This window comes from Schistocerca piceifrons, chromosome 2 (assembly GCF_021461385.2).
Source record: "Schistocerca piceifrons isolate TAMUIC-IGC-003096 chromosome 2, iqSchPice1.1, whole genome shotgun sequence".
NCBI classification, from domain to species: domain Eukaryota; kingdom Metazoa; phylum Arthropoda; class Insecta; order Orthoptera; family Acrididae; genus Schistocerca; species Schistocerca piceifrons.
The window spans coordinates 1,087,715,674-1,087,859,852 of record NC_060139.1 but is presented as its reverse complement, the minus strand read 5'-3'; positions in this window follow the sequence as shown (position 1 = coordinate 1,087,859,852).

Sequence of the window (144,179 nt, the reverse complement as noted above, 5' to 3'; positions counted from 1 at the left end):
TTGTGTGTATTACGCCGGCAGCCCGCGCAGGGGCTAGCGCTTAGCAAGTCAACACCGTAGATATCAGAAAACTACGTTATCGCTCAAATACCGTATTTACCAGAAATGTCACAAGGTTTACATTCACATCGTAAAATTAACTGTAGAATCTAATTTGTTGGCTTTATAATTGCAATAACAGGCCCACTCTGTATGTGTCGGACCTGCCACGAATGGAACGCAACGGATTGAGTAAACCGTATGTATAATTTGGCGCAGAAATCAAATATGCAGTAAAAACTGGTTTGGAAGGGGGGGGGGGGGTTTCCATTGGGAAATGCAAAGCTGACTCCTTCCACGAAGGAGGGATGGTTAGGAGACGGCTAGTTGTAGCACAGAAAGATTGTTGCCTTCACTGATAATAACTTTTGATATATTTCGTACGATGCGTTGTTTTCGAGATATTCAGGCGTCGTAAGTTAAATCAAACCCTCTGTATGTATTATTCAATTTTCAAGATGTAACCTTTTCTTCGAATTATCCTCTTCGGCTTCGTTGGATCGTCGTAACCTGTTTTAGTAAGTTTCCGTTACGAGCGTATCTGTATAAATATAATTAATATGTAGCACATTATAGTTGAACGTGTTGACTCTAGTCATAATGTCTTACCTCCGACGTGATCAAGAGTAATAGACACTGCCTGACAGAAAAAGTGAAACACCCAGAATGGCTAGAATAAACGAAATGAAACTTCACGATTTGTGATCGTCTGTGATATTATTACCGCGATTACAATATCGAATCAGTTTAAGAATATTTTGGCAGTATCAGGCAGTCTATCAGTTTAATGCTGCACACCGTCTTGGCTTAATACGCGCAATGATTTTGTTGGCAAGGGGGTCGCAAAGTCATTGCATCCTCTCCAGGCATAAGTGGCTAACGACTGGCTCTTTGGATCGTGGATACTGGTACTGGAACACAGCTGATACTCTGTTTCCGTATATGGTCCACCAGAGAGAGATCCTGGGATCTCGCTGGCCACTTTACTGTCTCAAAGTCACGCAAACAGTTAATATGCTCATAGACATGCGCCATGTGTGAACAAGTATTGCCCTGTTCAAAACTGGCACAACGCCACTGTTACATTAGACAGGAACATAACACTGTGTCATCAGAGTTCCCTCACTCGGCACCAGTTGTACCCGATAGGTCCGCACACAATGACGCCATAGTAACAACGTTGTGTCTCTCCAAAATAATGGAAGGGACCTCTCCCTAGGTCGCCCCCAACTAGTTGACGATGGTACACAAGCGCGATTCATCGCTGAACACATCGCGACGCCATTCACGAGCACTACATGCTTCCCGGTCATGGCACCAGTGCAAACGAGTCGTTTGCGTTGTGGTATTAACGGCAGCCTATGCGTGATACTATAATTCCCTATCCTAGCTGCTCCTATTCCCCGACCAGTGCTTCGAGATGACTCAGAATGTAGCAGACAGTTCTTTACTTGTTCTTGCATACCAGGCGCAAATGTGAAGCGGATAATGTGCGTGGTGCACTATCTTCCATTGTGGCGTTCAGACCTTGTCGACCGTAACCTTGAGGACCAGTACGTGTGCCGTCACGTTCACCTGCAGTCGAATGTCTGTCGCTGTCGCATCTGAATGCCCCACAGATTTGGATACTGTACGAGTCGAGCATACGGCCAAATGGAGACCCAAAAGCCGGCCGCGGTGGTCTCGCGGTTCTAGGCGCGTCAGTCCGGAACCGCGCCACTGGTACGGTTGCAGGTTCGAATCCTGCCTCGGGCATGGATGTGTGTGATGTCCTTAGATTAGTTAGGTTTAAGTTCTAAGTTCTAGGGGACTGATGACCACAGATGTTAAGTCCCATAGTGCTCAGAGCCATTTGAACCATTTGAGACCCACAACGGGGCGCCCTTTCAAACTCCATCAGCGGCTGGTAAAGCTGTGTTACTCGAGTACGCAGAATCTCCGTGTTCTTCACAGAGATCACTAAACATGTGACGCTTATCACGCCTCTCATAATCCCTACCAGTCCTTGTAACAACGCTAAACATGAACGACATTAATTCACGCCGGCGGCTATTCTACCTGTCACAGAATAATGTAACTAAACATTTACATACCTTCTGATCTGCGTGCACACGAGTTAACTTTGACATCCCCCCTCATGTTCAGGGTGCCTCCCTTTGTTTGTCTGGCAGCTTATTTAGATTTTAGCTGCTTGTTTAATCCGCTTATTGTAAAACTCCATAGTAGAAAATGCTGTTTCATGTTCTTCTGTTCGTTTACTCTTTATACACTAAAGTGCCAAAGAAACTGGCATAGGAAAGCGCATTCCAATGTAGAGATATGTAAACGGTCGGAACATGGCGCTGGTGATCGGCAACGCCTATATAAGACAAAAAGTGTCTGGGGCAGTAGTTAGATCTGTTACTGCTGCAACAATGGCAGGTTACCAAGATTTAGCTGCGTTTGAACGTATAGTCGGCGCACGAGTGATGGGTCAAAGCATCTGCGAGGTAGCTATGAAGTGAGGATTTTCCCGTATGACCGTTTCACGAGTGTACCATGAATATCAGGAATCACGTGAAACATCAGATTTCCTACATGGCTGTGGTCGGAAACAGATCTGCAAGAACGGGGCAGACGACGACTGAAGAGATTCCTTAAACGTGACGGAAGTGCAGCCCTTACGCAATTTGCGCAGATTTCAATGCTGGGCCATCAACAAGTGTCTGCGTGCGAATCATTCAACGAAACATCATCCATATGGGTTTTCTGAGCCGAAGGCTCACTCATGTATCCTTGATAACAGCAGAACACAGTGGGACATTCTACATGTCCTGAATCGCTACAGGGTGGCTCCAGGAAGATTCTTCTGAGTTAAACAATTCCGCAAGCCACGAACATCCTCAGACATGAACATTATTGAGCAAAACTGGGATGCCTTCCAACATGCTGTTCAGAAGGGATCTCGTGCTCATATGGATTTATGGGCAGCACTGCAGAATTCATGGCGTCAATTCCATCCAGCACTACTTCACCATGGTTGAGTCTACGCCACGTCGTGTTGCGGCACTTCTTCCTGGCCGCGTGGGCCGTATACGATTTTAGGTAGGTGTACCAGCTTCTTTAGCTCTTCAATGTATATCTAGTATCTTGCTGCTCTTAGTTCATTGTCATAAATCCAAATGTTTGTGAGATAATTTCTGAAGTTTTCCTTGATGTGTATGACACACTGGCAAATGTTTTCACCTGGTTCAGTTAGAATCCCCAGATCTTTACAGAGACCTCGATTACCATTGAGTTATTATTGAAATGCCTTGGATTGAAGATTGTCTCCATGTTCTGGGTGTAGGAGTCTACAAGTGATTCCATAGATAAACTTACAGAGCAAACAGGGCTGGTCTCAGTACTTTTCTCCAGACATTTAGTCAACTGAAATAGACAGTCACTTTGCTGCAGGCAGAGACCGTGTGAAGATTCGTGTTGTAATCCGGTGCAGGTTGCAACATGCACTGAAGACCACGTGAGTAACAGAATCCTTGCACACGAATTTATCAGTGCAATTGAATTACGAATAAACCTTATAAGCTTTAATTCAACAGATAATCGTTTTGTATACAACATAATCATTGCCAACAATAACGTCTACAACCAACCGTACGTGAAATGCTTACTATACTGGATCTCCACACTAGAAATAACTTAAAAACATGCATTGGAAAGCGCTGGAAACATTTAACCAGAGAAGGATGTGATGGATTCAGCAACCCTATTATTCTGATGCACTAATGGATACCGGGTGGTTATAATTAGAGTTCAGTTTCTAGCCGAGGTTGATTGTGGGCTGTAATTATCGTATGGCAGCGAAACCTGGTAGATAAACTATTCAGTTAATGCGGAACCGAATTACGCTGGAAAACCATAAGTTCCAGCTGTGGCCACCACGTGCAAACCTCGCGCTGTACACTGTTTGGATGATGCTATGACATCCACACTGTCATTTGGCACGCCATAACATGACTGAACAATATGGATATCAAGGAGAAAGGCCGTGTGCTGTTATCAAAACTGTCTTATGTGAACATCAGCATTTACGGTGCTGCATTGAGAGAATATCGCCGTCCCAAAGATCCGAGGAGAGGCACGATGCCATTAAACCCGATGCCATTAAACGCTTTAAAGAAGATGAGCTTATTGTGGAACTTAGAAGAGAAGGCATCCTATAGCGATGGAAGTTACTGACGAGGCTGTTGCAACCGACCATGCGACACGTGCCCAGGTTAGTGCTAGTGCAGTGTCACGGGAACTGTCAATCCTGTGGTCAAAAGTACAGAAAGTTTTGCATTTTGCAGTCTGTCTTACACTGGTACTCGTACAAGATCCATACGGTGCAGCAATTGAAACTTTATGATCCGCAGCAGTGTTTTGAAATTCCTTTTCTGTTTCTGACAGAAATTGAAGATGATGACATGTATCTGGGCAGTATTCTCAGGAGTAACAAGGCATATTTTACACTACAGCGTGCAGTGAATAAGCAGAACTCTCGAATTTGAGGTACTGTCGAACTGCGTGTTGTGCACGAAGATCCACTGCACTCGCTGTAAGTGACTGTATGGAGTGCACTCAAAAGCAGCTTCATTCGTGGTCCTGTCTTCTTTGAAGAGGATATACCAAAACGCCGTGTCAGGTGTACGGTGACTTCTGCACGTTATCGAGGCCTTCTTGTACAGTGTGTGATGCCGCGCGGGAGTAGCAGAGCGGTCTAGGCGCTGCAGTCATGGACTGTGCGGCTGATCTCGGCGGAGGTTCGAGTCCTCCCTCGGGCATGGGTGTGTGTGTTTGTCCTTACGATAATTTAGGTTAAGTAGTATGTAAAGTTAGGGACTGATGACCTTAGCAGTTAAATCCCATAAGATTTCACACACATTTGAACGTTTGAACAGTGTGTGATTCCTGCTTTTCAAGAGCGCAGTTGTACGGAAATAGGCGTTTTCAAGTAAGATGGAGCATCACCTCATGTCGCTCTCCCAGTAAAGGTTCTGCTTAATGCGAACTTCCTCGAACGTGTTATCTCTAGATATTTTCCAGCTGCATGGTCTGCAAGATCACCTGACCAGAATCTATGTGACTTTCGTCTCTGGTCTAAAATGGGCGTTCACCAGGGACACCTTCGGTCAGTATCTCATCTGTAGGCAAGTATACAGGAACACGCTACTCTGATTCCAGAAGAACTGCTTCGAGCAAATGTCGATGACATGACGACGTTTTATGGATGCAGCATCTCGTCGGTGTCTGGGGTGCTCATATTGAACTGACTGTGTAAAAACAGTAGTGGTAAACTTCACATTTGATCAGCAGAGATAATTCTTGACAGAAATAACACTTAACTATCGATTGTCGCCTGTCAAGAGCGCCGAATTAAAACATCTGAAGCAAGCTTGGTAGGTAAATGGCTACTCGGGCAAAGAAGTAAACGGGATCTTGCGACGATAAAACACAGTCATGGGAGAGCACTCTGTCTCTTCCTTTTCTCAGAAAGTAACTGATCGGATGTGGAAGTTTTTACAGAAACATGCTATCAGTTTTTTGACCAACTATGATAAGACGTCAAACACTCCGAAAACATAAATATCCCAATCTGTCTTCATGTGTGGTATAAAAGAGTCCGTGTACTTCTGAAGAGGTCTTAATTGGAATTACCAAGTGAAACGTGAATGAAAGCCTGAAAGGACATAAAATTCTTTGCCGACTAGGGGAAACAGAAAAATTAGCTCTAGAAGATCATGCACTTCAGTTAGGAAATCATGAAGGGAAGATTTCAGAAACGAAAATTGTATTACAGTGACACATATTTATTCACGGCTTCGCAGAAAAGTCACCGAAAAGCAAGGGGATTATTCTGACAGAAAAGAAGAAGCCGTGGTACTTAGTGATACATGGACCGTGGCTCTGAAACTTCTATAGCTAATTTTCATCCTTGACAGTAGGCAGCCGATATAAGTTTTATCTCTGACAAGGATTATCCCTGGTGATTACGTGTAAACAAGACCACGCCCATTTTACACAAAATGTAAGTCTATCTCCTACGTCCGATTCCTCAGTCAGCAAGACTCAGCGGCCTCAAGAGCTCCTCTGAGGGTATCTAGCGCAGCTGTGGACGCAACATCAGGAACGGAAAAGTTTCTTGGACCATAGCCATACAACGCGGAAGACTGAACGACAACAGGATCACTTCACCTATCCCTCCTAAACCTTTCAGAGTCCGTAATACCTTGAGCGATCGATTGCTTGGTACAGAAACACCTTCACTGTAAGCTTGCGATTTGCAATTCGCCGAAGAAAGAATAGTTCCGGAAACTGTCATTGTGACAAGCAACATTTTCGTTGAAGGTCATTAGCATACAAATAAAGGATGACAGCATCGATGAATGGATGTTGACATACAGAGAGAACAACAGTGCATCTGGCAGTGACCCATTTGACTTTCAGAAGGCTTTTTGTTCCAACAGACAACACCACGCAATCTGATTCTCAAGTAATTTCCAAACCACACAAATTTTTTTCTGACGCTTTCTTATAAGCAGTACGACAAAGTTGACGGTATTATGGTCATAGGATCATATATGGAATATTTCATGTAATCAGTGCAGATATTTAGTGTAGTGCTTCTGCTTCGATATTTTCTAAAACCGAATTCATATTTGCCTACCTGCCGATTCAAATGGTTCAAATGGCTCTAAGCACTGAGGGACTTAAGATCTGACCATGTCCCCTAGCCTTAGAACTACTTAAAACTAACTAAGGACATCACATACATCCATGCCCGAGGCAGGATTCGAACCCGAGACCGTAGCAGCAGTGCGGTTCCGGACTGAAGGGCATAGAACCGCTCGGCTACAGCGGCCGGCGCCTACGTGCTTAGTTAATTGTCGTGATGACTGGGTGTTGTGTGATGTCCTTAGGTTAGTTAGGTTTAAGTAGTTCTAAGTTCTAGGGGACTGATGACCATAGATGTTAAGTCCCATAGTGCTCAGAGCCATTTGAACCATTTTTAGTTAATCGATCGTTAACAATATAATCCATGGTTTTTGATGCCCTTGGTAGGTAACTGATACGCCGGTAATCACAAGTTGAGGCTGGGTAGTCCTTCTTAATGATAGGTTAGACAACGTTTCCTTTCCATTAGGTTATACACACTACGTGATCAGAAGTATCCGGATACCTGCCTGAAAATGACTTACAAGTTCGTGACGCCCTCCATCGGTAAATCTGGAGTTCAATAGGTGTTGGCCCACCCTTAGCCGTGATGACAACTTCCACTCTCTCAGGCATACGTTCAACCAGGTGTTGGAAAGTATCTTGGCAAATAGCAGCCCATTCTTCACGAAGTGCTGTACTGCGGAGAGATAACAATGTCGGTCGGTGATGCCTAGCTCGAAGTCGGCGTTCCAAAACATCCCAAAGGTGTTCCACATGATTAAGGTCAGGACTTTGTGCAGGCCAGTCCATTACAAGGATCTTATTATCGTGTAACCACTCCGCTACAGGCCATGCCTTATGAACAGGTCCTCCATCGTGTTGAAAGGAGCAATCGCCACCCCTGAATTGCTCTTCTACAGTTGGAAGCAAGAAGGTGCTTAAAACATCAATGTAGGCCTGTGCTGTGATAGTGCCACGCAAAACAACAAAGGGCGCAAACCCTCTCCAAGAAAAAGACGACCTCACCATAACACCACCGCCTAAGAATTTTACTGTTGGCACGACACACGCTGGCAGATGACGTACACCGGGCATTCGCCATACCCACACCGTGCCATCAGATCGCCACATTGTGTACCGTGATTCATCACTCCACACATAATTTTTCCACTGTTCAATAGTATAAAGTTTACGCTCCTTACACCAAGCGAGGCGTCGTTTGGCATTTACCGGCGTGATGTGTGGCTTATGAGCAGAAGCTCGACCATGAAATTCAAGTTTTCTCACATCCCGCTGATGCAATTTGGAACTGGTGTGTGATGGTCTGGATAGATGTCTGCCTATTAACATTACGACCAACTGTCGGCGGTCTCTGTCAGTCGAGGTCGGCCTGTACACTTTTGTGCTGTATGTGCCGTTTCCCGTTTCCACTTCACTATGACATCGGAAAAAGTAGACGTGGGGATGTTTAGGAGTGTGGAAATCTCGCGTACAGACGTATCACAGAAGTGACACCAAATCACCTGGCCAGGTTCGAAGTCCGTCAGTTGCGCGGAGCGCTGCATTCTGCCCTCTCACGATGTCTATTGACTACTGAGGTCGCTGATATGGAGTACCTGGTAGTTGGTGGCATCACAATGCCCCTAATATGAAAAACGTAAGGTTTTGGGGGTGTCAGGATACTTTTGATCACATAGTGTCCGTTCACAAATAACAAATTTAATTATATCTGTCAGCACTGGTATTAAGCTACATGCATTGCTTACCTCTGCAGGGGAAATACTTATTATTGTGTTTATTCTAACGCCACCCCAGCTGTGTTCAGTCGATTTCACATCAGGGAAATTTGGTGACAAAGACATCAAAGTAAGGTCACTATCATTGTCCTGAAATCACAGTAGCACGATTCTGGCTTTGTGATGATCTAAAAATATTCTCTTCATGTCTGTATTATGTCAATTAATTATGTTAGTATTTCTTTAATAAGTAAGGTAAATGAGTAAACAGTGATGAAAATTTAGATGTTGAGTAGGTGAGTGCTAAGATAACAGGGGGGAGTGACCAAAAATAGCCCCCTCCCCAAGTGTTCAGCATATCTTCAACTGTTTCAAAACCATCGTACAATATGCGTTAGATGAGTATGTGCCAAGCAAGATCGTAAGAGATGGAAAAGAGCCACCGTGGTACAACAACCGAGTTAGGAAACTGCTGCGGAAAAAAAGGGAACTTCACAGCAAACATAAGCATAGCCAAAGCCCTGCAGACAAATAAAAATTCCGCGAAGCGAAATGTAGTGTGAGGAGGGCTATGCGAGAGGCGTTCAGTGAATTCAAATGTAAAGTTCTATGTACTGACTTGGCAGAAAATCGTAAGAAATTTTGGTCTTATGCCAAAGCGGTAGGTGGATCAAAACAAAATGTCCAGACACTCTGTGCCAAAATGGTACTGAAACAGAGGATGACAGACTAAAGGCCGAAATACAAAATGTCTTTTTCCAAAGCTGTTTCACAGAGGAAGACTGCACTGTAGTTCCTTCTCTAGATTGTCGCACACATGACAAAATGGTAGATATCGAAATAGACGACAGAGGAATAGAGAAGCAATTAAAATCGCTCAAAAGAGGTAAGGCCGCTGGACCTGATGTGATACCAGTTCGATTTTACACAGAGTACGCGAAGGAACTTGCCCCCTTTCTCGCAGCGGTGTACCGTAGGTCTCTAGAAGAGCGTAGCGTTCCAAAGGATTGGAAAAGGGCACAGGTCATCCCCGTTTTCAAGAAGGGGCGTCGAACAGATGTGCAGAGTTATAGACCTATATCTCTAACGTCGATCAGTTGTAGAATTTTGGAACACGTATTATGTTCGAGTATAATGACTTTTCTGGAGACTAGAAATCTACTCTGTAGGAATCAGCATTGGTTTCGAAAAAGACGATCGTGTGAATCCCAGCTCGCGCTATTCGTCCATGAGACTCAGAGGGCCATAGACACGGGTTCCCAGGTGGATGCCGTGTTTCTTGACTTCCGCAAGGCGTTCGATACAGTTCCTCACAGTCGTTTAATAAACGAAGTAAGAGCATATGGACTATCAGACCAATTGTGTGATTGGATTGAAGAGTTCCTAGATAACAGAACGCAGCATGACATTCTCAATGGAGAGAAGTCTTCCGAAGCAAGAGTGATTTCAAGTGTGCCGCAGGGGAGTGTCGTAGGACCGTTGATATTCACAATATAGATAAATGACCTTGTGGATAACATCGGAAGTTCACTGAGGCTTTTTGCGGATGATGCTGTGGTATATCGAGAGGTTGTAACAATGGAAAATTGTACTGAAATGCATGAAGGTCTGCAGCGATTTGACGCATGTTGCAGGGCATGGCAATTGAATCTCAATGTAGACAAGTGTAATGTGCTGCGAATACATAGAAAGAAAGATCCTTTATCATTTAGCTACAATATAGCAGGTCAGCTACTGGAAGCAGTTAATTCCATAATTATCTGGGAGTAGGCATTAGGAGTGATTTAAAATGGAATGATCATACAAAGTTGATCGTCGGTAAAGCAGATGCCAGACTGAGATACATTGGAAAAATCCTAAGGAAATGCAATCCGAAAACAAAGGAAGTAGGTTACAGTACGCTTGTTCGCCCACTGCTTGAATACTGCTCAGCAGTGTGGGATCCGTACCAGATAAGGTTGATAGAAGAGATAGAGAAGATCCAACGGAGATCAGCGCGCTTCGTTACAGGATCATTTAGTAATCGCGAAAGCCTTACGGAGATGATAGATAAACTCCAGTGGAAGACTGTGCAGGAGAGACACTCAGTAGCTCGGTACGGGCTTTTGTTGAAGTTTCGAGAACTTACCTTCATTGAGGAGTCAAGCAGTATGTTGCTCCCTCCTACGTATATCTCGTGAAGAGACCATGAGGATAAAATCAGAGAGATTAGAGCAGACACAGAAGCATACCGACAATCCTTATTTCCACGAACAATACGAGACTGGAATAGAAAGGAGAACCGATAGAGGTACTCAAGGTACCCTCCGCCACACACCGTCAGGTGGCTTGCGGAGTATGGATGTAGATGTATATGTAGATATCACTTGAAAATCAACGTTAGGTGTTACGTTGGCAACAGTACTCTTACAAAAACACACAGTGACGCGTTTAGCTAGAATTATGCAAAGAAAATGTACAGGTTGTATATCGTGTCGTATTTCACGTCATGAAATGTGTACTGCAACACAGCAATGTGATATTAGGGAAGAAAAAGACAGTAATATCAAACGAGAAAATATTCAAAATGCGAGAGTCGACGGCGGCTTCTGTTGTGACTGAACACCGGAAATATAATTCCGTGTTAATCGGACATCTCAATCTTTTGTAACGCACTGATTTTAGATCCAGAAAGCATGCCAAATTCTAAATATAATTCATTACAGACAGCTGGTGCTGTGCTACATCAGTAAAGGGAAACACGTTTCGTAATAGAAATGCCCACCGTCTTGTACTTGCACACACGGATTTAAAATATATTCAATAATTGAAAAGCGGCTGTCGTCACTGTGACCACACAATTCAGGAACTCAGCATTAAAATTTCTATCTTTGTGTCACTTCGGCTGTTTCCGCCTTGACAGTATGCCGGCGGTTCTTTCATAAAACTGTATTCAGTTAATTAAAAACAGTATTAATACAGGAAGTTGGTAAAGAGATTTGTGCATTGGTCCATATTTATGGACGTTGCCTGTTTTATTTAATATTTAATATCGAAGTAATCCGTTCTGGACCTGAAACACCGTGCATGTTTCGCGGTCTCGTTATTGGATACAAATGAAGGCTGAGTCCACACGAGCGGAATGTTTGCGGAACGGCAGCTGCACGGAAAACGGGCGCACTGCTGTGACGCACTGGGCAGACGCAGCGGTTCGCATGGGGCCGGAAGTCTTCGTCTACGGAGCGTGGCCGGCTGCCAGCCGCACCGCGCACAGAGATGCGGAAATAGCACGGCGGCGGCCGCAGTGCAATGTGCCACGAGGATCGACTGGACATTTCACACAGGCGGGGCGGCAGGCGTGTGAAGAGGAGCCACGCAAAGAAGGCATTCCTAATCAAGTAACGTCTACTAGTATCATGGATTGACCCCTTAATTCGAGAAAGAAAGATCCGAAAATGTACAGAACCCGGCAATGTATTGAAGCTCTTCATGAACTGCGGAAATACCGGAAAAGAAAATAATCTAATCGTTTAAGTTGTGATGCTATAGGAGGATGTTGAAAATTAAATGGAGTGGTAAGAAATGGGAAGGTTTAGTGTAAAAAAAAAATAATACTATAAGGTTCTAGAGAACTTTTCAAGTCCCAAAGATCTACGATGCATATATGCACACCGACGTGACAGGTGAAAATGTGCACCAAGGCCAGGATTAGAAGCCAGGTCATGCCGCCCTGGTACATTGGTTTTGCACAGCTGCACCCACTACTCCAACACGCTTCCTTCCTCAATAAAAATTCTGATTCACGCCTCAGCCCATTTGGTGTTTCCCCTAACACAAGTGGGCTAGGGAGTGACTGGGGAGTGCTCTCAGGCGTGAAGAGTAATTTGTATTAAGGACGGAGGCGCTCTAGGATAGCCTGTGCAGCTGTGCAAAGGCACTGTGCCACGGAAGAGTGGTGGTTAGTTCCTCTGCCTAGTGAGCAAGGGACCTCGGTTCATATTCTGGCCTTGGTACAAATTTTCATTCATCACTTCAATCTGCACATACAGAGTGGTCCATTGATAGTGACCGGGCCAAATATCTCACAAAATAAGCATCAAACTAAAACAAAAACTACAAAGAACGAAACTCGTCTAGCTTGAAGGGGGAAACCAGATGGCGCAATGGCTGGCCCGCTAGATGGCGCTGTCATAGGTCAACTGGATATCAAATGCGTTTTTTTTTAAATAGGTACCCCTATTTTTTATTACATATTCGTGTAGTACGTAAAGAAATATGAAAGTTTTAGTTGGACCACTTTTTTCGCTTTGTGATAGATGGCGCTGTAATAGTCACAAACGTATAAGTACGTGGTATGACGTAACATTCCGCCAGTGTGGACGGTATTTGCTTCGTGATACATTACCCGCGTTAAGATGGACCGTTTACCAATTGCGGAAAAGGTCGATATCGTGCTGATCTATGGCTATTGTGATAAAAATGCCCAATGGGCGTATGCTATGTATGCTGCTCGGTATCCTGGACGACATCATTCAAGTGTGCGGACCATTCGCCGGATAGCCACGTTATTTAAGGAAACTGGAAGTATTCAGCCACATGCGTAACGTCAACCACCACCTGCAGCAAATGATGATGCCCAAGTAGGGGTTTTAGCTGCTGTCGCGGCTAATACGCACATCAGTAGCAGACAAATTGCGCGAGAATCGCGAATCTCAAAAACGTCGCTGTTGAGAATGATACATCAACATCGATTGCACCCGTACCATATTTCTATGCACCAAGAATTGCATGGCGACGACTTTGAACGTCGTGTACAGTTCTGCCACTGGGCACAAGAGAAACTACGGGACGATGACAGATTTTTTGCACGCGTTCTGTTTAGCGACGAAGCGTCATTCACCGACAGCGGTTACGTAAACCGGCATAATCTGCACAACTGGGCAACGGAAAATCCACGACGGCTGCGACAAGTGCAACATCATCAACCTAGGCGGGTTAATGTATGGTGCGGAATTATGGGAGAAAGGATAATTGGCCCCCATTTTATCGATGGCAATCAAAATGGTGCAATGTATGCTGATTTCCTACATAATGGTCTACCGATATTACTACAAGATGTTTCACTCCATGACAGAATGGCGTTGCACTCCCAACATGACGGACGTCCGGCACATAGCTCGCGTGCCTTTGAAGCGGTATTGAATAGCATATTTCATGGCAGGTGGATTTGTCGTCGAAGCACGTTCACCGGATCTGACGTCCCCGGATTTCTTTCTGTGGGGAAAGTTGAAGGATATTTGCCATCGTGATCCACCGACAACGCCTGACAATATGCGTCAGCGTATTGTCAATGTATGTGCGAACATTACGGAAGGCGAACTATTCTCTGTTGAGAGGAATGTTGTTACACGTATTGCCAAATGAATTGAGTTTGACGGACATCATTTTCAGCATTTATTGTATTAATGTTGTATTTACAGGTAATCACGCTGTAACAGCATGTGTTCTCAGACATGATAAGTTCACAAAGGTACAAGTATCACAATGGAACAACCGAAATAAAATGTTCAAACGTACCTACGTTCTGTATTTTAATTTAAAAACCTACCTGTTACCAACTGTTCCTCTAAAATTGTGAGCCATATGTATGTGCCATCTATCACGAAGCGAAAAAAGTATACCAACTAAAACATTCACATTAATTTCCTTTACGAATTTTCTACACGAATATGTAATAAAGAATGGGGGTTCCTATTTAAAAAAAAAAAAACGCAGTTGATATCCGTTTCACCTATGGCAGCGCCACCTAGCGGACCAACCATAGCGCCATCTGGTTTCCCCCTTCAAGCTAGACGAGTTTCGTTCTTTGTAGGTTTTTCGTTTGACGCTTATTTCGTCAGATATTTGGCCCGGTCATGATTAATGGACGACCCTGTATACATCATTGATGTTTGGGACATGAAAAGGTCTCTGGAACCATATAGTGTCATTTGATTAGAGCACCCATGCCTGGATGTGGTTCTATTCTAATACGTTGGAGGAGCTTCTGCAATGCTGTTCGAGTTTAGGGGGAATACCAGGTGTGTTGAGTCGTCAATAGGAATTTGGACAGGGGAGGAAGAAGAGCTAGATTAGTCTGTCCTGCCTACTGAGCACGAGACCGGGGTTCAAATTCTGGCCTTGGCAGAAATATTCATTCGTCATTTCCTGTACAACTTGGGAGGAAAGCAATGTGTGGAAAACGCTGTCTGGAAGAAGGACAGGATGATAGGTTGTGTGTTAAGGCATCATGGAATAATTTCCACGGAACTAGAGCTGTAAAGGGCAAAAAATGTATGGAATTTTAATATATCCAAAAGATAATTAGTGACTTCCAGTGTAAACTCTACTCCTAGTGGAACTCGTTGGTCCAGAAAGGAAACGTATGTTAATGAATTGGGGCACTTCCTTACTCTACAGATCAAATCATTTCGGAATCCTTTTTCTCAGCCGCTAAGTACCTCCAGCCTCTCTAATATCCACAAACGTTGTACTACACTGTACAAGACAAATTGAAGGAAATCTTCTAAATGCAGTGGCCAGTTTCGATTAATTTATCCACAGACAATGTGAAATTTTGCTGTGAATCACATGTAGGTAACGCTTTAATCAGTCCTAATTTAGCCGCGCGGGATTAGCCGAGCGGTTTAAGGCGCTGCAGTCATGGACTGTACGGCTGGTCCCGGCGGAGGTTCGAGTCTTCCCTCAGGCATGGGAGTGTGTGTTTGTCCTTAGGATGATTTAGGTTAAGTAGTGTGTAAGCTTAGGGACTGATGACCTTAGCAGTTAAGTCCCATAAGATTTCACACAATCCTATCTATCAGTCCTAGTTTACTCCCTAAGAGCGCGTCAGAAACAGCGACCGTTGTAAACGCTCTCCAGTTCGTTAAGGCTCTACGACGAGAAGGTTTTGATCATATTGAACACATTAATTGAACTGGAAGTTGTCAACATCCCAACAGTAGGGGAAACAACGTTCATCTTTTGAACAGAATGCGGAAGGTCATTGATCTGCAAGGGACTGGAACTTCGATGAACTATCTCACAGTTCCGTTTCCCCAAGGCCACCTATTTTCAATGTGGACAAGGACACATACTTATCCCTGGTTTCAACGAATGTGACACAGTTTTTGATCGTAAACCAAAGAGATATAGGCATGGAGAGAATAGCGATAAAGTCAGTGGTAGAGAGGTCACCGATACTATAATACTATGGTGGGTAACCTGATCCCTTCAGCAGTGCTTTACTTCTGGACAAGAGCGGGACGACATCTAACGTCAAAGATAAGTATGGACTACTGCCGCAGAAACTACAACAGTTACTTTCATTCGGTATTTGATAGTAACTCTCCAAACTGTTCATGTGACTACGGAAAAAGATTTTAGAGAAATGATTGTGTCGCGTGAGTGGAATCAAAATTGGCAAAATATTTAGAAAAGCGACTCAAGAAACCGAAACGTCAATGTGCTGCCAAAAACGCTTTTATGTTTGCATCTGAAATTGCAGAAGTGTATTAAATTATTGACTTTTAAGAGATTGTAAAAGACATAAACTTACCAGCTACTTGATGCTAACGTAAATATGTTGTAATCATCAAATATATGTTAATAAACAGTAGCATGTTGCCTGTCTACTGGCTTCCAGGGCCCACAAGAAAGCTATATTCAGTATTTCATATAATTATCGACGGAGGTAAAAGACTTTAAATACTGTCGTAATCCACTCATCACGAGGAATCTTACGTTGAAGGTATAACGCAAGTATTAAAGTCAGAGACTGGGTACATATCTCGAGACGCTCAAATTTCCAACAGTATTCCTGCATATGTAAACTGAAGTCGCCTTCTCTCGTTCGTCTCTATGTGCAGGCTAATCTCAGGAACAGCTGTAGGGGTTTTGATCCAGTTTTCATTAAAAGATTCACTGATACACGAGGAATGTCTTTGTGTACAATTTATAAATATTTCGTTCTTGCTGACTGAATTATGATAAACTGAAGTTGCGGAAACGGTGCCGTTGCCACCTAGATAACAGCTGACGTAACTCGAGAGAGCAAGAGTGACCCGAGAGTGTTGTTCGAAAGATTGTGGGATCGAATCCTGGTTGGTCAATTTTTTTTACTGTTTAACATGGCATTCACCCCTGAATGATTTGGAAGTTTGACACGAACGAAACGTGGCTCGGATTTCACGTTACGCCGTAGCACCCCTCTCCCCGGCTGGGTCACTGATTATGGACATGCGAGCCGCCTAAGTCACATTCAGTTCATTGCAATCGTTTGAGAACAACAGCAAAGCGTAAAAGCACATGAATGCCTAAAGTAAACCGTTTTCCGTAAATCTACTTCAGCATGAAATGCAGCTTCGCTTATATTAAGAAATTTCTGCAGCAGCGTAGCAGGTAATCCAAATTTACGGCTTCTGCTTTCCTTTAGCCAAGCATAGATGCGAACACGAATTTTTATGTGTGGTGGGAGAAAGATATTATTTGTTTGGATGCTTTAAAAAGAAGTTACACTGGCGAGATAGAGATTTGGTCTTTTTATAGGTCGTAAAGACATGGGCTCTGTCTTCTTGAATGCGATCCAAAAGTTTCTTGCGGATGAATTCAAAAGGTTTCGAAATACTTCTACAGATGTTTGAGGGACGCATTTCGAAAAATGATAATTTCTGTTTCCCTCATGTTAGCAGTCGCAGTTAGCATTCACAGCATATCCTTCGAACTACGGGCAGAGAGACACTCACCGTTGAAGTATCGTAATAAATGTGACTAATAACTACAAGAAAATTGCTTAGCGGGAAAACATGCGAATCACACAAAATATGTGTAGTTTTATTTTTTATGCTACAATGCTTTACGAGAAACTACTTCAGCAATTTTACTTCGTTTAGGTGCACTACATCCTTTCATCAGTGCAGTAGGTGTCTGATAACTTTCCGCTTTCCTTGAATCGGACCTAGAACTGGACGCGATTCTCTACGTGGCACGGCGGAGTTGTCTGCCATAAAGAGACCAAGGCCAGGAATTGCGACAATAACTCTCTGCAGTACCTCACGGTGCTTACTAGGCTTCACAAGAGGTGTGCTGTAGCACGACCTGAATATTTACATCATGCAAGCTTTTTCTTATTTTTCTTTGTGCCACCTCAGGTAGAATCCGTTACATACTGAATTATTCACACACACATATATCCATCATTCGCGTACAATATTTACGCTGGTTACAAAAATATTACTTACATCACGATGTGCTCCAATCATTGGCGTGAGATGTCACTCCAAACGCCAGTTCAGTATGGAAAGAATAACATTAGCGCCTCCATACAAATTCACAGGCCTGCGCTGCTTACCTCACATACGTTGCATGAAAGAGGTGATATTCATTTACTCAACACTGTTTGCGGACTGTTATTTATAACACTGTGCAGTGGCTTGTAAGCAAATCAAATGGTTCAAATGGCTCTGAGCACTATGGGACTTAACTTCTGAGGTCATCAGTCCCCTAGAACTTAGAACTACTTAAACCTAACTAACCTAAGGACATCACACACATCCATGCCCGACGTAGAGTTCGAGTCTGCGACCGTAGCGGTTGCGTGGTTCCACACTGTAGCGCCTAGAACCGCTCGGCCACACCGGCCGGCTGTAAGCAAATCATACAGCAGTATGTTCCTAATACTACCTTTGCGAAGTCGTCCCAAGTCTCTAGTTAATCTAATATTTTGGAATGAGAACTCTTATAGGTTTCCAACAAACATGAAACATAATCTGAAACATTATCGGATCTTTTCTGATAATACGTCCACAAAATAAAGGAGATAAAACAGTTAATCGCTTGCTACATTTGTAGTGGACTGGCCCGACAGCCAATCCATTATGACGGGTAGCCGAAAGGCACGCGTTTAAGCTCACGCAGTCTGGCGTGAGGTCTGGAACAGGTCAGAGAAATAAGACTAGCAAAACCGGAGGTAACTGGTAGAATACTTAACTTTAATCCATAAGTGGTGTACATCGGTCTGACGGTACAGGCATCACAAGTTAAATATCTATTGATAATGGCGCCTTGCTAGGTCGTAGCAAATGACGTAGCTGAAGGCTATGCTAACTATCGTCTCGGCAAATGAGAGCGTATTTGTCAGTGAACCTTTCCTAGCAAAGTCGGCTGTACAACTGGGGCGAGTGCTAGGAATTCTCTCTAGACCTGCCGTATGGTGGCGCTCGGTCTGCAATCACTGACAGTGGCGACACGCGGGTCCGACGTATACTAATGGACCGCGGCCGATTTAAAGGCTACCACCTAGCAAGTGTGGTGTCTGGCGGTGACACCACAACATTTATGCTATTCATGCAGCAAAACCTCACCATCTGTCATGAATGTTTAATTTGTTATATCTTACTATTAACTCTGATCACAACACATTTGGAGACAATATCCACTTACACCTCAGAATGTAATTGCAAAATTACACTCATGTTCAGAAAAAGGGAACACCTTGAACGACTAGAGATAGGACGTTCATATTCATAAGACATGCACATTAGTATGTTCTGCAGAAATGATTAGCATTTCAATCATGTCGGCACGTGGGTTCAAGGTCAACATTGATATCGAAGCGAAACTCCATCTAACGGTAAAATGTGAATGAGGCTCTCGTTGTCTTTACAAACCGAGGGCAAAGGATCAGTGTGAGTTGTGTAGACGTGCAGGATTCCTCGCAGTGGTATTTGCGAACCGTACTGTCAAATCAGTGAGTTTGAAAGAGGACGCGTTATGGGCATGAGAGAATGTGGTGCATCCACCTGGGAAATTGCTGCTCCTATGGGACGAAGTGTATCCGCAGTGCAACGGAGACCTGCCAAATGCATCATGGAATTCCGTAGAAGTCGACGTGATGGGTCAGATCGCTTCACCCATACCGCCTTCCGAGAAGATCGAAACCTCGTCCGAATGGCATTGCAGGACATATGTGCGTCCACCTCGGGTCTGGCACAGCAGTGGAGCAGTGTAACATATCGCACACGATTAGGGGTGAGAGTCTACCGCCGTTTATTACGGTTGGGTTTTGTACATATCGTCCACTTCTCCGCCCACTTTTGACGAATGTGCAGAAACAAGCTAGACGGCAATGGCGTATGGAACGACGTCCCTTGGAACAGGAATGGTATCAAATAGTGCTTCATGACGACTCCAGGTTCTGTTTGTTTGTAAATCATGGCAGCATTTTGTTTCGCTGCAGACAGGGGAAGCGGCATCACGATGACTGCATTCGCACAAGACAGACAGCGCCAACTCAAGGTCTTATGGTGAGGGTTGCTATTTGCTACAACCGAATACCACAGATGGTGTGTGTTCTGGGCACTGTGACCTGTATGACTTACGTGAATGACATCCTGTGACCCGTAGCCGTACCCTTTCTGCACAACACACCAGACGCCGTTTTTCAGCAAGATAACGCACGACCACATGTTGCTGCACGAACACGTGCCTTGTCGGTGTCACAGACTGTCGGCCTTATGCCATGGCGTGCCAGATCATCAGTCTCGTCGCCAATTGAAAATGTGCGCAAAATCGTGAAAGGACAGGTGCTGCGTTGTGACCCAATGCCAACCATCACAGATGAACTTTGGAACCAGGTAAATACAGCATGCACGGCTATACCTCTGGAAGCCATTCGCGCCTTATGTGCGGCGACCCCAGCACTCTTGCAACAAGTTATCGGGGACCATGGCGGACCGTGTGTTTACTATGCAACAGGATGCATACTGAACCGAGGTGACTGAAATGCTAAATATCTCTGCAGAACATACTCATGTCCTGTGAATACGAACGTCCTATCTCTAGTCATTCAAGGTGTTCTGTCTCTTTCTGAACGTGAGTGTACAACCATGTACGACACGTTGTTCAGCACATATGAATTTTTATTCACTAGGCTTCGAAGCGCTTTCATTGGTGTACTAATAATGTGCAATACTGTGTCAAAAAAATGGTTCAAATGGCTCTGAGCACTATGGGACTTAACATCTGTGGTCATCAGTCCCCTAGAACTTAGAACTACTTAAACCTAACTAACCTAAGGACATCACACACATCCATGCCCGAGGCAGGATTCGAACCTGCGACCGTAGCAGTCGCGCGGCTCCGGACTGAGCGCCTAGAACCGCTAGACCACCGCGGCCGGCAATACTGTGTCATTTGCATGTTATATACATCAAATACCAAGAAAATAATAAATAAAGGTAATGCTTTAAGGGCGGATTTAACAATTTACGTTTGTTACCTTAAAATACGGACCTACCGCTTCCAAATCTTTTTGATGGGGTCCAACAACACACACCAGTTAACACAAAATGTGAATTTACTGCATGTAACAGTTTCTCGATGAAGTCATTGTTCTTTCCAAAATCACCCAAGAGATGTGGCAGTAGTGCTTCCTTCAAATAATTCACTGCGTAACATGCCCTTTTAGGACTCTCAATCGATGCGACGACGTTTTATGTTTTTCAGGCAGTAAAGAGTGACAAAACCTTCATGTTGCAATAAGGAAGCGCAAGCACAAAATCAGTTTCCGATGCGTCCTTCCGTAAGCCATGCGGAAACGTCAATAACGCAATTTCACGCCACTCAGCGACTACAATAGAGGGCCGGGAGAAGGGAGGAGGGGAATACACAGTAATCGTACGAACACACGTGGAATTTTTCACGCACAGGTCAGGAACCAAAAAATGCTTCACTACTGTATGCTGCGCACGACGCTTTAAACAACCACAGAATGAATTTTTTGTGATAGTTTCTGAATTGAACTTTTTCGATTGTTGCATTCTTTGTTTCATTTAATTTACTTCTCCTACTACAAGAATGTTGTAAAATTAAGGGAAATAAACGAAGATTATGGCAAAGTTACTTTTGATGTTTTGTTACATATCTACTTACATACTCCGAAAGACAATTTATTTCGTAACACTATCAACGATATTCAGTCATATTCCATTCATGTAATGAACGAGGGGTGAATGACTGTCGGCATACGCCTATACATACTGTTATTGCCTTATCACAATCTCATGATCCCTCTGTGTAATATTCGATGCTGACAGCGACATGGTTTCACGCTCCTACCCGAATACAGATTTCTTTTTCATTTAGTTTTTATCTATATATTTCCTTTCTTAATTTACCCAACACAATTTCGTGGGAGCTGCGTTGTCCTTCTTCCAAAGATTCTACTTTAGGTTCCTCTATCGTATCAACCATAAGGTTTGCTGATGACATTGTTGCCCTCATTGAAGGTGAAGAAGGGTTACAGGAAATATTTAACGAACTGAACCGTCAAATGAGTACGGATTATTGACTGAGAATAAAGCGAGGAAAGAGGAAAGTGATAAGGGCTAGCAGAGACACTGTTACAAATAAACTTAACTTCCAAACTGGAGGCCATGAGGTTGACGACGTTCAGGAAATCTGATACTGTGCAAGGTAATTCCAGTCAACGTTTAAAAACTCCCCGAAGCAATGTGGACGACGCTGAGACAAGTAATTTAACATGAGGGAAAGTCAATCAGTATATAAAATTTTACTGTCATCAGATAGGAAACTTACAAGAACATCATTTTTCGAAATACAGTAGTCTCCTTGCGTTTCAGCGCACTTGGTCCATCGTTGTAGAAGCTTTCTGATGCCCTTAGTCTCGGTTAAGCTACGACCCAGGAATGCACCGCTTCTTTCAAAGCTTCGTCCGAGGCAAATCGACGGCCCCTTAATGCCTGTTTGAGTGGACCAAACAAGTGATAGTCAGAACAGGCAAGATCGGGACTATATGGAGGATGATCCAGTACTTCAAATTTGGGTTTCTGGAGCTTTTCAGCAGTGTGGGCAGCAGTATGCGGACGGGGACTGTCGTGCAACAACACGACACCTTTTGACAGCAATCCTCGGCGTTTGCTTCGAATTACAGGCTTTAGCACGGCATTAAGCATCTCACTGTAACGTACACTGTTTATTGTTGTGCCCCTTTCCCCAAAATGTTTCCGTACTGGACCCTGTGGGTTCCAAAAAAACGTAAGCATCAGTCTTCCTGCTCTTGAACATTTTCTTTCACGGTTAATTTGGACGTTTCCATTCCATACTCTGCTGTTTACTCTCCGGCTTGTAATGATGGATCAAAGTTTCGTCACCAGTAATGATCATGTCTAAGAATTTGTCCCATTAGTTACCATAGCGATCCAAATGTTTTTTTGTAGATGTCCAAGCGCGTCTGATTATGCAGTTGTATGAGTTGTTTTGGGACCCATCTTGCACAAACTTTATGAAACCTAAGTCTGTTATGGATGATTTCGTAGGCAGAACCGTGACTACTTTGCAGACGATGTGCCATTTCATCAATGGTCACAGCTCAACGGTTTCTTCATTTGTGGCAGTAAACGGTCGTCCGGCTTCTTCGTCATGCGTAACACTTGTGCGACCATTTCGGAATTTTTCAATCCATTCGTAGACACCCCGTTGTGGCAAAACACTGTCTTCGATGAATTGGTACCCCTGATACACCTTCCAACCACAAAAAATGGGTCACTGAACGTAGGTCTGCTTTGGTGCAAATAGACAGTTTAGCACCACGTTTAACAGCACGGCAGCGGTATCTAAACTAGCCTATCAGCCTGAAAATTGCAAAGATACAACAACAAATAAATAAAGCATACGCCATCGATGTAAAACGAAAGTACTACCAAAATAAACAAAAATATAACTAGTTCATTAAATTTAGGGCATGAAGCCGTGCAACTAAAATATCCTCCATTGGTATTTCGGCCACGTATCGTCCAGCCATCCTCACAGTGAGTCACAAGACTGACGATGAGATACCAGGCGCGGCCTCCTTATATGCTCCACCGCGGCGGTACGGCACATGCGGGTCACAGATGTTGGTCGGCGGCAGAGATATACGTTCACACATGCGCCGCCTGTGGCGAAGGCGTACAGACATTCGATTCGCTTATCGACGTATGATCGGCGGCGGTGACACCATGACGACTCTGCAGTTTAATTACACAAAGAGCCGGATTCCATGCTTTGTCCAAATTAAAACCATTATCTCTATTTATTAAATTATTAGCTAATCTAATATAATCTCAGCTGTGGTCGAACATCGTATTGATATAGGGCATTCCATGAATTACAGTGATGTGAAGATTTTAACATCCACCTCTTCTTTTTGGGAATCTGTCTTCAAGGCAGCTATAGAGATTAGATTAGCCAGTAATTTAATGCTTTTAATTTGGACAAAGCATGGAATCCGGCTCTTGGGGTAATTAAACTGCAGAGAAGTCGTCATGGTATCACCGCCGCCGCTCATATATCGACAAGCGAATCAAATGTCTGTACGCCTTCGCCACAGGCGGCGCATGAGTAAACGTATTTCTATGCCGCCGGCCAGCAACTTTGTGACCCGTATGCGCAGTACCGCCGCCGTGGAGCATATAAGGCCGCGCTGGGCACCTTATCGTCAGTCTTGTGACTCACTCTGAGGCAACTGGGCATAATGTTTCTGGTCATCAGTGCATCTGAAATGAATATTGCTATGTCAACAAACTACCGACAGTTCTTTGATATAAATTAGACGTTTTCCGTATGGAGCCACGACTTTAAGTGTAGCGTGCAACTAGTAATTAAGTAACGAATTGAGGCTCCTTCTTGGGAAATGCAGCTAGACGTTACTGAAATACAAAAGTTTTTTACACGATCATTTTTAAGACTCGGTCCGTTGTTTAAATTTATCTCAGTAGTATCCATTAATAACCGACAGAGTTGTATAATGGTTCTTGAATCTCAAATTAATGAAATATTCCGCGTACAGGGTGTACTAAGTAGCACCGACACAGAGATGGCAGACTGATCGTTTCAACAGTTTGAAAAAAATCGATATCACAGTGCCGGACTGGCCGCTGATCGCCTAGCGGGTGTGTGATGCAACCCGCCCGTCTTGGCTCGGCGCCAGGCCGGCGCGCCAGGGTACGCTTAGCTACAGCACGCGTACGGGATAACGCCCACCTGCCTCTGGTTGCAGAGTCTAAGTCCGTTATCAGCGCGTTACGTAATCAGGGTCACTCGTTTTCTGTAGGAGCGTGCAGTGGGCGCCAGCCGAACCATTTCGCTGCGACGTCTATTTGCAGCAGCATTGAAGCACTATGCCTCGTCGACTTGTGTATCGTCAACGCCGCCACCGCATGCCTGTCTACAAACATATTATTAGCCTCGAGAATAAACTTGGAGGAATGGACCTATATTCTTCCGTGGCTGCAAGCTTAATTTTACTTTGGATGCTGCTACTGGAAATTCTGGTAGTGGTTGGTTTACCCTAGCCATCGTTCGTTGTGGAAACGCCTCCCCTCATAGACTTGAATCTTTCGCCGATCGAGATGTCATCGCCTACAAGACTCCTGTCCAGTAAGGCACAGTTTTGGCGCTGCGGAGAGACGAATTTAGAGTACGGAGGCGTCAAAGCTTCTTCGGATTGGATTTGCGTCCTGATTAGTCATCAAACATGACTCGTAAGACGAAAGTGGACTACCTGTCTGCAGCTGTGGAGCACTGAATATCTAGAGCTAAACATTGAAATTTCGCAACATAGAAGACATCTATTTGAAATCGATGGTTGGAAGCGATTTAGCACACGTAGATTAAGAAGCCTAACATGAGATGCACGTTACAAAAAGCACTCAAAATTATGCCTACTAGTGTGTATCCAAAGGGGAATATAGGTGTCGCAAGGTACAGCAGCGTTATTTGGGTAGCACGCAGTGCAGGCGTTAATCGGCAGGACGACGTACGGCTGAAGCCGGATTTCCGGCCTAACGTACAGAGGCCGACAGCTTTGCCACTGTACTTCGAATCGTCACGTGGGAGCAAACAGAAAGCTGCTTGGGAACATTCCTCTCGCTGGGCATTTATGTGTGCTGCATGGTCCAAGAAGAAGTGACCGAAGAGTCAATCTGTCAGTCTACTCCTGGTACAGACACCCCTTCTCCACTGGGCAATACAAATAAATAATCACTTTTTGAAACACCATCATAGTTTCTCAATTTAATATCAAAGTTTGAAATGTGCCTTAAACGTGGCTACAGCTTCCTTTGTAACGGTACAAAAGCGCAGCACCCTGTTACGTCAGCCTTCAGCCACACTATAAACAGTACGACGACGACACGTGCGGAAAAAAAGTCTGGAGCTCGTAAGATCATATGAGGTGAAGGTGTGTCAATGATATCACATTGGTGTGACCGAGCGGTTCTAGGCGCTTTAGTCCGGAACCGCACTGCTGCTGCGGTCGCAGGTTCGAATCCTGCCTAGGGCATGGATGTATGTGATGTCCTTAAGTTAGTTAGGTTTAAGTAACGTCTAGTGGACTGATGACCACAGATGTTAAGTCATATAGTGCTTAAAACAATTTGAACCATTTTTTGTAACCAAATTTCACTGAAATTCTGCACAACGCCACTGCAGACATGTCACGCGACTGGAAGATTGTCACAACCATCTCACCTATATCTCACCTATGATTTTGATGAGTCTGCAATGGAGTTTAGAATCGGAACAACCAGCACTGAAATCATGCTGTTTTCTTCTGAGTGGCTGGGACAAACGTTTCAGACAGAATGCTGTTCCGAATCGACACGAAGAGGACTCAGGGTGTGTCATAATCACCGTCAATGAAACCACCGCTTTCGATTTTCTTCACTTTCAAAATGTACACTACTGGCCATTAAGATTGCTACACCAAGAAGAAATGCAGATGATAAACGGGTATTCATTGTACAAATACACTCCTGGAAATTGAAATAAGAACACCGTGAATTCATTGTCCCAGGAAGGGGAAACTTTATTGACACATTCCTGGGGTCAGATACATCACATCATCACACTGACAGAACCACAGGCACATAGACACAGGCAACAGAGCATGCACAATGTCGGCACTAGTACAGTGTATATCCACCTTTCGCAGCAATGCAGGCTGCTATTCTCCCATGGAGACGATCGTAGAGATGCTGGACGTAGTCCTGTGGAACGGCTTGCCATGCCATTTCCACCTGGCGCCTCAGTTGGACCAGCGTTCGTGCTGGACGTGCAGACCGCGTGAGACGACGCTTCATCCAGTCCCAAACATGCTCATTGGGGGACAGATCCGGAGATCTTGCTGGCCAGGGTAGTTGACTTACACCTTGTAGAGCACGTTGGGTGGCACGGGATACATGCGGACGTGCATTGTCCTGTTGGAACAGCAAGTTCCCTTGCCGGTCTAGGAATGGTAGAACGATGGGTTCGATGACGGTTTGGACGTACCGTGCACTATTCAGTGTCCCCTCGACGATCACCAGTGGTGTACGGCCAGTGTAGGAGATCGCTCCCCACACCATGATGCCGGGTGTTGGCCATGTGTGCCTCGGTCGTATGCAGTCCTGATTGTGGCGCTCACCTGCACGGCGCCAAACACGCATACGACCATCATTGGCACCAAGGCAGAAGCGACTCTCATCGCTGAAGACGACACGTCTCCATTCGTCCCTCCATTCACGCCTGTCGCGACACCACTGGAGGCGGGCTGCACGATGTTGGGGCGTGAGCGGAAGACGGCCTAACGGTGTGCGGGACCGTAGCCCAGCTTCATGGAGACGGTTGCGAATGGTCCTCGCCGATACCCCAGGAGCAACAGTGTCCCTAATTTGCTGGGAAGTGGCGGTGCGGTCCCCTACGGCACTGCGTAGGATCCTACGGTCTTGGCGTGCATCCGTGCGTCGCTGCGGTCCGGTCCCAGGTCGACGGGCACGTGCACCTTCCGCCGACCACTGGCGACAACATCGATGTACTGTGGAGACCTCACGCCCCACGTGTTGAGCAATTCGGCGGTACGTCCACCCGGCCTCCCGCATGCCCACTATACGCCCTTGCTCAAAGTCCGTCAACTGCACATACAGTCCACGTCCACGCTGTCGCCTCATGCTACCAGTGCTAAAGACTGCGATGGAGCTCCGTATGCCACGGCCAACTGGCTGACACTGACGGCGGCGGTGCACAAATGCTGCGCAGCTAGCGCCATTCGACGGCCAACACCGCGGTTCCTGGTGTGTCCGCTGTGCCGTGCGTGTGATCATTGCTTGTACAGCCCTCTCGCAGTGTCCGGAGCAAGTATGGTGGGTCTGACACACCGGTGTCAATGTGTTCTTTTTTCCATTTCCAGGAGTGTATATTATACTAGAACTGACATGTGATTACATTTTCACGCGGTTTGGGTCCATAGATCCTGAGAAATCAGTACCCGTAATAACGGCCTTCATACGCCTGGGACTTGAGTCAAACAGAGCTTGGATGGCGTGTACAGGTACAGCTGCCCATGCAGCTTCAACACGATACCACAGTTCATCAAGAGTAGTGACTGGCGTATTGTGACGAGATAGTTCCTCGGCCACCATTGACCAGACGTTTTGACGAGCTAGTTGCTCGGCCACCATTGACTAGACGTCTTCAGTTCGTGAGAGATCTGGAGAATGTGCTGGCCAGGGCAGCAGTCGAACATTTTCTGTATCCAGAGAGGTCCGTACAGGACCTGCAGCATGCGGTCGTACATTATCCTGCTGAAATGTACGGTTTCGCAGGGATCGAATGAAGGGTAGAGCCACGGGTCGTAACACATCTGAAATGTAACGTCCACTGTTCAAGGTGCTGTCAATGCGAACAAGAGGTGACCGAGACGTGTCACCAATGGCACCCCTTACCATGACGCCGGCTCATACGCCGGGTGGTATTCCAGTATGGCGATGACGAATACACGCTTCCAATGTGCGTTCATCGCTATGTCGCCAAACACGGATGCGACCATCATGATGCTGTAAACAGAACCTGGATTCATCCGAAAAAATGACTTTTTGCCTTTCGTGCACCCAGGTTCGTCGTTGAGTACACCATCGCAGGCGCTCCTGTCCGTGATGCAGCGTCAAGGGTAACCGCAGCTATGGTCTCCGAGCTGATAGTCTATGCTGCTGCAAACGTCATCGAACTGTTTGTGCAGATGGCTGTTGTCTTACAAACGTCCCCATCTGTTGACTCACGGATCGAGATGTGGCTGCACGATCCGTTACAGCCATGTGGATAAGATGCCTGTCATCTCGACTGCTAGTGATACGAGGCCGTTGGGATCCAGCACGGCGTTCCGTATTACCTTCCTGAACCCACCGATTCCATATTCGGCAAACAGTCATTGGGTCTCGACCAACGCGAGCAGCAATGTCGCTATACGATAAACCGCAATCACGATAGGCTACAATCCGACCTTTATCAAGGTCCGAAACGTGATGGTACGCATTTCTCCTTCTTACACGAGGCATCACAACAACGTTTCAACAGGCAACGCCGGTTACCTGCTGTTTGTGTATGAGAAATCGGTTGCAAACGTTCCTCATGTCAGCACGTTGTAGGTGTCGCCTCCGGCGCAAACCTTGTGTGAATGTTCTCAAAAGCTAATCATTTTCATAACACAGCATATTGTTCCTGTCGGTTAAATGTCGCGTCTGTAGCACGTCATCTTCGTGGTGTAGCAATTTTAATGGCCAGTAGTGTAGTTGTATGGCGTGAAACAGTGACGAGATTCCTAGGAGCCTGCAGGCAGGCCACATTGCTGTTCTTGCCTCTGCTAGCTGGTATGGTTCAAATGGTGCAAATGGCTCTGAGCATTATGGGACTTAACATCTGAGGTCATCTGTCCCTTAGACTTGGAACTACTTAAACCTAACTAACCTAAGGACATCACACACATCCATGCTCGAGGCAGGAATTGAACCACCGACCGTAGCAGCTGCGTGGTTCCGGACTGATGCTCCTAGAACTGCTCGGCCACAGCAGCCGGCGCTAGCTGGTATGCGGTATCAGAACAGCGTCAAGGGGTTACCTGCTTGCACGTACTTAGGACTACCAGTTTAACACTGTTCAGGTGGCACCTTCAATGTTGCCGATCTGGGGAGCCTCAGACAGACTCTATGCTGTTTTATTCACAAATGTGTCAATGTCACAGCCCTACCTGTTCACGCCACAGGAGGGGATATAACAAAAGGGCTGAAAATTGATAATCACTACATCATACTTGCTTACTGCAAGGGCTTGGCAGGTATCATCAATTTGAAAATGGCGTCTGTGTCTTTTGTGAATGACGCTGCTATTATTTGCAAGAGCAAACATCAGTGCACAAAATTTCTGCTTAGAGGTTCGGTTTAAGTTGAAATTAGAGTCAATTATTTAATTGAACTGTAATATCACCTTACAGAGTATTAATAAAAAATGAGAATATACCCACGTGTGGGTCATATTAACGTTATTAATTGCACTGAGCACTTTACTTAAAAATAGATTAAAATTTCGATTGCAGGCACTCTCGGCGTATTTCAGCTATGAAATCTTCACGGGTTATCAGCCGAGTGACGTCGTCTTGTAGTCGCAACGTTTCGATGGACTGCGTATCCATAATCTTCGCCTGAAGATAATGGATAAGCAATCTATTGAAACGTGGCGACTAGAAGACGACGTCACTTGGCTGTTAACCTGTGAAGATTTCACAGATCAAAATTGAATGGCTCAACTGAAATGATAAGGGAAATATAGTGTTGCTGTGAGAAACAAATTTAAGACTTTTATGTAACAACATTTATTTGGTAGAAAACATGAAAATACTCTTAATCACTCACTTTATTTAATAACGTGATTCTATGGAATGCATCTGTAGGTAGTACAGAATAAAATACCAATTTTATACAACCTGCTTATCTCTCTTAACTGAGATGACTTTAAGTAACGCCATTTATTAGCGGGGAAGCTTCTAGAAAGTTCAAAGTGAACGTGGATGCCTCACCATTCCCTAACTGTAGGAGCAATCACGCAGAGCTTGCGTACGCTAAGCAGGCACTGCCTAATCGTCTCTCCTCGTCTGGGGTCCACACACCGTGGACGGAAGGGCTCAGGCAGTCCGCACAGCGGCTATTGGCCAACCTAACGTGAGCAGCTAACGCGCGGGGCACTTATGTGTCTCTGGTCCAGTGCAGTCGCACTAGGGTTGGGTAAACCGTCTCTATGCACTACAGAACCCGCAGCAGACAGCCCATGCATACATCAGCGGACGACCCGCATCCACACTTTCAGACAATACTTGAGTGGTAACATTAAAGTAGTTACCTATACTAATCATAACTGCGAATAATAAAAATTATACTGATCTTCGCTGAGTGTCGGATGGGCACTCAGTTGTGTTTTGAGTATAGGACTGTTGTGTCAAGCCATGTAGAGGCTCACATGGAGCCGTTACAGCGCCCTTTGCTGTTTTAGAAAACGTTCAACTTTCGTCGAGTGATTTTGAAAGAGCGCTAGTGGTTCCACCCTGTGCTGCAGAGCAGAATCTGCAGTCGCATTGCGCTTCAAAGGGGTCCGTTTATGTTTAGTTGGAAGACTGGCTCACGATGTCCTTAGAGATGGGTTTAACAATTCAGAGGGTGACAGCAGTGTCAAAAGTTGACAATAACATCGTCCTGCTGGTAATCACACTGCGAACACTCATTTTCGACCACGATATGTGTGAGAATCAACTCTCCAATTAAAGTGGTAGCTTCAATTACATCCTTTGTGCCACCCTTAAGGCCCTTATCTCGATTCTGATCGGCAGTGTGTCTGAAATGTTTCCCTCCATCGCCCATGTGAACGTGCGCGTCATGTGAACGTTGTGTGACACGTTTCTGACCTCCAATGGGAGGAAGCAAACGAAGGGATGAAATTTTGGTAGGAAGCGTGTGTGTTAACCTTCCAATCGTGTGACACGTCCACTGTGGCGATGGGCAGAAATGAGGTGAAATTTGGTGCTCTTGAGACATCATTAATCAACCTTAAAGCGGTCCTGAACTTTTGAGTTGTACTCTTTCTCTCGCATGTGTCGACACCTTACTGTTTGAAGCGTCAAGCTTCTGCACCATTACTGAAGAAGCCTAGTTTCAAATTTCTCCGTCGCAATTGGTCACAATTAGGGATTCGCCAAGTACTCCTTTAATTCTGTTCCAACTCAAAGTTAGGACTAGTGGCAGTGGACAACAGCCTGCCACCAGCCTTCATCGGCCAAGGCTCATCCACCGCCTTACTACTTCGTGATTTGACTTAGATGAATGTCTAGGAAGCGTCTACCAACAGGATTGGGACTTCAGAGGTATGCGTATGAAGTATTTGTGCCTGATGTAGGTGAGGTGTGTGGTTGCTGATAGTTCCTTGCGTATCTTTTTGAGTTTCGTTACCTGGCTACGGTTTCTCTGGTCTCTCTGTAGGTGGCGCCGTTGTAGTTCCTCGACCAGGATTTAAGCAGGCACGAAGCTCACATTAGAGGTTGGCCTGCTGGGGGTTAATTGTCTAAAAGTAGTAATTCTGTAGCGCTTCTTGACCTTGCTAGCCGTGGAGGTCTACTCGCCGCAGCTGATTATGTGCGGAGTGTGCCTACGCCTATTGGAGAATCGGCACTTCCCTCTACAGTTCGACTAAGCATGTTTCCTGCTGCCTTGATTGGGGGACGTGGTCATACACACCGGCCTTAATACTCCTAGGTTCAACGCAGGAATAATGATGAGCACAATTTCTTGAGTGCGATAGAGAGCTAACTACGGTTCATGAAAACCCCTGTGCCTTGCTACTGCATTTCGGTTTGATGGTCTTGCCGTAAGCTGATTTGACTTGTACTAGTGGCCATAGTTTTGGCGGAAGCCCTTACCGTAGATGAGCATCCCAGTGATATGGAAATGCCTCAGTTAAGCATTTTCTCTATTGTAGGAGAGCATCAATTTTATCTTGTTCTGTCTGTGAACGACTTGCTCTACCTCCACTACCGGTGCGCGTATTTATGAGGTTTACATATCTTCCTAATGTTTTATTGGAACTTTGATCTAAAACAACTGGCGTTTCCTTCATTACTGCGGGTGCGTTCTCCGGGCTTACGTATCTTAAAGATTTTTCAAACACTGTTTTTTAGCCTTGTTTCACAATTTTCACATTTTCAAGTACATTACTGATTCCCAAAGACGATAATGCACAGATAAACATGATGACCATGCAAAGATAATCTCAGCTTCTTAAGGTACCGATCCATAGCTTAATGTACATTACATCAGTGACCATCTTAAAAAATTACATCCATTATTACACATTCACCAATTATACTACAGAGACCTGACCGAAGTTATGTATCAGCTAAGATATTTTTAACCACGATGGGCTGGAGCCCAAAGTTTTGCTTCTACCCTGGGGTTGTGATCTCCTATAAAAGAGGGGAACAACTGAATTGGGTTTGCTCATTTAATAAAGAAGAAGTTAGAACATGCCGATCAGGTTTGCACAGAGAATTGTTAAGTTATCAACATTAATCGTTTCCGAACAAGAAGAAAGTTACTATGAAAAGGCCACAAATACGCTCCAGACATAATAACAAAGCCCCAAGTGAAGGTAGATCTAAAGGTAGATCTGGAACTAGGCCTACAGGAATATATAGTAACGAAAGTGATGTGTGTGGAAGAAATCAGACAGGCACAGAAACAACAACAACAAGCACAATATTTGAAGAACAACGAATTCTTTGTCATGAAGAATATTAAAACTATTATTGAAAACAATAATGTGATTAAGACTAAGGCAGATAAGGGAGGCAATGTAGTGCTGTTAAATAAAACAGATTATACAAGGAAAGTAGAGGATTTTTTTCGGTCAGTGCAGGTACAGAAACTAGAGAGAGACCCGACAGCTATTTACAATGATCAGGCTAAGCAGGTAGTAAACAAGTGCTCCAATACCTTTTCTGAGTTTGCCTGTAAGAGCATGCTGCCTATGAAGCCTTGAGCACCACAGCTGTATGGCTTACCGAAGCTCCACAAACCAGAAGTGCCAATCCGTCTGGTAATATCTTCAGTACAAGCTCCAGTACACAAGACTGCCAGGAGAATCAACACCATCTTGAAGAAGAAGCTGAACTTGAAAGGGAAATACAGCATTACGAACAGTTTCGATTTAGGTAACAAGTTAACAGATATTAAGTTTCGAAATTGTGTCGCAACCATTGTATTCACACAACATTAATCTAGAAGAGCAGCTGAGCATCGTTAGTACAGTGGAAGGTTGCTCAACTCAAAATTATTTCTGCTTTCAAGGGAGCTATTATCAACAAGCAGATGGTCTGGAAATTGGCTCACCTTTATCCCACTTACTACAGAAATGTTCATGGACAAGTGGGAGGCTGAGTTTCTGAAGAGAGAACCACTGTCAATACAGGTTGTGTATTGGTACAGATATGTAGATGATATTCGTCGTATGTTGAAATGTTAGAATTTACAATTTACCGAAAAGATTCCTTCACTGACACCTTCATCCCGGCTTCCTCCCAACAACCTAAAAACATGCAGAATTCCATCACATGATCCACCGTCTCATTTCTGTCCCTATGTCCCAAGAAGAATTTGTCCAGAAGCTTAACACAATAAAAACAATTGCCTAAATAATAAATTAGATTCCAACACCATTGATAAAATTTTAGGTAAAAAGATGAAGAAGCAAGCCAGGTCCCTACTGTCCCCAACGAAATACACAGACAAACAGGAAAAGAAATAGTGCAGATTACCTTTTATAGGGAAAACATCAAATAAAGTAAGTAACATCTTGAAGGCAAAGGGTCCTGCTGTGTTTTTCTACGTCCCTGAGACAATAGGTAGTTTCTTGGTAAATGGGAAAGACAAACAACTATCTATCACAAAAAGTGGGTTGCATAAAAACATATGTCGTGAATGTCAGTCCTGCTACATTCGACAGACAGGGAAGTCAGCCTGTACCAGACTTGATGAACACCACAGAAGGTGGAGATTGAGGAAGCCTGATTCAGCCTCCGCAGATCATTGCCTGAACAATAATCACAAATACACAATATATGGACAAGTACTACACATAGAGGAAAAGGGGGCCAAACACGACCAATTAGAAATTTTAGAAATTAAAAAAACAGATGGTCGTATCCCCACACCAATTGTTAAACGAGCAAACCTAATTCAATTATTATCCTCTTTTAGATGAGATCACAACCACAGGATAGAAGCAAAAGTTTGCGCCCCAGCCCATTGCAGTTAAAAATATCTTACCTGATGCATAACTTTAGTCGGGTCACTGTAGTATAATTGGTGAATGTGTAATAATGGATGTAATTTGTTAAAAAATGGTCATTGATGTAATCTACATTAAGCTAGGAATAGATACCTTAAGTAGTTGAGATTATCTTTGCGTGGTCATCTTGTTTACCTGTGCATTGTCATCTTTGGGAATCAGTAATGTACTTGAAAATAGGCTTATTACCTGAAACCTAGGTTGTGCAATAACATTAATAATAAATTGTGAAACAAGGTTAAAAAACAGTGCTTGAAAACTCTTTAAGGTACGTAAACCCGGAGAGCGCACCCACAGTAATCATAGTTCAAAATATCTTGGCTGATGCATAACTTTAGTTGGGTCACTGTAGTATAATTGGTGAATGTATAATAATCGATATAATTTATTAAAAAATGTTCATAGATTGTGAAACAAGACTAAAAAACAGTGTCTGTATAGTTAATTTGAAATTTTTCACCAAGAACCCACAGTTGATTAAAGTAAAATAAAAAGATTTTTCATTGTCAGTGAAGGTGAAAAGGCGCATGTGTGTTTGTGTTGTAACTTATTTAGATATATAATTACAGGATGTGTGTGTGTAGCCACCTCGGTTGCACAAAACTATTGTTAATTTGACCATGGTTTCGACTGCACTAAGGCAGTCTTTATGAGAATAGAAAATTACATAGGATTACCTACATAATAATAATGACATGGCTTGAAATACAATATACTTATAGGATTACTTCCATAAATTGTGCAAACCGAGTGTATTTACTTGTAATCACACCAGGTGTGAAAAAGTCTGAGCAAAAGTGCTTTCATCAAATAGAAAATGTCTCAAGAATAAAAACTAAAATGTAAAAATGTAACATGTTTGTCAACTGTGTAAAACATTCCATGGAAATACAATGGCAGCCGCAAGGTCGTTTAGGGCCAAGAACTGCAGGAACCCAACCGCTACCGTCAGACTAAACTGTTAACAGGCCAAGGCAGCCACGAGGTGGACACAAAAGAGGTTCGCGCCATCTAACAAGAAGAAATCGAATTACAGACAAGAACAAAGGAGGCATTGCAAAGATAATTTTAAACATTACAAGTAACAAACACGAACCAACATATAAATTTATAACATAATGAAACAGTCGTTTTTAGAAAAGAAATTATAGGTCAAGTAATGTTCTGGAACACATGAAACTGGATGGGAAAACTACATTTAAGAGACTACATTGAGAACAATATCACTATTCAGGCCATTTTTAATTAGCAGCACTATACCTTTAAAAAAGTTTTCTTGCGTAATTGCAACTGTTCTTTAAGAAGGAGACTGTCCTTCAGAGCAGGCTGATTACATGATTTTACATGTAGAAGGCATTGCAGTTTGCTTAGTTTCTTTTCATGTCTAATGAGAATATTCTGTCTACAGTCGTCTAACCTTTCGTTAATGTGAAACTAAATACCATCAATTTCAATATTGCAATGAACCTTAAAAAATACTTTTTTAATTATAAATACAAATAATATGCTTCTCAATTTAAAACATACTTCTTAGTACACATGGCACTTATTTTTTCAGACATCATTTTTTGCACTAAACATTTCAAAGTATTTGGTTCTTTTTTGCACCGTTTAAAGTCGACATAATACTACACTTAATTAGGTACAAGTCCCTGCGCTTATCATTGTTTATGGAAATTAATTGCCATATCTGTATTCGGAGCGTTCAGTTTCAAGTCTTTGTACTCCCAACAGCTTTAGACACCTCGGCAGGTAGGAATCTTGAAATTATAAACATTTTTATTGGCTGAGATCCAGCAGACGTGCGTTATTTAGTTACATGATGTAATGTAGATCCACCTCGGTTGCACAAAATTGTTGTCGAGTTGACCATGGTTTCGACTGCACTAAGGTGTGATTACACGTAAGTACTCACTGTTTGTACAATTTATGGAAGTAATCCTATTAAGTATATTGTATTTCAAGCCATGTCGTTATATTTTCTAGGTAATCCTATGTAATTTTCTATTCTGATGAAGACAGCCTTAGTGCAGTCGAAACGATGGACAATTTGACAATAATTTAGTGCAACCGAGGCGACTATACATGAATCCTGTAACTAAGTAATGTATGGTTGCTGGATCTCAGCAAATAAAAATGTTTACAATTCTTGGCTATATAAATTACACTCTGTTAACAACAGGTACTTGTGGTCAGACAGACTCACTTATTTGTCCTCATTTAGACGGTCACGGTTGGGGATTCGGGTGCTATTTTCATTTACATCGTATCTAACTTTAATGTATTTTCTCTGGGTGTATTTTAGAATCTGTACTGAATCGAGCATCTGCTAGGGGCATAGTCTGAGCTTGTGCTGGTTGAATTGCGTTGGTTAATCCTTGCACTTCAGTCTTTTTATTTGCTTTGGATTTGTCATTGGCTGCTCCTGTGAACAATTACTCATGCTCTCTGATTCCTAATGTTCACTTCCTTTTTTTAAAGACTGTGTAGCAGTATCTGTTATCTTGCATATTCTGTTAGACTGACAGTTTTTTTAATGATTACAGTGTATGCACTTGATGGTCTTCGTAATATCGATTTCGAAGCATGCAAAAACTTCTGTGAAAACCAGGCAATTTTCTAGCATTTCGAAGCATGCAAAAACTTCTCTCAAAACCAGACAATTTTATAGCATTATAGAGTTCAAAGAGTTAGGTTTTCTAAAAAATGATGTGTACTGTTGCAGAAATTATAATTTTAAATTAGTCTCATGTGTTAAATAAATGAATATGTTTGAAGATTATTTTCTATGCTCTACTCCTTAACGATCATTGATTCTAGCTCCCTACCATTCCAGCAGGATCTCTCCCACAGGAGAGTTAAGTTTTTTAAGTGCATTGTGTAGACGATAAATGTTTACAGCGTGCCGCAGTTATGTACGGGTTAGTCGGCTACCTTATTAAGTTTACTAATTTAAACTTCCCCGTCATGGTAATGGACGAAGAAAGTCTTCGGCAAACTTCATGCAAGTATTAATTACGTTTAAAGTTCTAGCCAAACTTTACCTGACGAACCTCACAAACGTCACTTTCACATTTTTTAAGTGCAAAGACGAGTGGTTTTTGATAATCAAGGACAGTTACACGAGCAAAACAATTGAACTAGCATTGTTTTCGCTGGCCAAGGTTCAGGCTGTTTCCCGGGTTGATAAACCACAATATTCCTGTGTCAAATTCTACATCTCGAATTCAACTTCACCTCTGTGATAAGTTGGAAACAGTTATCGGTTACATCCTGGAATCTGGTCACCTAATAAACAGGAAAAAATTGGAGCAGTCACTCAGCAGCTGTGTTAGCCGTAAAGACGTCGGTACAAATGACGTAATCTATTTCATGTTTAGTAAACTGAGGCCCAGTAAACCTCAGTGCAAAAGAAATGGTTCAAATGGCTCTGAGCACTATGGGACTTAACATCTGTGGTCATCAGTCCCCTAGAACGTAAAACTACTTAAACCTAGCTAACCTAAGGACATCACACACATCCATGCCCGAGGCAGGATTCGAACCTGCGACCGTAGCAATCGCGCGCTTCCGGACTGAGCGCCTAGAACCGCTAGACCACCGCGTCCAGCACCTCAGTTCAAAAGTGTACTCTACTACAGAGCAGTGTACAACGCCAGTGCGAAGACTTACACACATTGTGAAATAAATACAGCCGTGCATTTAATATTTAAAGCGCAGCGTCGATTCTCGCGATGTTATAACGGTAGCGTCCACCGTAGACTTCACAATAATCCACAGAAAATAACTATGATGTGCGGGATGTGCTTTTTTTGTTGGCCATGGAACAGGTTCCCTTCTTCTGATCAATCCTAGATGCAGTGTAGGAGATACCGCTCATTTGCCTCACAATAAGGTGGAACTTATCATATGACTAAGCCGTAGCGGAACATCACGCTACAGGATAAGAAGAACGTCTGTGACAAGAATGTGGTGGATTGGTAATGTTAGTTTCTTTCGAAATAGATACGGATTAGTAACCTGATCACAGTTTTGCCTAGACATACGCGCTACACCTGCGTTGGTCTCTTCTGGCTTCTTGTGGAAATGATAAGCGTCTGCTCAAGGATGGTTGTTCTGGAAGATTACATTGCTGTCTCTACAGAACGAGCATCCGTAAATGGCAACAGAGTCAAGCATTGTGTGCCGTAAATATCAACGCGGTGAGTGTACCCGTCGTTTAGGCAACTCTGCATAGAATGAATTATCGCGATGCAGTGGAGTGCGCGATGGTTTAAAATCTTCTGGCAGAATAGAACTGTGTCCCGGACGGCGACTCGAAATCGGGACGTCTGCCTAGCTACAAAAGACAAAGGTCTCGATCCGATACAGAGTTTAGATTAGCCAGGAAGTTTCAGTTCCTCACAGTTTAGCTAGAGAAGTATCCAACGCTTGCGCCACGTACTGAGTGCTGGAGGCTGATTTCTCTTCTAATAATTAAAAGTAATCCTGCTGAAAGATAACAGCTATAAATGAGTGTGGATACCGATCGTCATTTCTTCTAGCTAAACCCGGGCAGAACTGTAGAATAATTGGCACTGTATTCAGAAGGCCTAGTATAAGGCAAGTTTTTTTGATAGTACCATTTTTAACTACTGTATACACAGGAAAATGTAAGAAACACATAAAACACTTTTTCCTGTACGTACACTCCACAATTTCGTAAAACCTCCATGAGCAGAATATGGTATCTAAGTGCAACATGCAGGCCTCGTACAGCCTTTGCTGTACAAGTCGAATGAAGCATAATATTTTCTATTTTTAACTTATCCCTTTGAGTCGAATTTTGAGAGTGTTAAACAAATCGTTTTGTTTCCTGCTGCCAGTCATGATTTTCGTTAATTTTCTGCACAAAGGAAAACTCCTTCGTTTCTCGTGCTCTTTGTAACTTTTAGACGTGATGTTTGCGACTTGTCAGTAGCCGCCATTCTCTGGAGACTTTAGGACTTCCTGTTGTTCCCATATGTAGCAATCCACACATATTATTTTGCAAAGTACACACTGAGGCTGGCTACAAGAACGTATTGTTAATGTCCACTGTGCTCTGTCTAATCTGTAAGTGACGGATAACGTGTGTGAGATTTTACGTATGTGGATAAAACGAAACCTTAAAGCCTCCACAACAATGCAACAGCTCACACATCTCAGAAAATACGCCTTAAAGTGTCATAACACACGAAATACGCATGTGATCATGTAATTTATATTGCGAAAGGCGTTAAGCAAAAAAATAAGTGAAAGGAAATCGTGAGTGGAAGCATTAAATATTATTTTACACTCGTGAGTCAAAACGATACGACTCATTGCTCACCACGAGAGTTATTGCCGCTGGTGACGATCCGGTCGCGTGACGTGGCAAGGAAAGTGAATGCGTAGAGTAGAGGCGACTGGGAAATCATTCTATCGAGAATACGCGACGAAAATGGGGAAACCAACTGACATAAGCGACTTCGACATAGGCCAGACTGTTGTTGCCAGCCAGCAGCGAACGATAATCGACTGGTCGCGTGCTATTGTCGTGAGCGTCAATGTAAAGTCGATGAAAGGCAGTCGAGCAGCATGTAGGCGAAATGTCGGATGTCCACTCCTCATCGCAGAACCTGTAGGCTGGACTATTGCACTGTGTGTAAAACATGATAGACTGCAAACCGTGAAAGATCAGACCATAGACTACAGCCAAAGATCAGACGATAGACTACAACCTATGTGGGACCACAAGTGTTTCTGATGGTGGTGGTGGTGGTTAGTGTTTAACGTCCCGTCGACAACGAGGTCATTAGAGACGGAGCGCAAGCTCGGGTTAGTGAAGGACTGGGAAGGAAATCGGCCGTGCCCTTTCAAAGGAACCATCCCGGCATTTGCCTGAAACGATTTAGGGAAATCACGGAAAACCTAAATCAGGATGGCCGGAGACGGGATTGAACCGTCGTCCTCCCGAATGCGAGTCCAGTGTGCTAACCACTGCGCCACCTCGCTCGGTACAAGTGTTTCTGAGCACGCAGTTGAACGCACATTTTTGAACTCGGCGCACCGTAGCAAACGACCCCTACGTGTTTCCACGTTGACCCAACATCGACAATTACGAATGTAGAGAGCACGGGATCCTGGAATTTGTACAGCGGATTAATGGAAACGAGTCGAATGGTCAGGCGAACCGATAAGTCGCGGCAAGCTCTCAAGTGTATTCATCTTTGGCCAGAGGGCATCGCTGGCGGCTGGCGGCTGACATACCGCGTCGGAAGGGGCTCGCTGTCGTGAAGCTCGGCCGTCGAACAGCGAGGTTCGCTGAGGAACAGAGCCGGGAGTGCGTCAGACATTTACTCCGTGTTGACCAGAGTGGGCTCGTATTCAGGGTGCGCGGTTCGTCGCTGAAGTCCTTTCTAGTGCAAAGCGGGCCGCGCTGGCCGTGGCAACTTGGATGGATAAGAGTGCGGCAGGTTTAGCGGAACAAGCCACCTCGTGTTCAGCGCCGTACCAGCGTTCGTGTGGGTAGCTCCTAGCAGCGAAAGTCTACTACCACTTCGGCAAAGCTGCCTGCATACCGACATTTACCCGTGTTCCCTATCAGCTTGTCGGACACTTACTACGGGTGAGCACGTTTCGGACCTCTACCTATGGTTTAAGTTCGTTGTGTTACTCGTGATGACCATGGGCAAGACAGTTTTCTGAGCGAGTTGTTTCACTTTTTCAGTGGCTTTAACCGCCGATGGTACTTATTCAGCTCCTCGTGTTACTGACTGTTATGAATTTGGTTTTAAATTGTTAAATATATGTGTGCGGCGCAACTCAGCCTCTCTTAAAGTGTTTCTTATTTCCGTAATTGATAACTTTGCTTTTTATAAGAAAAGTTCCTGTTTAAATTTTGTGGTTTACAAAAGAACTGTGAGATTCTCAAGGCGAGGATCGTGTTACAGTGGTTTCAGGAACAACATAATGAATTCACGTTGATGCCTTTGTAACCGAATTCGCCTGATGCAGTCCACGCTATTGTTTCGTCTGAATGGACAGTTTAATCAGAGTAACTTGTGAATACGGGACGAATAATTCCTGCTCCCTTTCTGTGTGCTGACGGGAGCTACAGCCTTTACTTAGCACTGTAACTCACTGTACTGTAGGCCTCAAGTGTAGTTACTACGAGAAAGCAGATGTGTCTTTCCATTCCTCATTTACTAGTTTGGTATGCAAGCAGCGTTTGGAGTTTGGTCATTTGTTAAAGAAGCTGATTCTTATTGAATTCGAGTTATTCACTCCAACGGTAGCTTGGGCGCCTGTACATCGTTATTTGATTGCTGTTTCCACACAATCGTATTAAAGTAATTCATAGAGTGCCCACTGTTTCTAGTAGAAGTGCACCCATGTTTATTGCTGGGACTTTAAATCAATTTTAAGTATGTATTTAATTTGTCTGTTAAACTTGTTAAGAGGTTGAAGTGAGCCTCCTAGTTCCTGTTTGAGTGAAAGTGTCTTCGCTTGAATTTTGACTCCTGGTATATTAATATTGGTGCACATTGTTGTAACCGCGGACCCAACCGAATAGCGCGCGCGCCCTGCCGTCGCATCGCTTGCCACAGTTTCCCGTCGCGACCGCCGGCGGCGCATGGCGTTGCCGCCGACCGAAGACGCCGGGCCATTGCTGAGCTGGGGCCTGCAGCGCCCACTGGCTACACGATATAACAGGAGCGCTGGCCGCGAGTCAGGGAGTCTGGCAGACAGCTCGTTGCAGTCGTCAGTGTCGTCGTTGATTGTCTAGTTAGCTAGCTCGCTGTGTGATTCAGTATTGTATAACGACTTAGGCCACGAATCAGGAATATTCTTTGGACAGTAATTGGAACTGTATCTACGGTACACTCTTCGCTGTCAATAAAGCTAAGTAACTGTTTTATACTAGTTGGCGCTTATTTGTCACTAATCATTTTCCTGCCACCAGATTTTAGTCACAACCTGGTCACGTCCTACTCCATATCCAAATTATGGTTGCCACGCCCGGGCAGCGATAAAAGTGGCGACGAGGATGGGATTGCTCATCTCACAAGTGCTCCTTTCCACACTCAGTCTAATGGCGAGGCTGATCGGTTTATCCGTACTTTTAAACAACTCATGAGCAAACTGCGCGCCACCCACATGAGAGACCAAGCTTTGCTCGCATTCCTTTCGTCTTATCGTTTGCAGCCTCGCGAGGGCCCCTCGCCGGCAAAGTTGTTTCCTGGCCGTCGCCACAGAACTTTACTCGCCCTGCTGCACCCGCCAGCGCCGCTGCGGCCGCATGGTTGCTTTGCGCCTAACACACCTATGTATTGCAGGTTGTTTGCCGGCCGCCACCGCTGGGGGCAGGATACCTTCGTCCGGCGGTTGGGTTCCCACATGTTTCTCGTTTCCAGACCCGTCGGCTTGCAGCGCCGCCACCGAAATCGGCTGCGGCTTTGCCGTGCTAGCGACACTGCCGCAGGCTTCCCGGTTGCAGACCCACAGGCGGACTCGCCACGGTTCCCCGATGACTGTGTGGACGATGTGGCCTATTCTACACCTTATTTTAGATCTATGTGACGAAGCCGTGCTGATTGCATTTATATGTTTTGACGATGACATTATGGCCTTATCACTTTAGGACAGGGTGTAAAAAATGATCTGAGGATGGTCATTACGGACTGAAACCGGTCAGCGTCTAAAGAACTGATATTGTGATCAAAGACTGAAATGAAAAACATTTGACAGTATTGGATCGCTGTTTGTATACGCGACCATGTCGCAGTTGGTGAAACAATTGCGTGTATATTGCTCGCTCTGTTAAACGCATGAAGGTTGTTTAACTTTTGGCGTTGATTGCGCTCAAGGATAAATTCAACTGAATTTTAAAAATACTCTTGTGCCAATTCCAAAGTGTAACCTGTTAACTTAAGCTATTGATACTGTATGATTTCAAGGTTGTTCTATGCTTATATTTTAAAGTGAAAGGGTGCCTCGTGTCTTGACCAGTCTAACTCATGGAGTGTCCCGATTTGCCGCCGACGCCGAAGCTTAAATTTTTTCTCTGCTGGTGTTATTCATTTGCACTGTTACTTTCACATTGTCATGGAAGTTGATTATTGTAATGAAGGGTGTATAAAATTTCCTATGCCACGCATGGTTTTCAGTCCCTGTCTGTCCAGTCCTTCCATCACGAGGCCTACCAATCAATTAGCCACGTTTCACATGTTTCCTGTCACATGAGGTCGATAGTCGTCGTCGCATACGCCGTCATGCAGGCGAACGACTGATCGACACATGCACTGCGCCTCGGACGCAAGACATTGTGGGTAGTATTATGCTATGGAGGACAGTCCCCTGAGCTTCATAGGGACTTACGGTGGTAATCGAAGGCACCATGGCAGCTGAAGCCTACGTAAATAGTGCTGCGGACCCGCTGCGTCCTTTCATGCTTCATGTCTTTCCCGACGGCAATGGCATCTTCCAGCATCGTAACTGTCAGATTCTCAAGGCTAGTATCGTGTTACAGTTGTTTCAGAGGCAACGCAATGAACTCACGTTGATGCCTTTGCCACCGAATTCGCCTGATCTAAACTACATGCAACACACCGGACTATACGGTTTCGGGCGCCAGCACCGCACTCAGAAACCACCAACCCTACATTTAGCGTACTTGCGCGACTTGTGCATAGACTACTTTTATGACGTGCCTCCGGAAACCTACCAAGGTGTTGTAGGATCCAGACAGCTCGGCATCGGCCCTTACTGCTTTCCAAAGTTAAGCCAGTAAACTAATAAATATGATTCTTGAGTTTCTCCCGGCGTATTTGATAATCAAAATATCCACGGGTGTGCTGCCGGTCTATAGTGTCCAACGGGCACAATATTTCGGCGATCAAACATGTCGCCATCATCAGGTGAACTGACGGACTGAGCTCCTGTGAACGTGCCGGCACGGAGATCCGTACGCTATGGCTGCTCAGAGGTACCTGGGATCGGTCGCGGCGGCGGCCGATTTAAATACCCTCCGCCCGCGGCGCCCTCCCTCCGCCGTCCGCGCCCCGCGCCACGATCGCGCGGTGGAACAGATTGCGACGACGTCTGAGATGACGTCGGTGTGATGGCTCTGTCCGCCGTGGTCGTCACAACTATACGTTTGCTCGATTTACTCTTGATTAACCCAATCGCTGGTTCCCAAGCCTTGCTAAGATTATAGCCACAGTCACGGTTTATGAGGTCGTCATTGGTGCGAATTTCGATGGCCCCTCTAACAACGCTGTCCCAGTATCTCGACGTCTGTACCAGAATCCTCGTGCGGTCATACTCCATGGCGTGATTTTCCGACAAGCAATGTTCAGCGACCGCCGACTTGCTCGGATACATCAGTTGAGTGTGCCTCTGGTGTTCACGGCATCGATCCTCGACGGTACGCATCGTCTGACCAATATACGACTTGCCACATTGACACGGAATCTGGTACACGCCGGCCTTCCTCAAACCGAGGTCATCTTTGGCGCTCCCCACCAGTGCACGAGTTTTATTTGGAGCACAAAACACAGTTCCGACCCGGTGTTTCTTCAGAGTGCGGGCGATTTTCCCCGAGAGTGCGCCTGTGTATGGAATAAATGCAGTGCCTACCTCCTCCCTCGTGACTTCATCCATCTCAACAGGTTGTGCTGCAGTGGTTGGGCGGAGAGCACGTTGAATCTGCCACTCTGAGTACCCATTTTTGCGAAATACAGTTCTCAGATGTTCCAATTCCTGGGGTAGACTCTCTGCGTCAGAGATAGTGCGCGCCCTATGTACTAGAGTTTTAAGTATCCCCATTCCCCTGTGAAGGGTGGTGGCAGCTGTCTGCGTGCGAATACAGATCAGTGTGCGTTGTCTTCCGATACACCCCATGACCTAGGGTGCCGTCAGCCCTTCTCTTGACCAAGACGTCAAGGAAAGGTAATTTACCCTCCGTTTCAGTCTCCATAGTGAATTTGATGTTGGGGTGTATGGAGTTTAGATGTGTAAGGAAGTCAAGGAGTTTATCCATACCATGTGGCCAGATGACGAACGTGTCGTCGACGTAACTGAAAAAAGCAAGTAGGTTTCCATACGGATGACGACAGGGCTTCCTCCTCGAAGTTCTCCATGTACAAATTCGCTACCAGGAATTGGAACATCTGAGAACTGTATTTATGAAAATACGCGGAAACAGAAGCAGACATTTAACTTCCTATGCTGGATAAATGTTTCCTCCGGACTTTTCCCACGCGCTGTGGGCTTCATCTGTACATATTCATGCACCTGCTACGTGTTTTCTAATTTGATATTCTTATCTTCTATTAAGACGTCGTCTCAGTTTTTACTTAGCCGTTGGAAGCTAGCGGACTGTTAATTCCACCATCTAACGCACATTTTCTGTCTTCATGGATTTCATATTTATGATGTTCATAAATTCCCCTCGAACCCAAGACCCTGCCGTGGTAAGAAGGTTTGCATTTGCCTGCGATATGGATAGCGATATTGTAGGTAAAGTGACAAAGGGTGGGTATCTGTGGAATGGCCAAAATAAATAGTGAGTTTACGAGGGGCGTTCAGAACGTATTGCATCATTTTTTTTCTCGTGCAGTTTCAGTTGGAAAAATTGGTTGTGCGATATCATGGAATATTCTCGCTATACGTTGCCCTCAAAATGGCGTTTTTAACGGAGGTGCATTCCGTCCAGAGAGCTGTCACTGCGGTTTTTCTTCTTCTTCCTTTTTTTTTTTTTTTTTTTTTTTTTTACGGGAAACCAGAAAGTTGCACACATTCATAGATGGTTGTAGAATATCTACGGAGACGTGGCAGCGAACAAAGCCACGATGGCGTGTTGGGTGAGGTATCTGTCTTCATAGCAGCAAGGTCGTGCAAACCAGTCCGATATCCGACTGCCGGCCGACGACACGTACGCTCAGGAGATTGAAGGAACGACTTCAACGTGTTCGTCACCACAAACATACTAACGAACTTCTTCATCTCCATGACAAATCAAGGCCTCACACAAGACTGCGCACCAGAGAGGAGCTCAGAAACCTCCACTGGACTGTTCTTCTTGATCCACCCTACAACCCTTCCGACTTCCATCTGTTTAGCTCAATGATGGATGCACTCCGCGGGAAGCAGTACGTGGGTGCTAGGTAGACTATTGATGGATCAGTCCGTTGGCTCCGCCGTCGACCAGAGGAGTAGTACCATGCGGACACTCCCATTTAGGTGGCGTCAGACGGTCACGTTGAACGGAGATTTGGTGAGAAATAGGTGTTTGTGGCCAAAAGGGTGGCGTATAATATAATTGGAATCCTGAATAAAAGCAACTTGTTTGCAGAAAAGAATGTATTGGATTGCTTACTGAACGCCCCTCGTACATTTACTTCTGTATTCTGGAAGCCATCTGAGGAGTGCTTGGCGAAGGGTACTTCTGCTATCACTAACTTATCACCCCGTTTCCTCTTCCACTTGCGAATCCCACGTGGGAACAATGATTGTCGAAAATACTCTGTATTAGCCGTAATTTCTCGAATTTTCTTGTCGTGGTCATTTCGCGAGATGTGTGTGTGATGCCGTCCAATTTCTCCCGGAAAGTACTCTCTCCTAAAATGAGCAGTAAACCTCTCCGTGATGCACTCCACCTCTTTTGTAGTGTCTGCCACTGGAGTTTGTTGGCCATCTCTATGAAGCTCTCCCGCTGATCAAACGATTTTTGTTGGATCTTTTCTATCTCTTCACTCTACTGCCATACCTGGTAAGAGTCCGAAACTGAAGAGCAATGCTGAAGAATCAGTTGTACAATTACCTTGTAAGCCATTTACACTCATGTTCAGAAAAAAACAGAACACTTTGTACGACTAGACATTGGTTGTTCTTATTCACAATACATGTACAGTAATGTGTTCTGTGGAAATGATTGGCATTTAAGGCATGTCGGTCAACTTAGCAATCGCGGAGCAACACCACCTACCGGTAAAATGTACTTGCAGTTTTTTTTCTTTTTTTTTTTTTTTTAGCTATGTGACTTAACTTCTGAGGTCATCAGTCGCCTAGAACTTAGAACTAATTAAACCTAACTAACCTAAGGACATCACACACATCCATGCCCGAGACAGGATTCAAACCTGCGACCGTAGCGGTCGCTCAGCTTCAGACTGTAGCGCCTAGAACCGCTCGGCCACTCCGGCCGGCCCTGCGGTTCTCAGTGTTACTTAACCAGACGTGCACAATGCCTCACAGACGTGTGCGCGAACTGTATCATCAAATCAGAGAGTTTGAAAGAGGGCGTATTGCTGGCATAAGGGAATGTGGTGCACCCATCCGGGACAGTGCTGCTCGTGTGGGACCAAGTGCTTCGGCAGTGCAACGGGTCTGTCCAGAATGGTTCTCGGCAGGCCGTAGAACACGACGAGATGGGTCAGGTCACACCGCCCAGACCCCATCTTGAGAAGATCGACACCTCATTAGAATTGTATTGCAGGACGTATCTGCGTCCTCCTCCGGTGTGACGCAACAGTGGAACACGTCGTACGCTATCAAGGGTGACAGTCCGTTGCTGTTTGTTACGGCATGATAATGGTAACGACGTCACTGGAGACAGAAATGGCATAAAACAGTTGAGCCGTGCGTGGCTCGTGTTCGTGCCATTTGCCGTACTGCCACCTCGTTATGTTAGCTTCAATTACTTGTGTCACTGAGTTGCTGCTTTCCCTGCCCGTGAGCGGCAGCAGCAGCGCTTATCGATATAAGCCCTGCCGTATTATCTTTGCTGCACTGCTATTACTTTGCGGTCGTCGTGTGTTCGGGTTAGTTCGGATCTGCCAGTGAGTTAAGAGGCGCTAGCAGTGTGTTTCGGACCTGGCAGTGTTTGACTCAGGCCGCGGCAGAAATTCAGTCGGGGCGCGGCTGCAGTGAGGTCCGGACAGCCATGACTCACCCGACGGTTGCCGATACGTACCACTTGAGTGCCGACCACCTTGGTTGGTCCTCTGTCGGTCGCCTTGTCGGACGACGTGTATGTTGGCCGGTGATCGCTTATGGGTTGTCTGCGTGTGCCGACTCGTGATTCGTCCTTGTTGTTGCACAGTCGCTGCTGTTAGTATTGTCTAGTCTTCGTGCAAGTGTTCGTGAAACTGTGTGTAGCTTGAGCTGTCGACTGCTCAGTTATTTTAGTGCTGCATCCATGTTGATGTGGGGCAGTCGGTCGATTGGCGTGGAGCAGCCAGGAAATCTCAGCGCGGCACAGCGGGCCGGGCCCGCTGGCGGTCTCTACGCAGTGTCGAAGTGTGTGGGAGCTGTTCCGACTGCTATCGGGTTCGTGGCTCATCGACCCAGGACATCAAAGTTTAGTGGTGATTTATTTACCGAAGCCAGTCTGTTCACATTGTGCCATTGGTCATCATGGTTGGCTGTTGGGAGTATTCCCGTGAGCAACAGCGAGTGTTCGATTTCGCAAAAGTTTCGCCACCATCCGGTGGAGTTTAACTGAATTTTGGTTATTTGAAGTCCAAGTGCACCAGCGGAATTTTCTGACTTGTGGCCGTTAGCGTTCCGGTTACCTTCCGTGGCAACTGACGTGAAATTCAGGCAGTTTAAATCACATGACTCTGATCACTATGGGACATAACTTCTGAGGTCATCAGTCCCCTACAACTCACAACTACTTAAACCTAACTAACCTAAGGAGATCACACACATCCATGCCCGAGGCGGGATTCGAACCCGCGTCATAGCGGTCGCGCGGTTCCAGACTGAAGCGCCTAGAACCGCTCGGCCAGTCCAAGCCGGCATTCAGGCAGTGTCCTTCCCTCACCGTATTGTCGCTTTCCAACACGTGTGTGTAGTTTTGACAGCTGATGCATACTTGGTTGTGGGCGGCTACGCCTTTTACGTTTTGGCTTTAGAGTTCCTTGTGCACTGGTCGGGTGGAAAGCAAGTCGTCTTGTCGGTGGTTCCGTTGACTGCCTTTTGGTTGGGTTGCCGCCGGATCGGATGTAGTTGGGCCGACTACCTGTCTCCCCTGAGAGAACGTTAATACACTCCTGGAAATTGAAATAAGAACACCGTGAATTCATTGTCCCAGGAAGGGGAAACTTTATTGACACATTCCTGGGGTCAGATACATCACATGATCACACTGACAGAACCACACGCACATAGACACAGGCAACAGAGCATGCACAATGTCGGCACTAGTACAGTGTATATCCACCTTTCGCAGCAATGCAGGCTGCTATTCTCCCATGGAGACGATCGTAGAGATGCTGGATATAGTACTGTGGAACGGCTTGCCATGCCATTTCCACCTGGCGCCTCAGTTGGACCAGCGTTCTTGCTGGACGTGCAGACCGCGTGAGACGACGCTTCATCCAGTCACAAACATGCTCAATGGGGGACAGATCCGGAGATCTTGTTGGCCAGGGTAGTTGACTTACACCTTCTAGAGCACGTTGGGTGGCATGGGATACATGCGGACGTGCATTGTCCTGTTGGAACAGCAAGTTCCCTTGCCGGTCTAGGAATGGTAGAACGATGGGTTCAATGACGGTTTGGATGTACCGTGCACTATTCAGTGTCCCCTCGACGATCACCAGTGGTGTACGGCCAGTGTAGGAGATCGCTCCTCACACCATGATGCCGGGTGTTGCCCCTGTGTGCCTCGGTCGTATGCAGTCCTGATTGTGGCACTCACCTGCACGGCGCCAAACACGCATACGACCATCATTGGCACCAAGGCAGAAGCGACTCTCATCGCTGAAGACGACACGTCTCCATTCGTCCCTCCATTCATGCCTGTCGCGACACCACTGGAGGCGGGCTGCACGATGTTGGGGCGTGAGCGAAAGACGGCCTAACGGTGTGCGGGACCGTAGCCCAGCTTCATGGAGACGGTTGCGAATGGTCCTCGCCGATACCCCAGGAGCAACAGTGTCCCTAATTTGCTGGGAAGTGGCGGTGCGGTCCCCCACGGCACTGCGTAGGATCCTACGGTCTTGGCGTGCATTCGTGCGTCGCTGCGGTCCGGTGCCAGGTCGACGAGCACGTGCACCTTCCACCGGCCACTGGCGACAACATCGATGTACTGTGGAGACCTCACGCCCCACGTGTTGAGCAATTCGGCGGTACGTCCACCCGGCCTCCCGCATGCCCACTATACGCCCTCGCTCAAAGTCCGTCAACTGCACATACGGTTCATGTCCACGCTGTCGCGGCATGCTACCAGTGTTAAAGACTGCGATGGAGCTCCGTATGCCACGGCAAACTGGCTGACACTGACGGCGGCGGTGCACAAATGCTGCGCAGCTAGCGCCATTCGACGGCCAACACCGCGGTTCCTGGTGTGTCCGCTGTGCCGTGCGTGTGATCATTGCTTGTACAGCCCTCTCGCAGTGTCCGGAGCAAGTATGGTGGGTCTGACACACCGGTGTCAATGTGTTCTTTTTTCCATTTCCAGGAGTGTATTTCAAGTGCAGACCGACCCCCGGAATCTTCTGAGCGCCCTGGCTGTACTGCCTTTTCTTATTGGTGTCTGACTGTGTATTTTAATGGCTCATAACCGATGGTTTGAATTTGTATGTTTTTAGTTGAGTTTTAAATAATGGGCCTTCAGCCGCTTTAAAATGTTACTTGTTAAATCTTAGATTGTTTGGGCCTTCAGCCTGTGTAAAATATTGTTTAAAGTATTGGGCTTTCTGCCTATTAAAAATTATTTTAGTCTTTCAAGTATCAGACTGTGTGGAGCATTCAGCCTAATTAAAGATACGGCCTTTTGCCTTCTGTTTCTTTTTTAATTAATTTTACCTGCAGCCTTAAATCATGGGCCTTTAGCTGTCTTTAAATTAAACTTGTTTTCTTTTAAAGTGTTACATTTGTTAGGCCTTCGGCCAAGTTATAAAACTTACTTGCGTGAGGCCTTCTGCCATCTAAATATTCTGAGTCTGAATTTTAAGTTAATGGCTTTCACCCGTTTTTAAATTAAGTGGTTGTGCCCTTAAGGCATAAGAGAGTGTGGCCTATTATGCAGATAACTAAGTTCAAAAATTTTTACTGTATTGTTTGGACAACTAAATAAGGTTATAAGTGTTTCAGTGTAACTGACAGTCCCCTTTTGGCCCATTTCCACAATTACAGTTTCCTGTTTTGCACTGCGGACTTAAGCAGGGTGTTCCAGTAGTGCTTTTGGACGAATACAGGTTCTATTTGTTTGAAAATGGTGACCGTATTTTGTTTCCCTGCAAACAGGGAAGCAGCATCAAAGTGACTGCATTCGCACAAGACATACAGAGCCAACTAAGACCTTATGGCGTGGGGTGGTATTGGGTACAATAGCAAATGACAGTAGGTTCATGTCTAGCTGACTGCCGATCGCTTCTACTGCCCTCAACATACATTGCGTGTAAGGACGACGAAGATAAGATACGAGAAATTAGGGCTCATGCGGAGGCATACAGACAGTCGTTTCTCCCTCGCTCTATTCGCGAGTGCAACAAGAAAGGAAATGCAAGTAGTCGTACAGGGTAACATCCGCCACGCATCGTACGGTGGCTTGCGGAGTTTTGTGTTAGCAGAAGAGCCAACACCGTGTTACGAGTGAAGGCCGAAATGCACGCGTTTTAGCTCACGCATGCTGGCGTGAGGAGGGAAGAACTATACTGACGTGAGATCTGGAACATGACAAAGAATGAAAATTCAGAAAGCGGATGTAATTAGTTTGATATTTAACTTTAATCCATTAATGATGAACGTCGCTGTTGACGATACATGATTCACAATATTATCTGTTCAGAATACATTCTTGAATATAGTTAAGTATAGTAACCGAATATGGAGCCTTGCTAGGTCGTAGCAAATGACGTAGCTGAAGGCTATGCTAAACTGTCGTATGTAGACGGTGAACCATCGCTAGCAAAGTCGGCTTTACAACTGGGGCGAGTGCTACGGAGTCTCTCTCGACTAGACCTGCCGTGTGGCGGCGCTCGGTCTGCAATCACTGATAGTGGCGGCACGCGGGTCCGACATATACTAACGGGCCGCGGCCGATTTAAAGGCTAACACCTAGCAAGTGTGGTGTCTGGCGGTGACACCACACGGAGCTTCTACGTAGACGTGGCTGTAGCTGTAGACGTAGTTTCACAGTAATCTATTATTTCAAAGCTGTAACTGATACTCTTGTTACTTATGTGAAAGACACCCTGCAACTCTCAGCCATATCATTTCTGCACAACACCGCAGACGCCATTTTTCAGCCAGAGAATGCTGCATGAACGGGTGGGTTCTTGGTGTCACAAAATTTTAGCCTTTTTCCCTTGTCCTCCAGATCACTGGACTTGTCGCCAATCGAAATTGTGTGTGATACGGTGAAACAATGCGTGCAGCACTGCGACGCAGTTCCAAACACTACAAATGAACTTTGGAACCAGGTAGATGCAGCATGGAAGGTTATACAACAGGACGCTGTTCGTTCCTTATAGTGCCGGTGCCATCATGCATGGAACAAGTTATGACGGCCATGTCTACTAGGCAACGGGATACGTGCTGAACCGAGGTGACTGAAATTCTAATAATTTCTATTGACCATAGAAATGTATATGACATGTGAATATGAACGTCCTGTCTCTAGTCATTCAAGGGGTTCTGTTTCTTGTCAACTTGAGTGTGTTTAGTGGATGAGTTACATTTCCTTCAGCTTCTTTCTATGAATCTGAGACTGGTATCTGCTTTTCCTACTAGGTGTTTTATGAGGTTATTAAACTTACTGTCACCCTCGGTAATGACTTGTTACCGTGTGTCAGCTGTATCGACGTCATTGGAGGTTAGTATCGATAGAGCGTCAGGCTCCAGTTTCTGTGTGTGTGAGAGAGAGGTCAGGACTGTTGGCAGAAGAACCCGTAGCCGTGTGTTTAATGAGCATACATAAAACTGCAAGCAGTCACCTTTTTCGAATAGTTGTTTATTCATTCCATGAACTGGTTTTCGAATGTTTTGAATCTCGCCTTCAGATGATCTTCCAGAAGTTACATATGTATTTCAAGCATAATGCCGGGTGCTGACTTACGACAGTATGGACGGCTTTTACTATTAGTGTCCATCTGTCTGCTTCCATTGTGATGGCCAATTGGTGCTACATTACTCTCTTTTGGATAGTATGTATGCGTATACACTGTGATAACGAAACTTTGCCGGCATCCAGAATGTGCTGTACAACTGTTACTTGTTGTGTAGTACATGCTGGATGCTGGCGAAGTTTATTTAACACAGTGTATACGCATACATATTGTCTAACGGCGAGTAATGTAGCACCAACAGGCCATCACAATGGAAGCAGACAGATGGGTACCGACACCAAAATCAACCCACACTGTAGCATCCAGCAGCCAGCTTTATGCTTGAAATAGCCACCTGAAGATGAGCCTGAAAAAGTTCGAAAATCGGTTCACGGAATGAATAAATAATTATTTCAAAAATGTGAGTGGTTGTACTTTTATGTATTTACAAGTAAAAGGAGGTTCTGAGATTGGCTGCGCAGGCCCAGTGGAGGGCATTTGGAGTTGGATCGGAGGAAACCGTGTGTGAAAAGCTGAGTCGCCGCGGGACCGTTGGTGCTAGACCATGGTGAAGGTAGTGGATGTTTACAAGTTACGATGGGCATTGCCGATGGTGGCAGGTGAGACTGGGACATGCGCGACCTGTTGTGGCTCTCAAATTGGAATTACGGTCTGTTGCGCGAAAGCACCGTGGATGAGCCTGCACTTTCTGGTGAATAACAGACGTGTGGATTTAGTCGTCTATAATGTTTCGGAATTATGTTCACCAGGCGTCATTGTTATATAGATTGAATACAAAAGGTGCGTAGCACTGGGTGACGTGTCAAGATTTATGAAATTATGTATCTGATTTAATGTGCTCGTAATTGTAGCGAGCGTTTATATTGCGTGCATACGTGTGTGACGATTATACCGTTCGGGACAGTCAGTTTCTAGTTGTTTTGTGTTGCTTCTTTTATGTGTGTAATTCGTGTCATAAGTTGCAGACAGCCGTGATAATAAGTTTCTGAACCATCAAAACCGTGACTTGCATAATTTGTACTTAGGCTACTCACAGTAACGTTCGCTATCGAAATCTCGAACGAGTGCTCTTCGTACGTTTGTGGTTATGCATCTTTTGCGGCTGCCGCGATCTTAACAGGTCAATGTTTGTGTACAATTTACTATTATTCAATCTTGTATGTTTAGGGTAGTTCTTAGGTAGGTTAAAGGAAATTAATTAGCTGATTTAGGTGAATAAGCCGTGTGACTCTCGGGGGAGTTTTCATATGCAGGGGCCATACTATCGTTGTTATTAAATGTGTTTGCTTTCGACGTGATTACTTGCTTGAACCGAGGTACTTTTCCTACATTTGACGTTTCCACCTACTATTGCGTCCCTCTCATTTCAAAGGTTGCGGATTATAAATAACGCCTCAGATTTATTGGTCTTGTATTTGCGCGGTTATGTACTGAAATCTTACTGCCCGCGTCTTTAGCAGTAACCTATTACTTCGCAGGTGTAGACGATACTGTTGTTGCTTATGATATTGGGTCACCTACTTTCTCAAACTTAAAACAGGTAGTTGGCCGGTACTGTGGGTGAGGGTTTACATGACTGAAAATTGCCCCTGCTGTCTCTCTGCTTGACGTAACCAGTGTTATGACCCTTGTTTAGCTCGTGCCTCCAAAAATGAAATTTCTGCACTGTTCCCCTTAAATACTGTAAACAGATATAGCTTACTGATTGATGGCTTACCTCATTATATAAAGGGCCGTTAGGTCATTACTGTAAATGACTATTATGTACTGCTACCTGACTAACTGCGTGAATCGACTTGTGTCACGTTCAAAGTTCTATCCTATTTAGGTTTCCATTATGTAAGTAAATTCAGATTTGTCTCAACGCTGCTTATTTGTCCTGGAAGTTCTTTCAAAAAATGGTTCAAATGGCTCTGAGCACTATGGGACTCAACTTCTGAGGTCATCAGTCCCCTAGAACTTAGAACTACTTAAACCTAACTAACCTAAGGACATCACACACATCCATGCCCGGGGCAGGATTCGAACCCGCGAGCGTAGCGGTCTCGCGGTTCCAAACTGCAGCGCCCAGAACCGCGCGGCCACTTCGGCCGGCTTGGAAGTTCTTTATTCCAGTTCTGACACGGGTGCTAGCCACAATTAAACGTTACCGATGACACTTGTCTCGAACTTGGTAACCTATTGAATGAACGACTTCAATATTTACCCAGGCTATATAGAAATTGGTTAAATTTTCCGTCTTCATTAATCCTGTACTGTTTCGGCTTAAGTGTACTTTAATTAATGTTTTAATAAAGGGTGTTAAAATGTTTTTTCATTTCACGTGCCCAGCATTTTACCACTCAGCTCACCCGCTTCCTACCACATTATACTCCTAGATATTTTTCGGTGAACACTATTTCCAGCAATTTGTCATCAACAGCGTAGGTGCACACTAGCGGATTTCTTTCCCTAAGCATGCACAGTTTGTTACATTTGTTTACGTTCAGATGAGACGCAACATTAATCTTTCTCTGTAGGTCATCCAGCAAATCGATACCGTCTTCTGGCTTTATTACTTTCTTATATCTGCATAATAGTTTTAAAGGGCTTCCGATGCTTTCTAGTAAATTATCATTGATACACATTGTAAATAGTCACAGTCATATCACAGCTCCTTTAGGTACTGTGGTAATTACCTTTACATATGCTCATTGTAAAAGCGACGTGTTGTGTTCTACCTGCAAGGAAGTCTTGAATTCGGCGGAAAATTCAGTACGATAATCAGTAAGCTCGTATTTTGGTTTTCACTGATCGTCAGTGCATGATGGCGTTAAGTGTCTCCCTGAAGTGCAGGAACACGGTATCAACCAGAGCGCCTTTGTCTACAGCACTATGGGTCTCAAGGAGGAACAGAGCGGGCTGATTTTCTCTAGATCTTTGTTTGGGGAATCCCGCAACCGAACCTGCCACTCTTGCTAAACAAAAGTATTTTCGTGACTTTCCGATTTTGGCAATACTCGCATTCATAGTTGGTACCACAGCATAGATGGCTGACACCTTCCACTTCGTTAACTGATTCGACAAGTTCATGTCTTTTTTGTTTCTAAGAGCTCAATGACGTTACTTTCACCAGTTGGTTCTCTAATTATCCCCTAGAAGTAATTTTCGAACAAGATATTCAGAATAATGTCATCCGAATCACTCTCTCTGGAACTAATTTTGATATCATGACTCCAAGTTTATACCTGACAAGTTCAAGTCATCCCTATTACAGCGGCATGAGCAGGATAATTACTAAGTTCTCCCTGACGCGCTCTACGACATCAACTCCTTAGACACACGGTCTATAAACGCATCCGATTACCATTCTTCACCGACCTTTGATGCTTAACTTCAACCAGATTAATTTACATTTGGAAATATCGCTATATATTAACGACATCTTTACTGAAATACATACACAATCATTTGCCGCTAATCTATGTGTTAGGACTTAGTGCACTGCACCTCCGTTCTCAACCAACGCTCTCTTCCTGATACTATCTGGCCATTATGAGTTTCAATAAGCCACCTTTCCTTGCATGTTTCTGATGTTTACTAATATAGTATTAACCTGATGTATATCCTATCTACGAGGGCAATCGTTCTCAGAGATCATTGTGGCTGATATAACTACGCTTTAGGCAAGCAATTCGTCTCTAGTCCAAAGGGGCTGGGGGCGGGTGTTCTCTAACGTAAAATACTTCCTCCTGCACGCCAGACGCACTCTGATACCTTAGTAGCCGACTCCTGTGTGTAGTGCATGTCTGACCTATTAAGAGGAACCTTACGATTGTGAACCCCATACCGGAGGTCGGGAATTTGCGACCCTATGTAGGATGCTATAATGGTGCGCTTAGCCTGCAGCCCACATGCAATGCTAGTTGCTTTAATGTCATTCGTACCGACATGTGCCATTATTTGTAGGCGGTTGCAGCCAGTACGCTCGATAGCCCCCGGCAGAGCCTCCTCCACGTCTTGGAGTAGAACTCCCCCCTCCCCCCCCCCCCCCCACGCACACACACTCTCAGAAAATTTACCGAACGCACAATGACATTCTGTCTCGCCTTGCCTTCCATTTATCTGAGGAGCTCAGTCAGCAGCATAACGCTGGTGTTCCCAATGACTAGCATACCCACCCTCTCTACTCGTCCGGACTGGGCAGGAAAATCGGCCACTGGTCCAATATGCATCCAGACTTGTTCAGAGGTATTATCAGCACCGCCTACCTGCTGCTAAGATGTAAGGAGAAGGCCGCTTGGCCCGTTCCCTCTTCCGCCACTCAGAGAAACACGAACCCACCACTGTCCGAGAAGGTGTCACCGCATTCGTGTGTGGTGGTCAGAAGTCTGTCGAGCATGACCAACGCAGCTTCAAGCAACTAGCTTGTTTACGAACAGCAGGCAGTTCTTCCTGTGTCCGCTCACAGCATGTACAGTCAGTGTCCACACTATACAGTGTAAAAGAACGGAATAAGACCTCAAAAAATAAAATCAAAGCGGTCAGGAGTAACTGAGAAGGTACAAAAACCCCGGAAAAGGAAAAAATTACTTGACTCTTTCGCTATTGACATTGGGAAGTATGCAAAATATAAACGAGGGGAGTGCACGTACCCTAATATCTGCTCTGCAGATTTTTAATTATAATGTAAGATCGCAAAATCAATAAGCTCTTCAGATAAACAAAGTTTTCTGCTGAAAACGTATGTGTGAGCTGTTACTTGCAATTAGAAACTCTGCTTACAGAAAACAGACACTGCAGGAAATAAATACTTAAACTCTAAAAAAAATGATATAAACTGTATGCTGCGAATTGACACGAGATTTAAACGGCGCACTTGACATGCGCCAGAAAGCTACCCGAGAAAAATGTCTCAAACAAAGATTGTTGTTGTTGTGGTCTCCAGTCCTGAGACTGGTTTGATGCAGCTCTCCATGCTACTCTATCCTGTGCAAGCTTCTTCATCTCCCAGTACCTACTGCAACCTCCATCCTTCTGAATCTGCTTAGTGTATTCATCTTTTGGTCTCCCCCTACGATTTTAACCCTCCACGCTGCCCTCCAATACTAAATTGGTGATCCCTTCAACCTCAGAACATGTCCTACCAATCGATCCCTTCTTCTGGTCAAGTTGTGCCACAAACTCCTCTTCTCCCCAATCCTATTCAGTACCTCCTCATTAGTTATGTGATCTACCCATCTAATCTTCAGCATTCTTCTGTAGCACCACATTTCGAAAGCTTCTATTCTCTTCTTGTCCAAACTATTTACCGTCCATGTTTCACTTCCATACAGGGCTACACTCCATACACATACTTTCAGAAATGACTTCCTGACACTTAAATCTATACTCGATGTTAACAAATTTCTCTTCTTCAGAAACGCTTTCCTTGCCATTGCCAGTCTACATTTTATATCCTCTCTACTTCGACCATCATCAGTTATTTTGCTCCCCAAATAGCAAAACTCCTTTACTACTTTAAGTGTCTCATTTCCTAATCTAATACCCTCAACATCACCCGATTTAATTCGACTACATTCCATTATCCTTGTTTTGCTTTTGTTGATGTTCATCTTATATCCTCCCTTCAAGACACCATCCATTCCGTTCAACTGATCTTCCAAGTCCTTTGCTGTCTCTGACAGAATTACAATGTCATCAGCGAACCTCAAAGTTTTTCATTCTTCTCCATGGATTTTAATACCTACTCCGAATTTTTCTTTTGTTTCCTTTACTGCTTGCTCAATATACAGATTGAATAACATCGGGGAGAGGCTACAACCCTATCTTACTCCCTTCCCAACCACTGCTTCCCTTTCATAACCCTCGACTCTTATAACTGCCATCTGGTTTCTGTACAAATTGTAAATAGCCTTTCGCTCCCTGTATTTTACCCCTGCCACCTTTAGAATTTGAAAGACAGTATTCCAGTCAACATTGTCAAAAGCTTTCTCTAAGTCTACAAATGCTAGAAACGTAGGTTTGCCTTTCCTTAATCTTTCTTCTAAGATAAGTCGTAGTGTCAGTATTGCCTCACGTGTTCCAGTATTTCTACGGAATCCAAACTGATCTTCCCCGAGGTCGGCTTCTACTAGTTTTTCCATTCGTCTGTAAAGAATTCGTGTTGGTATTTTGCAGCTGTGGCTTATTAAACTGATTGTTCGGTAATTCTCACATCTGTCAACACCTGCATTCTTTGGGATTGGAATTATTATATTCTTCTTGAAGTCTGAGGGTATTTCGCCTGTTTCATACATCTTGCTCACCAGATGGTAGAGTTTTGTCAGGACTGGCTCTCCCAAGGCCGTCAGTAGTTCCAATGGAATGTTGTCTACTCCGGCGGCCTTGTTTCGACTCAGGTCTTTCAGTGCTCTGTCAAACTCTTCACGCAGTATCGTATCTCCTATTTCATCTTCATCTATATCCTCTTCCATTTCCATAATAATGTCCTCAAGTACATCTCCCTTGTATAGACCCTCTATATACTCCTTCCACCTTTCAGCTTTCCCTTCTTTGCTTAGAACTGGGATTCCATCTGAGCTCTTGATGTTCATACAAGTGGTTCTCTTATCTCCAAAGGTCTCTTTAATTTTCCTGTAGGCAGTATCTATCTTACCCCTAGTGAGATAAGCCTCTACATCCTTACATTTGTCCTCTAGCCATCCCTGCTTAGCCATTTTGCACTTCCTGTCGATCTCATTTTTGAGACGTTTGTATTCCTTTTTGCCTGCTTCATTTACTGCATTTTTATGTTTTCTCCTTTCATCAATTAAATTCAATATTTCTTCTGTTACCCAAGGATTTCTACTAGCCCTCGTCTTTTTACCTACTTGATCCTCTGCTGCCTTCACTACTTCATCCCTCAAAGCTACCCATTCTTCTTCTACTGTATTTCTTTCCCCCATTCATGTCAATTGTTCCCCTATGCTCTCCCTGAAACTCTGTACAACCTCTGGTTCTTTCAGTTTATCCAGGTCCCATCTCCTTAAATTCCCACCTTTTTGCAGTTTCTTCAGTTTTAATCTACAGGTCATAACCAATAGATTGTGGTCAGAGTCCGCATCTGCCCCTGGAAATGTCTTACAGTTTAAAACCTGGTTCCTAAATCTGTGTCTTACCATTATATAATCTATCTGATACCTTTTAGTATCTCCAGGATTCTTCCATGTATACAACCTTCTATCATGATTCTTAAACCAAGTGTTAGCTATGATTAAGTTGTGCTCTGTGCAAAATTCTACCAGGCGGCTTCCTCTTTCATTTCTTACCCCCAATCCATATTCACCTACTACGTTTCCTTCTCTCCCTTTTTCTACACTCGAATTCCAGTCACCCATGACTATTAAATTTTCGTCTCCCTCCACTATCTGAATAATTTCTTTTATTTCATCATACATTTCTTCAATTTCTTCGTCATCTGCAGAGCTAGTTGGCATATAAACTTGTACTACTGTAGTAGGTGTGGGCTTCGTATCTATCTTGGCCACAATAATGCGTTCACTAAGCTGTTTGTAGTAGCTTACCCGCATTCCTACTTTCCTATTCATTATTAAACCTATTCCTGCATTTCCCCTACTTGACTTTGTGTTTATAACCCAGTAGTCACCTAACCAGAAGTCTTGTTCCTCCTGCCACCGAACTTCACTAATTCCCACTATATCTAACTTTAACCTATCCATTTCCCTTTTCAAATTTTCTAACCTACCTGCCCGATTAAGGGACCTGACGTTCCACGCTCCGATCCGTAGAACGCCAGTTTTCTTTCTCCTGATAACGACATCCTCTTGAGTAGTCCCCGCCCGGAGACCTGAATGGGGGACTATTTTACCTCCGGAATATTTTACCCAAGAGGACGCCATCATCATTTAATCATACAGTAAAGCTGCATGCCCTCGGGAAAAATTACGGCCGTAGTTTCCCCTTGCTTTCAGCCGTTCGCAGTACCAGCACAGCAAGGCCGTTTTGGTTATTGTTACAAGGCCAGATCAGTCAATCATCCAGACTGTTGCCCTTGCAACTACTGAAAATGCTGCTGCCCCTCTTCAGGAACCACACGTTTGTCTGGCCTCTCAACAGATACCCCTCCGTTGTGGTTGTACCTACGGTACGGCTATCTGTATCGCTGAGGCACGCAAGCCTCCCCACCAACGTCAAGGTCCATGGTTCATGGGGGGCACACAAAGATACGCACTAAAATTACATAACAAACCTGGAGTAAGTGAACACTAGTCAACTCAGAAATAAACTGTAGTATGCTTAACTAAACGATGCATACAAACCGTGTACAACCGACAAGCTGCTGCTACTGAACTCCGCTATGCTAGGAATCTGTACAAGAACTGATCTATCATTGTATCGAACAACACAGAAGTGTACAACTTATCTGGCACGAAAGACACACGGAAATTATAGGCAACGGAATAGTTGATCAATTAGCAAACAATAGGAATACCTTTTTTTCTACATGAACCTTAAAAAAATGGTTCAAATGGCTCTGAGCACTATGGGACTCAACTACTGTGGTCATAAGTCCACTAGAACTTAGCACTACTTAAACTTAACTAACCTAAGGACATCACACACATCCACGCCCGAGGCAGGTTTCGAACCTGCGACCGTAGCGGTCGTGCTGTTCCTGACTGTAGCGCCTTTAACCGCTCGGCCACTCCGGCCGGATACATGTACCTTATGCAGTTTTCTTAGCTACTGTAACGAAAGGGGCATTTGAGGAATGGTACCAAATCTGAGGAATCTTTCAAATGAAGAGAGAAACATTACGAGGCTTCAATCATTCATCCCTGAAGGAACATGATATTCAAAGACGTACAACATCGGTGAAACGAATGTAAAATGAACACAGGCACAGAATCAGAGTTTTAACTTCTGCATACCGCAAAGATCACCCTTCAGAACAAGTAGATGTAAATCACCTACTGATCAGCTGTCCCCGCTACGCCATTCAGCAAGCCAAACAGTGAAAATAAGTCGCGATCTGGCAATCCATGACCCAAGCGTGTGATGAACCTTGCCCGACTGTCAAAACTTCATGTCTACATCGCAAGGAACTATCAAGAGATGGACAATCATCTCTAAATTTCGAAATGTGAGGACACCAAGCCACAGAACCACACTGCATTATTTTCTTCACAGGTGCACTATAGCAACTGAAACCGGAAGAAGAAACCGTCAACATTCATTTCTAATTGGTTATTTACATACAGTGTTAATCTCATTTCCGATTAGTTTCATTTCCAGTGATGAAGTCCATAAAACTTACTCAAGTGATATATGATTGGCAATTTTTAGTATCCTTAGCGTAAGAATAACAATGACTGTATATTTGTGTTATTTGAGAAACAATACGTTATTGAGAATTTCACTGTTAACAAATGCATGTATAGTTATGAATACATTAAGTAACAATGTAATTGGCTAAATAGCTGGAAAACTAGAGGGAAAATAAATACAATAAATATAAATATGCTGTGTTTCCTGAACAGGGGCAGCAACCTTTCAAACATTTGCAGCTCAACAGTCCGTATCATTGACTGACCTCGCCTTGTTATGTTAGCCAATATGGCCCCGCTATGTTGATACCAGCGTTGTCATCAGGAGAGTGGAATGTTAGATTCCTTAATACGGTAGTCAGATGAGAGCAATAAAAAGGAAAAATGGATAGGTTAAAGGTAGATACAGTGCGAATTAGTGAAGTGCAGTGGCGGGAAGAACAGTACTACTAGCCGGCCGGTGTGGCCGTGCGGTTAAAGGCGCTTCAGTCTGGAACCGCGTGACCGCTACGGTCGCAGGTTCGAATCCTGCCTCGGGCATGGATGTGTGTGATGTCCTTAGGTTAGTTAGGTTTAAGTAGTTCTAAGTTCTAGGCGACTGATGACCTCAGAAGTTAAGTTGCATAGTGCTCAGAGCCATTTTGAACCAACAGTACTACTGGTCAGGTCATTACAGGATTATCATGACAATTTGAATAGGGATAATGCAAGAGTAGGTGGAATAACGAACAAGAAAACAGAAGTGAAAGTGGGTTACTATGAACACCATAGAAAAAAATCTATTGTAGACAGAATAAGTAGAAAACTGGTACTGCGGCAGTAGCATAATTATGTATAAACGCGATATTATAACAAAGTAATATAAACATTTAGATGATAAAGAAATCTCTGATTCTAAGTTTTATCAGGCACTTAAACATTATAAATTCTACAACTTTGTGATTGTTCTTTATGAAGACTGCCGATGAATATTCGAATGTAATGGATACTTATAACGTTTTATGTAAATTTTAGTAGCTTTTACGCTATTCTTGTTAAACTGGAGTTCACCCGAAGCTGTTGTTATGGAATTAAACCGGTTGTGACTCAAGAAATGCCCGAAAAATAACGTCAGTTTTCCTGTCTTTCATACTAATCAGCTGTCGAAGCACAACATTATCAAGATAATATCCAGCGTGCCTGACCAACAAGACGTGCAGCCCTTGCAATTCAAAGTCAACTGGCAAAATATACCAAAAGCAAACGTTTCTATCCGTGTAGGGATGATTCTAAAGTATACAAACACAGTGAGGCTCAATAAGGTAAGAGAGCATTTGTCAAGGAGGGAATTAGTTAAGAATATAACCATTATAATTTCTACTTGGGTCGCTTGCACTATAGGAAAATTATCTAACGACCTGTCCCTCTTCCCCTGTTCGATTCGTTTATGATGAAGTTGGATAAGGTAAGTGGTAGAGAATCCATGATAATGTCTCGTCTCACTAAGAAATTTTTCTTACAGGCATGGAAGTCAGTGGCCCAAAATATAAGGTACAACCTACTTAAATCAAAATTTTTTGATAGAGTGATTAACTTAACCAGGACTAGCCATCAACAAGTGGCGGATGTACTGTGTAGCGTCAGAAGCCGAGCACTATCTAAGTCTGCGAGAACATATTGCAGAATAGGCCACTGTACTGTATAAGACATCACCTTGCTCCCTGTTACGCTAATTCTGAGGCACAACGGCCATCTAGTACACCAGAACATACGTATACGTTTACAGTAACCAGTCTTATTCTTTATCGAACCATGTGACTCTGCATTCAGAATTCCTTATTATGTTTCGGATTGCAAACAGAATTCGGGATAATGTTAGCAGCAAAGGCACACTATTCAGTTACTACATTTACATGCTCACTATATTTCACCCCTCCACGGGATATTTGTGCCGTTCCTTAGTTACGTAAAAACTGCTTTTTAGATCATGCAACCGCACAATACTCTGAAAGACGTGTCGCAGATTTGGGCTTCTTATACAAAAAAACATATCGGCAGAGATTTTACTCGAGACTAATAGAGGAATACAAGATAAAATCATCGCGGTTTAATATAAAGAGATGCAAGTACGGGAGGAAAGTTAGTTACTCAAGAAGAAGCTTTTAAAATCTGCCAGCCGTAGTGTGACAAATTGCTGTGTTTTGTTTATTACAGGAAATTCAGTTGCGTGAATCAACGATATATCTTGGCGGCATGTCTGAGATAATCCTCTTATACACTTAATAGCTTACTTTGCTTTCACTAACTGTAAATATCTTTCTGTACCTATTTATGTGTTATGGGGCTGCTTCTTTCTACTAAGAGGTTACCCTTACTGGTTTTCACGAATATTCTTTTTTCCTTATTTCTTTTTATTATTTGAGTGTATCTCCGTATTTAAAACATCTGCGCGTCTGCTAGAGGGTGGTAATATACGGCAATGATATAACTATCTTTGTTTTCCTGGAAGACCATACGACTACTAACGAAGATGAAACACCATCCGCTGTTTTTCTACTTCAGGCGTTAGCCTTACGCATTCCACTGCAACTGCCTACTTGATGAAGCTCACCAGTCACTGTTAATAAGTGAGTTCAAGCTCTGTTTCAAGCCGTCTGTTTTAATGGTTCCGTTTAGCTTGACTTTACTTCATATCATGACCAAGGGTAAGATCTATGTGAATATTTGCGATCGAATTCGGAGTTACCCAGCTAATTGGGTTCCACGGTAAGCTCCTAGGCCCTGAAGTCTATACAATACGCACTCCAGTCAACGCCTACCTAGAAGCACCACAAACACCACCTAATTCCCATCAACAAAATGAAAAAACCAGTTACCTTTGGGAGTGCTATCGGCCAACTAACAGTACACATTGAATTAATTGGATAATATTTCGATATTATCTTTTCAATAAATTCATACTTTCTCAATAGATATTTGGCTGCTACTGTTCCAACGTCATACATCAACCACAAGTAATTACTTCGGGCTGCAGAATACTACTTCCCAACAAAGACTCTTCCACGTCTAATCAAGACCAATTCTTAAGTTAAAACACTACCAGTGAAATTTGCATGATCTAAATCGGTCATAGATGTGTCTTGTGGGACACCTCCCAGCTGCGTAAGTTAAGGACAATAATTTCTTAGAACGCGACTTACTGAATCCATAAGCCTGCTCACCAAAACGTCTGGTCTCACCACACACCAACCATTACGTCAACCACAACTTGTAGTGACCTATCTTCTGTAGACGAACTGACTTCTGCGACGGTTCATACTGTACAGCCTGTTTCTCTCAAAAAATGGTTCAAATGACTGTGAGCACTATGGGACTTAACATCTGAGGTCATTAGTCCCCTAGAACTTAGAACTACTTAAACCTAACTAACCTAAGGACATCACACAAATCCATGCCCTAGGCAGGATTCGAACCTGCGACCGTAGCAGTCGCGCGGTTCGACACTGAAGCGCCTAGAACCGCTCAACCACACCGGCCGGCTGTTTCTCTCAAGTAAAAGCTGTTCGGAACCTTTAATCTGAACAAATGCAGGGCACCATTTCGACTCTTTGCTATAGCTGCATTGTCGGTGTTGACCTTCGGTAAATCCCTGCAGTGGTCGCCTGCTGCTTGGTGTTGTGTTATCACTGATTTACGCGATGCACAGTGGCTGCTACGAGGTGTGTTAGCTCACTCGTGACTTCATTTGAATCATGCATCTACAACATATTCATTATAAACATGTGTATGCGTACATTCACATAAAATTTCATGCTTCACCACTGTTTCGATACGCATATGTAACCGAATGCCGAGCAAGAGTAAAGGCGAATTAAATGTGTGCTCCTGACACGGCACACGGATTAGGCACGGCGGAGAAACTGGACGATGAAACTACATGAGTCTCAGTCTGCTTAGATGCATGTATTTGTAGTGTATATTTTGTAAAAATACTCATAGTATATGTGTAACGGCTGAGAGAGAATATAATATTTATACTCATAATATTACATACTAGTAATAGTGATATGCATATTTAAAGATGTGGGTAAGAGACGTAGAAGATGTATCATTTAGCACAACAACGACCAGGTATTGTGAAAAGAAATAATAAAAGAAGCAATAAGAACATTACCTGACCTAGTACTACCACCACTACTACTACTACTACATTTTGTATGTCAGGAAACAGATAGTAGTTGGTATTGATACTATTATGGTAAGTGTATTCGTGCTTTCATTTGAAACTTTTCTTCCAGCTGATAGAATGAGCTGATCGGCTAGTCGTTCTTAATTGAGCTGAGAGCGAAGTTAATTTTTATTTTATTACTTTCAATTTAGAAAAATTGCTCTTACATCTTGTGACTGAGGCAAGTGAAGTACAGGATAATGTTAAACTGAAGTCTCATTTAATTATACAATGAAATGGGCTGTCCGTTGAGCAGGAACGTCCACACTCCTATCCGCTGCATGACACCTTTTCATTTCATGCAGCTCGTGCTTCCTGTCAGACTCAATCGCCAATTTCTACCAGATCCGCCAGTACTACAACCACCTCATGACCGGAAACTTCAAGCATAAGTTCTGTTCCTACAATTCAGAAAATTCTGGTGCTCTTTTTTGTGGCTATGTATCGTTATGACAGAAAATTCTTGTATGAATCGGCGTCTGCATTCAAACATTCATTGACGAACTTTTTCTGGAATTGATATCCCAGTTTCATGGGCTATTTCACCTAGTGTTGTTTTATTCACCCTTCTTCTTCGTTTTCATCAGTGTTAATGAACATATCATTGCAATTTTTAGAACCAAAAGTTAACAGAATTTTCTATGATTGCAGTTTATTTGGTCAGTAAAAATTCTGCAGTCTTTCCCAGCACAAAAAAAAACATAAGAAACATTAGGCGAGTCCTTTATCCAAGACTGGAGACTGAAGATACTGGTAGACTAAATTTACTTCCGCCAGCGTCATGAGATTTGATATAGGTCAAAAGGATGAAAGTCACGTAATTCTGGAAGGGCAATCCATCTGCAAATCCAGTATCAAGGTTTGCCTTAGATGGATATTGCATATCTTCCAAAGTTCCCACTACTCGTTCCGCAGTTTTCTTTTATGATTTCAACTGAACTGTAACGAGCACTCCAGTGGGTGCCAGACAACTGTTTCAACCTTTCTTCTACAGGTACAGTCTTTGATTTTCGAGGCTTTCTTTCTGAGAGTCAGATTTGTGAATACCTTTCATTAAAAAACAGATTCTCAAGACCATTTCGGCGACGGTTGATGGCCTACACGTCCATTAATACTAATATTTTTCTCTCCGTGTAGCCAGTGGGATCGCAGTAGAGCGTCGATAGGTAACATTAAGATCACGTTGCACGGTTATTCTCAAATAAATGTTGTGTATGACGTTTATATTTCGGCTCAAAATAAGGCAAGTCTATTCAGTAAATAAAGAGGCTCAAGGGCCAAGCGACACAAACCGCCGCAAGGGACGCCAAGCTGTAAGGGGGGCCGGAGCCGCCGCCACTGTTACTGTTTGTATACGGGGCGTATCGCAATTAGCAGCGGTTGCCTGGGACACCGAGCTGACATGGCCGCCAGGCAATGGCGTCTTGTAGGCATGTAAGCAGGGTACAAGGGCTGCTGGAGTAAAAAACTGAGTCCATTAGAGGATATGCTTTTTAATTTTTAATTTATTCCGCAAGACACAAAACAGGCTTTACTTTTATGAGCATAAACATTGACTAATATCCAACATAATGAACTTATTACTGTCAAATCAGAACTAAATAACGAGGTACGGCAACAACCGTACAAGAGGTCTCACCCTTTAAAAAAGAAAAAATTAAAAATCTTCCAATATTATTCTTTTTCCCTTTTCTTTGCTCCACTAGTCTTTAGCCGGAGACAGTAGTTGCTCAGTTCTATAAAAATAATTTAAGACAACTATTAGCACCAAATTATCAGGTACCAGCAACAAATATTACTATTGATTACTCAGTTTAACGCATCATTCGTTCTGAAAGATTTGTGCGTGACAACTAATAACAAAAGGAAAACCCTGACACCAACGTTGCCTTGTTCTGATCTCAATCTTCATAAGGTCAAAAGAAGAAGCGCGAAAGCAATCATTGTACAACCAGTCACAAAATTACTTCTGAAATGGTATTCTGGTTACTATACATTAAACAAATTGGCATAAAACAGGCTACAGCTGAACAGCCTATACTGACTCCCACATTTGGTGTTAACTAAAATCAATAAACGCCTTTCACTTTTTACAAATATTCATCTAATGAACTATCTAAAGATACTGACACTACCAGCAAGATCAAATAACATCCTTTTTAAGACAATGTAGAGAACACAGGCTCGTTGTGTGTCGTCGGTTACGACAGCCGCTTACCCAACCTGGCACACTACGCCTTGGGCGGGACACTTAGACTAAGAACAGGTAGACCTAAGACATAACAAAACTCTTGTAACACACAGAAGTTACTTCAGCCACTAATTCGTGCTTCGTCAGCTCCTGGCTAATTTACAAACTTGGGAACTCTCGTGAACAAGGTAGCAAGTGGTTAAATAGTCTGCACAATTATAGCTAGTACTCGTATTTCTAATTAATTTTCAAAATGAATGCAGAAGCACGAACATTAAACGTGCCACGGTATACAAATTTAGCACCTGTAACTTTGAAGTACGGTATGCTCATTCAGCGCCTTTTATACGTGGCTTAAACGACCATAAAAATATTAACCCGCCAAACAGTTTTGAACCCAGCCAACAGCATTTGTTTAACATGTTAACTGCGATAGTCCTACGGTAACAAATAGCAAGCAAGAAAATATTACAACTGTCAACAGACATCTCAGAAAGAAATACCTTTCTTCAGCACAATAGTAATGCACAGTCAGTTTCCTTTCAATGTTTTCAACGCTGCCCTTAGAACAGCCAGGGCACAGTCAGAACCAAACAACGATCTCGCCCGAGGCACCAAATCGATACACCCATTAATGCTGGACACAACGGCGTCAACGCCCTACCACTGTAGAGCTCGACATCGCTAACCAGTCAGATGTGGAGCGGTGAATATGACCCACCGTTAATATCAATTCCAGCAACGCAGGGAGGTTGCAACTCCGTCTCTTCCCCGGACGGCTACGGTGGACACAAACACTGACAGCCCTCAGTTAAAAACTAGATCTCTAATCAGGAAGACGCCACACCACGTTGTACCACAGAACCGCGCTGCCGGACAACCACCGTGTCACACAGTGCTCGGTTCCGACTGCCCCTCACGTGCCACCGCGCGCTCTCTTTAAGCCGCCGCCAACCTACCCCACCGGTTGCCAGCAATTGCAACACTCTCACAGATAAACCAGCGCGAAGCAAGGATATGGCCGGAGTTACGACTAAGCGTCCATGCCCGGGAGCAATGGGGAGGCGTCACCCTGCCCCCCCCTTTCCACTACCTTCCAGGGTAAGGAGAAACTGTAGTCAGGCGTCCTTCTTAGTTATTATTTTAAGAAAATTATTTAAAAGTCGCCATTAATCAGGCTTTTAGTAGGATCGTAGATGAAACTCTCTTGTGGCCGCTTTACGATTCGCTATTCTTCTACCACAATATTAAAAATACTCCATAACCGCAGGTCTAGCTTCCTCCCCCCCTCCCCCCCCCCCCCCCTCCCCACAATGCGTGACCTAGGGCCGCCAGGGATGGCCCAGCGCAAGATTCGTACACAATGCTTGTTGTTGTTGTTGTGGTCTTCAGTCATGAGACTGCTTTGATGCAGCTCTCCATGCTACTCTATTCTGTGCAAGCTTCTTCATCTACCAGTACCTACTGGAACCTACATCCATCTGAATCTGCTTAGTGTATTCATCTCTTGGTCTCCCTCTACGATTTTTAACCTCCACGCTGCCCTCCAATACTAAATTGGTGATCCCTTGATGCGTCAGAACATGTCCTTCCAACCGATGCCTTCTTCTGGTCAAGTTGTGCCACAAACTCCTCTTCTCCCCAATCCTGTTCAATACTTCCTCATTAGTTATGTGATCTACGTATCTAATCTTCAGCATTCTTCTGTAGCACCACATATCAAAGGCTTCTATTCTCTTCTTGTCCCAACTATTTATCGTCCATGTTTCACTTCCATACAGGGCTACACTCCATACAAATACTTTCAGAAATGACTACCTGACACTTAAATCTATACTCGATGTTAACAAATTTCTCTTCTTCAGAAACGCTTTCCTTGCCATTGCCAGCCTACATTTTGTATCCTCTCTACTTCGACCATCACCAGTTATTTTGCTCCCCAAATAGCAAAATTCCTTTACTACTTTAATTCCCTCAGCATCACCCGACTTAATTCGACTACATTCCATTATCCTCGTTTTGCTTTAATTGATGTTCATCTTATACCCTCCTTTCAAGACACCATCCATTCCGTTCAACTGATCTTCCAAGTCCTTTGCTGTCTCTGACAGAATTGCGTTTTAGACAGGTACGTGCCGAGTAAAACTGTGAGGGACGGGAAAAACACACCGTGGTACAACAACAAAGTTAGGAAACTACTGCGAAAGCAAAGAGAGCTCCACTCCAAGTTTAAACGCAGCCAAAACCTCTCAGACAAACTGAAGCTAAACGATGTCAAAGTTAGCGTAAGGAGGGCTATGCGTGAAGCGTTCATTGAATTCGAAAGTAAAATTCTATGTACCGACTTGACAGAAAATCCTAGGAAGTTCTGGTCTTACGTTAAATCAGTAAGTGGCTCGAAACAGCATATCCAGACACTACGGGATGATGATGGCATTGAAACAGAGGATGACACGCGTAAAGCTGAAATACTAAACACCTTTTTCCAAAGCTGTTTCACAGAGGAAGACCGCACTGCAGTTCCTTCTCTAAATCCTCGCACAAACGAAAAAATGGCTGACATCGAAATAAGTGTCCAAGGAATAGAAAAGCAACTGGAATCACTCAATAGAGGAAAGTCCACTGGACCTGACGGGATACCAATTCGATTCTACACAGAGTACGCGAAAGAACTTGCCCCCCTTCTAACAGCCGTGTACCGCAAGTCTCTAGAGGAACGGAGGGTTCCAAATGATTGGAAAAGAGCACAGATAGTCCCAGTCTTCAAGAAGGGTCGTCGAGCAGATGCGCAAAACTATAGACCTATATCTCTTACGTCGATCTCTTGTAGAATTTTAGAACATGTTTTTTGCTCGCGTATCATGTCATTTCTGGAAACCCAGAATCTACTATGTAGGAATCAACATGGATTCCGGAAACAGCGATCGTGTGAGACCCAACTCGCTTTATTTGTTCATGAGACCCAGAAAATATTAGATACAGGCTCCCAGGTAGATGCTATTTTTCTTGACTTCCGGAAGGCGTTCGATACAGTTCCGCACTGTCGCCTGATAAACAAAGTAAGAGCCTACGGAATATCAGACCAGCTGTGTGGCTGGATTGAAGAGTTTTTAGCAAACAGAACACAGCATGTTGTTATCAATGGAGAGACGTCTACAGACGTTAAAGTAACCTCTGGCGTGCCACAGGGGAGTGTTATGGGACCATTGCTTTTCACAATATATATAAATGACTTAGTAGATAGTGTCGGAAGTTCCATGCGGCTTTTCGCGGATGATGCTGTAGTATACAGAGAAGTTGCTGCATTAGAAAATTGTAGCGAAATACAGGAAGATCTGCAGCGGATAGGCACTTGGTGCAGGGAGTGGCAACTGACCCTTAACATAGACAAATGTAATATATTGCGAATACATAGAAAGAAGGATCCTTTATTGTATGATTATATGATAGCGGAACAAACACTGGTAGCAGTTACTTCTGTAAAATATCTGGGAGTATGCGTACGGAACGATTTGAAGTGGAATGATCATATAAAACTAATTGTTGGTAAGGCGGGTACCAGGTTGAGATTCATTGGGAGAGTGCTTAGAAAATGTAGTCCATCAACAAAGGAGGTGGCTTACAAAACACTCGTTCGACCTATACTTGAGTGTTGCTCATCAGTGTGGGATCCGTACCAGGTCGGGTTGACGGAGGAGATAGAGAAGATCCAAAGAAGAGCGGCGCGTTTCGTCACTGGGTTATTTGGTAACCGTGATAGCGTTACGGAGATGTTTAATAAACTCAAGTGGCAGACTCTGCAAGAGAGGCGCTCTGCATCGCGGTGTAGCTTGCTCGCCAGGTTTCGAGAGGGTGCGTTTCTGGATGAGGTATCGAATATATTGCTTCCCCCTACTTATACTTCCCGAGGAGATCACGAATGTAAAATTAGAGAGATTAGAGCGCGCACGGAGGCTTTCAGACAGTCGTTCTTCCCGCGAACCATACGCGACTGGAACAGGAAAGGGAGGTAATGACAGTGGCACGTAAAGTGCCCTCCGCCACACACCGTTGGGTGGCTTGCGGAGTATCAATGTAGATGTAGATGTAGATTACAATGTCATCGGCGAACCTCAAAGTTTTTATTTCTTCTCCATGGATTTTAATACCTACTCCGAATTTCTCTTTTGTTTATTTCACTGCTTGCTCAATATACAGATTAAATAACATTGGGGAGAGACTACAGTTCGTGTCTCACTCCATTCCCAACCATTGCTTCCCTTTCATGTCCCTCGACTCTTATAACTGCCATCTGGTTTCTGTACAAATTGTAAATAGCCTTTCACTCCCTGTATTTTACCCCTGCCACCTTCAGAATTTGAAAGAGCGTATTCTAGTCAACATTGCCAAAAGCTTTCTCCAAGTCTACAAATGCTACAAACTTAGGTTTACCTTTTCTTAATCTAGCTTCTAAGATACGTCGTAGGGTCAGTATTGCCTCACGTGTTCCAACATTTCTACGGAATCCAAACTGATCTTCCCCGAGGTCGGCTTCTCCTAGTTTTTCCATTCGTCTGTAGAGAACCCGCGTTAGTATTTTGCAGCCGTGACTTATTAAACTGATAGTTCGGTAATTTTCTCATCTGTCAACACCTGCTTTCTTTGGGATTGGAATTATTATATTCATCTTGAAGTCTGAGGGTTTTTCGCCTGTTTCATACATCTTGCTCACCAGATGGTAGAGTGTCGTCAGGGCTGGCTCTGCCTAGGCTGTCAGTAGTTCTAATGGAATGTTGTCTACTCCGGCGGCCTTGTTTCGACTCAGGTCTTTCAGTGCTCTGTCAAACTCTCCACGTAGTATTATATGTCCCATTTCATCATCATCTACATCCTCTTCCATTTCCATAATATTGTCCTTAAGTACATCGCCCTTGTCTAGACCCTCTTTATACTCCTTCTACGCCGACCGCGGTGGTCTCGCGGTTCTAGGCGCGCAGTCCGGAACCGCGCGACTGCTACGGTCGCAGGTTCGAATCCTGCCTTGGGCATGGATGTGTGTGATGTCCTTAGGTTAGTTAGGTTTAAGTAGTTCTAAGTTCTAGGGGACTGATGACCACAGCTGTTAAGTCCCATAGTGCTCAGAGCCATTTGAACCATTTTTTACTCCTTCTACCTTTCTGCTTTTCATTCTTTGCTTAGAACTGGGATTCCATCTGAGCTTTTGATATTCATACAAGTGGCTCTCTTTTCTTCAAAGGTCTCTTTAATTTTCCTGTAGGCTGTATCTATCTTACCCCTAGTGAGATAAGCCTCTACATCCTTACATTTGTCCTCCAGCCATGCCTTCTTAGCTATTTTGCACTTCCTGTCGATCTCATTTTTGAGACGTTTGTATTCCTTTTTGCTTGCTTCATTTACTGCATTTTTATATTTTCTCCTTTCATTAATTAATTTCAGTATTTCTTCTGTCACCCAAGGATTTCTACTAGCCCTCGTCTTTTTACCTACTTGATCCTCTGCTGCCTTCACTACTTCGTCCCTCAACCTTCTTCTACTGTCCTTCTTACCCCCATTCCTGTCAATTGTTCCCTTATGCTCTCCCTGAAACTCTGTACAACCTCTGGTTTAGTCAGTTTATCCAGGTCCCATCTCCTTAAATTCCCACCTTTTTGCAGTTTCTTCAATTTTAATCTACAGGTCATAACCAATAGATTGTGGTCAGAATCCACATGAGCCGCTGGAAATGTCTTACAATTTAAAACCTTGTTCCTAAATCTCTGTCTTACCATTATATAATCTATCTGAAACCTGTCAGTATCTCCAGGCTTCTTCCATGTATACAAACTTCTTTTATGATTCTTGAACCAAGTGTTAGCTATGATTATGTTGTGCTCTGTGCAACATTCTACCAGGCGGCTTCCTCTTTCATTTCTTACCCCCAATCCATATTCACCTACTACGTTTCCTTCTCTCCCTTTTCCTACTGACGAATTCCAGTCACCCATGACTATTAAATTTTCGGTTCCCTTCACAATGCTTATCATAATTAATACCTCAAACTGACACCGGTGAAACAGCACGAGAGAAAGTTGGAGGGGAAGGAGAAGAGCAGTTCGAACCTAATACGAAGTAAGTTGTTTGGAAAAATATTTTCGAACCGTCTCTGGGGTTAGTGGGCGTCGGGAGTCGAACTCGGCTATAAATCGCTGCCTGAAACCATCAATACTTCGTAGTGTTGTCGGAGTCACGCGACGCAGCACCTGAAGAAGACGGCAGGGTCGATTGTCGAAACATTCTGCATTAACCACAGGTAGCATGTTATTAATCTATCACGCAGAGAAAACGTGACAGATTCCAACACTATTTCTGTTAAACTCACTTAACACGCCACAAAATGTCGATCAAACAGTTTCATTAATTACGTAATATTTTTAATTGAGCTCTGTTAAGGTTGGAACGAAATGAAGATGTAACTCAAGGTATTCAAGAGAATATGAGTAAGCGGACTCACCGTACATTGTCCAATGGAGTCAAACTGAAGCCCAAATGAAGTCCCGCAGCTATTATGATATAATTTTACGACAATAAGTTTCAAAATGTACCCTCTCGTTGCTATTTTTTAGTGGATACGTTCTTTCTTTTACGGATGAAATCATCACGTAATTTTTTGATGTCAGGAATGTTTCTCGCCGAAGTGCCATAGAGCGAGCAGAGTTTGCCTCTTTAAGGCACTGATAATAACTAAACTACATAAAAATTTATGCGATATTGGTTGTGGTCAACAGAAAAAGAACCAAATAACGTTTTTCTACTGTTAGTTCCAGTGTATAAACTCTAGATATCTCTAGTGTTGAGCTTCACGTATACACAAGGTAAAAACCGTTGCTTGAATCTAGATGAGTTTACCCTATTCATCTTGTTCATATTCATAAAATAAACTATGTAATAATTGAGCTTCATTTCTGAAAAAGTAATTTTTAGAATTAAATACTTTAGTTAAGATATTAGGAAGTCACTTGTAAGTTCTCCACTGCACTTAACGAGACGTCTTTTGACCTGCACTACGTAGTAGTTCGCCTGCGTAGATGGTGTGGGAATCAAGAAAACATTTCATGTAGAATAATTACGTCTATCAGACAAGGGGTTACTATTATACAGTTTTTAAATTTCATGCAACGTTTTAAAAAATTCCAAACTCACTCTTTGCCAAATGACGTGTCCTAATAGCAAGAAAGAAGGCACTTACATTTATACTACTGCCTCTTATACAGCGAACATTTTTTGGCCCTGTCTGGGATTTGATTAAAACTGGTCTGTTCGTTGGTAGGGGGGGCAAAGAGGAAGAAGGAGGGGAATAGCAAATCTCCATTTAACAGTAATAGGACAAGGTCAAATGGATGGCAGTTCAGTCCGGCTCTACAATGGGCAACGAGGCACAGTCAGAAATGACAAATGAAAACTTATCATTCGAAGAAAAGTTAATCTCCTACTATACCTTTCTCTACTATTATCGCTAACACTTGATAATCAAAATACCAGTTGTTGACAGGACTAGGAAGCTACGCATGGTTATGTCTCACACGATTCAAATAATAGATCACAGTTCATTACATATATGACAACGCATTCACGTAAAGTAATAAAAAAAACTGTCTCAATGCACAGAGTGACCACCAGTTGAGTCAAAGTAATCAGTACATATCAACACTAAGAACCGCTCAACAACAACTGGTTCATGCTCGTAGCGAAAACCATGAACTGGCCGGCCGGGGTGCCCGAGCGGTTCTAGGCACCACAGTCTGGAATCCCGCGACCGCTGCGGTCGCAGGTTCGAATCCTGCCTCAGGCATGGATGTGTGTGATGTCCTTAGGTTAGTTAGGTTTAAGTTGTTCTAAGTTCTAGGGGACTGATGACTTCAGAAGTTAAGTCCCATAGTGCTCAGAGCCATTTTTGAAACCATCAAGTTTTGTTTAGTTTCCTTAATCATGGCCATGATGTGGACCGACATAATTATGCCTATTCTGCATCGTAACCCGCACTGTCGTACTCCCTGCTTGCCATAAAGGCAGGTCGTTAGTCAGTTGTACAGGAAGTTATTTACGATTAGCTACACTCAACGCATGTTCGCACATAATGCGGAGCGCTGCCTCAAGCACAGATCCTCCGGGATGCTACCAATAAGTGCGGAGGCACTCAGGTAGAGGTCCCTATGATATCCCAAAGAAGTGCCTTCGCCTCTGCAGCACTGCTGTGCGTCGTCTGGTAAACACAGCAACAGCTCCACCAGGTTGTTGTTCACATTGCTGCCCCACCCATGTTGACCGACGTCTCGTCCGGTAACCATCCGGATACCACCTCCTTGCTGCCTTCGAACTTGGCTCCACCCAGCTGTTATCTTCGAGTCACTCCCCAGCAAATGAGTACGTCGCCGTCCGTCACTCCTTCCAGTTGGGTCACGGCAATCATTCACAGCACTCACGTGTCCGCCACAGCTACTATCTAGCGACACAGTGCCACATACCAACTGATGAGATGTGACTGTCGATTCGTTTCATACAGCTTGACTAAATGTGTCACTTGCAGATCAATCTTTTTGCGTCATATCGTGTGTGCAGTGCTAAATTATTATCCTGGTAAGTCTACCCTAAAATCTCTGGCAACTTGGGACCAGCTAGGTGTTTTTCACTTACTCGTAGGGATGCTGTTTTTGGAATCCCTTACATCTTATTCCATGTGTGATTGTAGTTTAATGATTGTATGGATAGTTAGGGATTAATGAGGCGTGTTGGTGATGAAAGGAACGTGGCCAGAACAGGTGGAAAAGCTGATGTGGCCTTTCCGATCCAAGAAAATATCCCCCCTCGCCCCCCTCCCTTCCCCATGTTCTAAACAGAGAATCACTTCGAGCGTGATAGCGAGGCACCAAGCGTGAATAGGAGAGCTATACACGAAGCCTCAAACGTGAGAATAACTGGAGCCTGCTAGGTTATGTTACGTCGTAACTTTATCACCAGTGATTACAATAATGAACGATGATTCGCTAGAGAAGCATATTCTCAAGCGAATACAACGACAAACCAGTCCAAAATTAGGTATTTTACTTCTTTTATTCACTCTATGACTAGTTTCGGGCTGATACCCATTTTCGAATCATCCTACGGAGCAGAAGACCAAATTTACATTCATGTATAATACAGGTATTTCCATATTTTTAAGCATGTGCCAGATTACAGAACATATCCTTTCAAGACTTAGGTAACACAGTAAGAAATGGTATTTCCGTAGATTTGAACACAATTCCTAAAATTTGCAACGATAAATTACAGCGCAAACAGATATCAGGCAGTATACTCCTTCCGCTGCCGTAAGGAAGCCACGGGAAGAGGGCACCCTATCAGGATATAGGAAACCTTTTTATTTATTAAAATGTTCACCAACCATCAAGATACAAGAACTAACACAATACAACATTACAATTAATACTTTTACAATCTTTACCAAAAACAAGTACTTAAAATAACTGAACAGTAAAATAAAGCAGCGCCACATATGGCGCCTATTACTAAACTGTATGCCATGTTGGCACGTAAAAACCATTAAATGTGAAAAACAACATTAGTATTGAAAGAAACCAAAACAATAGAAGATTAGAAATGTGCATTACTTCCGACTCCTTAGAAGCATAAAAGTTTTACATTAACAAACTGTAGAGAATACGTGAAAATAATAAAAAAAGTTTTTCTAACATGTCCCAGCAATAAATTTGTCTTCTATAAAGCACCAAGAGTGTACTTCCCATCTTGAGGAAGACATACTATAATTACGAGCGTGTTGGGTGGGAGTGTGGCTGTAGTGGGCGGGGGGGGGGGGGGGCTGCAGGAGGGAGATGGTGGAGGAGGAAGGGCTGGGAAATGGGAGGAGGGAGGAGGATCATGAAGATGAAGAAGCGAGAAGAGGGGTCAAGTGGGCAACGTGGTAAGAATGTAAGTGTATTATCAGTAGCAAAAAGGAGAATTACTGAAACTGGACCGGAAAAGCCGATTCGTCTTTTCTTATAAGAACTATAAAATTCAACAGTGAAACAATATGTCACTCAGGAGTAATCATAAAAAATATAGTAACAAAAACAAACAAACTTTTAAAATAATTTAGCACACAGCATTACAGACAATAGTGCATACTGAAACCAAAAGTTGTGCCTCTCAGTATATCAGAAATGGAAGATCGTAATGACGGGAGTGCATGACAAAACGATGGTAATTGCAAGAATCGAAAAAATGCAATGTATTTTTAAGTACGAGTTGCGGGTGGTAGTCAGATAGATAAAAAAAATCTGGAAACTGAATCCAGTACATGACGATGAACCCGGGGAGCAAAGTGTCATGATAAGAGAATTAGGAAATGAGTGGAAAAGGTGGGGGTAGGGGCGAAAATGAGGGAAGGAAATGGAGAGGGGATGAAGCGCAAGTGTACAGGAGTTCGTGGTCTAGGGACTGGTGGAAATGACAAATGTGTGTGTGTGTGTGTGAATTCCTAACGGACTAAACTGCTAAGGCCATCGGTCCCTGGACTTGCACACTACTTAAACTAACTGAACGCTGAGCACAACACTCGCACGCATGCCCGAGGGAGGACTTGAACCTCCGGCGGGAGGGACCGCGCAGTACTTGGCGTGGTGCGGCGGAAATATCAGCGGGGTGCGTGGTAGGGGGAGAGAGTATAAGATGTACATCATTTCAGAGCAAAGAACAGACTAAACCGTAAATCTACTTGTTCGTTCAACACTTTATCCGGCTCCCTTATGTTGCTCTTAAAAATCTCAAGTTCCTCAAAAATATCCCACTCCATACCTCTCGATCAATGATTCAGAACATTAAGTGTGTTATCGATAGTACCAACCCGATGACCTCATTTTTTACATGCTGTCCTAATTCTGATGTCTTATAAGGACCTACATTATCTTTAAAATGGCTGACAAAACTTCTACCCGTTTCTACAATATAAAGTGATTCACATGATCCGCATTGCAATTTATACACGCCGGATGAATTATGTTTACCACCCTACTGATCCCTGTAGATTTCCGATCTTATGTTTCAACTTAGGGTTGGTTGGTTGATTTAGAGGGAAGGGACCTAACTGCGAGGTCATCGGTCCAATCGGAGGAGGAAACTTCCTGGCATTTGCCTGAAGCGATTCAGGGAAATCACGGAAAACCTAAATCATGATGGCCGGATGCCGGTTTGAACGTCGTCCTCTCGAACGCGAGTCCAGCGTGCTGATCACTGAGCCGCCTCGCTCTGTGTTTCTACTTAAACCTCAGCTGCCATCTCGTCCGGAATCCAACCCTAAATCTTTTTGGGAAGGAGTGGGCTTCTCGGAGATTGGTCCCCTATATTTCAACGTTAAGTACTTTTTTATATCACCTGGCCGTGGTAGTTTCATCTGCCTATGCTTCCTCTTCAGTACGGTAACCAGGGAATGCTTACAACCATTAGTCACGGCAACCTGCTTCAAAATGTTTAACTCTTTATTAAATTCGTCCTCGTTTAGAGGAAAACTAAACAGGCGTGCTAGCATAGCACGAAAGTGGGCTACCTTGTGTCTAATGGGATGATTGGAATCATTTCAGATTATCGTATCAGACTGCGTTGGCTTACGAAAAATTGAGAAGCCCTGGCTCTCATCACTTCTCGTAATAATTAAATCCATAAAACTCAATTTCCCATCCACTTCAACTTCCAACATGTGCTGGATCTTCGGACGCTGTTCGTTGAATAAATTAAAATCCTTGTCGTAAGTACCCCTCACAAACACGAAAATATCATCGACATATCTTTTACAGAAAATAGTATTCTCACAGAGATCCTGATTCAGTTTAAAATTTCTACTCTCCAAGTTATTAATAAAAATTTCAGACAATAAGCCTGAGAGACAACTGCCCATAGCAAGGCCAAATGGATGTTGGTAGACTTTATTTTTAGAACCAAAGTAATTATATTTTATCATGTGCATCTACGGGTAATGCAAGCGAATAATATTTCTTCCGTCTATTCCTAATGATTCTCTTAGGTTAGGGAGACCATTCCTTGGTGTGTAAAGAGTTTAACTGTAATTGCTCATCAGTTATGAATGTTGTGTGCTGATTTTACACAATGTGTATTCAACCACATAACTCTGTTTTTAAAAATAAAAATCCATTGTAAATTGTACAACTCTTTCATCACTTATACAAAAAGACACCAAAGTTCGCGGCGGGACGTCTACTCATTCCATGGTTTTCATTAGGAGAACAGGTATTTAACTATACACGTACCAAGTATAAGAATGCTAGGCGCACACGCCCCTCCCCCTTCCCCCGCCACCCCTCCCCCATCTACGTTCGTGTATCTGCTTGCTAACAACTCGTTATTTTGTTGCGCGACATTAGATTATTGTTATATGGTGCTAAATTTAATAATAATAAATAAAGCAACAGGCAAGGAAGATGTCGTGTAGGATAATGCAGAGGGAATAAGGCAGTCTCAAATTACATTCAATGTTTTATTTGCTTCGTCCTACCTTAAAAAAATCAATTTAAAAAGAATTGTGTAAGATTCTATCAGAACCGTTGTGCACAGCAACTGTGGCACATTTCAAAAAAGGAACGGAATTCAACAATCAGTCGCACATCCTGTCTCTGCTTTTACTGGAGTTCTAGATTTCAGCCACTAAATAGCGACAATCAGTGCTAAAAAAATAGAAGAAAATATACAGTAATCAGTACCTGAAACACTCAGCGAAAACCACTTTGTACAACAGTAGTGACGAAGTTAGGTAGCGTACTGTTTAAATCAAGTCATATTGACGGGTCAAGCTTTGGAGAACATATATTACTACACGACTTTAAGGCCTACACTATACCATTAAATAAATGTGAACAAACACTTTACAATAACATTACACATTTTTATAAAATTATATTTCGATGATTTTTTTCAAACGAACATGTTAGAAGATACGTTTCATTTATAATTCCCTAGTAGAATGCGTAACATTTAATTAATCAGGATGAGAAAAGTAGTAGCCTACTCTCAGTTTACCTTACAATTCCAAGATTTGTTCTACACACTTACAGAAGAGTAAACAGCCTTCTCATACTTCAGTCTCGTGGCAGGATGAAACCCTATTATTTCCACAACGGCAGGTACTTTCAGTTGAAGTGTCCCTGAAAGGATGTATATCAGAAATGTAGCACACTACTTTAACTGTGATCATGATCTCGGGCGCCATGGGATACCTAAATAAGTGTAAAAACTGGGTGATGCAATGCATCTGAATTAAATCAGGTGATGCTGAGGAAGTTAGTTTCGGAAATGAGACACCAAACTTAGTGGATGAGCTTAGCTATTAGGGCAGCAAAATAAGTGATGATGATCGAAGTAGAGAGAATGTAAAATGCAGACTGAAAATAGCAAATAATTCATTTTGAAAACTATCTAATTTAAATTCAAGTGTTTTTTTCAATGTATTTGTGGAGTTTAGCCTTGTATGGAAGCAAAACATGACGATAAAATCTTCAGTCAAGAGGGGAGTAGAAGATTTCCAAATGGAATGTTACACACGAATCCCGAATCTTATTTTTGTAGGTAGGATAAATAACGCAGAGGTACTGAATCGAATTGGTGACAGCAGTAATTTATAGCACAACTTGACTAAAAGAAAGGTTTGGTTGATAGGACATATCCTGAGTCATCAAGGAATAGCTAGTTTGGTAATGGAGTGTCGTGTTGGGTGTTAAAAATTGTAGAGAGATGTTGCATTCATTACGCAGAGATGAGGAGGCTAGTGCAGTGTAGAGTAGTGTGGAGAGCCGCATCAAAGTAGTCTCTGTCTGAAGACCACAACAACAACACTTTATAACTCTTACTTTTGCTCCCGTCTGTTCCCTGGTACTTTTTTATTCTTTTACTGTGTCTACTAGTTATGGATCTCAACATTTCCCATTAGTAGCCTTCAGTTTCTAAATGATATCGTCTTAAAAGTTCATACCTGGCTGCTTTAAGCGACATGTATTACTAAAGATCCAGCAGCTTGCTACTTAGATCTATGTTCACATTTAATATCTAGTACATTGGTACTGCTCAGCTTAATTGTTTCTTGTCCGCTTGTTATCCTCAACTACCAAAGATTATATGTCCCATCAACGGGTTACATACCTTCATAGTTAACTAGTCGTGTTTTCATTACTTTTCGATACTGGAGGATGTAGCAGTTATAGCATTTGCACTCGCCTCTTTGTACCGTGCAATTTTGTTGTGTCCCCGGCCGGTACATCTGACGAAGGCTGAGCGTTTAAGTTTCTATTTCGTTTACCAGGTTTTCAAGAACAAATATGTTACAAGTTGTGATACTGAAAAAATAAGGAATTCTAACTGGAAGCTAGTGGAACATTTTCAGTTGTTTGTTATTCTGAATGTGATAATGTACTGTACTAGTAAACATAGGAACTGAAAGAAAAGTCAAGCTTCAACGATTCCAACTCCGTCCACAGTTAAGGCATCTGAAATGCAATACCGCAGTAGCTCGCTTCCTGCGAAGCCAGTTCGTGTCGCTTTAATGTAAGAAATTTTTCCCTTTGGAAGTTGGCCGCTCCTGGAAAATAAGGCAGAGGTGCGTATCTCCGCAGCGTCAGCTTGAGATCCAATTTCTTGCTACGAATCCAGAACTCCTCCACTAGTATATGCCGTGTAAATTTTATGAATGTAACTGGTACTCATTTCCCTTACGGACGAGGTGCAGAGGATCGTGGTCTGTTATTCTATGACACATGATTACGCCGTTTTATATCCTTATTTATAAACTATCGGATCGAATGTGTCGGGACACATATTAGTGAACATTGATACCGGGTGTGTGCCCTATCTTCGCCTTTAGGAGGGCTTGAACTCTGCTAGGGAGATTTTCAGTGATGTGTCGGTGTAAAAGTCAGTGGAGGAGCCGCAGTAAGAGAGGACAGTATTGTAGGATGCTGGAATCTGGAACGAAGGCACCGATCTCACTCAGCCCAGAGGCGTTCTATGAGCCTAGGGTCTGAACTCTTGGCAGGTCGTTTCAAGAACATTATTGTCCACAAACCGGCGCCTCACAGATGCTGCTTAATAACAGGTTGCATTGTCATGCTGACAAAAACAATTATCTTCTCCGAACTGCTCCTCTACCGTACGCAGTACACAATTTTGTGGGTATACCCTTCAGTAGTTACCATTTTCTTAAGCATAACAAGGGAATCACGCTGTAACCAGGAATAAGTCCTCCTTGCCGTAACACCTTCTATTTTACTGTCGCAGGAAATAGCTTGATTTATCACTCCGAATCACTCATTTCCACTCATCCACTGTCCATTTGCGTCTACATCTACATCTACACAGATACTCTGCACGTCACCCTGCGCTCCACGGAGGAAAGTACCCTTTACCACAACTAGTCGTTTCCTTTTCTGTTCCACTTTCAGATAAAGCGAGGGAAATACGTTTATTTGCCTCCGTATGAGCCCTAATTTCTCATATCTTACCATCGAGGTCCCTACGCGAAATTTTTCTTGGCGGTAGTAGGATTGTTCTGCACTGAGCTTCAAACGCCGGTTCTCTAAACTTTCTCAGTAGTGTTCTTCGAAATAAATGTCTCGGGAGCTCATCCCGAAGTATATCCGTAACACTTGCGTGAACATCGAACATACTGATAACAAATCTAGCAGCTCGCCTATAAGTTGCTTCCACGTCTTCTATCAATCCCATCTGATGCAGTTCTCAGACACTCTTCACATGACCTCCAGTGTCGCATAGAACCGATTAAGAAATGTATGGCTTCCGAAGACTTGCCCCACTATTACACCCTGTTCCTTTTAACTGCCTACGTACAGTGCTTCATCTAGCTGGGCTGGTGATAGCACTGTGGATTCATTTCGCTGATTTCATGCTACTTTTCCAACCACTCTCCTTTATTCTCAACGGTCCCTGTCCGTCGGTACGTGAGGTCTTCCGCGTTTAGCTGTGGCTGATACTTCGCCGTTGATATTCACAGCCGAATCACCAACGCTCGAGTCTGGCAGCTACAAGTGAAATGTCCGTGATGGATTTGTTACTGGGGCGACACCCAGTGACTTGTGGACGTTCTAAGTCACTGAGCTCTCCTAAACGACGCATTCAGCTGTTACCGTTTCTCTGCAGACAACACAGTACTCACCGACCCCACTAATATCAGCTCGCCCGCCTCCAGTGACGTCTACTGGTCAATTCTGCATTAAATACTCGTCCCTGAATACTTTTTAGCAGATAGTGTACAACAGTGCAAGAATGAGAAATAACCTGTCTGATTTTGGAGTCACGCCGTGTCATGATAATTCTATTAGGTACTACCTATGAGAACACTGTGAGTTATGTTGTTATTACACTGAGGTTCTGATTTCACGAACATGGTATTTTCAGAGAGCGAAGATATTTATAACAAGAATCCGGAAGCATCTTGTGAAGCTAGCACGATCTTTATTCAAGCGATTCAGAGTGCTTAGACAATTCTGGCCCGGTTAATATCGTATGGAAACACATATCTTATGAGGCAACTCGTTTCAATTCAGAGTTGCGAACGGTGCCCGAGGTAGATGGTGTGTGCCTCTAATTCAGGAACGTGTTCGAGGTAGTTCAACACTCTCGCTTAGTGAAGAAAGTACGAGGTTAGCGATTATCTAACGTGTTGTGTAGCTGAAGTGAAAGTTAGAACACCTGCAGTCTGCAGCCGACGACGGTTGATGAAGGAAGCGATAGTGTAGTGTGAACCAGATATCTACGGACACTGGTTATCTAATATTGGCTGCTGTTATGATAGCACAGGAGATTGGATTTCTTCTGACTTACGTTGGTCAATGAGGCTGAAGATGATGTAATGGAACAGCGAAACTGGTAGCGAAAATAAACTCAACGTAAAGAGGTGACTGCAGGTGTTTTAGTTGTAATTGAATCAGATGTGCGTTCTAGGTGAAAAGCGGAGAACCGTGCCAGCCCCGGCAGTCAGTCGCTTTACTCCTGATGGCGATGGCGGAGACGACTTCCAAAGCTCGACCATCTTATTCGAACCTACGCGGCTTGAAAACCGAGAAGATTTTAATGAGAGTTGCCATCGCGAAAGACTCCGAGGTAACATTGTAGATTAAACAAACACTGTTTTTTGCCTTGATTCATAAATTTTATTACGGTTACTGCACGACATGGTTTTCGGGTTATAAGCGCATTCTCAAGCACATTAGTGATTCTAAACAGGATAAATCAAAAAAAGATAAACATGATCCTAACGCAATGATGAGCACCTCAACATATTAATGTATCGATCCTTCAAAAATGGTTCAAATGGCTCTGAGCACTATGGGACTCAACTGCTGAGGTCATTAGTCCCCTAGAACTTAGAACTAGTTCAACCTAACTAACCTAAGGACATCACAAACATCCATACCCGAGGCAGGATTCGAACCTGCGACCGTAGCGGTCTTGCGGTGCCAGACTGGAGCGCCTTTAACCGCACGGCCACTTCGGCCGGCTATCGATCCTTCGCTTAATGTAAAATTACCTCAATGACCATATCTTGACAACCTGCATATTGACTTACACAACTCAGCAATTACACTAACATGTCTAAATATACCTAGGAATAAAGTTATGATCAGCCTATGGTTTTTTATCTACTCGTGAACTGATGGCCAAAGTTTACTTCTATCTAGGAGTTATGATATCATTCAAAAAAAGTGAATAACTGAGTTGCGTTTGCTCATATCATAATAGGTGTGGGGATACACACGCCTATTTTTTAATTTCTGCAATCTCTGACTGGCTGAGTTTAGCCCCCTTCTCTTCTGTGTGTAAGACTTCTACATCTATTATGTGTTTGTGGCTTTTGTTAAGCCAATATTCTGCAATGGCTCAATGAGGCTTCTTCGATCTCCAGCTTCTATGATGTTCTTTAAACCTGGTTTACACTGATGTCACAGTCTGTCCAGTGTAGCAAGGTTGACACTCACGGCGAATTATCTTACAAACCCTACTTTTTATGATGACCCGTTTGTCTTTCGCCTTGAAGACGCAAATACCTATTGTCTGACGGAAATAGAAAAGCACAGTGAAACCCTCTCCATTAAGAATGTTACATTCCTGTTTCACGTTTTCGTTATAAACGGTAATCTGCCCGATTTCTATTCCAGTTTGCTCTGTTGATCAGTGGGGACCGTAAGGACCTGGCTTGCTTCTTCACCTTTTTACTTAGAATGTTGGCGATGACGCTGCGGTCAAATTCATTACTTGTGAGTATTGGTTTTATTGTATTAAATTCTTGTCCAAAGTGTTCTTGTGACATGGGGCTGAAAGGAGATGGTGGATCATATGGTGGAATGCTGCATGTTTTAATTTTCATTTCATATTGAACAGCAGAAGTCTTCGTAACCAACTATTACAAGGGGGGCATTCAGTGATTTGATTGGTAGGTGGACGCAAAACTTGCTAATAGATATAAACTCAACACGTCGTTCTTAAAGAGGAGAAATCGTAAGCTGTAAAAGCATTTGTGGGACTGCATTACTGGGAAGGGTTAATGTATTGGATGCAGAGCATCTTTAGGAGAGCCACGCGTTTCGTCATTGGTCTGTTTAGCAGGCGCTAGACGATAACCGTCATGATCATCAAACTCCAGTGGCAAACGCTAACAGGGCGGTGTTGTACGTCATGGGGAGGTTAGCCGCTGAAGTTCCGAGAAAGTCCTGTAAATACAGTAAGGCAACATATTACTTTCTACCTACAACTCACGAAGTGGTTACGATGAGGTGACGACAGCAAGGATCAGACCGAAGTCCTTCTTTCTACTCGCGATTGTAGCAGGAAAGCAGGTAGTGAAGGTAGTAGCAGAAGTTCCCTTTGCAACACAGGGTTGGAAGACTTGGCGGTTGTAGTTGTAGAAGCGTAGGGAAGATCGGCTAGTGACAGCTGGCCGTTTCTATCGGACAAGAGCTATTCCTAAACTCTAGCGCTCATAACAGCACCGGTCGTCCCACGGCAGTGTGTACTGTGGGGGAACAGGACCTCTCATGCGATTTCAACCGAAATTGAACAAAATTCATTAATTACTGTTGAATTATTGCAACAACATAGAGCTACTGATGTATAGGTAGGGTTCTGAACGTGAAAATATCTTTTAGCATACCCTTAGCAGTATCAAAGCACTTCAATGACGTGTATCATTAAGTTTTTCAGAACTGCAAAAATTATTAAAAAACGCATATTTATTGTTGTTGGATTTCGTTTCTAACATACTTTAAAGAGATACTGATGCGTAATTAAGGTCCTGAAGCTGAAAATATTGAATACGGCAATCAAAGGGAAAGTGAGATCTGCTACGGAGTCTTAAATTTCTGGACGAATTGCAACAGAAAAATTAGCAACATACATGGAATCTGGTAGAAGAGTTCATCAAAAACAATAAATATTGTTTTGAAAATATTAATTTATAAAGTAACTGACTAGAGAAGAGTATTTTCAAGAGGGGGGCCTAAGTGCCCCTCCAAATGGAGTTAGGAGATTTAATCTACCGCAACGCTTCGTTAGCGTGTGTTTTATAGGAGGAAGCAATTTCGAGTTACCAGTTATGACAGATAGCATAAAAATCATATTTTTACAAAATTTTCTTCAATAGGCAAAGCTCGATATGGTACAATATAAATGGGATGAAAATAACGTGAAGGTAGCTATAGAAACGGTCAGAGTATTGAAATACCTATCATGTACCCGGCTTCTAGAAAAACGTCAGATTTTAACTTTTCAAGAAGACAAGGAGGTGCTTCTTTTAGGAAATGATAAGTTATTTCCGAACACATTCAGTGATGGACACGAAACACTATGATAAGATTTTGTTAAAAATTAAATAACCAGGTTACACCCATAAGTAAACACTTGTTCTTAAATGTAATAAACAAGTATGCAGAGCAACTGAAAACAAGGCATCGGTTCAATAATACAAAAACGGAAACTGTGTGATTTTATGAAGAGACGTGAAGATTTATGCCTGAGGACAGGTGAATAGAAGCATTTGCTGCGAGCAGCAGGTTTCAGAAGAGAAAGCAGGATGACTGATACTCTGACAGACTATAGGTCGACAAATTAACGAGCTCACTATTATAAGCGCTTACGAATCAATTAAAACTTCTTTGCAGCAAAAGTTACTTTTTACACATTAAACTTTCGTATCCGGCAAATCCGTAAAATTTAAGCAAGCGTAATTCAAAGCGTAGAGAAAAATGGAGTTTGATAATTTTATTAAATACAGAGAAGTGTACTGATTAGTGTGAAAGTTGTTCCAATATAACTTTTAGAAAAATAATATCTCGTATCAGTTTACACGTCCGACACTAACTGATCCTCCCCTATACATCGAATGGCATCTCGGTCGTCCTTTCTGTCCCGCACTTAAACTTAATTACTGTGAAAATCGCACTTTGCGAACTCATTTCCAAGTTCTGAGACATCATTACAGCGGTGGCTTAGGTGAGGCTTCTGCAGCAACCACGAAGTAGGATGACTGACTAAGTGTTAATTCTCTTTTACAGCGCTGATCTTGACTACAAAACACGTACGACCTCCATTAGCACTTCTCGACCAGCAGTCACAACTGAGATGGCGCATCGGCAAAAGAAACCGTAACGCTATTATACGACCTCGTTCTCTTATTTTCTGTTCTGTAGGTAAGAGACTGAAAAGTTTAAAATGTGACACAGCAGTATGAAGTAATTTCAGGAGACGGCACAACGGTGCCGAACCATTCTTACTATCAAGAATTGCCCATAGTATAATTAGGCCGTTCACGGTGAAATATGCTATTAAATCAGGGAGTGGAGGAGATGAACAGGGCTGTGTAATGGTTTATTTCCAGTAGGGAACTTCTTTCTGAGTATTAATCGATTGTATAGTCACGACGCCGCTTTTTATCTGTACTGTGTAATTTTTTTTCATTTTTTATACGAAATCGTAAAGTTATAATAGTACTTTTACATGTTTTATAGTTTCAACTATATTTACTGTCAGCATGTCACGTTTTGACAATATTCATCACGCTGGGCTGTGTCAGCGTTAGTTGGTGGCAGTACGTTCACCCTCGGATAGAAGTTTTATTTCAGATCTTTTTGGGGAAAGTAAAAAGCTAGTGCCGTAGGTAGCATGCTCCGCGTCTAGACTACCGCAGTTCGCGTGTCCTTTACACTTCGTCTGCCACCCTGAATCTTGCCTCCTAAGATACCCCAACTCCTTTACTTTGTCTACTACATGCACATTATTTTCGATGTTAAGTTTCTCGATACTACGTCTGCACAGCAGTTCCTATTTGTTTGGTTTACTGCCAGGCCGTATTGCGAGCCTAGTGAAAACTTTATTGCATTCAACAGATCGACTGATCTTGCTCTATATCAGGTGCTGCAAGTCTTCCTCATTCTGACAGAGGTTACCAAAATTACATTCCGTTGGACAGCTTTCACTGATGTTTGGAAATGAATGACCCGTTACAGTTCCTAAGAGATATCGATCTGCAGGTCTTCTTGTATCTTTGTTTTCAATCATCGAGGCACCAAGTGCAGTAATTTCCTTTTGACTTCTTCCTGTTTCCTGATTTTCTGTCTTTCCATTATGCATTTGAATTTCGCTGTCAACTTTCCTTCTTTCGCCTGTCCATACACTGACGCGCTTTCTGATATTTTCCTGAAAAGCATGAACTTACTAATCTTGTTTCTAAAAGTTCATCTGTCTATAGTTGCAGCTTTCGTAACGTTAATTTGTTCTAAATTATTTTTCACTTATTTCATGACGTGATTTTGAGACTTTGTCAAATTAGTCAAAAATTTTTTTAGTTAGTATTTACTAATTCATTCGATGCAAGTGACCCTGAAACAAAATACACCTTTTAATAAAAGTATCAGATAATTCTGCTGTTTTAATGTAGATTTATTCGTTATATATTTTCATCCACGTACTTCCAAATATTCCAGGACAGCATAATTTCCGTACTACTACACTTTCCTTTTACTCCAACTCTTCGATTCTTTTCTTTTTGTTGAAGACTAAACATTTCGCCGTATAAAGGGGCTCATGTTTCATGACTGTGTTTTAGTGTTGGATTTTTGTTTTTATTGAGAGCGATTTTTTAATTTAAATTTATGTTGCGTTTCAACCTCAATTTTATTTCCTTCATATCTTCTTCGTTATTCATATTGAACGCCAGAGGAGAAAGAGTGCTTCCCCTTCCGGACCCTAATTCAAGAATTTCTGTGTTGTTGTCCTGTGCACATTGTTGACCCTTATTTATGTACTGTATAGCTTGTGCCTTTCGCCGGCCGGTGTAGCCGAGCGATTCTAGGCCCTTCAGTCAGGAACCGCGCGACCGCTACGGTGGCAGGTACGAATCCAGCCTCGGGCATGGAAGTGTGTGATGTCCATAGGTTAATTAGGTTTAAGTAGTTCTAAGTTCTAGGGGACTGATGACCTCAGATGTTAAGTCTCATAGTGCTCAGAGCCATTTGAACCATTTTGAATCTTGTGCCTTTCACAACACCTGCTCTCTACTTCTCTGTGCATTTCAAACGTCTTCCACCACTTTATATTTTGGAATACTTTTCGTACCCACAAAAGTGACTTGATTTTTCTTCTCTCTTACTACGATAACGAAGCATGACAACAACTGCGTCTCTCTCCTGCCTTTAAATGTGCTTACCTGCTACCCATCGTCGTGTAATAGACCACCAATTTTCATTCCGTTGTTGGAACATATGGCTGGAAACACAAGGGAGAAAACTTAAAATTGGAAAGTAACATCCCGATGACGATGTATTCTTTGACGCTGGACAACCACGAATTTTGGGAAGAAGAGGGAAGTTTATTAACAGCGTTGTTATCATAGGAATCCCGTATTTTGAGAAATAAGAGGAACGCTAGTTAGCTAGGTAAAGAATTAAACCACCATTCTCACTAATGCGAGTTCACTGCCGCCCCACACTCGGTGACTGAAGCAACAACAGAATGATAAGGAGCGAAGTTACTGCCAATCAGAAATCTAACGAAGTACCAAAATACACTGCATGTTAAAAAGAAAAAAAAGTAAGGCACCCAGAATGGGAGGTGGAAACGTAATGAAACTTCACGAATTGAAAGGCTAGGTGATTTTATTTCAGTGATGACATCATCGAGCCAAATTGACAAAGAATTTGATCAGTATGGCGTTGCACTATGCTCTGGAAAAGTGTCATGAAGTAGTCGGATCCTCTTTGAGGGACGCTGCTGTTGCAACGAATCCTTGACGTTCGGGATATTGATCTGGAATGGAGATAACCTCCGAGATGGTCCGAGAAACGTTCTGTCTAGGGATCGTGCTGCGTATTTGGGTATATCAACATCATCTAGACCTTTCACAGAGTCACATGCTATTTGTAGACGAGCATTATCCTGCTGAAAAATGTGCAACGATACTATTGCATGACAGGTAACAGATGCAGACGATAAATGTCCGTAACGTACCGTTGTGCCGTTAGGGGTCCGTCTATCACTACCAGTCAAACCCGATAGGTACCAGATAGCTACCCACCACAGGACGCTGGCGTAAGACCGCTGTGCCTCTGCAAATCATGGACCTCTCCCCCCAGGTCGCCGCCATATTCGACAACCGTGGCCAAGAACAGTCATTCGTCACTGGACACAATGGGACGCCATTTGCCAACAGTCCACGTTTCCCCGTCACGCTACAACTCCGAACGAAGCGATTCGTGCTGTGGTATTAACGTCAGCCTATGCATTAGACGGTAAGTCCCTGCTGCTAGTCTACGACCAACAGTGCTGGATGACTCAGAGAATGGTACAGGGAACCCATTATTTGTTTCCGTATCCCAGGTGTATAACTGGAGGGGTCACAGTGTGCTCGGTGCACAATACGGCGATCATTCCTTGTGGTGGTCAGATGCGATTGACTGGTAGCTTTAAGACGAGTATGCCTGCCTCAAGTTCCTAGGCAGTCCAGCGTTGACAACTGTCATATCCGAACGCCCCACAAACGTGGATGTAGCACGATTCAACCACACGGACAAATGGGGACATACAATGAGGCACCTATGAAACTTTGTCAGGTTCCGATAACAATGTTACCCATCTCAGTGATCACTCGACATCTGAATTGTCGCTCCTTACCAGGATTGGTAACAAAACTAATGCACTTTGGTGGCTATTCTACGTGTCTCAGAGATTTGCAGCAAAGTGTTTTTTTTTTTTTTTTTACGTATCCACCTATGAGGTGTACACGAGCACAGTCAGTCACATCCGACCACCTGTCCTGGATTCCTCACTTTTCTTTTTTGTTTTGTTTCGTCAGACAGTGTATATGCGAACAGTTTGTCGAAAATCGGCTGGTACAATTGGTGACATTGTTTTAATGTGCGTGCGTAAGTATTTGATTGTATTAACTGAACTAATATAAATGAAAAGTGAACGGTGTGTTCATAAATACGTTCTCGAAATGTAATGAGTGGATCATAAGTGTTTGGTAGTCGCGCTAAACAGGTGTGTGTGTCCAGCAGTGTGTTACCCAAGACATGCCAGTAAGGCAGCCGTGGCTTTGAGAACAGAGGTTGGAAAAGGACACAGAGGAATTATATTCAGTGGCGCACAGATAGGGAGGACGCGTGTGTCGCGTTGCGGGGGCGGATGGAGTCAGCCGATACGGCGGCAGGCAGGCAGGGGCGGCAGGCGTATCGTGTGGTGGCGGTGTGGGGGCGGAGGAGGCGTGGAGGACAGGCGTGGAGGCCGCGCGTGGGCGGCAGGTGCTGGGTGGCGACTGCTTGCTGCTGACAGCCGCCCGTGTCGGCGGGGCGCCCCGCTGCGGCGGAAAACTGCCCCCGCGGAGAACAGCAGGTCCTTCCGTAAGTGCGCACAAAAATGTAACAGGACAAAGAGAATGTTCCAGTGAGCAAACAGAGCGAGTTGGCGCAGTGGTTAGACACTGGACTCGCATTCGGGAGGACAACGGTTCAATCCCGCGTCCGGGCGTCCTGATTTAGGTTTTCCGTGATTTCCCTAAATCGCTCCAGGCAAATGCCGGGATGGTTCCTTTGAAAGGGCACGGCCGACTTCCTTCCCCATCCCTCCTTAATCCGATGAGACCGATGACCTCACTGTCTGGTCTCTTTTCCCAAACAACACCAACCCAACCAGTGAAGAAGCTGAGGCAAGGAACGTCGGGTCGGTGAAGTCAGCTTAAGGAGATAGGGATGTAAACTTGTCTACCGCTTTGTCTAGCATTAGTGTTTTCCAACTTATTTACAAGTAATATGAGTGAGACGCCCTGCTAAACCCTCAGGACCGGACAGGTATTTAAGTTGTGGAAAAGGGGTCAAAATAAGAGGCTGACAGCTACATTCAAACATACAACCTTTTATTTGATCAAACATTACAAGAGCCAAGAATTTTTTTCGTTTGTTTGTAAGAAACGACAGCTATAGTTTAGGAACTTAATTAGCGGCTGAATAGGCCGTACGATCTCATGCCTTAAGGGCAAGACCACTTTAATTTAAAAACGGCTGAAAGCCAATAACTTAAAGCTCAACCAAAATCAGAAATTTAAAAGGCAAATCCTTATCTTAAAATAGTTCCTTAATTAGTCTGAAGGCCCAAGGATCTGACACTTTAAGAGCAACCAACTTAAATTCAAAATTGGCTGAATGCCCAACCCTTAAGACTCAATTACATTAATTTTCAAAATGCCAAAGGCCTTACATAAAACAGTTCTTAACTTAGGCTGAAGGCCCAAACCGTCTGACAGCATTAGAGCAGCACAACTTTAAGTCAGATTCAGTTGAAGGCCCAAAGAATCTGACGCTTTAAGAACGAAACAACTTAAATCCAAAATCGGCTGAAGGCCCAACACTTAATAACATTAATTTTCAAAATGCCAAAGGCTTTACCTAAAACAATTCTTAAATTAGGCTGAAGGCCCAAACCATCTGACGCCTTAAGGGCAAAACAACCTTAATCTAAAAATCGGCTAGAAGCCATACAAGTACAAACAAAAAGAACAAACAAGAAACGGCAGTGCTCCCAAGCGCGCTCAGAAGATCCGAGGGTCGGCCTGGAGTTCAGACATTAACGCTCGCTCGCAGTCGGCCCAACCATTGTCGATCCACGACAACCCAACCGACAGACAGTCAACAGACCCACCGACAAGATAACCTCCGCTTCACCCGACCAGCTAGCAACAGGGATTTCAATGGAACAATGTAGAAGGTATTGGCGCCCACAGCCAATGATACGTTGAGCTCTAAAAGTACACACCGTGCTGAATAGCGACAACACGATGAGGGAAATACACTGCTTCAATTTACGTCAATGGCCAGGGCAGGTAACCGGAAAGTTAACGGCCACAAGGCAGGTGATTCCGCTGGCGCACTTCAATTCAAATAGCCAAGTACAGTTAAACTCCACTGCAGGGTGGCTAAATATTAGCCAATTTGAAAACATATGTTGTTGCTCGCGGGAATATTCCAACAGCCGACAACGAACTCCAAACGACACAATGTGAGCAGTCGTCACTTGCTGGTAGATTAGGTAAAAACTCAACTTTCATGTCCGGGATCGATGAGCCATGAACCTCGTAGCAATGGGAGCAGCGCCACACACTCTGACACCGCATAGAGGCCGGCATCGGGCCCGGCCAAACTACGCGCCACGCAGATTTCCTCGCTGCTCCGTGCCAACCACCCAACTACTCACAGACCACACAACCGGAAACTACACTAATGGCCATTAAAATTGCTACACCACGATGATGACGTGCTACAGACGCGAAATTTAACCGACAGGAAGACGATGCTGTGATATGCAAATGACTAGCTTTTCAGAGCATTCACATAAGGTTGGCGCCGGTGGCGACACCTACAACGTGCTAACATGAGGAAAGTTTCTAACCGATTTCTCATACACAAACAGCAGTTGACCGGAGTTGCCTGGTGAAACGTTGTTGTGATGCCTCGTGTAAGGAGGAGAAATGCGTACCATCACGTTTTCGACTTTGATAATGGTCGGATTGTAGCCTATCGCGATGGCGGTTTATCGTATCGCGACATTGCTGCTCGCGTTGGTCAAAATCCAATGACTCTTAGCACAATACGGAATCAGTGGGTTCAAGAGGGTAATATGGAACGACGTGCTGGATCCCAACGGCCTCGTATCACTAGCAGTCTAGATGACAGGCATCTTATCCGCATAGTGCAGCCAGGCTCAATCCCTGAATCAACAGATGGGGACTTTTGCAAGACAACAGCTATATTCAGATACAGTTCGACGACGTATGCAGCATCATGGACTATCTGCTCGGAGAACATGGCTGCGGTTACCCTTGACACTGCATCACAGACAGGAGCGCCTGCGATGGTGTACTCAACGACGAACCTGGGTGCACGAATGGCAATACGTCAATTTTTCGGATGAATCCAGGTTCTGTTTACAGCATCATGATGGTCCCATAGGTGTTTGGCGACCTCGCGGTGAACGCCCATTGGAAGCGTGTATTCGTCATCGCCATACTGGTGTATCACCCGGCTTGATGGTATGTGGTGCCATTGGTTACACGTTTCGGTCTCCTCTTGTTCGCATTGACGCACTTTGAACAGTGGACGTTAAATTTCAGATGTGTTACGACCCGTGGCTCTAACCTTCATTCGATCCCTGCAAAGCCCTACATTTCACCCGGATAATGCACGACCGCATGTTGCAGGTCCTGTACGGGCCTTTCTGTACACAGAAAATGTTCGACTGCTGTCCTGGCCAGCACATTCTCCAGATTTCTCACCAATTGAAATCGTCTGGTCAATGGTGGGAGAGCAACTGGCTCGTCACAATACACCAGTCACCACCCTTGATGAACTGTGGTATCGTGTTGAAGCTGCACGGGCAGCTGTACCTGTACACGCCATTCAAGCCCTGTTTGCTCAATGCCCAGGCGTATCAAGGCCGTTATTACGGCCAGAGGTGATTGTTATGGGTACTGATTTCTCAGTATCTATGCTCCCAAATTGCGTGAAAATGTAATCACATGGCAGTTGTAGTATAATATATTTGTCCAACGAATACCCGTTCATCATCTGCATTTCTTCTTGGTGTAGCAATTTTAATGGCCAGTAGTGTATAAGTGCCAGGCCCGGGTACGGTGAATGACCAAGTATACATCCCTCGCAGGGTCTTTGGGAGCCATAATTGATTGTTCTCCAATTACAATGGGTTTACGTAATTAGAAGTCGGTTACAGGGAAGATGCAAGGGGTAATCCTGGAACATGAACTGCGTTCCCTTAACCTGCTTCAGAAATATTTGATCCTGGTTATTTACGCCCTGTGAAAAGCATAATACATAGCTCAAGTCTTACCCCTTCCTGCCTTGAAGGATAAGAAACCGGAACAGTTGTTATTTGTTTCATATGCAAGAACTACAGTTTCCGATTACGGTACGAGGGAGCTGCATGAGCGCATCACGTTTGGGGTTTGGTATTAAAAGGAAAGGGTGGTTGTTATTGTTTTGGCGAATAATATTGACTGTCTCCCACGCAAAATACACCTTCAACTCTCAGTTGTTTTACTGTCTGCAGCTGGGCAGTCATAATCTACTTGTCGATGTCGGGCGATATCATTTTTAGTTAAAGCATGCCCGTGAATTTCATATTGCTATCAGTTATTTGTGAGCGGATATTCTACAGAGCCCGCAACTTACTATCAAATTTTTGGAAATATTCAGGTGATGGATTAGTGTGACCCTGTCGAACGAGCATCAGCACGAGCTTCTTAGAAGACAGCATGGTTCCATCTTATCCTTCCTGTTGTACCAGTGGAGGTAACCTCTTTCTTGATATCATGAGTTCCACATCCTGTCATCCCTCAATGGGTTCCTGATTCGTATTGCGCTTAGTGTCACGGATCAGTGCAGTCGCTGTCCCATCATTGACACGCTATAACAGCTGTTTACTATTTTTACCCGTGATTTAGGGGCAGCATCTTAGATTAATAATGAAAAGGTCCTCGGTCTAGGCTTCGAATACCACCACCGCTTAAATTTGGAATAGTAATCAGCACTGGTGGCTGAAGACTTCCGGCATATGAAGTCACCCTCTTTCTGCCAACGACCTTGTAAAAGAAGGCAGAGGAGTGGTCAGAGGTTCAGCGGACTCTCTTTCCCTTGGGGTGGACACTGCCCCTAAAGGGGGAAGAATCAGTAGTGATCAACAGCATGAGGATACAGAAGGCAAAGGAAACCACTGCATTAAAGACACATAAGTTGTACCTAAAGACCTGCGGCCTTAATGGAAAAAGTGTCACGATGATCTGACCATTGGGAAAAAATTGTGACACAAAAAAACACTACAGCCGTCCTTATGATCTGATTTTATTTTGTTGCAACCAGTTTCAACGCTTCAATGCGTCATCTTCAGCCTGTTGATGATGCGGTATGGGTTGATTTGGTCCCTGTATACATCACATCAGTTGTCAGCATTACTGGATGCGCAGATCAGATAATGTGTCAGCACTCCAATCACCAACAGTTGAAAGTTAAGAAGAAAGTGAAAGTTAAGAGGAATTAAAGGCCTTTGATTGGAAAGAACAGTGTAATGAGCTGACACTATGGTTTCAGAACAAACTGAAGAAAGAAACAATAAACAATAGTGCGAATGAGATTAGCGGTTAACTAGACATCAAAATTGGGAACCAAAAGTAGAAGAAGTGAAGAAAGTCTGCTACGTGGCTTGTAGAAAATAAACTAACGCTAAATCACAGTAGCCAGCCGGAGTGGCGCTTCAGCCTGGAACCGCTCGACCGCTACGGTCACAGTTTCGAATCCTGCCTCGGGCATGGATGTGTGTGATGTCCTTAGGTTAGTTAGCTTTAAGTAGTTCTAAGTTCTAGGGGACTGATGACCTCAGCTGTTAAGTCCCATAGTGCTCAGAACCATTTGAACCAAATCACAGTAAGACTTATTTTTAACACTTTCTATCACACAATTCAACAAAATTCGACGTTTTAATTTTACGGAATGGGTATATGATTAGTGAAACTGTACAGTTCAAATTTCCATATGTTTAGGTAAATAGTAAACCCACGTTCAGGATCATGTTCAATGACTTAATGCTGCCATTTTTACTATTCGAATCGAATCTGAAGTAAGTGATGGTTCGACACGAAAATTAGTCTAGTTAGCTTATTTTCATTCGCTTATGTCGTTTGGTATTACATTTTGGGTAACTCTTCCCATTCTAAAAGGATATTTTTGGTCCAGAAACGGGCAGTTCGGGCAATAAGTGGTGTAAGTTCACGAACCTCTTGTATATCCCTGTTCATTAGTCTGGGTATTTTGACATCGGCCTCTCAATATACGAATACATATTCCTTACTGTCGTTTGCTAACAATATCAGCTTATCCCAAGAGTTAGCAGCTTTCACTAAGTTAATACTCGGCAGAATTCCTATCTACATTTGGATCGGACTTCGTTAATTCTTGAGTAGAAAGGGATGCACTGTACTGCGGCATCCATTTTCAGTAAGCTACCACAAGAATTCAAAAATCTTAGCTGTAATCCAAGCGCTTTCAAATTAAAGCAGAAGAGTTTCTTCATGGGCCAATCCTTCTATTCTGTTAAGGAGTTCCATGAAAAATTAAGCTAATTCGCATTTTATATTGTTGATGGCGTTTACTTAAACTTATGGCTTGACTTTTTTTGGGTTCATAAGCATTTTATTTTATCTGTTACTACTTTTATGCTGTAATTTCATGTACTGACACGTTCCATGACCTTGGAGATTTGCTCCTCAATTTGGTCCTACGGAACTAGACGTGTAAATAAATAGATAAACGAAGCAAGAAGGACATAAAAATTAGACTAGCACATGGGAGGAGGACATTGCTGGCGAAGCAAAGTGTCCTGGTATCAAACACCACCCACTATTTTGAGGAAGAAAATTCTGGGAATGTACGTCTGGAGTGCGGTATTGTAAGAAAGTGAATCATAGATTGGATTGGATTGTTTGAGGGAAGAGACCAAACAGCGAGGTCATCGGTCTCATCGGATTAAGGAAGGACGGGGAAGGAAGTCCGCCGTGCCCTTTCAAAGGAACCATCCCGGCATTTGCCTGGAGCGATTTAGGGAAATCACGGAAAACCTAAATCAAGATGGCCGGACGCGGGATTGAACCGTCGTCCTCCCGAATGCGAGTCCAGTGTGCTAACCACTGCGCCACCTCGCTCGGTGAAAGTGAATCATGGAATGTGGATTAAAGCGGAAAGATGAGACTGCAATGGTATGAGATATGATGCTACAGAAGGACGCTGAATATTCGGTACACTGGTAAGAAAAGAGAGGTATCCGCAGAATCTGCGAGGAGATAAATATGTGTTTAGAAGACATTTTGAAGATTAAGGGAGAGTACGATAGGACGTTTGTTATGTCATCAAGGAAAAACTTTCGCAGAACTTAGGAGAGCTTTAGAGTGTGAAAACTGTAGGGTTAGACACACATTGGAATGTATCCAACAAATAACTGATGACGAGGGCTGTGAGCGTCACTCCGAGACGAAGAGTTTGGCAAAGAGAAGGATTCTTGGCAGGCCGTATGAAACCAGTTGGAAAAGTGTTTCCATCCTTCCTTCCTCATCCCCTCCCCCCCCCCCTCGCTCCACTACAACCTACAAAAGAAATTACAGCTCGATTACAGCCAGAATAATCGATGTTACTTCTGTCTCTGTCGAAGCCTGGACGTGTCTCTTCCCGGACAGACATAAATGCTTCTCTATACGTGTAGGTAAAAGGGTGTGAACTCGATAACTATGCTGATTTCGCTGACTGCACCAATTCCTGTCGAATTTGAAACCTATTATCCTGGGTTACGTATCCTTTGTGGTTTCCCGCTGCCGCTGACGATTCGTAATGTGAGGAAATGCGAGAACCGCGGTGCGCCGTGGCGCGTCACCGGCCCTGTCTGCCACACACGATGCAGTCAATTTCTGTTCGTATAGCTACGTGGACGTGTAGGCGCGAGACACAGCAACACAAACGGAATTTCATGCATATACTTAACAGAATTTCCGTCCGAACAACTATTCACATTGATCTTCTTTTTTCTTTTTTACCATTCTATTTCATTGTTGCAACAGAGCATAAAAATCTACATAAGTAAAAATGCAAATGTTCATTTGTTCTAAATTGTGTAACTCTGAAATTCCTTCACCGACTGCTTTGAAATTTTGACACAACGTTGCATTCGAATACGAGCACGTTTCTTTGCCTGTCTGTCTGTCTCTTTCCCTCTCTGTATAAAATATATGTATTTATACATCACATAGCGCTCTCCTAGACGTAGAAAATCATTCACATACTGTAAGGGACGTTGTGTCAAAAGCTGAAAGCTATCGGCGAAGAACTTTCGGAGGTACAAGATTTACATCTATGTAAATAAAAATGTAAGTGTTTGTTTCTTCAAAATATTAAATCTCCGAAAATTATTCACCGTTTTCTTTAAAGTTTTCACGCAATGTTACTTGCGAATACGCGTGATTTTAAATACCAAATTTTTATATGTATAAATAATAGTGTAAAATATGAAAGAGGAAAGTTATTTCAAAAAATTTCGAAAAGCTCTTGACCGATATACTTCAAATTTATGGAAAATACACTGATTAATGTTAGAAAGGACAGAGCCTACATATTTTAAAATATATTATATAGTATTATATAGATATATGTATGTAACATATAAATGGGAAGTATTGTTAACAAAAATTTCAAAATGTACTCAACTGGTTTACTTAAAATTTTTACATGTTACTGTAGTAACCACAACCAACAGCGGGAACGCCTTGGGCTGCAGATAGGAGCCGCCAGGCGGGGAAGCCGCAGGCGGTGGAGCACGCACCACCGGGTAAACACAGGACGAGTTGGACGACAGACCAACGACAACTGACAACAACCGACCACGACCGACCTTGAGCGACACAACAAGGAAGAGTTAAACAGCGGAGGCTTGTGGAAACCACAACACCAAACACCAAACGTAAATCCAATCGGAACCAGAGCCATGCAAATGTCAACAACGAGCAATGACCAGAACGCAGTACCGCCGAGAAAGAAACGAATCCAGAGCGAGTACCAGACTCTATGGACTAGGGCAGAGCGGGTCCCTATATACGAAACTGGAGAGAGCGGCAATTGGCCGCTGTCTGCACGTGGCTTAGCGGTGGCGCCCTCGCTGCGCGGAATAGCCGCCGCGGAGGCGGAGCCCTCTATGGGCTGATCACGGCCATTTTTTCTGCCGCAAGTTCGACTTCCGCGGCGGAAGGTACTAGATCCCTCCCCTCCCCCCCCCCCCCCAATTGGTGCAGAGGGGCGGAAATGCCCCGAACGATGCCGAGGCCGGCGGAACGAGCGCACACGTTGTGAGACGTCCGGAGGGACCACTGGGTGAGGGGAGGGCAGACTGTCTGTGGCGTCCATCAAGGGCAGGGCAGGGGGTCAGTGGGCGCCTCTATACCCCGGCGAGGCGGAAGGGGTGCCTGCAGAGCCGGCGAGGAGATGGAGGCTGAAGGGAAGGGCTCCACCTCGAGGGATGTGTCCGCAACAGGAAGCAGGGAAGGCGGTGGGGGAGGAATCAAGGCAGGGGCCAAAGGGCAGAGTTGGTTATGGTGGCGACGCTCGAGCCCTCTGTGTGTCTGTACGGTCTTCACTCGCCGCCCATGAGCCGCTGTCACCGTAGCGGGCGTCCATGCAGTTGTGCTGCCATAGGAGCGGGCCCACACGGCCACGCCCAGGAGGAGCGAGAGCGGGGCCCAGAAGGGGATGGTGTCAGCAAGAGGGTCCGAGGTAGTCGCCCGTGAAGGAGTTCAGCAGGACTATGACTGGCCACTGGTGTAGTGCGGTAGGTGCTTGGAAACAAGGTGAGGGCCTAGGTGGTGGCTGACGGCTCCACTGATTTCATCAGCTGCTGTTTGAAAGTGGGGACCAGGCGTTCCGCCGCGCCATTGGATGAAGGATGGAAGGGGGGAGAGCTAATGTGTTTGAAACCGTTAGCGGAGCAGAAGGTCTGGAACGAGGACGCCGTGAATTCATGCCCGTTGTCTGTGACCAACGTCTGAGGAAGGCCTTCAATGGCCAACACCTGGGCCAAGGCGGTGAGGGTGGCGTCAGTGGTGGTGGACGCCGTGCGAACCACATATGGGTATTTGGAATAGGCACCTTTGATGTGCAGTCACATGGAGCCTAAGAAGGGGCCTGCAAAATCTAGATGGATCCTGTCCCAGGGTTGGCTGGGTGTTGGCCAGGGCACGAAAGATTGTTGAGGGCTAGCCTGATGATGCGCACACACTGTGCAATCATGGACCAGGTGCTCAATGTCTCCATCGGTCCCTGGCCAATAGACATGTCATCGAGCCAACGCCATCATTCGAGAAATCCCCCAGTGTCCGCGGTGTAATAAGTGCAGGACGTGGTGGCATAAGTCCGGAGGGATGGTCACCTGATGGGCGTCCGAGTCCGTGGACAACAGGAGGACGTCCTCCATCACCGAAAGTCTGTGTGAGACCTGACGCCATGGGCTGAAGTCAGTTTTCAAACGTCGGGTAAGGTAGGTAGGCCAACCATGGGTCACATAGCGGAGGATTTGCCGCAGAATGGGGTCCCTGCACGTGGAAGCGGCGATTTGCGTGGCTGTCAGAGGAAATACATCGAGAGTCTCCCGGCGGGCAGAGTCGATGTGGAAGCACAGGACTTCCTGCTGGTCGAAAGTTGGATCGGGTCCTGCTGGGAGACGTGACAAGGCATCTGCATTAGTGTGTTGACTGGTGGGCTTATAGCGGATGGTGAAAGTGTAATTACGCAAGAACAACGCCCAGCACTGAAGACACTGAGTCATCCGTTCTGGGAGGTGCGAATGGGGCCCGAAAAGCGACACTGAGAGCTTGTGATCCGTGATGAGGGTAAACTGCGCCCCAAACAGGTAAATGTGAAATTTCTGAACTGCAAAAATTATGGCAAGAGCCTCCTTTCGATCTGAGAGTAATTCCTTTGCGCAGGGGTTAACGCCTTGGATGCATATGCCACAGGTTGTTCCGACCCATCCTCATTCCTGTGTGCCAGGACTGCCCCAATCCCGTACACTGAGGCATCGGCCGCCACCACCAAGAGACGATCCGGAGAGGAAGGCGTCAGGCAAGCGGCAGATTTCAGCATCGTCTTCAGGCGGGTGAAAGCCTGATTGCAGGCAGAAGTCCACGTGTAAGGTACCCCTTTGCCACACAGGCGATGTAGGGGATGCGCGACGTGGGCGGCTTGGGGTAAGAACTTTAAGTAATAATTTACTTTCCCCAAAAATACCTGGAGTTCGGATAAGTTTTGTGGACGGGGAAGGGGATTGATGGCTGCGACATTGCGGTCTGAAGGGCGAATGCCATCTTTACTGAGCCAATGTCCTAAGTACTCCACTTCCGGTTGAAAAAAACTGCACTTCTCCAGTCGACCACGTAAACCCACAGCCTGCAGGGCGTGAAATAAGGTAGTGAGGTTGCCCAGATGTTCCTGGCGCGTGCGCCCCGTGACTAAGATATCATCGAGGTAATAGACACAAGCTGGTATTGGATGCGTAAGTTGCTCGAGACACCGCTGGAAAATCGCAGGGGCAGAGGAAGTGCCAAACGGAAGACGCTTGTATTTATAGAGACTGAAAGGCGTGTTGATGACGATGATGACCTGCGATTCCTCATCCAACGGCAATTGGTGATAGGCTTCTGCCAGATCAATCTTAGAAAAGTACTCGCCACCTACCAGTTTAGCGAGAAGGTCTTCCTGTCGAGGAATGGAATAAGTTTCGACCAAAGACTGAGCGTTGACCATAGCCCCAAAATCCCCACAAAGACGAAGCGATCCATCGGGTTTCTTGATGACCACTAAGGGCGTTGCCCAGGCACTCGATTTTACCGGTTCGATAACCCCCGCAGCCTGAAGCCGATCGAGTTCCTGCTTGACGGCTGCACGCAAAGCTACTGGGATAGGACGAGCACGACAAACGTGAGGCCGTGTGTTCGGCAGTAAAGTGATGTGTGCCTGGAAATCGGAAGCGCAGCCCAGGTCTGCCGAAAACAGGGAGGAAAAGGACGCGCACAGATCGTCTAGGTACTGAAATGGAACCGTAGTAGAAACGAACTGCACTTCGTATTGAATGGAAAAGCCAAACCGCGTAAACGCATCTAGACCAAATATGGCCAAAGCCGACTGGTGGTCCACCACAAATAGGGTAAGGGGCCAGGGAACGTTTACGTAGAGGGCCATGACAGAAAACTGCCCACGGAGAGGGATGGAACCGTCGCCGTAGACGACCAACCTCCGAGAGGGTGGGGACAATTCTGGAGACCCGAGGCGTGCATACGTCGTCAGTTTGACCAAAGAAACTGTGGCCCCCGTATCGACCTGGAAACGGACGTCCTCGTTAAAGATGCGTAGGGTGAGGAATGTGTCGGTGCGGTGGGCGACTGCGTGTAAAGTATGGACGGCCTCCTGTTGGCCCGCAGGGGCGGGACGGGGGCGGGTCGAGCGGTTACGACAGACAGATCGAAGGTGGCCCTCTTTCTCACAGAGCGAACAGTCTTCCAGCGATGGGGACAGTCAGCTCGAGTGTGGGCCAAGAGGCACTGGGGGCACGACGGGAGGGGGCCACGCGGCCGACGTCGAGGGGTGACCGGCCGTTCGGACGCCATAGAGACGTCAGACACCGAGGAATCTCGATGGCGGTGCCCTCTGGAGACTGCGCCCCGTCGACGGCGATAAGGAGTGGCCACCTGGGGCCGCACCATGAGACGTTCGTTCGCCGCTTGAGAAATTTCGAAGGAATGGGCAATACGCAGAATGTCTTCCAACGAGGGGTTGTCAAACTTTAACGACGCAGTGTGGACCTCTGGATCGGGCGCCAGTTGAACGACCACATCCCGAATTAACGAGTCTGTATATGACGCCTTGCACTGCTGATTGGTGCACGTGAAGTTGCATTTGCGGCTGAGGCCTTGCAAATCCGTAACCCAGGAACGGTAGGACTGACCTGGCTGCTTGTGGTATTGATGGAATTCCAAGCGAGACGCAACCACGTGGTAACGCTGGGAATAATAGTTAGTTAGAAACACACAGATCTCGTGAAAGGAGAGAGCCACGGGGTCGACCAACGGTGCCAACTTGCAGAGCAAGAAAAACGTGTCCGGTGAGGCCCAAGACAAGAACAACGACCGCTGCAGAGAGTCATCCGACACCTGAAAGGCCGTGAAGTGTTGTTTCAGACGATGCAGGTACGTTTCCCAATCCTCTTTTGCTTCGTTGAACGGTGGGAACGGTCGCGGACGTGGGAACGTGTCAGAAAGCAGGGCACCTGGGGAAAGAGGAGGGAGGGAATCCTGCTTATTGACCCTGTCTGAGAGCAACTGCAGTGAGGTCTGTAAGACCTCCAACTGCTGTTGCTGCTGTCGAATTAGCTGCTGCTGCTGCTCTAAGAGAGTGAGTAATTTCTCTTCCATACTTCTATGTTCCGTTTACCTCATCGCCAAATGTAGTAACCACAACCAACGCCTTGGGCTGCGGATCGGAGCCGCCAGGCGGGGAAGCCGCCGGTGGTGGAGCACGCACCACCGGGTAAACACAGGACAGGTCTGACGACAGACCAACGACAACTGACAACAACCGACCACGACCGACTATGAGCGACCAACAAGGAAGAGATAAACAGTGGAGGCTTGTGGAAACCACAACACCAAACACCAAACTTAAATCCACTCAGAACCAGAGCCAGGCTAATGTCAACAACGAGCAACGATCAGAACGCAGTACTGCCGCGATAGAAACGAATCCAGAGCGAGTACCAGACTGGCTGGACTAGGGCAGAGCGGGTCCATATATATGGAACCGGAGGGAGCGGCTATTGGCCGTTGTCTGCACGTGACTTAGCGGTGGCGCCCTCGCTGCGCGAGAGCCGCTGCGCGGAATAGCCGTCGCGGAGGCAGAGCCCTCTATGGGCTGACCATGTCCATTTGTTCTACCGCATGTTCGACTTCCGCGGCGGAAGGTACTAGAGTTACTGTAACAAATATAGGGAAAATATAGTCCCTCACTCTCTCTCCGTAAGCCGTGAAATATTAGCAAACAAGAGAGCTGTATCTACGGCTTATCGGTTTATAATTAGAATTCTACTACAAGACCTACATTTGCAAAAACAATACACAAAGTTCATGGTCAGAGAAACATAAGTAGCGGAAAACACGTTAGGAACGGAGAGAGCAGGCTGGAGCAGATAGATAGAGAGAGAGAGAGAGAGAGAGAGAGAGAGAGAGAGAGAGAGAGGGGGGGGGGGGGAATGAGAAGCTGAACATAAAATTTGGGAGAGGATGTAATGAACAATGAGAGGACGGGAGAGGGGGGGATCAGAAGGAGGTAGCGAGAGAGAGGGAAGTGAGGCATAGCCATTTATTGAAGTGTTAGGTGTTCCAGGAACAGCCAGCCAGAGTTACGGCCAGCGTTCCAGCCAGCGATCCAACCAGCCAGCGTTCCCGCCAACTAGCCAGCGTTCCTGCCAGCTAGCCAGCGTTCTTGCCAGCCAGCCAGCGTTCCTGGCAGCCAGCGATCCAGCCCAGCAGCCTCTGCAGTCACCTCCCGCCATCGGCAGCGGAGTGGGGCTTCGACCCCAGTCAGCGTTTCGTCCATCTTCATCTGTCTTCACCCATCTTTGTGAGTACCTGGTTTCCTTCTTTAGTTTTGTCCAGTCCTGTCCTGTTCTTTTCCTCCTTTCCTCATTGTAATCATGACAACCCCCAACTACCACTACCACTACCACCACTATCGGCATTGTATACAACTCTCCCTCTGCCATCACCACCACAATTACGTGGTGTGCCCATTCCATCCCCCCACATCTCACACTCGCTGCTCTTTCGCTCTTTGTAGCCCCGTCCCTGGCTCCTTCCTCCTGTGCCTCGCCCTCTGACCCCTTCCCTCCTCTCTCTCACCCATTCCCTCCATCTCTGCAGTCAACGCCAGGGTGGTGGCCTGGAGGGCCACAGCCAACGACCCGCTCTCGCCATCGCCATCGCCATCACCATCGCCTTCACAGCCGCCATCCCCATCTTTGGCGCCAGCTCCAGTATCCATGCCGAGACCTGCCACCTCCTGCCATCTCCGAGTTGGTCCTGTCCCACACGCCCCCTCTCACCCTTCAGTCGCCGTTAGGTGCCCCAGTGGCACCACTGCCACCTCTGCTCCAAGATAGTCCCAGCCCCATCCTCCTCTCCGCCCCCCCCCCCCCCCCCAGGATGCCATGGGTGTCTCCCCGCCTTCTGCCACCTCTGCTACCTCCTCCTCCTGCTCCTCCTCCTCCTAATCCTCCTCCTACAAATACATACTCTCCCGTCCTAATACCTCCCTCCTCGAGGCACAGAACCTCACACTACTCCTATGCCAACACTATCCTGGAGCTCCCATCTCCCTCCTCACTCCCCGTTGAGGCTGTTCTCATAACCTCACCTAGCCCCACCCTTCACTCAGACATCCTCTCCCGAATCACCATTACCCACTTTGGCCCAAACACCTCCCTCTCCCCTGCTCCTTCCCTTTCCCCCTCCCGCCAACCCCAAGCACTGCATCGCCTGCCGACCCTCACCGCCGTGATCACTCGGCTTAGTCTGACGATCACGGAGGATGAGGTGCTGGTGCAGCTTAAGGTGCATCCCTACCTAGATGTCTGTGTGGTGCACCAGATCTTCAATCCTGCTGGACCCACCCGCCTTATGCAAGTGTTTTCTGAGCACACCCCCTCCATCGACCTTCACCTGAAGGAGGGCGCCCTTCTGCTCTATCACCGGTAGAAGGTCGACCCCTCCTGTTCCCCTCCTCAATCTATCTGCTGCCAGAGGTGCCTGTGCTACAATGCAGACCCAACATCAGAGTGCTGCGAGGCCCCCATTCTGCCTGCACTGCAAAGAAGTGCACTTCCTCAGACATTGTCCTAAACTCGAGTCCCCTCCCTCCTGCAACACAGAAACCTCCTGCATCCCCACCTATTCCCAGAAATGCAAGGCCCGACCCCCCCCCCCCCACCCTCCACAACTCCTGAACTCACCCTCCCTTTTCCGTCCTCTGGACACATCCACACCTCCCCGCAACTCTCTCTGTTCCCCCCCCCCCCCCTCACTGCTGAGGACATCATCAGGTTTGTCACCACTGTCCTCCAGTACGTCCACACCCTCCAGCAGGTATCCCTCGATGTCCAATCTGTCTTCCACCTTATGCCACGTATACCCACAACCAGGCCCACATCATCTTCTCCCGTCTCGATGCCCTCGTCTAAATTCCTGTCATGGCATGACAGCAGCATATCTTGTTTAACAACATCTGCTCCCTACCCACCAACTAGAACCACCTCATACACAACCTCATACCCACCATGTGGATGCCTTCCTCTTAAACGAAACCTTTATACAGCCCCAGCTGTCGTCCACACTTCACCCTACCGCCTCCACCACTCTGATAATCCCCTCCCGATAGCGTGTGATGGAGTGGCCATCAGCCACCACTGCCAGCTCCCTGTTCGGCTCCTACCCCTCCTTCCTGACCATTAGTCTCTTCTTCCCTGGCCTCACTGTTACCTGCACCACCATCTATGTCCGCCCTAACGCCCCTATTCCTGTTGACTTCCTTTCCCATATGGGCTGCACCTTCTCCTCCTACGTGATCGCCACTGACCTCAACATACACAGTCGTTCCGCCACCCAGTGAAGGCGGTGGCATTGGTTCCTCTCCTCCCTCCAAGACGACCTTGTTCCCATTCCGCAGCACACCTGCCGTGAATCTAATACCACTCCAGATGTGATCCTCTCCTCACCCAACCTCTTTGGCCACATAGCGGTGGACGTCCTTGACCTTATTGGTAGTGACCATCTTCCTGTTCTCCTCAGCATTTCAGACAGTCATCGCCCCTGTCCTGACCCTCGCATTGGCCCTCTCCTGAAACACATCCAAGTTTATTCCCATGTTGACTGGGATGCCTACCGGAATACCCTGCCTACCCAGGTCGATATGCATCCCCTCACCTACCACCACCCTAATGCTGTTACCCATGTTGCCTCCTTTCTGCAGCAGACCTTGTCTGAGGCTGTAGAGGCCCACGTCCCTACCGTCGCCATCCACTCGCACTGTCCCACTTTGCCCCCCACAGGCTGTCCTCCAGCTGAGTGATTCTGCTGTCTGTACCATGCCTTCCTTCATTCGCGTGACCTGGACACACTACGACGCCACCGGAATCCGGAACTTGCTCATGGCAAAGAAACGCTGGGACTGGCAGCAGACGTGCACCCGTGTCAATGTTACACTTCCTATCAACACGTCCAAGTACTGATCTGTCTTCTGCCACCTTACCGGATCTAACCCCCCCCAAATACCCTCTCCTTCATGATGACCAACCCTTCCCTGACAACCTTAGTAAGGACAATGACTTTGCCTCCTACTGGTCCAATATCTTTACCCTCCCTGACGATCCCCCGTTTAATTACTCCCTCTTAGCAGATGTCTGCAATCAAACTGACACCTCTGTCCCTCCCCTAGCTCCTGGCTTCCAGTACTTGGACAATATTACACCCATCGAACTCAATGCCCCCATCACTACTCGGGATATCATCACCACACTCCGCACAAAACGCAACACCGCTCCCAATAACGATCGTGTTACCTATCGCCACCTCCGTGAAGATCCCGCCTCCTTCCTCTCCACCCTGGCCAGACTTATAATGTGGTCTTGTCCACCGGCTACTACCCCAACCTGTGGAAAACCTCCCGTATCCCGATGTTCCTCAAATCCAACAAACTGCCATCCACTGTCTCCTCCTACCATCCCATCAGCCATACCTTACCCGATGCATCCACCAGCATCTTCGTCAGCACTGCCTCCTTCACGTTACCCAGTGTGGCTTTCGACCGTCCTTCTCTAACGATGACCTTTTCCTTCATCTCACTCATCTCCTCTCCATACAGGTCAACTCCCATCGCTCCACCATCGTCCTCTCCCTCGACCTTGAACGTGCCTATGACCGTGTGTGGCATTCCGGACTCCTCATCAAGCTCCAAACCTTCTCTCTTCCTATTAACTACGTCCATCTGATTGGGTCCTTTCTTTCCCAACGTCCTTCCTATGTCACCATCCATAACACATATTCCTACACCTTTTAACCCTCTGCTGGTGTGCCCCAAGGTCCAGTCGTCTCCCCTCTTCTATATCTTTTGTGTATGGCGGACATGCAGCCGCCTTCACCCCTGATCAACCTTCTCCATTACGCCCATGACACTCCCTTCCTTGCCCTCGCCCCCACCCCGCAATGCTCCCAACACCTTCTCCAATCCCATCTAGACCGGTTCACTGCTTGGTGTAACCGGTGGTTGCTCAAAGTCAATCCTACCAATACCCAGGCGATCATTGTAGGCAAAACGACCCCTTCCTTCCGTCTCCTCGACTTCTATCTCGCCATTTATGGCCATCCTATCGCCCTCAGCCCAACCCTTAAGTACCTTGGCGTCACCCTTGACCGCCGCCTCACCTGGACACCCAATCTCCGGAAAATCCAAGCCAAAGCACGCTCCTGACTCTTTCACCTGGAGCTCCTATCTGGCCGCACATGGGGTCTGGACCCTTCCACCATCCTCCACACCTATAAATCCCTTATCCGCCCTATCCTCTGCTATGCTCATCCTGCCTGGATATCCACCCCTCCTACAAATCCCTTCAAATCCTAGAGCGCCATGCGCTCTGCCTTGCCTTTCGCATCGGTCTCCTCTCCCCCACGCTTATCCTCTGTGATCTTAATCTGTTCCTACACTCCTTCTTTTCCTTGAATGGATATGGATAACAAACTTGATCCCCCTTACTCGCTTGTCTCTCCAATCCTCTCCCACCCACGTCCGCTGCCGCACCTGCATTCCCACATCCCACCTGCTATCCATCTATCCACTCTCCATACCCTCCCCCAAGGTGGTTTCCTCCAACCTCCCTTCCTAATGATGCCCTCATCCCCTCCATCTACCCCTCCTACCAACTTTGATCCTCCTCTATTGCACCCTGTGTTTTTCTCCCAGGGGCACCCTCTCTCCCTTCCCTCCCTCCTCCCTTCCTCCCTCCCTCCTCCCCCGGGCTTCCCAAACACCCCCTACCTTCATTCCTTCCCCTCCCATCGCCTCTCCCACTGGCATCTACACACTCTCCTCTCCTTCCTTCCCCCTTTTTTCCCCTTTTGGCAGGTTCCCGCACTCGCACATGTATAGTGAACTTTCGCGCACCAGACATAATCGCCTAGTGTTTGTGTGTGTCGTCGTGTTCGTGTTCAAGTGTTACAGTGTTACTCGTTTGTGCGTGCCTTCAGTGCAGCTAAGTTTGCAATCGCAACACTGAACACATCATTCAGATAGCCCCACAGCCAGAAGTCACACGGTTAAAGATCAGGTGATCGGGACGGCCAGGCTGTAGGGAAATGGCGGCTGATAATAGTAGCATTTCCGAAATGGCGCTTCAGCAGCTGCTTAACCGAATTTGCAATGTGCAGAGGTGCGCCATCTTGCATAAAAATGATCCCATCCACACATTCACGATGCTGGAGAGCTGGAATGACACAATCATAATGCTCACCAGTGACGGCAGAGGTAACAGGACCGTAAGCACCTGTCTCTTCGAAAAAATATGCCTCTATGATAAATGATGCCGCAAATCCGCGCCATACCTTTTCAGGACGAAGTGGTACTGGCTGATTTGCGTGTTTATTTTCCGTTGCCCGTTTTCGACAATTCTGTATATTGACATATCCTGTCAGACGGAAGTCTGTCAAATGGTTCAAATGGCCCTAAGCACTATGAGACGTAACACCTGAGGTCAACTGTCCCATTGACCTAGAACTATTTGAACCTAACTAAGCTAAGGACATCACACACATCCATGCCAGAGGCAGGTTTCGAACCTGCTACCACGGCAGCAGCGCGGTTCCGGGCTGAAGGACCTAGAACTAATCGGTCACAGCGGCCGGCTCTTCGTCTGTCTACAAAATCTTTCACGGCCAGTCACTGTCCACTTCCTTCGTAGCAAGAAATTCTATAGTAAAGGTTTCTCTTGCTGGCATGTGAACAGGAAGCAACTCGTGCATACGGGTAATTTTGAACAGATAGAAAAGTAGGTTGTTTAGTAGGGTTTTACGCACAGTGCTCACGGTTATGTCCAATGCTCGGGCCGTTCTCCGTACATCACCACTCGTCTCCTTCTGCATTGCTGTGGGCACTGCCTTCACTGACGTCGAGTCAATTCGTTTCCTTCCTCTACCATGCTGCACACCGAAACAATCCGTCTTTTAGAATGTCGGAATAAATTTTGCTCCAGACCCACGGCAGCCATCGGAGCAAGGCCTTTTTTCAAACCGTTCGATGTGCGGAATTTCTGCAGAGTGACGTGTGCACAGTCATCATTCTTGTAATTCAGTTCAGTTTCACAAGCAGAGCGCGATCCTGCATTGAGACAGTCATGGCGAACGTCGCAGACGCGAAAGGAGGAAAAACGGTGTACCCGACATGTTTATTCCAACTTCAGTGGGACGTGAACATAACAGATGTTTTCATTTACGTATTCTGACACATATAGAGCCATCCAAGGATCAATTTTTACACTATTTGTTTTCTTCTTTCATACGTTTCCCCCCTTCTCCGATAACATTACGTTGCAATTAGACGTCATTCTGACCTGTAGTATTATTTCCACAGCGTTTTGAAAGTTTAACTGTAATTATAATCACCTTGTATATCCTCTATAATACATAAATATGTATGTAATGTAAAGAGGGGAAGTATTGTTAGCAAAAAATTGAAAAATATAGCTACTCGACTGATTTACTTCAAATTTTTACGCTATAGTGTAAGAAATATATGTAAGATACAGTCTCACCCGGTCTCTTTCTGTCGTGAAACGTTGTCAGCTAATTCTACTAGAAGATCTGCATTTGCAATAAGAATACGCAATGTTCAGGGTTAGACAGACATAAAAAGCGGAAATCACGATATGGACAGGGAGGTGATGGAGAGAGAGAGGAAAGGAGAAGGTGGGCATAGAAAGGGGAGGAGGTGATGCATAGAGAGGGGGAGAGAGGAGGGAGGAGAAGATAGACAGAGAGGAGATGGACAAAGAGAGGCGAGGGGCAGATGGATAGATACGTGAGGGAGATTAGAACGTTTATCCTGTTTCCATACATGTTAGAAATGTGAGCTTTCTTTTTTTCTTTGTTTTACATTTAACCAGGCTTATTCCTGTCGTGTGACTAGGGCGTCTCGTCGGGTAGACCGTTCGCCGGGTGCAAGTCTTTCGATTTGCGTGTCGATGGGGATGAAATTATGATGATTCGGACAACACAACACCCAGTCACTGATCGGAGAAAATCTCCGACCCAACCGGGAATCGAACCCGAGCCCTTAGGACTGACAGTCTGTCGCGCTGACCATTCAGATACCGGGGGCGGACTAACCAGGCTGAACCACAGCGATTCGTCGGGAACAGCTAGTTGTGAATACATTTAAATATTTAACAACCCCCCCCCCCCCGTCATTCCACAGTCTTATGTCTTCCTTGCAGATTGTAGATTGTGTGTCTCTCTAGTGGATACAGGAGCGAGGAACACATGCAGTTCATGAAAAGAGAATTCAGATATATGTATAGGAAACACGGCGGCGTAACTGACGGCGGGTGTATTTGAAACTACGGCTGACTGGATGGCGGCCGACGCCGCAAGCACTATAAACTATTGTGATGTACCACCAAACTAAGCTGTTATCTGTGTTTAGTAAGTACGCACGCTGGGTAAAGGAGGCAGTATAACACCGCCTCCAAACGTAATTAATGAGTTCAGTTCGGCAAAGAAGGTAGTCCACAAGTTTCTTAAGGAATGCCATTTCCAACAAAAGCCACTCATTGCTCGTTAAATACTGCCGAGCTACGGAACTACGAGGATATTGATCACTAGGTGGCACCCACTGTTACAAATAGCTTGCGACATTGTCTGTGGGCTTAATGCAGAGTTAATTAGCGTGCCACAAGTGGGGCGATAGGGCACCTGAATGTTTCGTCGAACGAGGAACGTGTGCGTGTAGCCCTTTGAATATTGCTGTTGTCACTTTGCAGTACAGGCGTGTCCAGGTCACAGACATGCTGTAGACGAAAGGAGCAACACCTTATCGCCGAGCGTATGGAAACTGATCACTTCCGGAACGGCTTCAACGAGTCTGCTCAAGCAGTGGTACGAAAATTACCACCCAATCGTCACAGAATTACCTGCAGGCATACGATGCGGATCAGAAGTTTCTTTACACCGTCGATGTATTCGAAGCCATATGCTATTTGAAAAGAGTCAAAATGGCGACTCGTCCGAGCACACTACAGGCCTGCGTTGTCCAGTACCGTACTGATTTGTCCACTGAATATGTACAGGAATATGAGCCACTATGTGGAATGGAAGTGCTTCGCTCCAACTGTTCACTGTATTCAGTTTCCATATTGGCTTATAGGCTGCAGTTAAATGGTGTTGTTCAAAGTGTAGACGACAAAGTAACGAATGCAGTGAATGCCTATGCCTGTGCAGAATTTCTGTTCCTTTTCCCACTGAAGATTTTGTTGAAGATGTGTCCCTCACTTCATCGCTACTGTTAAATGATGGTTAATCTCAAAGTAATAAATCCAATGAATAGCTGATTGTTTTCCAACTTTACACTTTTTTACCAATAGCATAACTTTTGAACTTCAGCCCGTCAGGTGACATGAAACCAGTATTTGCAGGTTAGGGCATTAAATAACATTATAGGACACATAATACTGAGTAAAGTTAATACCCATTTGTGTGAGGAATTTTTCTTAGTTTGCCATGGCTGTGTACAGCTGTCCCCAGGACCGACGCATGGCCTTGACACCCCTGACTGCTCTGCAATCACTTTGACGACTGCACGTTGTAGTTGTGAATGTTGTGTGTGCAAGTGAATCGTGTGCTTGCCACCCCTTGTCATGTTGCCTCTCACATTGTGAAACTGGGCTGTGTTCATTTTTGTTTCCTCATATATTTAATGATTATCCCTGGCTGAATGTGTGTTCAGTGATCACCTACATAACAGTTTGTCGTGGAATTCATTTGCTTCTTGAACTGTGCACATTCCTTGAACAGTTAAGTGTATGATTTGTGTAGAGAAGTGTCTTATTAATGGTACATCGATGTGAATCAATATTATTGGAAAATAAATTTGTATTGTAATCAATGAACCTTGTTCCTATTCATACTTACAAGGGGAGGCCGCCAATTGTGGAATTCAGATTCGATTCATACTGCGCATAATAAAAGCTCATGGCCAGAGGTGTAATGTGGCAAAGCACCAAGATGCACTTCTCAGCCGTTGTCGAGAAAATCGACAGTTAAAAGAAACCGTTGCCGTGAAATACTCTCTACGATTAATAATTTTCGACAGCATCGTGGCGCAGCGGTAAGCGCTCGGGTTCATAATCTGAGGGTCGCCGGATCGAATCTCGCGCCATGCAATTTTTTTATTATTAGTTTTTTGTATTTCAAATTATATATATATATATATATATATATATATATATATATATATATATGTATATACTATTAATGAATTGCTTATGCATACTGGTGAAGGCGGATCGCTCTCCAATTGTACCGCCTCCATTTTTCCGTTTCTTTAACAGAGTGTACCAAAGCTCTCCCGTCCGCACTGATTTTCGACGATGTTATAAGTTGCGCTAGGGACCGCATCTACCTTCTTTCGAAGTTAGTAGGCAACTACGCTGTTATGCGGCGGCTCGTTTCGGCCCATTCAACATCTGTCCTTCAAGTGTAACGAGCGAGTAACGGAGTTTATCTTTCATACATGCCGCAGCAAATTTGTGTTCGTGGGGTCTCTATTCTAATTCGAATGTTGCCTTACGCTACACGTATTCGTTTCGGAATACCGTTTCTACATCTTCCGTTAACTATACGTGGTTAACATTATGAAGACAATTAATAACATTTGTGAAATACTACTTTGTTTGCGGAAAACATAATGATGTTCGAAGTCGCCAGTTTTTGCACGACAAACGACTTTCAACAACTTATTATATGCATAATTGTTGCAACTGATTGCCGGGAATTGTATATATATATATATATATTTGAATTACAAAAAACTAATAATAAAAAAAATTGCATGGCGCGAGATTCGATCCGGCGATCTTCGGATTACGAACCCGAGCGCTTACCGCTGAGCCACGATGCTGTAGAAAATAATTAATCGTGGAGAGTATTTCCCGACAACGGTTTCTTTTAACAGTCGATTTTCTCGACAACGGCTGAGAAGTGCATCTTGGTGCTTTGCCACATTACACCCCTGGCCATGAGCTTTTATTATGCGCAGTATGAATCGAATCTGAATTTCACAATTGGCGGCCTCCCCTTGTTAGATAATATTGCATTGTATCATTTACCAGTCAGTAGGCCTGCTCCACGCATAAGCCAAAATGCTTATGGCATGTCGTCCTAGAATGTACCTTGAACATAGAAAGAGTCAACCCTAGGTGATATTTTAATGAACTAAAACTAATGAATCGCCTTTGACGTCACTTTTCGTCTCCCCCACGTGCCTGTTGAAGAATAAATAAAATTCGTCCTAGCTATCCGTCTTGCATTACAATAATATATACTTTACGTGTTGTGCCGCTTTATTAGTGTGACTGACGTGCTTGGCTGTTAATACGACGTCGACGAACGAGAATACGGTCCCAAACAATCACAGAGGGCCGAGACAAGATATAAGTAACGACCACTAAAAATTCAAGCAGCCCTATATTCAAACATACATCAGTGGTGAATGTTCACGTGATGGCCTAGGGTCAATTCCACACTGTCCGCGGCTTCCTAACCGACAAGCCTGCTCTTTCAAGGGTGAGGCTAATACTTTAGCTGGTGAGCTTATCTAAATAACCCCAACACCAGTTGAGATCATAGATATTAAGCGAAGATTTGGATTACACATTGTGCCCTCAACCCTAAGCGTATTTTATTTCATAAAGCATCAGGCTTCATCATACTGTACAATCACAAACTCCACTGCGACACTCTTTGCCACAGCTGCCAAGCGAATGTATGTAGCAACACTGTAACAAGACTTATTATGTTGAAAAACATACGTTTCTGTAATGTACTGATTCTTTTTCATGCAGGTGTATATCACCGACAGAACACGTGACGCCTTCAACGACAGGGAGCTGTGCCGAGTTATTGGCCATCAGGTGCAAAGGCACACAAGGCCATCCTTGCTCGGAGAAGTATGCCCATATTGTCCGCCGGAGGTACTGGAAAATCTTTTTCTCTCTGTTAACGAAATGGGGTACTGTATTTTTCTCCAGTGGATGAATTTTGTTATTATTGAGAAGATGTAGTTGGGTAATCAAATTTGCATCAATGTTACTAAAAGTTAGTGTAAATTGAGGATTGGTAACATTAATTTCTCCGTAGTCAAATGATAATACAGAGTAATATACTGTCAATCATTTATATTTTCGTACGCTTCAAAGTTAGGAGATAGCTTACAAAATATTTAACTGAAAGTGAACATATATATTACTATAGAGTACCATCGTATTTTCAAGCGAGGGTAGGACTTAATTATTGAGAAATTTCGAAAGATTCTTACATGTGTCACCCCCATGAACCATGGACCTTGTTGTTGGTGAGGAGGCTTGCGTGCCTCAGCGATACAGATAGCCGTACCGTAGGTGCAACCACAGTGGAGGACAGACAAACGTGTGGTCCCTGAAGAGAGGCAGTAGCCTTTTCAGTAGTTGCAGGGGCAACAGTTTGGATGATTGACAGATCTGGCCTTGTAACACTAACCAAAACGGCCTTGCTGTTCTGGTACTGCGAACGGCTGAAAGCAAGGGGAAACTACAGCGGTAATTTTTCCCGAGCGCATGCAGCTTTACTGTATGGTTAAATGATGTTTGCCTTCTCTTGGGTAAAATATTCTGGAGGTAAAATAGTCCCCCATTCGGGTTTCCGGGCGGGGACTACGCAAGAGGACGTTGTTGTCAGGCGAAAGCAAACTGGCGTTCTGCGGGACGGAGCGTGTAATGTCAGATCCCTTAATCGGGCAGGAAAGGTAGAAAATTTAAAAAGGGAAATAAATAGGTTAAAGTTAGATATAGTGGGAATTAGCGAAGCTCGGTGGCAGGAGGAACAAGACTTCTGGTCAGGTGAGTACAGGGCTATAAATACAAAATCAAATAGGAGTAATGCAGGAGCAGGTTTAGTAATGAATAGGAAAATAGGAATGCAGGTAAGCTACTACAAACAACATAGTGAATGCATTATTGTGGCCAAGATACACACGAAGCCTACGCCTACCACAGTAGTACAAGTTTATATTCCAACTAGCTCCGCAGATGACGAAGAGATTGATGAAATGCATGATGAGATAAAATAAATTATACAGATAGTGAAGGGAGACGAAAATTTAATAGTAATGGGTGCCTGGAATTCAATAGTAGGAAAAGGAATAGAAGGAAACGTAGCAGGTGAATATGGAATGGGGGGTAAGGAATGAAAGAGGAAACCGCCTGGTAGAATTTTGCACATAGCATAGCTTAATCATTAAAGAGACCTTTGGAGAAAAGAGAACCACTTGCATGAATATCAAGAGCTCAGATGGAAACCCAGTTCTAAGCAAAGAAGGGAAAGCACAGAGGTGGAAGGAGCATATAGAGGGTCTATACAAGGGCGATGATCTTGAGGACAATACTATGAAAATGGAAGAGGATGTAGATGAAGATGAAATGGGAGATATGATACTGCGTGAAGAGTTTGACAGAGCGCTGAAAGACCTAAGTCGAAACAAGTCCCCGGGAGTAGACAACATTCCATTACAGCTACTGGTAGCCTTGGGAGATCCAGCCCCGACAAAACTCTACCACCTGGTGAGTACGATGTATGAGACATGCGAAACACCATCAGATTTCAATAAGAATATTATAATTCGAATCCCAAAGAAAGCAGATGTCGACAGATGTGAAAGTTACCGAACTATTAGTTTAATAAGCCACGGCTGCAAAATATTATCACGAATTCTTTACAGACGAATGGAAAAACTGGTAGAAGCCGACCTCGGGGAAGATCAGTTTGGATTTCGTAGAAATGCTGGAAGACCGGAGGCAATACCGAACCTACGAGTTATCTTAGATAATAGATTAAGGAAAGGCACACCTTCGTTTCTGGCATTTGTAGACTTAGAGAAAGCCTTCGGCAATGTTGACTGGAATACTCTTTTTCAAATTCTGAAGGTGGCAGGGATAAAATACAGAGAGCGAAAAGCTATTTACAATTTGTACAGAAACCAGATGGCAGATATAATAGTCGAGGGCATGAAAGGGAAGCAGTCGTTGAGAAGGGAGTGAGACAGGGTTGTAGCCTATCCCCAAAGTTATTCAATCTGTTTATTGGGCAAGCAGTAAGGGAAACAAAAGAAAAATTCCGATTACGAATTAACCTCCATGGAGAAGAAGTAAAATCACTGAGGTTCGCCGATGACACTGTAATTCTGTCAGAGACAGCAAAGAACCTGGATGAGCAGCTGAACGGAATGGACAGTGTCTTGAAAGGACGATATTAGATGAACATCAACAAAAGCATAACGAGGATAATGGAATGTAGTCGAATTAAATCGGGTGATGCTGGGGGAATTAGTTTAGGAAATGAGACGGTTAAAGAAGTGAGTTTTGATATTTGGAGAATAAAATAACTGATGATGGGAGAAATAGAGAGGATATAAAATGTAGACTGGCAATGGCAAGGAGAGCGTTTCTGAAGAAGAGAAATTTGTTAACATCGAGTAAAGATTTAAGTGCCAGGAAGTCGGTTCTGAGAGTATTTATATGGAGTGTAGCCATATATGGAAGTGAAACATGGACGATAAATAGTTCGGACATGAAGAGAATAGAAGCTTTCGAAATGAGGTTCTACAGAAGAATGCAGAATATTACATGGGTAGATCACATAATTAATGAGGAGGCATTGAATATAATTAAGGAGAAGAGGAGTTTGTGTCACAACTTGAGTAGAAGAAGGGTCCTGTTGGTAGGACATGTTCTGAGGCATCAAGGAATCACCAATTTAGTATTGGGGGGCAGCATGGAGGGTAAAAATTGTAGAGTGAGACCAAGAGGCGAATACACTAAACGGATTCAGAAGGATGTAGGTTGCAGTATGTACTGGGAGATGAAGAAGCTTGCACGGGATAGAGTAGCATGGAGAGCTGCATCAAACTAGTCTGTGGACTGAAGACCACAACAACAACAACCTACATATGTACATTATATCCCGATCTGAGGCAAATATTCGAGTTAACTGGTTGCAGCATTTTTGGAAAAAGTTAATCACTGTCGTCACCCCTGCTTTTCCTCCTGCAAGCCTTCTCTCCCGTGTTGAAAAAACAAGCCTACAACTACATTTTCAAGTTCATCTTAAAAACAGATAAACAATCTTGAAGAGAAGCAGTGAGAGTATTAATAACGAAATTAGTGAGCTTCCTTTAGGGTTGGAAATGATTGTTTAATGTGAGCTACAAGACATGATCACCCAGTGAGTAAGTATAACTAAATAAACTTAACACTGCAATATGGACAGTAGTGGAAAAAGATTTTGTTCTGTGAATAAATTAAACTTTTAACTGTCGAACTTGAATTCTTCACGTGGTACAAGGTCTTCAATGTACAGCTGGTGTGAGATGCTTACGTCTCCTATCAACTGTCCGGTACAACAATGTTGGTATATTTCCTTAAAAAATTACACATGCATCTGAGATGTGTGCACAGTTGAGTTTACCACTCTTACAATTCATGACCGGACGTCGGCGATGGAGCATTAACGATTACCGGGACTTGTACATATGCCTTTAATTTCTAATCCGGAAAGACGACTGACTAGATGTACAGAGAAGATTTTAGTGGCAGGTCTCATATAAACTGGAGATAATTCATTACCGTGGATATAAAGTTAATAGATACTGTTCAAATGGTTCAAATGGCTCTGAGCACTATGGGACTTGACATCTGGGGTCATCAGTCCCCTAGAACTTAGAACTACTTAAACCTAACTAACCTAAGGACATCACAAACATCCAAGCCCGAGGCGGGATTCGAACCTGCGACCGTAGCGGTCGCGCGGTTACAGACTATAGCGCCTAGAACCGCTCGGTCACCCCGGCCGGCATAGATACTGTATCTTTCAAGCCATGGTGAGCTAGTCAATGTTCTCAATGAAGAGCAGAATGTGTAGCACTTCACTAACAGGCGCTCAGTACAGAAAATGTTCCCCTTCAGTCACACGTGGAATCAGAGAGACTTTCGCGAAAACCACAGAAGACGGACAGGTACAGCGTATGTGAAGTGCTTACTTCGCCCTGAAAGGGCTCTTCCGTGTAAGGCCCGACTGGCCGCAGAGAGATGCCGCGAAACTTCGAGCGCCTGAGGCCCTTGGACGGGCCCTTTACATGCTTTCCCATTACGAAAAAGTGGGCTTGTGGTTGGGTGTTCGTAGCGGGTTTCACAAGAAACGTCAGCAACGGTAAAACCTTTCTGAAAGCAAGATCGCGTGAATATTCCTTCATTTACAAATAACCGGTTACGACAGTCATTTGTCTGGTTTTCAGGTCTTCAAAAATTTATGCTATAAAAGTCTTGATTTTGAGTTAGTGCACACGCAAATTTAAAATGAACACATTTTGTGAAATACATTTTTGAAGACTTGAAGATGACAGAAAAGTATCTCGAAACATTTGTTTGTAGATAAAGTAACATTTACGCCACCTTGGATTTAGAAAGATCTTGCCAAGTAAAACAGATCGTTCCCTTTAATCCCTCAGCACGAGAAAATTCCACCAACAACAGAGATGGGAAGTGCTGGAACGAGATGAAGCATGCGAGCCATGCGTGATTTGTTTCATATGTCACTCCGCAGTCACTGCCCAATGACTTTTCATACGTTGTTGCATGGTAACTGACCATGAGCCTACGGCCACGCAACGCCGTAAGAAACCCGGCGGGAGATGGACCCTTCAGACATCAGCCTCCCTCGCAATCACGTAACACTAACAGCATCAAATGGTGAAATAAAGTGGTTTGTTCCCTCTATCCTCACCCTCCCCCCCCCCCCCCCCTCACATGACCAGTTACCGTGTTGTCTCTGCGCCGAAAGGAAACGGCCCTAGAGTATATGTTTGTTTGTTTTGTTGTGTAAATGATAATAATAACACGTAAATGTTTTCTTGCTGTGTCATTAACTTGTATTTTTATTACGTTTTTGGCTCCCAGCGTATGGTGACGTCATTTGCATATTAATTTCCCAATGAATTTATATTGCTACAAATGTGAGTCGTTGATTTTACATTAAGTGGGAAACAGTTCATCAGTAAATTCCCATCAACGTTCCCATGAAATACCCACTACAAAGGATGCTTTTTGGAGATTATGATGTCGGCATTATTGCACTTTTATCATAAAAAAGTATGGAAGCGTCAAGGCCAACTTATTGTTAACGTACACCTCAGTTACGGCAGTGTATTATATTGTAATGCACACTCCTACTTTCAAATTTCCACACAAGCATAGCAGCAGTTGAAAACGGTTTCTTGGATCTAACCAACTGTAAACTGATCTACTAGGTCTCATAGCCAACATAGTCTGTGCCGACAAGACACTTTTCATATAACCTCACAAAAACCCACACTTTATTCTTAGCTAGATCCGAGTGAAATATAGGTTTTCCTCTTAGTGCTCTTCTCTAAGAGAACCTATACTCCACAAGCCTTGGAATGATACTGCAAGGGGCAATCAAAAAGTTTTCGTTCGAAGGACGTACAGTCCAGAACTGCTATGCCAATCAGGCTAAATCGGTGTGACACTGAGGCAAACATTCGACGATGCACCAGGTTGAAGATAACCGTTTTGGTAAAACCCCGTGTCCTGCTGCGTGAAGAAGTCCGTAACTGCCCGCTGCACATCTCCGTCTGACAGAAATCTTAGACTTTCTGAAGGACTAAAGGCACAATAATCGCACAGGGAGAGATCAGGACTGTATGGATGGTGCTCGAGTGTTTCCCACTTGAGTTGGCGTAAATTGTGTCTCACATCATTAGCAGACGAGCGTTATCACGAAGCAGCACCTCTTGCCGCACACCAGTACACAACGTTGGTTTCCGACGGACGGCCTGCACTCTCAGATGGATGTTTACCAGCGTTCGACCTTCGGTAGCCAATAAAAGAATAACAGCATAATGGAGCTCCTTGAACGCATTTGATAATGACATCGTGGTAGGTCACGTTTCTGCATTTTCCGCACGCACGTCGGTAATATACGACTGCCACATTAAAACGTTGTCTGAAAGTAGGTGCCTATATATCTGCGTCGGGGTAGCGCTACGTTATACATACATTGCGGCAAAGCCCTCAAATCGATACTTTTCAACTTTCCTTAAACACTATGTGATCAAAAGTATCCGGACACATCGCTGAAAATGACTTACAAGTTCCTGGCGCCCTCCATCGGTAATGTTTCAATTCAATATGGTGTTGTCCCACCCTTAGCCTTGATGACAGCTTCAGTCCCACAGGCATACGTTCGGTCAGGTGCTGGTAGGTTTCTTGGGGAAAGGCAGCCCATACTTCACGGAGTGCTGAACTGAGGAGAGGTGTCGATGTCGTTCGGTGAGGCCTGGCACCACGTCGGCGTTCCAAAACATCCCATGGGTGATCTGTAGGATTAAAGTCAGGACTCTGTGCAGGCTAGTCCATTACAGGGATGTTATTGTCGTGTAAACACTCCTCCACAGGCAGTACATTATGAACAGGTGCTCGATCGTGTTGAAAGATGCAATCGCCATGCCCGAATTGCTCTTCAACATTGGGAAGCAAGAAGGTGCTTAAAGCATCAATGTAGGCCTGTGCTGTGGTAGTGCCACGCAAAACAAGAAGGGGTGCAAGTCCCCTCCATCAGAAAGATGACCACAGCATACACACGCTGACAGACGACGTTCACCGGGCATTCGCCATGCCCACACCTGCCATCCGATCGTCTTATTGTGAACCGTGATTCGTCACTCCACGCAACGTTCTCCACTGTTCAATCGTCCAATGTTTACGTTTCTTATACAAAGTAAGGCGTCGTTTCGCATTTACCGGCGTGATGTGTGGCTTATGAGCGGTAGCTCGACCATGAAATCCAAGTTTTCTCATCTCGCGCCTAACTGCCATAGTACTTGCAGTGGATCCTGATGCGGTTTCGAATTCCTGTGTGATAGTCTGGATAGGTGTCTGCTTGTAACACATAACGACCCTCTTCAGCTGTCATCAGTCTGTCAGTAAACAGACGAGGTGGGCGTGTGCTCTTTTGTGCTGTACGTGTCCCTTCACGTTCCCAATTCACTGTCACCTCGGAAACAGTGGACCTAGGGATGTTTAGGAGTGTGGAAATCTCGCATACAGACGTATGGCACAAGTGACACCCAATCAACTGACCACGCTCGAAGTCCGTTAGTTTCGCGGAGCGCCCCATTCTGCGCTCTCACGAAGTCTAATGACTACAGAGGACGCTGACATGGAGTACCTGGCAGTAGGTGACGGCACGATGCACATAATATGTAAACGTATGTTTCAGGGGTTATCCGGATACTTTTAATCAAATAGTGTATATGATCAACGGATACACTATGACCGCTATTCTGTTCTCCAGCTGCAGTTCACTATACTGCAGGCTACTTACATACGAAATGAAACTCATGTGTGTAAAGCACATCTATATTTGTGCAAGAAGGGGATTAGTTTACGATACTGAAACGAAAATTCAGTGGAATCGGAATGGGAGGAGTACCGTCAAAAACGCGAAAATTATAATCGTGACCATTTTAATTGCATGTAACTAGTAACTCATTACCAATGATGAACACAATTCACGGACAAAATACACAAAGGAACTGGTACACCTGTCTAATATCTTGTACGGCCTCTGCGAGCACGTAGAAGTGCCGGAACACAACGTGGCATGGACTAATGTTTGAAGTTGTGCTTGAGGGAATTGACGCCATGAATCCTGTCCACGAATTGATAAGAGTACCGGGGGCTGGAGATTTCATTTGAACGCCACGTTGCGAGTCATCCCAGATATGCTCATATCTGGGGAGTTTGGTGGGCAGCGGAAGTGTTTAAACATAGAAGAGCGTTCCTGGAGACACTTTGTGGCAATTTTGGACGTGTGGGGTGTCACATTGCACTGCAGCAATTTCCAAAGTCTGTTGGGATGCACAATGGATATGACTGGATGCAGGTGATCAGATTGGATGCTTACATACTTTTCACCTGTAAGAGTCGCATGTAGAAGTATCAGGGGTCCCATTGCATTCCAGCTAAACTGGCTCCACACAACTGCAGGGCCTCCACCAGTTTGAACAATCCCCTGGTGACATGCAGGGTCCATGGATTCATGTGGTTGTGTCCATACCCGTAGACGTCCATACGCTCGATACAATTTGAAACGAGACGTGTCCGACTAGGCAACATGTGTCCAGTCATCAATAGTACAATGCCGGTGTTGACGGACCCAGACGAGGAATAAAGCTTTGTTTCGTGCAGTCATCAAGGGTGCACGAGTGGGCCTTCGGCTCCGAAAGCCCGTGTCCATGATGTTTCATTGAATGGTTCGCACGCTGACACATGTTGGTGGCCTAGCACTGAAATCTGCAGCAATTTGCGGAAGTGTTTCACATATATCAGTTGTCGTTGGTCTCCTTGTTACAGAATCTTTTTCCGACCGCAGCGCTTGGTGTTTTACCAGATTGCTGATATTCACGGTACACTCGTGGAACGGTCATACGGGAAAATCCCCACTTCATCGCTACCTCGGAGTTGCTGCGTCCCATCGCTGGTGCGCCTACTACAACACTACTTTCAGCCTAGGTTAAATTTTGATAAAGTGCAATTGTTGCACCAGTTAAGGATCTTACAACTGCGCCAGACACTTGTTGTCTTATATATGCGCTGTCGACCGTAGCGCCGTATTATGCCTGTTTACAGTTTCATTGGCTCTTCAGTGTATAAAGAAACACTCGCCTAATTTTTCTGGTCAGCAGCTCAAGGCTCGCATTAAACGAACTCACTATTATGTACTCACCATCACGAGTGTATGAGAGATAACTGAAAGCTCGTCTACCTTTATTACTGTGAAAAATTTTACATTTATATCTTGTGCTAAACAGTCTTAGAGCGATCCCCACAAAGTATATTCATACACTGACTATAGCGTGCATTTGAGTACCTTCTTACTGTGTACACAACCAGAAGAAACATGACTAGAACGTATGTTTGCAGGCAAGCTGCTAACAGTACAGGGTGAGTCTAACTAACGAATGAAAAGCCACCGGAGCGACGGAGATGACGCCGAGACAAGTAATTTAATGTAAGACACATAGCGTCACAAATTTCGGGAAATACCACAAAAACAGATGAGAAATGTTCAACATCTGACTACACACCGCACCTCACCGCACGTTTTCCGCGCGGCTAGAGGCGCCATCTCAGGGGATAGCGCCCCTCCCTCCCCCCCCAAGGAGGAGGTCCTCCCTCGGGCATGTGTGTGTGTGGTTAGCATAAGGTAGGTTGAGTTAGTTTAAGTAGTGTGTACGTCTAGGGACCGATGATCTCAGCAGTTTGGTCCGAATAGCCCTCGTATGTAGCGCGCAGTTTGATGTGCATAACGTAGTAGGTCAGTATCATGCACATCGTATAAATTGTACCGACCATTCTCTAAACATGCAAACACCAGTTTTGTTTATCTCATCTGCAACTGCACCTTGTCGTCCCTTCAATATCTGTAGTTTCTTTTACGCACTTCACAATCAGCAATGCTGCGGGATTATTCGAAATCTGTTCATATGTCACCATTAGAGTCCTCCAGTCCAGTCCCCTGTTGCCATTAGCAACCCATATCGTCGTTGTATGGTAGAGAATACTCGTATGTGGGGCGTCAAATGCCGTAAACATCACTGGCCTTTTGCAACATCCCACTCAAAGGCTTCCTTGTAAGTACCACCTTTTTCACTCCCCGTTTCTTCCCCTCACAAATGTCTATCCCAGACCCTGGGCTGGTTGCCCGTTTAAGTACATAATTCTCTTGACTTGGAAACACTTCTACGCGTTCTAGATCTAGTTACCTGTTCCAAACGTCTGTCTGTATAATCTTTGGTGACACCTGAAGAGCGGCTTTGAAGAGAGCACATTTGTTGAATTTGTTGTGTATACTGTCATTCAATTGTTGGAGATTTTCGAGTTTACCATCGTTTATATGATGTAGGTTAATTGTTATTTCCTTCCTGTGCACCTCCTTTGTTAATGAAACAAACAGAAAACTTTGTGGTACTTTAGAGTATCTTGTTGTATGTGTGCAGATTTTGTATACTGCTTCAAGAGCGTAGTATGTTGCTTGCTTTAGTTTTTCGTTGTATTTTCTAGTTTTGTTGATCTGAATACTCAAAGGCCAGACTCCTTTTAGTGTTATCACGTCGGGCACAATGAGGATCACCATCAAGGTTTCCTATGAGGCTTTTCCGTTTCAAAGGAAATAAAAAGATGTGACGAGGTTATTGTAGTGGTCTTCAGTTCGAAGACTGGTTTATGCAGCTCTCCATGCTACTCTATCCTATTTAAGTATGGGGACGATGACCACGCTGTTTGATTCCCACCCCCAAATCAACCAACCAACCTGAGTAAGCCTCTTCATCACCGAATAACCACTGCACGCTACATCCTTCTGAATCTGCTTACTATATTAATATCTTGGTCCCCTTCTCTGATTTTTCCCCCGACATCCCTTAGTATTAAACTAGTGACCCTTTGATGTCTCAGAATCTGTCCTAAAATCGATCTCTTCTTCTAGTCAGGTTGTGCCATAAATTTATTTTCTCCCCAGTTCTGTTCAGCATCTCCTCATTAGTTACGTGATCTACCCATCTAATCTTCAGCGTTCTTCTGTAGCATAACATATTAAAATCTTCTATTCTCGTCTTGTCCAAAATGACTATCGTCCACGTTTCACTTCTATCCATGGATACATTCCGTACAAATACCATCAGAAAACCTTCTGACATTTAAATCTATATTCGATGTTAACAAAGTTCTCCTCTTCAGAAATGCTTTTCTGGCCATTGCCAGAATACATATGATATCCTCTCTACTTCGGCCATCATCACTTATTCTGCTGCCAAAATAGCAAAACTCATTTACTGCTTCAAGTGGTTTTCTAATCTAAATCCCTCAGCATCAAATTTTTCTTTGGCATGCATTATTGCTTCCTTAGTGTACAGGTTGAATAACATCGACTATAGGCTACAGTCCCGTGTCACTCCCTTCTCAACCACTGTTCCCTTTCACGCATCTCGACTCTTTTAACTGACATATGGCTCCTTTACAAGTTGTAAATAGCCTTTTGTCCCCTGTATTTAACCCCTATTACCTTCAGAACTTCAAACACATTATTCCAGTCAACATTGTCTAGAGCCTTCTCTAAGTCTAAAACGTAGGTTTACCTTTAACTAACCTATCTTCTAAAAGAAATCGTAGAGTCAAAATTTCCTCGTGTGTTCCCACGTTTCTCCGGAATCCGAAATGATCTTCCCCGAGGTCGGCTTCTACCGGTTTTTCCAATCTGCTCTAAATAATTCGTGTTAGTGTTTTGCAAGCAAACTGTTTGTTCGGTAATATTCTCACCTATCAGCACCTGCTTTCTTTGGAATTTTAATTCTTATATTCTTTGAAGTCTGAGTGTATTTCCCCTGTCTGATACAACTTGTGCACCAGATGGAAGAGTTCTGTCGTGCATAGCCTCTGCCAAGGTTATCAGTAGTTCTGATGGAATGGCGTCTACTACCAGGGCGTCTTTTCGACTAGTCTTTCGCTCCTCTTTCATATTCTCCTCTCATTATTGCATCTCCCGTCTAAACGTCAGCTACTTCCTCTTCCACAGGACTAGTTATCCATCTCAGCTCTTGATATATATGCAACTGTTTCTCTTTCCTCCAAAGCTTTCTTCAGTTTTCCTGTAGGTGTTATCTATCTTTCGTTTAGTGAAGTATGCTTTTACATCTTTACATTTCTTACCGTTCCTCATTGGCCATTTTGCACTTCCTTTTAAACTATAGTACTCCCTTTCATCTGAGGATGTATTTAAATTTCGGAAAACCGCAGCGAAACTTCCAGATATTGAAAGAAGTACTCCGCATTGGTTGTAGAATGCTGTTTTACTAAAAGTCAGGACTGCTTCCGCCCAACTAGAGGACCCATACTCAGGTGATAAAGATTCCTCTTAATAGTTCACCACCGAAGCTAAGCGCCTTAGAGGCATTCCCCATCATTCTCGTCACGTTGTAAACCAGTAGTGCGCTAAAAGCGGCAGTCTCTATTTAAAACGAGGGGAGTAGAAGAACCTCGCCACGAGCAGGAAGGTGATTGAGAGGCAGCAAGCAAGGCAGTAACTTTTCACTTGGTTCATTTACTGCCTTGTTGTATTTTGTCTCCCCATCAATTAAATTCAGTATTTCCTGTGTTATGCAAAGATTTGTACTAAGTCTTGTCCTATTACCTGTTTTACCCTCTGCTTCCTTCACTATTTCATTACTCAAAGACACCCATTCATCTTCTACTGTATTCCTTTCCCTGGTTGTTGTCCATCGTTGAAAAATGCTCTATATGAAAACCTCTGGTTCCTTCAACCTATCCAGGTCCCACCTCCTACATTTCCTACCTTTCCACAATTTCTTCAGTTTCACTCTAATGTTCATAATGAATAAATTGTAGTTGGAGTTTACATCTGCACCTGGATATGTCTTCCATTTTAATGTATTGTTCAGAAATTTTGCCTTAACATTTCACAGTCTGTCTGAAGCCTTCCGATGTCTCAAGGTCTCTCTCACGTGCACTACTTTCTTTTATAATTCATAAACCACGTGCTAGCGAGGTTTAGATTACGTTCTGTGCAAAATTTTACCAGGCGACTTCCTCTTTCATTCTTTTCCCCCTGTCCATGTTCACCTGCTATTTTCCCTCCTCTTCCATTCCCTACTGTCGAATTCCAGTAGCTCATCACTATTAAACTTCCGTCTCCCTTAACTATGAGAATAATTCCTTTTATCTCGTCATACATTTCTTTGACCTCTTCCTCATCTGCGGATCTAGTTAGTAAATAATCTTGTACTACTGTGGTGAGTGTGGATTCCGTGTCTATCTTGGCTACAATAATGCGTTCACTATGCTGTTCATATTAACTTACCTACACTCCTATTTTCTTATGCATTGTTAAACCTACTCCTATTAGTTTTGTATTTATAGCCCTGCGTTCACCTGACCAGAAATCCTGTTCCTTCTGCCACCGACATTCGCTTTTCCCAGTTACATAACTTTCACCGATCTACACACATGCAAAAACGTTCACATCACCCCAGTTCCCAGAACTCCAGAAGACAGACGATGACTGTGGATATTGTATCACAGACACAGTCCCTTTGGCTGTTTAGCGACGTCACTAATCCGGCCTAAAGATGTAAACAACCATGCATGAGCAACGTCTATTAGACGGAAGGGGTTCGGCAGGCAACCAGTTCCAGTCATTCCACCAGGAAGGAGGTACACGGCAGGTGTTGTCTGTAGTTCAACCATGCCTAGACGGTCAATACCGTGGTTCGATCGCGTCCGAATTCTTACTTTGTGCCAAGAAGGGCTCTCAACAAGGGAAATGTCGAGACGTCTCAGATGTTGTTCGGACATGGAGGAGATACAGAGAGGAACTGTCGATGACATTCTTCGCTCAGACCGTCCAAAGGCTGCTACCCCAGTAGATGACCGCTACCTACTATTTATGCCTGGGAGGAACTCTGACAGCAACGCCATCATTATGAATAAAGCTTTTCATGCAGCCACAGGACGTCATGTTACGACTAAAACTGTGGGCAATAGGCTGCATGATGCGCTACTTCGCTCCCGACATCCATGGTGAGGTCCATCTTTGCAACCACGAAACCATGCAGCGCGGTACAGATGGACCCAGCAACATACTGAATGGACCTCTCGGGATTTTAGCTTCGCCGATGAATGTCGCATATGCCTTCAACCAGACAATCGTCAGGGAAGTGTCTGGAGGAAACCAGGTAAGGCTGAACGCCTTGGACTCACTGTCCAGCACGTGTAGCTGCGTGGAGGTTTCTCGCTGTTTTGGAGTGGCATCATGTGGGGCCGAAGTACGCCGCTGGTGGTCATGGAAGGCATCGGCAACATATTGGCGGGTCATTCCTCTTCATGAACGACAGTTCGCGTCCCCCTGGTTCCCATATTGTGAATGACTTCCTTCAGGATAACGACATCGCTCGACTAGAGTGGCCAGCATGTTCTCCAGACATGAACCTTACAGAACATGCCAGGAATGCAGTGAAAAGGGCTTTTTGTGAACGATGTGGCTCACCAACCGCTCTGAGGGATTTACACCGAATTGCCGTTGAGGTGTGGGACAATCTGGACCAACAGTGCCCTGATGAACTTGTGGATAGTGTGCTACGACGAATACAAATATTCATTAATGCAAGAGCATGTGCTATGGGTATTAGAGGTACCGGAGTGTACAGCAATTTGGACCACCACCTCAGAAGGTCTCGCTGTATGATGGTACAAAATGCAATGTGTAGTTTTCGTGAGCAACAAAAAGGGTGGAAAGGATCATTATGTTGATCTCTACTCCAATATTTTGTACGGGTTCCGGAACTCTCGGAACCGACGAGATCGGAAACTTCTTTTGATGTATGTATTTCTCTTTTTAAATTTTCGAACCTATTTGCCTGATTAAACGGTCTAACACTTCACGCGCCGATCCTTACAATGTCAGTTTCGTTTCTGCTGATGACGACATCATCCAGAGTAGTCCCCAGTCGGAGACACACGATTGAACAGCAGAGGAGTGGTACTCAAGCGTCAACTTTAGGTTACAATATCTCCGGATGTAATTAACATTTTACAATGCAACAAACGGCCCTGATTACGTATTTGTATATATGTTCAGATGTGCTAACAAAACTAACGGGGTTTCATTTAAAAAAAACGTACGTTTGTGTTAAAAACATACTTCCGTGCATTTTTTTATGGTTTGTATTAACCAGTTAACACTAGCCCCTCTCCTCACGTTCGGTCTGTGGAATCGATTCGTCAGTATTTGACGTGGCTTACGAAATATATCCAGCGGTAACGTTAGGTGACTCTCCCTGTATAGTTTCATGAGTAGGATACAATATATTTTCAATGTCTTTCTTCCAGTAATCTCGATAGCAAAATTACAATTATTCAATGCGGCTATTCGGCACGGGGAAGATCCTAGAAGTCCTCTCAACACACCAGAGAGAATTTTACAAAGAGTAATTATGCGCTCATAGAATAGTAATAGTACTGTACTACTTTGCACATCGATTCTGCGAGTATATAGATGGTCAAGTAGGATACGTAATTCACTCACAGAATTGTGCAGGGATAATTAGTAGAATATAAAGAGATATTACAGTTTTCACATTCCTTTGACCCACTGGCGTTGTTGGGTGACTGCAACATTCCCATTTCCATCGCTGGATGGAAAAATTGCGTAATAGCCCACTCTGCACTCTGGGGTGGAAACCGAAAATTGTGTAAGTACACAGACAAAAAAAAAAAAAAAATCGAAACCCGGACAAATAATTAATGAAGAGTTATGAAACTTCTGGAATACGATTTTCTAGGTTATATATTTAGGTAATTAACATTGCAAGATCACAGGTTACTGTAAGTGCGAGATAAGCCATTCCAAATTTGAAATATTGGTACGTTAATAGCAGGTGTAGCCGCCAGAACGTTGAATGCAGGCTTGCTAACGTGCATGCATTGTGTTGTACAAGTGCCGGACGTCATTTTGTGGGATGGAATTCTATGCCTGATGCACCTGGTCAGTCACTACAGGTATGATTAATGCTGTTTGTTAATGACACTGGAGTTGCAGTACGATGATGTCCGGTATGTGCTCGTTTGGAGACAGATGTGGTGATTGAGGAGGTCAAAGTACTCTGTATAGCATGTTGGGTTAAAACAGCAGACTATGGGGGAGCGTTATACAGTGGAAAACACTGGTCTGCTGTCACACTCAGGTGTAGGTCCAGGGTGTCCTGCACGCGGAAAGTGTGGTTGCAGGCACTCAAGTGGTCTCTCTCTAACCAACACAGGGCCGTCACTGGCACCGAGGCAGAAGTTTCTTCCATCAGGAGACACAACGGACCTCCAGCCTGTCCTCCAATGAGCTTTCGCTTGACACCACTGAAAGTCGCAAATAGCGATATTTCGCGGTCAGCGGGATGCGGAACACTACAGGGCAACTGGCTTGGAACTGTCCTTGAAGTAACCGATTTGTAACAGTTCGTTGTGCCCCTGGTGCCAACTGCTGCTCAGTTTGTTGCTGTAGACGCAGTGCGATGTGCGATGCGCCAGAGCCCCAAGCCTAACACGACCGTTCAAAAATGGTTCAAATGGCTCTGAGCACTAAGGTACTTAACATCTGAGGTCATCAGTTCCCTAGAACTTAGAACTACTTAAACCTAACTAACCTAAGGACATCACACACACCCATACCCGAGGCAGGATTCGAACCTGCGACCGTAGCGGTCGCGCGGTTCCAGACTGTAGCGCCTAGAACCGCTCGGCCACTCCCGCTGGCAACACGACGCTCTTCCCTCTCTTATATGCCATATGGCCGTCCGGAGTCCGGTCTTCTTGCGACAATACATTCTCGTGGCAACAATCGTGTACAGTAGTTACATTGCTGCCACGTCTTTCAGCAACAGCGCTGAAGGAACGTCAATTTCTCGTAGCTCTATGACATGACGTTGTTCAAACTCAAAGAGGCGTTGATAGTGGCGTCTTTGTTGCCTTGAAGCCATTCTTGAATAACATGAAGGTAAATAACCCTCACGACCGTTACAGCGTGTATTTAAAGCGTACCTGATTTGCATCCTGATAGTGGCGCAACTAACGCAACTCCTGTGCGACTGGTGCGAAATTCTAATAAACATCCTCTTTTAGATTAGGAACTTGCCTTTCAACATCCGTTTATCTCGCACAACTCTTTTTTTCCGTCAATGTACGTAGATTTTGTTATTCTGGTTTGAACGAGAGTCATATCACGAACAATTTCTTTGAGCATTTACTTAATTTCAGCACAAAAAATGAATTACGTTCATAACGCTAAAAGAAACTTATCATAAAATATTCAGTGTCTGTCAAATAAGATTAATCTTTAACTCTCAGAGCAGGAAGTAAGAAATACATCCTCTACACGTCTGTACTCTGACCGTTCATCTGACAACAGTTTGCAGAAAACCCGAAGCTGCCCGCTTCCAACAACATGAAACGCTTTCCGGACCAGGAGAATGGACAGAACTTGTATTGTGCTGCACACAAAAAGAGCGACCACAAGGCACCACGGGCGGTCCCCGCGGCCCTAGGGTCCGGACGTGTATAGAAGTTATGAGGCGTGGAACGGCCGAGTCCTGAAAGCATCCAGTTTGCAACTAGGGCAGCGGCCTAACTTACTTTCCTTCGTCTCTCCTTTACCGCCTGTTGCCCGAGGCAACTTCCCCAACTCCTGGAGAGGTGACAAGAGTGTCCTGGACAACAAGCAGCTGCAGATGGATTCTCCGTTGCCGAGAGTTCCTTCAACTGATTACTTTTTTACAGCCGCCGCCGGGTGGAAGACGTTTTCCGGCCACAGCTACCGTAAGTCTGCGAGAAGTCCACGTTAACGGCCTACGTGAAGCTTAAATCTTGCCATAAAAAGACGTGGACACCACTTTCTACGATATCTGTGTTTGTTTCAGCAGCTCGAAACTACATAACATGATGTATACAAGATATATATTTCTTCGAAGCGTCTTGAAGAATTACGTCTGTATACTGGAAAAGGACCCAAAACCTTACAGAGTCTTTGTGGAGTAAGCTCATTCCAAAGCATCACGGTAACACCACACACCTGTACTCGCTGATTTGGTGTAAAAGGTTGCCATTAATTCCTCAATATACATTCATGACCCAAAGAATTATCACCACTTGCGTGATAGCTTGATGAAATGCTATACCGATTTGTTGCCTGAATTGCCAAAAACACGTAATTTTTTTCAGTTTTTTATGGACCACAGCAGTACACAGTAACAAAATAAAACTAAACATTTTTCATAACTTTTACTTTGCTCTTTTTACTATTTTAGAAACTTGTCACTTTTGAGTACCTTCTTGACCTACAGTAATTCGCTGAACTAAAGTTTACAGTAAAGCACATATGGAGACTAAGAAAAGAAAATGGCTTAGAATGAACAGAGGCTACAAACTAGTGAATATCAGGAAGGTAATTACACAGTCAGTAGAAGAATTCAGTAAAATAATTTCCATTTTCATTGCACCAGAGATATTCTTCAGTGTGATGTAGATTGAATCTTTCGTTTACTACATACCCAACGTCTTCTCCTGTTTGCTAAAAAAGTCACAAAGTGGACACCACTATTTGCTAATCGTAATCGTTGGATTGATTATTGTGATTTCTTCCTTTTGTTGTATGTATTACGTTCTGACAAGTTTCCTTGAAGCTCTTGGACTGATGAGCTTTACATTTATCCTGTCTGTCAGGCCTAAGCTGCAACAGTGGAAGTATTCACTGCAGTTCACAGTATAGTACATCAGACTTCATAAATTTAATACCTATCCTGCCACAGGACAGGCAATGCAGTAGTAAGTGTGTACACTGAGTGCACTAGCAGATAGTTTAATGACATTTATCTTTTTGTTATAAATGAAAAGTTAGAGCACACTATCCATATACTTACGAACTTGAGTGTGCAAACCAACACACCCACAAAAATAAAATAAGATTCTTCAAAAATTTGCAACCAAAATTCCATAGTGCGTATCTTATGTTAAATTCTGCAGCCCACGAAATGAAAAAGATTAAGGAAAAGCTACACAAAGCACTCATGAAATTCGTTATCATTATTTTTAGTCTTTTTAATTCCTTTATATTTTCGTTTAATGTCATATAGGTAAGAAAATCACATTGCTATGCTTTCAACTACCCTGATTCAAGTACTTTAAGAAAACAATTAAATTTTATGTCATTTATGAATAATTTTGCATCTGTAATTCTAACTACTTTTTACCAAACCTAATAAATTTGTTCCTCTGTAAATGGGAGTTGAAAATGAAATGTCTACTACAAAAATTAATAAATATATTGTAACAGAATTTTTGGGAAATAAACTAAAACCAACCCATGGAAGATTTGGCTTATGGTTACTTACTGAAAATTTTAATAATAATAATCTTGTTACAAGCATTGGAGATGTAATATTCACAAATGGAGAACAAAAATTAGAAGAATTCAAACTAATTACAGAACCATTTTGGGATAGTAGTTAAATAACATAATTTATAGAGTGTGAAGGAAAAATGAGAAATGGAAAACTTCTTGTAAAAAAGGAAGCATGTCGTGGTTTTAATAGTGTTTTAAGATCTAGATTTTCTAAATTAAATTTGGCAAGAAACAGGGTTAAAGCAAAAATTCGATATTTATTAGATTCCTATACACACACCATTCCATTACTATAGTCTCCTGAGTTCTTTAGACAAATACATCTGTTTCCCAAGGTGCAACATCTTTGGGAATAACCAGTGTCTCCTTTTAATCTAATTAAATTTATTTATAACTTACTAAAAATCTGTAGTAGCAAATGGAAAAGCCAGAAACGCTAAAATTACAGATCTATTTTTTAAGAATAAAATGCATTACCAAGAAAAATTAAATAGTTTGTTAGAGGAAGAATACCAAATAGAACGTTTGGATTTAGTTTTACATAAAGATTATTGTGCAAAAATTACAGCATACGACAAGGAAGAGGATGCTTCTCTAGATTGACAATGTTTAGATAAATGAAGTAGCAATAAATATACAAAACGGATTCTTAAGGCAATTAGTAAATGTTATATGGAAGGAAACGATTTGGATTCTAGCGAAGAAAGTGAAACAGATATTGACAAATATTATAAAGTATCATTTCCACATGATGAAGCTGTAAAAGAGCACAATGGTGCTCGAATTTACAGAAGAAGGATTTAAAGGTTTTAGGATTTTTAGGTAGCACTGTTTTGGCGCTTCTAATTTTTTGGTTCCATCTATTGGTTTTAAAAACATATTAAAGTAGTTAATTCTATTTTGTACTTTCATTTAACATGTGCAAAGATTAAACATTTTAATCTCTGGAATTCCTTAATGACTTTCCTTAAGAAAGGAATACTTTGACTTTTATACAGTGCAGAGATCGGAAAAATTGACCAATATACTCGAAACAAAGATTAATTAATTAATTTAATTAAACTTGGATCGAGGCTCAATTAAATTTGAAATGACAATAAAACAACAAAACGTTAAACAAATGTCAAACAAAAGTTAAACTAACGTTGGATGTTAAGCTAAACACAAACAGTATCATAAATTTTAACATCTAACGTTTGTTAAACAAACATTGAACGATAACATTAACATAAAAATAAAAATAACGTTTGGTTAACATTTTCATGTTTTTTAGTGAATGAAGAAATTCTATTGGTTATATTTATTCTTTTTCTACACACAAATGTAATAATGTTGCTTGTTTATGTTAATCCTAAATCTTGGATATTTATTTCTTTGGGTGTTGTAGAAATCAGACTATTTGGATTTAGAAAAATATGTTTCTCCAGATTTTATAAAGCACATTTGTTTCACAGAAATTACGTTCTCAGTCTGAAAATTTCTATGCAGTTAATAGGTAACAAGGTAAAACAAAAAGCAGATGAAACCAATGTAATCGTTTCTTCTCTTTCCTCTTTATTCTCTGGTTTTTTTTTTATATTCCAATAAATTTTTTCGTGTTTTTATTGCTCCAACAGACATATTGCAAGAGATTGGTGTAAATAAAACAACAACTGTAGAGTGTCTGTTAATTTGTGCCACACTTTAGCGTTTGGAACAGAATGAAATGGAGCTTCCTCGAAATATTTCCTGGTGTTTGTTATTAATTCTAAACAGTCAGTTAATGGATCGAATTCCTGTTCTCTTTGGAGATATGGATTAATTTAATTATAGATTGTTGCTTCCAGCCTTGGCATTCCATTTTCTTTAGCTAAATTAGAAGCAAATGATTCCTTTAATCTACTGTCTGGACGATTTAAGAAATCTATAATATGGTTACCAAGTCGTTTATTAATTCCCGGACTCAATAACTGGAAAATAGATTTATTGTAGATCTTAACTCTAGAATTATAATTTATCCATGTTAAACAGTCATTTCTTACAGAATTGTTGTTGTTAACTATTAAATTACATTCCTCTTTATATTCTCCTTACATTCGAAAATTAAAATTTTTTGTTCAGTATTTGCCCATTTCTTCTTTATTAATAATTTCTGCAGTATCTTGTGTTATGTCTATATCCAATAAATAATAGTGTTCCTTTTCAAGTTATTCCAAAATTTCTGGTAATTCTTTTAAAAGTGTATCGAGTTTAACTTCTGCCAATTCTGTTTTGTGAGGAATAACAACAGGATTTTTGTACTTTTGTTCTATATTTTTCATATCTCTGTTAATAATTTGTTTAGTACCTTTAATTGTTTGTGTATTGGAATCTAACAAATACGGAATTTTTGCTTTAACTTCATTTCTTGCAAATTAAATTTACAAAATCTAGATCTTAAACACTATTAAAACCGCCACATGCTTCCTTTTTTACAAGAAAATATCCATTTTTCATTTCTCTGTCGCAATCTATAATATCTGTTATTTTAACTACTATTATGTTATCCCAAAATGGTTCTGTAATTGGTTTAAATTATTCTAATTTTTGTTCTCTATTTGTATATATTATATCATCAATACTTGTAACAAGAATATTATTCTTCAAATTTACAGTAAGTACCCATAAGCCAAATCTTTCATTGGTTGGTTTTAGTTTATTTTCCGAAAGTTCTGCTATAGAATATTTATTATTTTTGTTGTAGACATTTCATTTTCGACTCCCATTTACAGTGGAAAAAATTTATTAGATTTGCGTAAAAGTAGTTAGAGTTATAGATGCAAAATTATTCATAATAGACATAAAGTTTAATAGTTTTTGAAAAGTTGAATCTGGGTAGTTGAAAGAATAGCGATGTGATTTTCTTACCAATATGAGAAGAAGCACACAAATACGAAATGCTGGATACAATTTGGTAGAGATATGGGAATGTGATTGGCTGAACTCAGCAGAGTATAAAAGGCTTAAGAGATTAGAGCAGTTGCCTGAAACTGTTGAACAGTTGAATCCAAAGGACGCTCTTTACGGTGATCGAAAAATGCAATAAAATTAAGATCTAAAGCAGATGGTGATAGCTCAAAAACTAAATATATTGATGTATGTAGTCTTCATCCTACTGTGGAATTTCATGACTTTTATCCTGGACAACATTAGAGAGAAATATAGACAAAAACATTATTCTAGAAATTGGTACAGTTTAATAAAATGTAATGTATTGTCTCCTAGAAAATTGTATCGCCCTGTTTTCCCCATACGCATGGAAATCGATAAAAATGAAAAACTGTTGTTTACTTTGTGTGTCAAATGTGCTCAAGACAAAGTAGGTATGTGTAATCACAGTGGTGACAAATGAAGTTTTATTGGAACTTGGACAACTGAGGTAGAAATGTGAATGAAGTTTGTGATTATAAAAATTAAAGTAATTTGCTGTTTAAAATTTATGTGAAAGGTTTTCTGAAGATAAAATTAAAGACCAGTGCACATAATTTTGAAAGTGATGAAGAGTATATCAAAACAGTTAAAAAGAAAATGGACATTGACTTAGATCATGACAGAATAAAGGAAAATCCAGGAAAACGAGTCGTTTCTAAGATATGTCTGAATTCATTATGAGGAAATTCGGGCAAAGGCAAAATATGAGTCAAACAGAATGTGTAACAGATTTACAGCACTTTCATGAGATACTGCTGGATGACCAATTAGATTACTTAAATATCAATTTTATTAGAGAGCAGATGGTTCAGATGACATATAACTTCAAGGATTATTATGTGGAAAACAATAGAGCAGCAAATATCTTCATTGCTGCATTCACTACATCAATGCAAGACTGAGATTATAGTTGTGTTAGATAAACTAGGAGAACCGGTTATATATTTTGATACCGATTCTGCAGTGTATATTGATGATGGTAGAAATACTGTGGAAACAGCCTGAATGTTAGGCGAATGGACTCATGAATACGGAAATAGCTGCATTACAGATTGGGCATCGACTGACCTGAAAAGTTATTATTATGAGAAAAACAATAAAAAGTCAGAGATGAAAGTAAGCGGCTTCACTCTGAATTACAAGATTATTCAGAAGTAGAATGGCGAATCGATGACAAGGCTAATAGACAGTGAAGTGAAAGAAAAGATACAGCTAGAGTACAATCAGATAACCAGAGATGCTGATACTAAAAGTCTTGTCAACAAACAAGTTTAGAATGAATTTTCATTTCAGTATGATAAAAGAGTGGTTCTAGAAAATTTTGATACTGTGCCTCCCAATAGTTATTGAATCTCTTCTAATGAAACAATGAAATTCATACCACATTCTTTACACGCATGGTATAAAGTAGTTTCTTGCATTTTGTTGTATTCTGTGCTATCCAACCTTTTTGGTTCTAGAGTGAGAAACTTTTAAAAATAATGAATAAACTTTCAAATATTTTTGTAATTTTGTAGGGAGATTATTAATTGGCAAATTAGAATCCACTATTTGCTTTACTGTAAAGAGAGAATCTGAGATTTCTATTTCCTCCCATATTTTTATATCAGTTTCCTCATAGCTATCAAAGTTCTTTTCGTATTCTTCTCCACATATTCTCATTAATACACTAACGCGTTCAGTATGATTGTGACTTCTCAAGTGTTTTATAATTAATGATGATTTAAAATATTCTTTGCAAGCTTTACACTCAACTTGGTTCTCTCTTGCATTATTATTTCTCTCGAGAAAGTGTCAAATTTAAATTCCTCCCACACAGTAGTCATATTTATAAAGTTTAAAACTTTAAAAGCTTATTAAAATTTTGTTTAACATAAATGGATGCTCTACTGAAGAAGCTAAATAATGGAAGCAACTCTAATTTGTTTAGAAATATTAGTGAGATTGAGGTAAATGAGTGGTATTACATTTCTGGTCTGAATGTTTAAAAACTAGATATGGAAAGGAAATTTCTATTGAGCTCGATAGCAAATTTAAAACTATTTTGCCAGAAAGGTTTAATAAAATAATAACTAACTGGGACCTCCAAGTTTTTAAAGATGGTGACATTAAACTAAAATATAAAGGAATGAAAAATTCTAAAAATAGTGAGAACAAATTTCATGATCTGGAGTTCGTTAGGTAGCTTTTTTGGGCTCTTTTTCATTTTTTGGGCTGTAGAATTTGATATATGATTCGCAGCATACAATTTCGGTTGAAAATTTTTGAAGCGTCATTTTAAATTTTTGTGGGTGTTATGATTCTTAAAAGCTTTCAATGAAATAAGAAAGTATTACATTTTCATAATTTGATGTGTTTTTATACTGAACGAAATAAAAAAACTTCCATCAGAAGAAGTCTTTTTCTACTGCGTCTTTAGTGTTTTTGTATGATTTATACGAAATTTTTGTTTGCATACTCATGTGATCCGTTTATAAAAAAAATGTTTATAACAAAATGAAAAATGTCATTAAATTATCTGCAAGTGCTCTCAACGTACCCACTTACTACTCAATGCCACCAATATATGGATTTTATCCTCACCCATAAGCAGAATTAGGTTTGCCTCCATGGTTCAAACTTCCCATATTTGAATTGTAGTTCTTTAAAAAAGATGATTACTGATTAGTACAGGCCCATCTTTCTGGTTTCTGGACACAAGCGTTAATCATATTCCATAGCAGTTGGAAGCCATTCTTACAGATTCGTTGACGTTTCAGGAACATACCCAAATGGTTAAATGATGATGGCGTCCTCTTGAGTAAAATATTCTGGAAATTTGCACTGAAGTGTCGTTTCCTTAATAATAAGAAGGCAACTTCCGATGAATTGGGAACGAACCTACAATTATTAGATCCAAGAGCTCCATTATTTCATCGGTTAATTAAACTCTATCAAAGCAAACGTTCCGCTTGATCTGAGGTTTCCCGGCTGACTACGCAACGCAAGAAAACCAAGACATATTATTTACACAGGATTGCAGATCTCTTCGAATTATCGAGACTGCGGACAAGGAGAGTCATCGTCCGATTCTGATTAAACAAGTAAAGCTTAATTATAACTTTCTTGAGCGACTGTGATGACTGTGATATGGCTGCTTGTGAATGAGATCATTAATAAAACACTAATAACTAACTTTCCCCCTCACCAGAAACAAGTATAAACACAATATTAAT